At 45.3% G+C, this 144,179-nt stretch overlaps 2 protein-coding genes across 7 annotated transcripts; one reads left to right on the top strand and one right to left on the bottom strand.

Annotated features, from left to right (window-relative positions):
• Positions 1-46,995: 46,995 nt before the first annotated feature.
• Positions 46,996-85,719, bottom strand: MFSD11 (major facilitator superfamily domain containing 11). Its single transcript, XM_044296648.1, has 14 exons — positions 85,351-85,719; positions 82,740-82,903; positions 80,697-80,752; positions 78,312-78,419; positions 78,126-78,205; positions 74,480-74,576; positions 74,310-74,368; positions 69,218-69,365; positions 68,336-68,376; positions 68,173-68,238; positions 55,807-55,932; positions 55,540-55,714; positions 52,138-52,273; positions 46,996-49,755 (listed from the first exon to the last, which is right to left on the bottom strand). The coding sequence occupies exons 2-14, from the start codon at positions 82,833-82,835 to the stop codon at positions 49,591-49,593; spliced, it is 1,353 nt and encodes a 450-aa protein (XP_044152583.1). The 5' UTR covers positions 82,836-82,903; positions 85,351-85,719; the 3' UTR covers positions 46,996-49,590.
• A 37,550-nt stretch (positions 85,720-123,269) lies between these two features.
• On the top strand, positions 123,270-128,214 carry SRSF2 (serine and arginine rich splicing factor 2). Of its 6 annotated transcripts, none has more exons than XR_006390245.1 (4): positions 123,273-123,787; positions 124,967-125,265; positions 125,463-125,566; positions 127,363-128,214. XR_006390245.1 is itself a non-coding variant. In XM_044296503.1 (3 exons), exons 1-2 carry the CDS (start codon positions 123,417-123,419, stop codon positions 125,256-125,258), a joined length of 663 nt encoding a protein of 220 aa, XP_044152438.1. In that variant the 5' UTR covers positions 123,274-123,416; the 3' UTR covers positions 125,259-125,265; positions 127,363-128,214. The 6 variants fall into 6 exon arrangements, 1 of the variants encoding a protein (XP_044152438.1); XR_006390246.1 differs by having other exon boundaries at positions 124,967-125,566; positions 127,363-127,472; positions 127,858-128,214; XR_006390247.1 differs by lacking the exon at positions 125,463-125,566 and having other exon boundaries at positions 123,274-123,787; positions 127,363-127,472; positions 127,858-128,214.
• Positions 128,215-144,179: the final 15,965 nt, after the last annotated feature.

Here is a 144,179-nt window from a genome sequence, read left to right as displayed (position 1 = left end):
TCAGGTATTTAGGCCCAGCACACAGGCAGAGGAGAGAGGTCCCGTAACAGAGGATCTGGCTTCATGTCAGCAGAGAATCAGTCTGCATGTCATAGCAGAAAATCAGGCTTCACGTCAGCCACCACTGCAACAGTCCATTGTCAGATATTTAGGCCCAGCACCCAGGCAGAGGCGAGAGGTCCCGTAACAGAGGATCTGGCTTCATGTCAGCAGAGAATCAGTCTGCATGTCATAGCAGAAAATCAGGCTTCACGTCAGCCACCACTGCAACAGTCCATTGTCAGATATTTAGGCCCAGCACCCAGGCAGAGGAGAGAGGTCCCGTAACAGACAATCTGGCTTCATGTCAGCAGAGAATCAGTCTTCATATCATAGCAGAGAATCAGGCTTCACGTCAGCCACCACTGCAACAGTCCATTGTCATAAATTTAGGCCCAGCACCCAGGCAGAGGAGAGAGGTCCCGTAACAGACAATCTGGCTTCATGTCAGCAGAGAATCAGTCTTTATGTCATAGCAGAGAATCAGGCTTCACGTCAGCCACCACTGCAACAGTCCATTTTCATAAATTTAGGCCCAGCACCCAGGCAGAGGAGAGAGGTCCCGTAACAGACAATCTGGCTTCATGTCAGCAGAGAATCAGTCTGCATGTCATAGCAGAGAATCAGGCTTCACGTCAGCCACCAGTGCAACAGTCCATTGGCATATATTTAGGCCCAGCACACAGGCAGAGGAGAGAGGTCCCGTAACAGACAATCTGGCTTCATGTCAGAAGAATCAGTCTGCATGTAATAGCAGAAAATCAGGCTTCACGTCAGCCACCACTGCAACAGTCCATTGTCAGATATTTAGGCCCAGCACCCAGGCAGAGGAGAGAGGTCCCGTAACAGAGGATCTGGCTTCATGTCAGCAGAGAATCAGTCTGCATGTCATAGCAGAAAATCAGGCTTCACGTCAGCCACCACTGCAACAGTCCATTGTCAGATATTTAGGCCCAGCACCCAGGCAGAGGAGAGAGGTCCCGTAACAGAGAATCTGTCTTCATGTCAGCAGAGAATTAGTCTGCATGTCATAGCAGAGAATCAGGCTTCACGTCACCCAACATTGGAACAGTCCATTGGCATATATTTAGGCCCCGGCACCCAGACAGAGGAGAGGTTCATTCAACTTTGGGTAGCCTCGCAATATAATGGTAAAATGAAAATAAAAATAGGATTGAATGAGGAAGTGCCCTGGAGTACAATAATATATGGTTAAGGGGAGGTAGTTAATGTCTAATCTGGACAAGGGACGGACAGGTCCTGTGGGATCCATGCCTGGTTCATTTTTATGAACGTCAGCTTGTCCACATTGGCTGTAGACAGGCGGCTGCGTTTGTCTGTAATGACGCCCCCTGCCGTGCTGAATACACGTTCAGACAAATTTGAGGCCTAGTATTTAGGCGCTGGGTGACCGGTATGGATATACTTACAGAATTAAACTTGGAAATGCACAGTAGCGTGTGTGTGAAGTTATTCTGAATGACCCTATGTGCACCTTGAATATTATATACCCTTTTAGGGAGAGATTTCAAATAGCTCTGATACAGCAGAAACCACTAAATTATGAAATTGCTAAATTGGGAATTGTATTTCAACCCAGAACAAAAAATGTGCTTTGACGGACACTAAATAACTTGCCCAGCCAGAACAGTACAGCGGTAACGACAGATTTAGCGGGATATAAATTTGAGGCCTAGTATTTAGGTGCTGGGTGACCGGTATGGATTTACTGACAGAATTAAACTTGGAAATGCACAGTAGCGTGTGTGTGAAGTTATTCTGAATGACCCTATGTGCACCTTGAATATTATATACCCTTTTAGGGAGAGATTTCAAATAGCTCTGATATAGCAGAAACCACTAAATTATGAAATTGCTAAATTGGGAATTGTATTTCAACCCAGAACAAAAAATGTGCTTTGACGGACACTAAATAACTTGCCCAGCCACAACAGTACAGCGGTAACGACAGATTTAGCGGGAAATAAATTTGAGGCCTAGTATTTAGGCGCTGGGTGACCGGTATGGATTTACTGACAGAATTAAACTTGGAAATGCACAGTAGCGTGTGTGTGTGAAGTTATTCTGAATGACCCTATGTGCACCTTGAATATTATATACCCTTTTAGGGATAGATTTCAAATAGCTCTGATATAGCAGAAACCACTAAATTATGAAATTGCTAAATTGGGAATTGTATTTCAACCCAGAACAAAAAATGTGCTTTGACGGACACTAAATAACTTGCCCAGCCAGAACAGTACAGCGGTAACGACAGATTTAGCGAGATATAAATTTGAGGCCTAGTATTTAGGCGCTGGGTGACCGGTATGGATTTACTGACAGAATTAAACTTGGAAATGCACAGTAGCGTGTGTGTGAAGTTATTCTGAATGACCCTATGTGCACCTTGAATATTATATACCCTTTTAGGGATAGATTTCAAATAGCTCTGATATAGCAGAAACCACTAAATTATGAAATTGCTAAATTGGGAATTGTATTTCAACCCAGAACAAAAAATGTGCTTTGACGGACACTAAATAACTTGCCCAGCCAGAACAGTACAGCGGTAACGACAGATTTAGCGGGATATAAATTTGAGGCCTAGTATTTAGGCGCTGGGTGACCGGTATGGATTTACTGACAGAATTAAACTTGGAAATGCACAGTAGCGTGTGTGTGAAGTTATTCTGAATGACCCTATGTGCACCTTGAATATTATATACCCTTTTAGGGATAGATTTCAAATAGCTCTGATACAGCAGAAACCACTAAATTATGAAATTGCTAAATTGGGAATTGTATTTCAACCCAGAACAAAAAATGTGCTTTGACGGACACTAAATAACTTGCCCAGCCAGAACAGTACAGCGGTAACGACAGATTTAGCGGGATATAAATTTGAGGCCTAGTATTTAGGCGCTGGGTGACCGGTATGGATTTACTGACAGAATTAAACTTGGAAATGCACAGTAGCGTGTGTGTGAAGTTATTCTGAATGACCCTATGTGCACCTTGAATATTATATACCCTTTTAGGGATAGATTTCAAATAGCTCTGATACAGCAGAAACCACTAAATTATGAAATTGCTAAATTGGGAATTGTATTTCAACCCAGAACAAAAAATGTGCTTTGACGGACACTAAATAACTTGCCCAGCCAGAACAGTACAGTGGTAACGACAGATTTAGCAGGATATAAATTTGAGGCCTAGTATTTAGGCGCTGGGTGACCGGTATGGATTTACTGACAGAATTAGACTGGGATATGGCCAAAAAATAACCACACTATTGCTGGTTAAATGCACTTGGTGTGACAGCTTGACCAACCACACTACTGAGGGTTAAATGCACTTGGTGACAGGCGCAGCTTGCCCCTGATGTAGTATATGGCCAAAAAATGAACAGACTATTGCTGGTTAAATGCACTTGGTGTGACAGCTTGACCAACCACACTACTGAGGGTTAAATGCACTTGGTGACGGGCGCAGCTTGCCCCTGATGTAGTATATGGCCAAAAAATAAACAGACTATTGCTGGTTAAATGCACTTGGTGTGACAGCTTCACCCTGATGTAGGCTTTAGCCAAAAAACAACCACACCATTGAGGGTTAAATGCACTTGGTGACAGGCGCAGCTTGCCCCTGATGTAGTATATGGCCACAAAATGAACAGACTATTGCTGGTTAAATGCACTTGGTGTGACAGCTTGACCAACCACACTACTGAGGGTTAAATGCACTTGGTGACAGGTGCAGCTTGCCCCTGATGTAGTATATGGCCAAAAAATAAACAGACTATTGCTGGTTAAATGCACTTGGTGTGACAGCTTCACCCTGATGTAGGCTTTAGCCAAAAAAACAACCACACCATTGAGGGTTAAATGCACTTGGTGACAGGCGCAGCTTGCCCCTGATGTAGTATATGGCCAAAAAATAAACAGACTATTGCTGGTTAAATGCACTTGGTGTGACAGCTTCACCCTGATGTAGGCTTTAGCCAAAAAACAACCACACCATTGAGGGTTAAATGCACTTGGTCACAGCTTGTGCTGGCGCACCACAAGACAAAAAATGGCCGCCGATCACCCCAGAAAAAAGTGACTGACAAACGGTCTGGGCAGCCTAAAAACAGTGAGCAATTGAATTTCAGCAGCTCAATGATGCACAGCTGCAGATCGATCGATTAATCAAGTCCTTTGGAGGAGTTAATCTGCCTAATCTCGCCCTACTGTCGCAGCCGCAACCTCTCCCTACGCTAATCAGAGCAGAGTGACGGGCGGCGCTATGTGACTCCAGCTTAAATAGAGGCTGGGTCACATGGTGCTCTGGCCAATCACAGCCATGCCAATAGTAGGCATGGCTGTGACGGCCTCTTGGGGCAAGTAGTATGACGCTTGTTGATTGGCTGCCTTTCAAAAAGCGCCAAGAAAGCGTCACAAAAGCGCCAAGAAAGCGACGAACACCGAACCCGAACCCGGACTTTTACGAAAATGTCCGGGTTCGGGTCCGTGTCACGGACACCCCAAAATTCGGTACGAACCCGAACTATACAGTTCGAGTTCGCTCATCCCTATTCAGGAGCTTTGCAATTTTAAGAGTGCTGCATCCCTCTGCAAGATATCTCACTATTTCTGCCTTTTCTGAGCCTGTCAAGTCCTTCTTTTGACCCATTTTGCCAAAGGAAAGGAAGTTGCCTAATAATTATGCACACCTGATATAGGGTGTTGATGTCATTAGACCACACCCCTTCTCATTACAGAGATGCACATCACCTAATATGCTTAATTGGTAGTAGGCTTTCGAGCCTATACAGCTTGGAGTAAGACAACATGCATAAAGAGGATGATGTGGTCAAAATACTCATTTGCCTAATAATTCTGCACTCCCTGTAATACTAATTGAAAGCAATTGTGTGTGGCAACAGTGAGAGAAAATGTCTGCTCTGACTGAGGAAACCGCCACCATCTGTCCAAAATCCATGAAAGCTTCCTCTTTAGTGATAGTCGGTATTACTGCAGCATGTAAGTGGGATTGTTAGAGAAGATCTCTATGGGTTTTACGCTAAAGACCTAGTATGGACAGGAGAGACAGTGTAACATGGATAATTTACTAATGTCTGTGTGTTTGGTGCAATGGTAGAACTAATTAGATTGAGTTCACATCCGCATCAGAAGATCTATCAATAGCCTCCATTAGAGATACTGTCAAAAACAGCATGCTGAGCTTTTTTTGTTAGATAAAATGCTGGGTTTTCTAATGAAAACCAGATCCCATTATAGACAGAGTGGTCTGTCAGGTGGGTTTGGCTTTGGCTTCCATCAGTTGATGGATGCCGCATCCATTATTTTCATTGCTCTGCTCTTATAATGGTCAGAACAATGTCAATATGAACCCACCCTAACCCTGCCCTGGGGTCATGTACAGTTACATATGGGTAGGAGGATCTGTGTCTCTCCTATTCTCCATGCAGCCTGTCAACACTTCCCTTACTTCACTTACCTCCATCCTCCATGCTGGCCAGCTAAGAGGGGAGCTATTTAAACCTGGAATATCTCAGGCTGTATAGCATCTAGAGATATGAGCAAGAATGAGCTAAGAATCTAAGCTTTAAAACAAGACCAGTATTGCTGTGCTAGCCACCATACAACCTGAGATATAGCAAAGCGGTATCTCAATAAAATACCAACAATGGCCTCTTGCTGGTAAAACCAACTAAGCCAGTGGTTTACAGGCCACATGGCAAACCTACTTCCAGTTCATCAACACTTCTCCAATGGTTAGGCCCTGGGCCTAACCATCTGCACAAGCCATTCACAGGTCCACTAAATACCACACCCAGACTATCTGCACTTTGCCCCTATGGCTCCAAAACACAACTATTATTAGCTACTCTATGCCCTCCTGTTAGCATTGTGGAACAGCACAAAGGCAACATGAGAACCAGGCTCTTCTTGGGTATAAGCTGGCACCTCCTCCTAGTAGCAGACCAGGATTTCCGTCCTAGCCGCCATACAACCTGAGATATAGCAAAGAGGTATGTTATACCTTGTGCAAATTACCAGCACTTTAATGTGCTGGTAAAAATAAAATACCAACAACGGCCTCCTGCTGGTAAAACTGACTAAGCCAGTGGCTCACAGTCCATGTGGCAAACCTACTTCCAGTTCATTAAACCCTGGGCCTAACCATCTGAACAGGCCATTCACAGGTCCACTAAATACCACACACAGACTATCTGCACTCTGACCTTATGGCTTTAAAACACAACTATTAGCTACTATGTCCTCCTCTTAGCATTGTGGCACAGCAAAAAGGCCGCACTAGCACCAGGCTCGTCTTGGGCCTAAGTTGGCACCTGCTCCTACTAGCTGACAACCAAGAAACTGATTGTTATCACGCTCAGCTATCATGACTGAGCATGATGGCATTGCTAAGTACAGTGGCCCACCAGTCCACCAACCTAGGGAGAAAAAAGTGCACAATCATTGCAAAATAGCACAGAGCAATAACAATGAAATAGTCTTTTTTTGGTAAAAAAAAACTGAGCAATCTCTCAAACAACTAAATAGTCCCTTAACATGAAACAAGACGTATCTATGCTTGAAAATAGGAAGCATGTGTTGACTAACTTACCACCATATGCCATTACCAGGGTGTTCTTATGTGGAAGAGGATCCTCTGGAGGCCTCCTCCACACCAACATTAGCACCCCTATTAGATATGTCCCTGACTTCACTATTCAAGCCAGGTAAGACATTGACACATTTCTTTACTAGAGCCTACATACAGTGTCAAACACGTAGCCAAATTTCATGATCCATCCATATCATACATAAACCAAGAGGATCATCAATCATCTTAATGGAAATACGTATGCCAGCAAAAGATATAGCCATGAGACCTCCATGACTAATCTGCACATGACCGGAACCAAATGTAGTTTTTAGATTCAAGTAATCATAATGAAATCACCCTTTAAAGGTCACGTCAAGTCATGTCCTCCTTCACCTCATACTACAAAGTCAATGACCATTATTATAAGAATCATCGAGAGAACACAATTATAAGTTGCTTTTGGCCATGAATGAGTCACTTCATAACTGCAAAAAAAGGACTGAGGAAGATTTTAATAGCAAAGGATATCGTTCAGGGACGAGAGACACTGAGAAGCTCAGCACATGAACAGCATAGTAGTTAGTTCAGTAAGTGTCATCCACCGACAGAAGCATCTCCTAAGCGCCCTGCAGGCTGCTCACATTTAAATGGCTGCTGATTAGGTTTGCATGCAAAATGTAGTGGTAACATTAATGGGTCTAAGCATCTGTGCCAAGGCCCTGCCAGCGATAAGGCTGTCACCATGTGTGAATGCTCCTTTTCAAACTCCATGAGGTTAAGAGTTGACTGTCGACGCAAATCCAAACTGTCTCCAAATGCAGATGAAGGAAAAATCAAGGGCTTTAGATCTGAACATTGCACAAAGTATAATCCATAATGATGCTGCTTCGAGTTGGATTCGCAAATGATTTTTCTTCATCATGATGGGAACATACTCTAAGGACAGCAACCTTTAGGTTCCGCTTTCGGATTTCAGCATAAAAAATAAAAACCATGGCATATTCATAGCAAAATTCACATGTGTATCATGCTGATTTTGCAGCAGATTTCACTCCTCTACATTGAAAGGGGTGAAATTCACTGGAAAAAAATCCAGAATAGAAAATTACATTCTGCAGATTTTAAAATCTATAACACAGGTAAAGTTCATGCACTTACCTAAAAAGATTTTTGAAACACAGAAGGCAATAAAGCTCAAATGCTCCTCATGTGTAGGGCTTCTATGCCTGGTAGATCGTGGCTTGCTCCACTATAGGCAAGCTACAAGTGATGACACCTCCATTCACCCTCATGGTAATTTCTTGGCAGGGTGGTAAGCAGTGTCGGATTGGGGTACCAAGGGCCCACCGTTACAATTTATTTTGGGGGCCCACCATACGGATACATTCAAATATAATAATCTTAACAAGTTGCTCCAGCACTCTTTGGGCCACTCATGCAGTGGTTGTAAGGGGCACAACCTTTCTTCCCCTCAGGGCACAGCCTGGTCTCTTGGATCCCCTGTCTGGCGGTGGCTGGGGTGCCCTTGATGTTAGGCGAATGGGTAGCAGGGTGCAAGGCAGGAGAACAGTGAAGGTTGGCGAAAGGTGGAGGCAATGACATGGCCCACTTAATAATGATAATCTTTATTCATATAGCACACCATATTCCACAGCGTTTTACAATTCAGAGGGTTTAAAGGACATTACAGGTTTACAGGGTAATGCGGTGTCTTAAAAAGTATTCATACCACTTGAATTTTTCAAAAAAATTTCACGTTACACCCACAAACTTACATGTATTTTATGTGATAGACCAACACAAAGTAGCAAGAATGTGTTAAGTGAAAAGAAAATGATACACGGTTTTCAAAATTTTTAATAAATAATAATCTTAAAAGTGTGGCATGCATTTGCATTCAGCACCCTGTACTCAGATACCGCAAAGTAAAATCCAGTGTGACTAATTGCCTTCAGAAGTCACCTAATCAGTAAATAGAGTCCACCTGGGTGTAATTTATTCTCTGTATAACTACAGTTGTTCTGTGAAGGCCTCAGAGGTTTGTTAGAGAACATTAGTTATCAAACAACATCATGAAAACCAAGGAACACATCAGACAGGCTAGGGATAAAGTTGTAGAGCAGTGTAAAGCAGGATTCGCGTATAAAACAATATCCCAAGCTCTGAACATCTCATGGAGCACTGTTAAATACATAATCTAAAAATGGAAGGTGTATGGCACAACTGCAAACCGACCACAACCGTGCACCTACACTGTCAGCCCAGTCAAGGAGAGCACTAATTAGAGAAGCAGTCTAGAGACCTATGGTCACTCTGGAGGAGCTGCAGAAATCCACAGCTCAGGTGGGAGAATCTGTTCACAGATTATTTTTACTTCACATATACTTGCTACTTTGTGTTGGTCTGACACATAATATCCTAATAAAATACATTTAAGTTTCTGGAGAAAAATGTGAATAAGTTCAAGAGGTATGACAATTTTTTCAAGGCACTATATACAACTGGTACACTAGGAGTGAGGGCCCTGCTCACAAGAGCTTACAAGCTACATTCTAATTATGTCATGGCTGAGGATGGGGAAAACCCTCAGCCGTGCGATGCCAGAAGATGGTAGGTCGCTACTTGGCCAGGACCACAGCATTAGGGAGCAGGTCACCTCCTAACGCTTCCCTAATCTGACCCTGACTCCTAGCTACATGAGCCGACCTTGAAGGTAGGAGGGCTTATGCTCAGGAACCTCGGATCCCTACTCACCCTCCACAGATCCCTGAGCTAGGAGCTGGGTAGACAGCCCGTTCCTCCTGGAAGCGGAGAAACAGGAGTCTAAAGTGGCCAAGCTGCAAGGGGATTGGAACATGAACAGCCTATGAATATGGCAGGAGGATGAAAAGTACTTCCACACCTACCTGCCACAGACACACAGACTGGATCCCGTGAAATACAAGCTAGTGTCCACACCCAAACATAAATGGACACAGCACACACACAAACACACAGGAACCCAGATCCATAGGTGCATAACATATCAAAGAGAAAAGAACATCAACTAAACATCACATATAACATTTATGACCACAAGGGTGGCCCTCACTGGCAGATGGTATTAGAGACCAGGAGGGTGCCTCCAGCTACTACAAGGCTGGAGTACCCCTCAGCTACTGATCTTAACTGAGGCTTTATAGCCCAAAGTGGCCACACCCACACAGACACACACAGGAAAGGGAATTAACCCTTCCAACACCAACCAGGGAAGTGAAACCACTTAAAAGGGAATACACACACAATAAACACACTGGAGCTGTTACCGCCGGCAATGACATGCGTGGCAACCATGTCCTGGAAGTCAGCCAAAAGGCTGAGACACTGCCACCACATGTACAATATACAACACGTTGCCACGGGCAGCCACCAGTGAAGGGAAGTGTCACAGTGCACACCTACATAAACCTCGTGCACACCAGACATACAAAGTGCATACATACAAGGAGAGGTTGCCTGAGACAACCGCATGCTATGACAGCGAGCAGCCTAGCAAGCAGCTCCAGCTGCTCTACTGCCACATACCTTATGTTGCCAGTGGCAACAACAAGTGAGACAACAAACTAGCAGCCCTCACCTGTGATTGAACGACCAATCCAGACCGCAGGCAACAGCATACGGTTCAGGAGTCACGACCATGACCATGGTCGTGACAAATTAAGGGTGACACAAAATGTAAACTAGATTATTATATGAAGTGGTCCAGCCATCTTTGTACTGAAAGGAGAGCTGCGTGAGCTAGAGGCTAGAGCTTAGGGTGTAGGGATTACTGTCTGAAGATTGCGTTAAGTTCTGAAGAATAAGGATTGGTGGGGGTTGTGGTGAAGGGTGAGGAGTCAGGTAACATAAGCCTGCCTGAAAATATGTGTTTTTAAGGCACGTTTGAAGGTAAGGAAGTTAGGAATTAACCGATTGTCTGGCGAAGAGCACTCCAGAGAGTAGGTGCAGCTTGATAAAATTCTTGAAGATGAAAGTGAGAGGTTCAAATTATGCAGGATGTTAATCTTAGATTGTTGGCAGAACAAAGAGTGGTAGACAGAGATGAGGGAGGAGATATATGGAGGTGCAGCACTGTGGAGAGCTTTGTGGGTGAGGAGTTTGAACTATATGCTGTGGTGGATGGGCAGCCAGTGAAGTAACTGGCATAGGCTAGAGGCATCAGTATAGCGGGTGGACAGATAGATGAGCCTAGCTGCAGCATTTAGGACAGACTAAAGGGGGGAAAATTTAGTGAGAGGAAGACCGATTAACAATGAGCTACAGTAGTCAAGACGAGATGTTCTTCAGGTCCAGACGACAAGAGTGTGCAAGTAATTGAATATGGGGAACAAAGGAAATGTCTGAGTCAAACGTAACCCCAAGACAGTAGGCGTGCTGCTCCGGAGATATGATAGTACCACAGACCAAAATTAAAACATCAAGTTTAGGTGAGTTAGTAGATGGGGGGAAGACACAAAGTCTCACATTACTGAATAGATGATGGGGGTTGCAGTACAAATACAAGCAGTAGGTATAGATCGGAGGTATATAACACAGCAGGTTTTTTCGCAAAGGCTGTATATAGGAGACGGCTAAAATCAGGGGCGGACTGGGAACTTAAAGTGTCCCTGATAAAAAAAGGTAAAAGTGTTGTAGGAGGGTCCAAATTGACAGAAGGCAGGGCAATACAGTAGATGGGTCATCAATACCATAACACAAAATACCATCCCAGCAGCTCCTCCTCCAGTTGTCTGTTTAAAATATGGAGCAAAAGGCTTAGGAGGTGAGATGAAGGCCACAGCAGTTGAATTCAGGAGAGCATGTGTGGTCGCTGGCCGGGTACATGAGTTCCTGATTCTCACAGCATTAATTACCTCTAAGAGATCATTATGAAATCGGCCAGAGGCCCACTGAGAAATTTCCAAGTAGGGTCTATTGCCACCCCCGCCCCTGGCTGAAATTATGTTCCTCCCTCTTTGTATAGGTTCTAGGAATCTTCCCAAATGACCACTGGCATGCAAACTCTCAATAAACTTTCTGCAATACCCAGTCTGTGGTTTGTAGTTCGTAGATCGGATGACCGATCAATTTCAAAAGCAATTAACCCTAACCGTGTGCAGCAAAGTCCAAAGCCATAAGCGTGCATTACTTTTTGCTGTCTCATTCCAGACACGGCCTTTATGGTCCTTCAACTTCAATAATAAATCAATGCTTCCTTCTCTCAAAGGTTAATCAGTAGAGCTGCTTTTCTGGCAGCTTTCCAAACTCAGGAAAGTTGTTTTCCTAAAGCAAACACCAAACTGTTCTTTTTTCTAGTTTGTCTGGTAGTAGACTCTCTAACCAGGGGCGTAGGACCAGCCTGTCTTCCAGCAACTACACTAAGACATGCCAGTACATAACTTTTTGGAGTACATAGTTCACAATTAGCATAGCAGTCAACATTTTAAAGCAGTAAACACGAGAATTAGCCCTTTAGCGACAAATCACAACATTAAGACTTTAGCAGTGATCCAGTGGGTCACTGCAGATACTCAGGCTGGCCAAATACTTGGAAGATGGCCAAATTATCTTTGATGAAGCACAAGCTAGTCGATTACAACAGACTGCCATTATTGGTGGTTGCAATATGTACAGAACAGATTTATAATGGTTGAAGCACACACACTTAATGGTTACATGCCATAATCTTAGATGATGAACACAGAGGACCATGACAACCCTTGTCAGAGCACAAGTGTACAGAAACATACATGAATCCCATGATCTGTTGTTCCTAAGCATAATATATAAACATGAACATGGGGCTCTTTGTATACATTTTGATCATAATGCATAGACCAGTTCATCATGTCACACTGACCTCTTTTAAGTGGGCCCCTACACTAATTTTGCAGAACATGACATGGTGATCAACACTTGCAGGCAGTGAGACCCAGCAGCCCAGCGGCAACCCTGCTGTCAGACTAAGCCCCTTGCTGAGTCTCACCACCTGCAGGCGCTGTGTTGTGGTGGTGGTGGTGGTCACCAAGGTGCAAGGGAAGGTTAATTCCAAGTCAGTACCTTAGCTGTGATCCCAATAAATAGCACAGGGGTATAACTAATTAGTGTAGGCAACCAATTTGTCCATAAATTAATTAGCTGTTTCTTTGTTGGAATCCACTATAGGACAGAGGGAAGAGAAGATGGAAGTCTAAGTGGATTAACTCTGCAGTTCTTGTTTAGTTCATGTTAATCACTGCTCCCAGTTTCAGTGGTAAGCCTCCCTGGGCAGTTGTACCTCCTGAAGATGGTTGCATCCAATTGCTGGTCATATATATGTTTCTGATGGTCCTCTAGTGACTTCTGTCTTTGGCTCCTTCAGTTTCATTGAGCAGTGACTTGCCAAGGCAATTGGTGCTTAAAGATAACCCCAAGACTTGACAGCCTATCTAAAGAGACATTAGTCCATGGAACACTGGTTGATGATTAGCTTTATGCTTTCCTGGCCATTGGCCATGTACAGTATATCGCTTTCAGTTTTCGTTTTCTAACTATGATCTTATTCCTTACAGCATACTTGATTTGTCCTTCTGCATTGTCTGCTGGTACCTGTTCTTCTACTTCTGTTCCAACTTCTGACCCTCTCCTGATTATGTTATTGGTATATCCTGTGGGTTGTTGCATTGTGATTGATCTCCTAATGACAACCCTCTGTCACAGCAGACAAGCACTCAGACACACAGAAAAACCAACAACCAGGCTCTGAGCGAGAAGCAGGGGAAGGGTCACCTCCTAGCTAATCCCTGACCTCTCTCCCTGCACTGCTCAGCCCACAGGCAGACCTTGGTGGTAGGAATGCTATGTCCTCGTGCCTGGGCTAATACACCCTAACTTCCCTGAGATGGTGAAAAGGGGAAATAGGAGCAGCCTGCTTGCACAGAACCTGGATGGGAGAGAAAATACCAACACAACAAAAACAGCAAACAACAAGAACAGAAACCACACTTATCTTAACAGAGCTGGGACAGAAAACCTTCATTGCTTGCTTGCTTGCTTCCTAGGCAAGACTGATTACTATAACCCGCTGAGAGCACTGGATCTGAGAGCCATTTAAACTAATGACCCCACCCAGTGCACCTGATGGGAGGCGGATCCAGCACGACTCCAAAACACACACTAAAGACGTGCTGCTATTCTGGCCGACCTCCGCACATAGTCAGAGCCGGGCATGACACCCTCTGCTTCATGCAAGACCATGCCATAGCTCCGACAATGCTTCCACTGGACATTGCTACCTCTGAAAATCCATGACTATTCCGGGGACCACAACATGGAAATTGGCCTGCAGCAAAGTCCTTGAGGAAGTTCAGGGATTCCCTTAGACTACACACCCCAGTATAGCTTGCATCAAACGGATTGGCGCTTTCTGGTACATGTCCATAACAGTTCCTGTAATTCTCAGCTTTTGAACCTCCTCTGAAACTGCATGTTCACGTTCTGGTAGACAATATAATGATGATGTAAGACCTGACCATGTGGGACTTTAAAGGGAGTCTCTCACCGAAATTGGACATTACACACCGATGACATGTCGGTGTAGCACAACTACCCATGATTTCAATGGTACCTTTGTTCTTTTGCCAGCGCATGCGCACTAGATATATCGATGTCGAGTAATGTGAAAAAAAGGTAGAGCGGCCTGGGCCCCTACACCATGAACCCCGCCCCTGGGCACTTGCGAGCCCTCATTTGCATATGGATTGATCAGCTTTTTTCAGCTGCTGAAAGTCACAACAAAAGAACAAAGGTACCATTGGAATCATGGGTAGTTGTGCTAGAGCCACATGTAAGCAGTGTGTAACATCCAATTTTGGTGACAGACTCCCTTTAAGTGTTGTATTCTCTGGGAAAACAGTGATGGATTATAACACCAGTGTGGCAGCATCATTTTATAACTGTGAGGACAACGCATGGGTGACAGGTTCCCTTGATTGTCATAAGAGTGAGCAGCAAAATCACTTTTAAATGCTTCTGTGGAGCACAAACCATTTATCAAATGCTCTCCATGAAAGAAAATCCTTAACTCTGTCCCAGAGCTTTCAGCGAGTAATCAATCACCTTGCAGACCCCAAAATATTCCGATGGTGTAAGGAAGCTTGGACAGACCCTGAAGTTTAGAGATGGGTTGAGTTATATGACAGTCACCCTTCTGAAGGAAGAATCAGTGATCTGCAGATCATGGCAACAGAAGGAGACAGATGTAAGACTGCTGGGAAATACAAACAAAAATCTGGATTTCCTGATGAGGAAAGGAGTGCTGGAGTCCCCAGTATAAAAAATAACATGTATAAGAGGGCAGCAGGGAAGCGTAAGTAATGAGAATAACCATAGATGTACACAAGCCACAGGAAAGACAAGGACAAGATCTTGCTGTGCATATGAAGATGAAACACTGGCTCACGATGCCCACATGTGCTGATATAGGCTCTCTGAAAAAAGACAAGAAATGCTCCTCTAGATAGAACGTTATGTCACTCTTATAAAGGAGATTCTAAAGTCTGAGATACTTGAAACAGGTTCTCCAGTCACAACTTACTGTTGGTGGCAGTAAGTGGCTGTCTAGTTTCCTGTACTGCCAACAAATAAGGCAAAATGGGGTTCTTGGCATGATCTTCAATGTGATTTCCAGGAGAGGTGGTAAGAGATAGTATTTCATCTAAAGTGATCCTTCAGTTCACAAAAAAAAAATCACATTAAGTGGGCTGTGAAGAGAACACTTACATGGTGGCCTCCTTTTCATCTTTTCAGCTGCAGATATGCAGAGTCTACACCATCTGTTCTGTTATCCAAGATACTCACATTGCTTCTTAGACAACCTGATGCATTTGACAGTCTGTGACACTTCCTGCTGCCCTAGGATTGGGCAGGGCTGGACAAACAGGAAGTGTTTTGGACTAACAATGCACAGTGTGCATTACATGGTCTGGAAAGAGGTACGGCCAATCTTTGATGACAGAGGAGGACCCCAGGAATCAGGGAATCAGCAGCTGAAAAAAAGGAAAAGAAAGACACCATGTATGTGTATGCAATCTCAACTACAGACTTTCCTGACAGTCGGTCATAGTGAGACAGCTCTCAGCTCTCCTACAATATGAAATATGATTGCCGTTAGTGACCAAATGTCCATCAGGAATGTGACAATACAGAGACTTCTCTGTAAAGGAATCTTATCATCAGTTTCATGATGCCCTTGGTTCCCATCAGGCTCCCTCATTACAAAGAGCTATGATGTAGTATGAAACTAAGCAGTGTTTCAGAGAAAACATAGTTTTAAGAATGAGCCAGGCACAGGGAGAAGAGTCCAAGGATGAGGAGAAGAGTCCACTGATAGATGTCTGTGATTTTTTTTAAAAGTTGAAAGCAGGAAAGTGGGCAAGTGTAAAGATCTGAGCGACCAAATTTTTGATGGCTAGACCACTGTGTGAGAGTATCACCAAAATGACATGTCTTGTGTTGTGCTCCTGGAAGAAAGTGATTAGTAACAAGCAGTGATCCAAAGAAGTACATATGGTGAATTGGCAACACAGTCAAGTGTTGAAAAGCACGGGAGCATCAGAACTAGACCATGGAACAATGGTAGTAGGTGGCCTAGGTCTCGTGAATCAAATTTTCTTTTCCTATGTGGATGCCCAGATGCATCCTGGGAAGATATGGCACCATAGTGCACTATGGGAGGATGACAAGCTGGCGAAGGCAGTGTAATGTTATGGGCAAAGTTCTGCTTGGTCACCTTGGTTCCTAGTAATCATGTAAATGTTACTGTGGTTCTATGAGCTACGTGTACCTAAACAGAACGGGATGATGCTGAGCCATGCTCAAAAAAATTAGTTTGAGTCACATTACAAAGAGTCTCTTGTGATGACTTTGCAGTGGCCGGTTTTGTGGTGGCCACAACCCAACGCTGGGTCCCTCGGACACTATCGAGGTGTCATCATGCGTTGCTGCTCTCCGGAAGGGATGGTAAGGTGTGGTGCACCCTAATGGGAAATAAGTCCACAGAGTCAGGGTCTGCAGTAAACTAGTGTGCTTCTTTACTGGAGGAATTCAGGTGCAAAACAATACAGGCGAGGCATAGGGCTGGCTTCTCCAGTCTCCTCCCTGGCAGAAGTGTTTGATGCTGAGGAAAAGCCTGAGCTAGATGTACCTCTCTATATTCAGAATACTGGTACCCTGGCCAAAGGCTAGTGATCCAGGGTCTGTGGAAGAGTATCCCTGTCTCAGCGTCGTCTTCTGTTCACTCAATAGTCTGGCAGAGTCTCCTATGCACTGTTCCCTAACTGCAGAACAATAGGGGGTCTGACTGCTCTCCTTATATGCAGTTTCTAGCTGAACTAGAACTTTCTAGTGAGAGGGGTGAAGTGGTAAAACTCAGCACAAACTATTACAATGTTACAACTCCCATCTATCATAGACTTACATTAGAGTTTCAATGATATTCAGTGGCAAGGCCACAGCAGTTTTTCCAGACACAAACAGGCTTTCAGACATACCAACAAAGCTAAACCAGACATTCAAAAGGTCAGTCTGTCTGGTTTTGGTGGTAAACAAGTCTGTTTTTTCCCTCCACAACATGCTCTTATTTAAACCCTATGGTGGCTGTGTAAAACTGCCAGCTTCTCATTCGAAGTCCCAAAATATAACATGGTTATAAGGGAAAATAATAGCATTCTTTAATACAGAATGCTTAATAGAAGGTCAATTGAGGTTTAAAAAATAAAATGAAAATTAACTCCAATTGATTGCGTAGCTGCCGGTCTCCTGTTCTTTCTTAAGGACCTGTCAAAGGACATCTGGTGACATCACTGTGCTCATCACATGATCCATCACATGATCCATCATCATGGTGATGGACCACGTGATGAGCTCAGTGACGTCACCACAGGTCTTTTGACAGGTCCTGAAGAAATAACAGGAGACCGGTGTTCCGTTATATTTCCCTACCTCGTGAGATTTCCCTACCCTCGTCACTTCCGGCCGCAACAGTCATGACGTGAGGAGGTGTGCCGGAGGTGTGGTGCGCTGCGCAGGCGCACAACAACGGGGTAGGGAAATTTCACAGCAGAGTTAGCTGGACACCGGCCAACACTGCGCATGAGCCAGGAGCCTCACCAGCGGTTAGGGTAGGGAACAATTACAGGCCAATGCGCAGACTCGGTGATCGGATGGATGTTCTCAGCTGGACACCTGCGCAGTGTCGGACGGTGTCCAGCTAACTCTGCTGTGATATTTCCCTACCCTGTCGTTGTGCACCTGCGTGGCGCGCCACACCTCCGGCATACCTCCTCACGTCATGTCCGGTGCGGCTGCGCCACAGCAGGAAGTGACGAGGGTAGGGAAATCTCACGGGTAGGGAACTATAACGGAACACCGGCAGCGATCAATTGGAGGAGGTAAGTTAATTTTTTCTTTTATTTTTAACCCTCAATTGACCTTCTACTAAGCATTCTGTATTAAAGAATGCTATTATTTTCCCTTATAACAATGTTATAAGGGAAAATAATAAAATTTACAGAATACTGAACCCAAACCCGAACTTCTGTATAGAAGTCTGGGTTCGGGTCTGGGTACCAAACATGCTGATTTTTCTAACGCGCGTGCAAAACGCATTAAAACGCTTTGCACTCGAAAATCGTGCATGTTCCCGCAACGCACCCGCATATTTTCCGCCCATGTGAAACCAGCCTAAGGGTTTGGGTAATCTGAGGACATCTGAGTTAAGTTTATCAGATCTTGATTTATTCAACAAAAGTGACTTTACTACCCCCCTTTTCTACACCAGATATTGATTTATTTGTGGAATCTGTATTACGGGATGTACATGCTTTGAAGGTTACAAAAGATAAACAGTTTCGCCACCCCAATATATCCTTATCGGAGTGGCATGCATTGAATTATTTGGCCCATGACAGCGACATCACCATCAAGCCTGCAGATAAGGGTGGTGCTGTCGTGGTCATGGACACAAATAAATACAATATGGAAGCTCATCGACAATTGGATGATAACTCAGTTTATCGTCAATTGAGTGGGGATCCTAAATGGGAGATTGAAAAGAAAATAGAGCACAACCTATGTGAGGGTCTGCGATCTGGCTTTATTGATATCAAACTGAAGGATTTTCTTACCGTTTCACATCCCATCACACCAATGTTACATTTACTTCCAAAAATCCACAAGAATTTGAACAATCCCCCAGGGAGACCGATTGTATCGGGAAAAGGGTCATTATTGAGTAATAATTCCATTTTTCTTGATAAAATATTACGTGATTTTGCCATTCCGGCGAAATCATATATACAAGACACTACGGATTTTCAAAATAAATTGCATGATACGAATATTCCATCTAATGCTATTTTAGAATCCTTCGACATTGTCGGTCTTTATATTTCTATTAGACATGACTTTGGTATCGATATTGTCAGGAAGGCCTTAACATTTTCCCAGTTATCACTGGGTTGTCAGGATTTTATTTTGACACTTTTACATTTGGTATTGACATCCAACTACTTTTTGTTTGTTGACCATTTTTATTTACAGTTAAAGGGGACTGCCATGGGGTCCAACACGGCAGTGGCCCTTTTGGAAGAGACATTCTTATATCTGTCGCACCACTTCGAATATGTATTGAGGTGGTGGCGATACATAGATGACATTTTCTTGATTTGGATTGGCACGGAAAAACAACTTCTTCCTTTCTTTTATTTTCTTTTCTCAACACTATAGATGAGGATATTAAGTTCACTTTGAATTATTCAGCTGAAGAGTTAAATTTTTTAGACATCAAGGTCACATTGCGGGGCAGACATTTTAATACTGATGTTTATGTAAAACCTAGGGACAAAAATACATTCTTGAGATTCGACAGTGCTCATCCTCGAGCTATGGTTAGGTAGGGAAAAATTACAGGCCAGGAAGTGACGAGGGTAGGGAAATCTCACGGGTAGGGAACTATAACGGAACACCGGCAGCTACGCGATCAATTGGAGGAGGTAAGTTAATTTTTTCTTTTATTTTTAACCCTCAATTGACCTTCTACTAAGCATTCTGTATTAAAGAATGCTATTATTTTCCCTTATAACAATGTTATAAGGGAAAATAATAAAGTTTACAGAATACTGAACCCAAACCCAAACTTCTGTATAGAAGTCTGGGTTCGGGTCTGGGTACCAAACATGCTGATTTTTCTAACGCGCGTGCAAAACGCACTAAAACGCTTTGCACTCGAAAATCGTGCATGTTCCCGCAACGCACCCGCATATTTTCCCGCAACACACCTGAAACGCCCGTGTGAAACCAGCCTAAGGGTTTGGGTAATCTGAGGACATCTGAGTTAAGTTTATCAGATCTTGATTTATTCAACAAAAGTGACTTTACTACCCCCCTTTTCTACACCAGATATTGATTTATTTGTGGAATCTGTATTACGGGATGTACATGCTTTGAAGGTTACAAAAGATAAACAGTTTCGCCACCCCAATATATCCTTATCGGAGTGGCATGCATTGAATTATTTGGCCCATGACAGCGACATCACCATCAAGCCTGCAGATAAGGGTGGTGCTGTCGTGGTCATGGACACAAATAAATACAATATGGAAGCTCATCGACAATTGGATGATAACTCAGTTTATCGTCAATTGAGTGGGGATCCTAAATGGGAGATTGAAAAGAAAATAGAGCACATCCTATGTGAGGGTCTGCGATCTGGCTTTATTGATATCAAACTGAAGGATTTTCTTACCGTTTCACATCCCATCACACCGATGTTACATTTACTTCCAAAAATCCACAAGAATTTGAACAATCCCCCAGGGAGACCGATTGTATCGGGAAAAGGGTCATTATTGAGTAATAATTCCATTTTTCTTTATAAAATATTACGTGATTTTGCCATTCCGGCGAAATCATATATACAAGACACTATGGATTTTCAAAAAAAATTGCATGATACCAATATTCCATCTAATGCTATTTTAGAATCCTTCGACATTGTCGGTCTTTATATTTCTATTAGACATGACTTTGAAATCGATATTGTCAGGAAGGCCTTAACATTTTCTCAGTTATCACTGGGTTGTCAGGATTTTATTTTGACACTTTTACATTTGGTATTGACATCCAACTACTTTTTGTTTGTTGACCATTTTTATTTACAGTTAAAAGGGACTGCCATGGGGTCCAACACGGCAGTGGCCCTTTTGGAAGAGACATTCTTATATGTGTCGCACCACTTTGAATATGTATTGAGGTGGTGGCGATACATAGATGACATTTTCTTGATTTGGATTGGCACGGAAAAACAACTTCTTTCTTTCTTTTATTTTCTTTTCTTTTCTCAACACCATAGATGAGGATATTAAGTTCACTTTGAATTATTCAGCTGAAGAGTTACATTTTTTAGACATCAAGGTCACATTGCGGGGCAGACATTTTAATACTGATGTTTATGTAAAACCTACGGACAAAAATACACTCTTGAGATTCGACAGTGCTCATCCTCGAGCTATGGTTAGGTCCCTTCCACTTAGTCAATTTTTGCTTGCTAAACGGACTGTGAGTGATGACCAACGGCTAGATGTGATATTGAATAAAATTACTAAGGCCTGTTATACGAGAGGTTTTCCTGACACAATTTTGAATTCACATCGGGCTGCTGCTCACACTCACAATTGAGCGGAATTACTTCATAAAAAACGGGTAAGAACACCATCTTACAGGATCCCTTTAGTGACTACATACACTGAAGATAGTCACTGCATAAGGGAAATAATTGATAAACATTGGCCAGTTCTCAGAAGTGGACATAATAATATTGAGGAATTTAAATCTCCCCCTTTGTTATCGTACAGAAGGCCTAATAATTCAAGGGACAAGCTTGTACATACTGATATTGATCCTCAAAAAAAGACAGGATAAAGTTTCTTACGTACTAAAAAATGGGTCGTTTCCTATGCCTTAACTGTATTAATTGCCGCTATATACAAAAAGGCGGTAATTTCATTCATCCTTTTAAAACCAAGGAATATGAGATCAGACCTTTTTTGACATGCGATTTCACCTTTGTTATTTAATTCCTATGGTGTCCGTATAAGTTGCTATACGTAGGTGAAACCTCCTTGGACTTTAAAACCAGATGTAACCAACATAGATACACCATTCAGAAAAAAACGAATGGACCTTCCTGTGTCGAAACATTTTGTTGATCATGGTCACAGAGAAAGTGACCTCAAATGCATGTTAATAGACCATGTTCCAATCTCCCGGAGGGGAGGTAATGGAAGTCTTTTGTTAAAAAAGCTTGAATTATATTGGATTTCTACACTCAATATGTTAAAACCTCATGGTTTGAATGTGGAGTTTAGACCTTGGATCTTTTCTTGATCCCCTTTTTTGGTTTTCATGTTCTTAATTAGTCTCATCGTCTGGTGCTCTTTTTATATACATATATACTAATTTATCTTAGTTTTTATTTTCCGTTGACAGATAATAAATATGGGATGGACGCAACCAGCATGATTTATTTCTAGCTGAAGACTCCTATGTATTTTGCCGCTGCATGAATTTCCGTGTCTGACCTTTTTTTTTATATTTTATGAATGTGGGAGTATACAGTCGTGGCCAAAGGTTTTTAGAATTACATAAATATTGGAAATGAGAAAAGTTGCTGCTTAAGTTTTTATAATAGCAATTTGCATATACTCCAGAATGTTATGAAGAGTGATCAGATGAATTGCATAGTCCTTCTTTGCCAGGAAAATTAACTTAATCCCAAAAAAAACCTTTCCACTGCATTTCATTGCTGAGATAATTTCAGTAATTGTCTTGTTAACTCAGGTGAGAATGTTGACGAGCACAAGGCTGGAGATCATTATGTCAGGCTGATTGGGTTAAAATGGCAGATTTGACCTGTTAAAAGGAGGGTGATGCTTGAAATCATTGTTCTTCCATTGTTAACCATGGTGACCTGCAAAGAAACGCGTGCAGCCATCATTGCGTTGCATAAAAATGGCTTCACAGGCAAGGATATTGTGGCTACTAAGAGTGCACCTCAATCAACAATTTATAGGATCATCAAGAACTTCAAGGAAAGAGGTTAAATTCTTGTTAAGAAGGCTTCAGGGCGTCCAAGAAAGTCCAGCAAGCGCCAGGATCGTCTCCTAAAGAGGATTCAGCTGCGAGATTGGAGTGCCACCAGTGCAGAGCTTGCTCAGGAATGGCAGCAGGCAGGTGTGAGCGCATCTGCACGCACAGTGAGGCGAAGACTTTTGGAAGATGGCCTGGTGTCAAGAAGGGCAGCAAAGAAGCCACTTCTCTCCAAAAAAAACATCAGGGACAGATTGATCTTCTGCAGAAAATATGGTGAATGGACTGCTGAGGACTGGGGCAAAGTCATATTCTCAGATGAAGCCTCTTTCCGATTGTTTGGGGCATCAGGAAAAAGGCTTGTCCGGAGAAGAAAAGGTGAGCGCTACCATCAGTCCTGTGTCATGCCAACAGTAAAGCATCTTGAGACCATTTATGTGTGGGGTTGCTCCTCATCCAAGGGAGTGGGCTCACTCACAATTTTGCCCAAAAACACAGCCATGAATAAAGAATGGTACCAAAACACCCTCCAACAGCAACTTCTTCCAACAATCCAACAACAGTTTGGTGAAGAACAATGCATTTTCCAGCACGATGGAGCACCTCCAAGAAGTGATTATGAAAGAATGGGTTGCTATCAGTCAGGAATTGGCCCAGAAGTTGATTGAGAGCATGCCCAGTCGAATTGCAGAGGTCCTGAAAAAGAAGGGCCAACACTGCAAATACTGACTCTTTGCATAAATGTCATGTAATTGTTGATAAAAGCCTTTGAAACGTATGAAGTGTGTGTAATTATATTTCCCTACATCACAGAAACAACTGAAACAAAGATCTAAAAGCAGTTTAGCAGCAAACTTTGTGAAAACTAATATTTGTGTCATTCTCAAAACTTTTGGCCACCACTGTACACGTTTTCTTTCCATCTTCATTATTTAGTTTAATTTTTTCTTTGAATTAGGGAGAGTCGATGCCTGATTACATTTATGATCCCTTATTTGATACATTTATAAACTTACTTATATCGATAGTAACTATTTCACGTGAGGTCCTCTTGCTATTAATATAGTGTGGCCCTCATGTGATAACCTGTGACATAACTGTGTGGGGTCCTCTTGCTGTGTTTACAGTGTGGTCCCCACACGGTAATTTGGTTCGATGACTCCTGTGCAACATGTTTGCATGCGATTCACTGATCAATAAATTGTCCCGGTCTTTTATAGTTTTTTATTGTTTTATTCCCTTCACTTTTCAGACACATTTGTGTTCGTCTCCCTTGACGGGGGGATTAACATTGGTGCCTGTTACATGAGGTGGTTCGGATGTGGTTGACACTGCAACGTAATCCTCATCATGTTTGATCATACTTGTCATCTGGCATCTTTATTTTCCTTTATCTTGAAAATTTCCTTTCTACTAAACTATTTCATAAAGTGTATGCATGGTTTAAAAAAACATGGAACCTGTTGTTCAGTGATTTTTATTTATGATACTTTATAGTGTCACACATAGAAAGAATTGCATTGCGGATATACCCCTATCTTTTCAATATTAAACGTTGTGGCCAAGTGTTTGCTTGCGTTCCAACTTGCGTTCCACTTGGGGAGGATCACGTGATCGCGTGTAGGTCATGTGGGTCTATGAGTTAAGCTACGTGTCACATGTCACTCGAGCACTCACGTGCCTCCTGCCGTTGGGTCTGTAACTTATGTTTATACTGAGATGGTCACATGATGTGTGACCTTGTGATTGCTTAGCGCTCACGTGATCGGGCGCTTCTTTCTCTGACATGCGCAGTCGGAGATGGGTGACTCTATGTCTTTACTGACTTCTCCATGCTGGTTAGTGGAAACCCTCCTTCCTCATCGGCAACTGTTAGTTTTTAATGATTTTCACTTGGTGATTCACGTGTGTTTTTAATTATTTAATCATGGTATATTTAATGAGTGAACATATTTCTCACGTTATATATTTATTTTATTATTCACAACTCTACACATTTTTTATATCATGTTAGCATTCATCATTAATCATTTGTATCACTTTATTTATATAATCATGTATTTCATATACACATTCCCTTACGTCCTACCAGCAGCACAGATGGGGTTAACTGCCCCCCGTGGACTGGTAGGACCGGCAGAATTTTTAATGAGCCCAAAGAATAACCAATGAAAAAACTCCAGCTTCCCTAAAGGGAGGGGTTCGCCCCCCAGCCCACCGTGTTTTTTTCTGTCCTTTAGACAGGTGGACTGGCGAGTCTCTCCCTCTCTGGGAATTGGAGACCGTTTTTACTCTGACTTTGGTCTCTTGTTCTTTTTAGGATTAAGCGCTTATTCACGCGCTTATTTTTTTAGTCCCCCCCATTTAGCTGGCCTTGGTTAGCGATACCTGGGGGTAATGTGTTGCTTCACTGGCTCTCCCCTCCTGGATATGTTGGCTGCACTTCGATTCCGGAGTGGCATGGGCGCCGCCATGACCGGAAGTGACGCGCAGCCGGCTGCTGCATCACTTCCGGTCTCTCGGCTCATGGCGTTTTTTTGTTAGATAAAACAAACTAGGTTGCCAGCCGGGGTTTTTTGTCCCACCGGGGGGGGGGGGGGGGTGAAAGGGAAAGTGTATTTCTTTGTTCCACAGTAATGGTTTTCACAATGGGACTTGTCAGTAGTTCTCAAGGGGTTAGCATCTCCCCCCTTTGAACCCTTGGAGGAGGCAAGCTTTATGTTTCTAACACTCAAGGTGGTCTTTCTTCTGGCTATAACCTCAGCCAAAAGAATTTCTGAGCTGCAAGCTTTCTCCACTTTACACCCATACATTATTTTTTTTACAGGACAGAGTCCTTCTAAAATTTCTACCCTATTTCAGACCTAAGGTTCCAACTTTCCAAAATATTAATCAGGTAGTTTCTCTACCTGTATTATTCTCCGCCTCCTCCTCTGATGTTCCAGTTAGACATCCACTAGACATATCGAGATGCCTCCAGATCTATGTGGATAGATCCAGAGAATTCAGGATAGATGAGAACCTCTTCATCCTGTTTGCCGGTAAGTCTAAAGGCCGTAAGGCGTCTAAAACTACTATTAGTCGCTGGGTCAAGGAAGCCATTAGGGAAGCTTTCACCTCCCAATCCTTAGATCCTCTGGAGTTTGTGAGGGCCTATTCCACTAGGGCCGTAGCTACCTCTGTCGCGGAGAGAAGTCTTTCCCCCCCTAGAGTTGATCTGTAGGGCGGCTTCTTGGAGCTCTGAATCCTCAACCTCTCATTTTAGAATAGATGCTAAGGTAGCAGAGTTTTTGGCCTTTGGGCAGACAGTTCTTACTTCTGTCGGGCATGAGGACCCTCCCTAGGGGATTCTTCTTGCTATCTCCCCATCTGTGCTGCTGGTAAGGGAATCATTAATTTCTAACGATAATTTGTTTTCCCTTAGTCCTAACAGCAGCACACAAATTTTCGCGCCCTAAGTACTTTTCTTGCTATAGACACGGTGGGCTGGGGGGGCGAACCCCTCCCTTTAGGGTAGCTGGAGTTCTTTCATTGGTTATTCTTTGGGCTCATTAAAAATTCAGCCGGTCCTACCAGTCCACAGGGGGCAGGTAACCCCATCTGTGCTGCTGTTAGGACTAAGGGAAAACAAATTATCGTTAGAAATTAACGATTTTTGTACTGATTGCTTTTAGTAATCAATTATCATGTGGGCATGTATTTATAGTTGTATTGAGCACCATTGTATTGTCATCACTGCTTGACAAAGGTCCCATTGAGCGGATTGAAACGCTGCTGTTATTTGGTGAATAAACTTACACACGTTTTGGTAGTGCCGCGGAGTTTGCTTTTTATCTAATACATAGATAGATAGATAGATAGATAGATAGATAGATAGATAGATAGATAGATAGAATTAGACAGGTAGAATTCATAAAATATATTTTAAAATTTTCCACTGATTCAACATTGATCTATTTCAAGCATCTTCTCTACTTGTAATCATGTGATCATATATAACGTATGTGAAGCTAAAACCGTTTTAAAAACCCCTTCACCTTGTAAGAATTAAATGGAGGAAATGTAAAATTGGAAATGAGTCAGAGCTATTCGTATGCATCATGAATAATGAACGCTATAGCCTATGACTGAGCTGTGCAAATATATATATCATCAATCCGCTAAATTAACTCTTTTGCCACCAAAATGGGAGGCCAGGCGTGCCAAACATGGTGTAATGAATTACAGCAGAGCTAAGTAATGGCCTTTAGCTATAGGAAGAGACAGCAGACCATGCAGAGGCTTTCAACCAGATCACACATTCTTCACCCGTTACATTTTCTGACACCACCGAAATAGAAGCAGTAGAAAAATACATTAAGGCGTATTATTTCCAGATGGTGATTTTTAACCGCTGCGCCTGACAGAATGAAACGTGTCATATAATTGTGCGCTACCAGGAACAGACAAAATGAAATCATTTTAAGACAGCAAAGGAAAAGCAAATCTAGTTTGTAATAAAAGATATAGTCATGTGACTTCCATAGATTTGGGTAATGTCACGTAAGACCTCCAGGCATGGGTGGAACTATCATAGTAGCTGCTATGGCTCCCTTTCCCGTCAGAAATAAGGTGCAATTACTGGAGTACGGACGATGCGTAATTGAACGCAGCCCCATTCTAAGTTTTACGGTGCAGCCCTTATTCCTGCATTATTCCTTCTTTGCGACATTACTATCTGCCTTAAAGGAGTTTTCCAAGACTTTTATACTGATGACCTATCCTCTGGATAGGTTGTTAGTAATTGACCGGTGGGAGTCCGACTCCCTGGACCCCGCCGATTAGTGGTTTGAGAAGGTACTTGCCTTGCCGTAGCGCAACAACCTTCTCTCAGCTTTTCCTAGGCCATGTAATGTCACGTTCATCAGTCACGTGGCCTAGGCGCAGCTCATCTCCATTGAAGTGAATGGGGCTCAGCACAATACCAAGCACAGCCTCTATACAATGTACGGCGCTGTGCTTGGTGAGCTTAGAGAAGGCTGCAGCGCTATTGCGAGTTTCTCAGCAGGAAAACGACTTTCAAAGGGAATGTGTCATCAGATTTTTTTTTGTTAGGCATTACTATCTATATTTTAATAAAAATCTAATATCATGCAGTTTTCACACTGGCTAATGATATGTGTGGTCTTCTTGTTCTGTACAGGAAACTTCAATAGCCATCTCATTATCACCACAGGCAGGATTACAATGACAGATATCACCTCTGTATAGCTACCGCAGGATTACCATTCACAGTACGTGATATCATGACTTAGGGCAGGTTCATTAATTACCGTTATGAATTCCGTTATTGTTTTTCGTTATAACATGGTAATAACGTAATTTGCAAGACGGAATTCAAAACGGAAACCTTTAGAGGCATTCCGTTTTTATCCGTCATAATAGAGGTCTCTGGTTTCCGTTATCCAGGATGGAAAAGAAAGTCCTGTCGGAATGCCTCTAAAGGTTTCCTGTGAATTTTGTCTTACGAATTCTGATATTTTCCGTTATAACCATATTATAACAGAAAACAATAACAGAACCTAGAAATCTCTCCCATAGAAGTCAGAGGTCCCCAATACAATACTGTGTCCTGGCCCGGCAGCAAATAGCTCTACCGCTCACAAATGGTCCAGTCGAAGGATTTCAAGGCCAGGCGAAAAGTTTTTAGGGATGTATTTTGTGCTGCTGCTGGCAGTATTTTGTGATGGACTGTGGTATAATGTGCCACAATATGGTATTGCTGGCCTTGCCTTCCATCAATTTGGACCCAACTACAAAACAGGGACACTTTTTGTATTTTTTCCAAGGCCACTTTAAGTTTCCAGTCCGGCCCTGCACCACGGTGTACTTTATCCCTGTGCTGTGACATCACTGTGAGCATTATTATATTACTGTGACATAGCAGTGTGCTTTATCCCTTACCAAAATAATAATACACTTTTTTACTTGCTGCTGCAGGTGGTCCCATTGGCGGTTTTGCTGTCTGCTCTATGGGAACCTATTACACCTTGCCTCTAAGAATAGTTTTTAATTAGGAAAAAAAAATGCCCTCCTCTTTACCATGAACTGAAAATATTCCTGTATATTCTCACATCAGATAATATTCAAGGTCAGGCTTTCATATCTAAAGGGAAATAAATGTCTAAAACACAATTGTGAGAAAGTGGAAGAACTCCTTGACGGATTTATAAGATCTTGGATCTAAAGTGGTATGACAATGGGTGGGCAGTGTGGTCAACCAACTAGGACGCCATTACTGTCCATGTGACGACCATCGCGCTCAGCTTCTTGGACCGAGGGTGGGGGGCTCACATACTGAAATACCTGTCTTGGGAGCCATGAGTGCTTGTCCCACCCCTGGGAGGATGTGCACATCTATAGCAACAAGTTTGACCGGCGACATCACCAAATCCTGCACCTTTCTTAGGATAAAAGTGATTTATTTTTATTATAGTTACACAAAGGGGGAAGGGGGTACAACGAGAGAATTTCTGTCCCTTTTCTGGAGTTTCTGTTCCATGTAATAGCAGAAATAAAGTGTTACCTCAATACGAGTGAGGTTACCAGGTATGTACGGAAGGTTTGCTTAGGTGTACACTTCCAGTTGACCCTGGAGCTTTGGTAAGAAATTGACTTCTTCGAGCTTCTCAATGTCGGAATTGTGTGAAATCACTTACATATTTACTGCAAGGGTTAAGTATGTAATCTAACGTTACTAGTGCTTGACTTGTAAGTAATTATGCCCAGGTGCATCTAGTCTAAAAGGGATTGTGTCACAAAACATATTCTACACATTCTCAAACTAGCACCTGGATCTGAATACTTTTATAATCGCATATAATTAATAATGTTGCATAGTCAGTGAACTATTCAATAAAATCTATCTGTCAATGGGTCCGTCATAAAAAACGGATGCACAACTGGTATGTCATCCGTGTCCGCGTCCGTTTTTTTTTTCTACAAGACTTTGGTGCAATAAAATTACACTTTTCATTAACCTTCCTTTTTTTTCCCGTCAGACAAAAAAAAAGGAAGACACAAGGAAACACAACTGAAGCAAAATCGGACACGGACCACTGAAGCCAAATCACTGAAAATCAGTGAAAAAACACTGTTGTGTGCATGAGGCCTAACTCTTATACGGAGGCTGTGTGACGGCTCCTGGTATCTTGTTGTAGACACTCTCTTCCTTGGGCATTGCATATTTAGGCACTATCTGTCTCGAGCACTGTGTATACAGGGGCATTCTTTATCTGGGGTAGTCTCTGCCAGGTACTGTGCATGAGCGCAAATAAGGCAGTGAGCGTGGTTGGGGGCGCATTTGAGCTAACTCAAAAAACGAGGCATGTTGAAATCCAACGTTCCCATTGAGAGACAATAAGGCTGTCCTTAAGTTTTCCAACCAGAGTTCCCAGGACCCTTGGGTATCCTTGAGCCCCCCTAACAGCATTAACAAGACCTGTCACTTTTAGGGTCCATTCACACGTCCGTATGTGTTTCCCACATCTCCGGCACTCTCATAGAAAATGCCTTTTCTTGTCCGTAATTGCAGACAAGAATAGGACATGTTCTATTTTTTTGCGGAACGGAAGTGCGGAGTGCAAATGCGGATGCGGACAGCACATTCCGGCCCCATTGAAAATGAATGGGTCCGCACCTGTTCCGAAAAATTGTGGAACGGATGCGGACACATTTTGCGGACGCGTGAATGGCCCCCTAGGATAAGGGAAGCAAACTCATTTTAGCCTACTCAAAGAGGTTTTAGACACCGACGCCAAGTTTCTTCGAGCGAGGAATTGCCTTACGGGTTCTCCTGGGGGTCAAACTGTAATCACTGTAGTACAGAAATCCAATACTTGCCCATCAGTGATGGCCCTCCAGGTCACAGCACTGGATATTCATTTGCAGTGTCCCATCATTGTATATAAGGGGGTACATAGGTCTGTACGTGATAACTTTTTCAACGATTTTTGTAAGAAGTCATCATCCTGATATCCTTGTGCAACCTTCACTGAGATTTTCTTCCAAGCCCAGCAGGCTTCCTGTTCTATAGAAATAGGGTCCTATTGATAGATTTGGCGGAAGTCAGATGGAGCCACAGACGGCAATTAGCTCCATCTAACAAGCCATCTTCATATTGTTTTTTTAACTCTTTGACCCTCAGACATTACTATGCTCGCTCTAAAGCCCAGACTTTTTAAACGGAGAAGAGCTGTGTAATATTTTCTCCAACTACGTGCGTTTTCCATTTATTCTGGGGACGTATTTATACGTACATACAGTATGCAGCTAATATTACGCAATACCATGGAATTATTACAGTGATGCCTCTTTAAAAAGAGAAGCAAAGTCAGCCCATAACTTTGTAGATCATCGGGAGAACGCTGTATATACCTCCAGAGAGAGGTGAGTACACAAAGCCCTATGGCAGAGCTCCAGAGGAGCTATTCGAACCCCCATTCCGCACTCTGCTTCCAAGTAAAGGGCTCATCTAATATTACATAACTCAACCTACAAAAACATTTTCTAATACTCAAAATTACCTGTGGGTGCACCTTAGTGTCAGTGACAAGTCCAAAGCAATGTCACATCACATCTTCTAATATCCGCCTCGGAGCTGTGTAAATCTATATGCAATGAGCTCCCCCTAGTGGTGCCTGCAGGCAGACATAGATTTAGCATTTAATGCTATGACAGGAAGCAGTGGATTCTGCATCCATATAAGAAAAACATCAGCGCTCAGACTTCCAATAGAGATCTAGTGTGTACTTTTAACATCACTGGCTCTGAGTAGTCTCCATTTGCCCAAATGGGCAGTTTGCCCCCTGGATTGCACCATATAACGAGGCATTGCTACGGGATTATACTGTACCTCAATGTGTCTCCAACATTATACAAAGACACACTTATAAAATAGTAAAAAATACATTCCAATGAATACATTAATTATCATGCAGACAGAAACATTGCTTATAGGGTAGAATATGGTGCCACGTGACATATGTGGCCGATTTGTCATTTCTGTGACCCAAACAAAGTTATATTTGGGGGCCTTATAGCACTGCTAATATGGTGACCCTTTATGTGCCCCTCCATCCAGTATAATGCCCCCTTATGGGTTGCCAACTTGATTTGCCCTTATACAGTATAGTGCCCCCTGATGTGCTCCTAATAGAGTACAATGCCCCCTCATATAGTATAATTTATCCTGTATGAGGGACACATGAAGAGGCATTATACAGGAAGAGGGGCCCTTGCATGGTGCAGTAGAGCCCCCGACATGTACCTTTCATATAGTATAATGTATACTGTATGGGGGACGCATGTAGCGTAGGGGGCATTATACGGTATAATGCCCCCCCATACTGTATAATGCCCACATGGGGCATACTCCCCTAGCCCATGCTCCCACAACTAGATTTCTCACTTGCCTGCGCCAGATCAATGGTCGCATAGTAAACGGTAATGCTGACAGCTCCCTGCTTCCCCACTGTGTTCAGCAGTATCCATGTCCTGGGGTCGGTGGCAGCAGGGGGCCCTCCTAATCCCTAGGATCCCATGCAATTGCGTCATTTGTGTGGTGGCCAAAACTGCCAGAGCTCAAGGTGGCACTTTATGGTGGCACAAGGTTTGCCTATTAATCTATAATATGGATGAAGTGATGTACTGACTGCTGCTTCCCAGACACATACCCTTCGTTAAATTCTATTAGGCCTTTGTCTTCCAAACATCATTATAAAGTCATATTAGCATGAGGTCTGCACTACTCCCAAAGCCCAGTATTCTTGCATTAATAGCCTGCCGCCATAATGTGATTCCATGTGCAATCATTACATACCTATTAGTATATACTTAATTGCAGAGACTAATCAGCAGGTGGCCTTGATGAGCTTGATTTTGAAGAGATATTCATTTTCTGAGATGTATGACCCCCGCTGATCCACGATCTACAGAGGCTGCAGCGACGTCCTACACTTTGGGATGCAGGCGCTGTCTCTGCTCAAGAAGACCATGCAGCATTGAAAGACAACATGTATTCCGTGTGCTTTTGCCATCGGTAGCGCCAACATTTAGCACTGGATCATCAGTAAGAAGTAAAAGTGTTTTATCTGCAATGCTTCAGGGCAGAGAGGTGACTGAGATATCCTTGGCCCAAATGCAAAATCTACAACAGGGCCCCCAACCATGGCTCACTGGGGGAGTAGGTCCCTTTGGTTTCCCTCAGGTTGCAGTATCTGGGTGCAACCACAACCTCTGAATCTTTTATAGTTATATGTTGTCCATAATTCAGATACCTGCTCTCTATACTATTGTCCTGCCTAGGGGGCTACACAAACGCAAGAATTGAGACATAAATCTATGGATTAACTAATCAATTCCCCACATTTCTCAAACTCACAAATGTAAGGAACCTTTTACAGTGGTAACGACTGTTGTGGTGCCCGCAGAGACAGGATGGCCCTGGGCTTTAGTCCCAGACCTCCCCTACCAAACTGTATACAGTCATGTGAAAAAATTAGGACACCCTTTGAAAGCATGTGGTTTTTTGTAACATTTTTAATAAAAGGTTATTTCATCTCCGTTTCAACAATACAGAGAGATTAAAGTAATCCAACTAAACAAAGAAAACTGAAGAAAAGTCTTTTCAAGATCTTCTGTAAATGTCATTCTACAAAAATGCCTATTCTAACTGAGGAAAAAGATAGGACACCCTCACATGTATTCCCTCTTAAATTGGCTCAGATCTCACACAGGTATATCACACCAGGTGCACATAATTAGTAGATCGTTACTCTGCATGTTGAATGAGGCTTGCCCTATTTAAACCTCAGACATTTAGTTTGGTGTGCTCCTGACTGTTGAAGTGAGAGTGAGCACCATGGTGAGAGCAAAAGAGCTGTCAGAGGACTTCAGAAAAAAGATTGTAGCAGCCTATGAGTCTGGGAAGGGATTTAAAAAGATCTCAAAAGATTTTGAAATCAGCCATTCCACTGTCCGGAAGATAGTCTACAAGTGGAGGGCTTTCAAAACAACTGCCAACATGCCCAGGACTGGTCGCCCCAGCAAGTTCACCCCAAGAGCAGACCGCAAGATGCTAAAAGAGGTCTCCAAAAACCCTAAAGTGTCATCTCGAGAACTACAGCAGGCTCTGGCTACTGTTGATGTAGAAGTACATGCCTCTACAATCAGAAAGAGACTGTACAAGTTTAACTTGCATGGGAGGTGTGCAAGGAGGAAACCTTTGCTTTCCAAGAGAAACATCGAGGCCAGACTGACATTTGCCAGAGATAAAGTTGACAAAGACCAGGACTTCTGGAATAATGTTCTTTGGACAGATGAGTCCAAAATTGAATTATTTGGACACAACAGCAGAGGACATGTTTGGCGTAAACCAAACACAGCATTCCAAGAAAAGAACCTCATACCAACTGTGAAGCATGGAGGTGGAAGTGTCATGGTTTGGGGCTGCTTTGCTGCAGCAGGACCTGGTCAGCTCACCATCATAGAATCCACTATGAATTCTACTGTGTATCAGAAGGTGCTTGAAGAACATGTGAGACCATCAGTTAGAAAATTAAAGCTGAAGCGGAACTGGACCATGCAACATGACAATGACCCAAAACATACTAGTAAATCAACCAAAGATTGGCTGAAAAAGAAGAAATGGAGAGTCCTGGAATGGCCAAGTCAAAGTCCAGATTTGAATCCCATTGAGATGCTGTGGGGTGACTTGAAAAGGGCTGTACGTGCAAGAAACCCCTCAAACATCTCACAGCTGAAAAAGTTCTGCATTGAGGAGTGGGGTAAAATTTCCTCAGACCGATGTTGAAGACTGGTAGATGGCTACAAGAACCGTCTCACTGCAGTTATTTCAGCCAAAGGAGGTAACACTCGCTATTAGGGGCAAGGGTGTCCTATCTTTTTCCTCAGTTAGAATAGGCATTTTTGTAGAATGACATTTACAGAAGATCTTGAAAAGACTTTTCTTCAGTTTTCTTTGTTTAGTCGGATTACTTTAATCTCTCTGTATTGTTGAAACGGAGATGAAATAACCTTTTATTAAAAATGTTACAAAAAACCACATGCTTTCAAAGGGTGTCCTAATTTTTTCACATGACTGTATATATAGGTAGTAAGATTGCTTGTCTAATGGCTGTTAACAGGCATTACAAAGAGCTGAAGAACCTGTGATGATGTCACCATTGTGCATTTAGTGCAGGGGTGGAGCTCAGCAGGGGAGAGAAGTAGTAAAGGACCTGTGATGACCTCACCATCGTGCGTTCAGTGCAGGAGGAGGTGGAGCTCAGCAGTGGAGAGAAGTGGTGAAGGACCTGTGATGACATCACCATCATGTGATCAGTGCAGGAGGGGTGGAACTCAGAAATAGACAGGCGAAGAGGTGGTGAAGGACCTTTGATGATGTCAACAGGACTCAGCTTTGTGTGGAGGAGAAGAAAGTGAAGAAGCATGGATTCAATGTAAGAGCCGGGGAAATGCAGTTGTCTCCTCTTATGCCTCCTCTCTGTAATGTTCTCTGATATCGCATAATAATGGTTTGGACATGCTGGGAGTTGTAGTTCCCTCCTCTTATACCTCCTCGTGTAATGTCATCTGCCTTGAGGAAGCGTGGGATCATGAGAATTGGCCATCTCCTGGCTATACACATCTCTCCCGTCCAAGCTTACAGGTTAACTATAATGGGGACAGGCAGAGTTCCAACAGTAAAGCGGCAAATATGCCAAGAATCGGCCGGACAAATACCAATGCTAGAACAGCCTGTCTGATCTCACAAACTGTAGCGTGAAAATAGCCTTACTGCAGCGCCATTACATTTAAGTGAATGGGAAGAGCTATGTGTAATACCACGCACAGACACTCCAAATTATACTGCCGTGCATCTAATAATGAGGAGGCCACATTGATCACCTTCAAACATGTGATCGGTGGGGGCCCCCACTAATCTGATATTGATGGCCTATCTTAAAGGGGTTGTCCAGGTTTAGAGCTGAACCAGGACACAACCCAATCTGCACTTATTCACTATGAATGAGTGGAGCATCGGAGCATTTCATGCTGAATCAGCAGTGTTCCTGCTGATGTCACCGGCTGGGCTGGGCAGCGCTTAAGACCGCCCATTAGGGCCGGTGGTGTCACCAGGCTCACTGCTAGGACGAAACCTCTGCCTAGTTTACACATAGAGAGCCCGGTATGTCACCGGACCTCAAGAAAAATCTGTGAAAGGGGAATCATCAGAGCGTGAGAGGCTCCGATACTCCATTCATTCATGGTGAATTAGTGTGGATCGGGTTGTTACCGCGTTCAGCTCATCCCAAACAATCCCTTTAACTGTGTAACTATGGAATAGTAGAGTTGAGTTTTTTAATGTTGAGTAGTGGAAGTGCTGTTACTGTCCAATTACTGTGGAATAGTGTTGGGCGCGAATATTCGAATCGCGAATAATAATCGTGAATATCGGCACTTCGAGAATTCGCGAATATTTAGAATATAGCGATATATATTCTTAATTTCAAATATTCTAGATTTTTGTTTCATCAGTATCCTCCCTTGCCTGTGGGCCAATGAGAAGGCTGCAATATCTTTGTCAGAGCTTAGCAACATCCCTAGCAACCGATAGGAAAGTTGCCTACCCCTTACTATATAAGAACCTCCCCAGCAGCCATTTTCTACAGGTTTTTTAAAGTTCTGAGAGAGACAGCAGTGTCATTGCTGATATATCCTGATATAGTGTAGCTGAGGTTCTGCTGTCCATACATACATACATACATGCTACAGACATTGTGCTGTGATGTCACAACAACACTTAGTGCACCAATCAGTAATATGTAGTCAGACCTGCAAAAATGTGAAGTTTAACGTATTGCGCCCAAATATTCGCATCATTAGTGCCGTTCCAAAGTTAGAAGAATAAACTGTCTCTCTTTACTGATGTTCACAATAGGAGTTGTAGTACATCCAACAAGAGCAAAACATAGTTCCAACTGTACACTGTGCAATTCTTCCCAGACAACAATGTATGGATTTATGTATGGGTGGGAGTTATGGCCCTCTTCCCTCTCTATCTGTCTCAAGTCTCTTCCTGTAGAATGTATGGTGGGCAATAATACTCTTTCGATGGTGGCTGTCAGGGCTTTTTTTCTGGCGGAACGCACCAGAATGGCGTTCCGCCACCTTTTGACATCGCAGCCTGCCATGCTCCAGCATGGCAGGCTGCGATGTATCAGCGGGGAGGGACTGGGAGGAGGAGCTGGGGGCCGGTGCGTTCACTGTGCTCCGGCGCCCAGCTCCAGTACATACAGTTATAGAATGTGTAAAATGAATAATGATTCTTCTATTCATGCTGCCCCCTCTGTAGTACTGTATAACATTCAATATATCCATCCTACTCACAGGGCTACTGTTCTCGTAATGCTGGCCGGCCGGGCAGACGAGGGGCAGCGTCACTGACTGACGTCACGTGCCCGGCCTACTTTATGAATGAAGCAGGCGGCTCAGGCACGTGACGTCAGTCAGTGACGCTGCCGCTCGTCTGCCCGGCCGGCCAGCATTACGAGAACAGTAGCCCTGTGAGTAGGATGGATATATTGAATGTTATACAGTACTACAGAGGGGGCAGCATGAATAGAAGAATCATTATTAATTTTACACATTTTATAACTGTATGTACTGGAGCTGCAATGGGGGGTCTGTGGATGGCACTGTTAAGGGGGGGTCTGTGGATGGCACTGTTATGGGGTGGGGGGGGTCTGTGGATGGCACTGTTAAGGGGGGTCTGTGGATGGCACTGTTATGGGGTGGGGAGGGTCTGTGGATGGCACTGTTAAGGGGGGTCTGTGGATGGCACTGTTATGGGGTGGGGGGGCTGTGGATGGCACTGTTAAGGGGGGGGGTCTGTGGATGGCACTGTTAAGGGCGGGTTCTGTGGATGGCACTGTTATGGGGTGAGGGGTTCTGTGGATGGCACTGTTATGGGATGGGGGGTCTGTGGATGGCACTGTTATGGGGTGGGGGGGTCTGTGGATGGCACTGTTATGGGGTGGGGGGGTCTGTGGATGGCACTATTATAGGATGGGGGATCTGTGGATGCCATCCACAGATCCCCCATAACAGTGCCATCCACAAATCCCCCATTAACAGTGCCATCCCCATCTGGGGGGGGTTTCTTTGCTGGGCTGGACTTTTATAGCCCCCCCAAATTTTACTTGCATCCCTGTTCTCTAAAGGAGTGGTTTTAGGGGGCGGTCCGTTCCACCACCTTTTCTCTGAGAAAAAAGCCCTGGTGGCTGTAATGTCTACTGAAGGATACAGGGTTTTAGAGATACGACTGGCCAGATCCTGTCCAGGTGTGAAGGGTGTATTAACATGGTCCACTAGTTTAGTGCTCTCATTAAGAGAAACACAATAAGAATATTGCAGGTTTGATACCTTTTAATGGCTAACAAAAATAGAAGTAATGATGTTACATAGCGAGCTTTCGAGACATCACCAGTCCCTTCATCAGGCGTACTACAAGAATATAAGCAGTAAAGTCTTAACAGCTTTTGGTAGCAAGTTACCTTACTGTCTCCAATGCTCGGCCATGCAGACTCTAGGTTCTCTAGATCTCTCCTTCTGTAGATCATTGAGAGATTGGTGAGGTAGTACAAGTCACAGCTTCTTCTCCGATCCAAACTGCCTCTATGTTGTGTCATTCTTTTATTATTTCTACTTGAAGTCATGAATGAATTGCTAGCAGTCTGCAGTAAGGGTTCAGAGGAGTGGTAACCAGTTGGGGGGGTGTACCTGCACAGACTGAAAATGGCAGCACCGATTAAATAAAGTCAGTCTGTGCAGGTACACCCCCCCCCCCCAAACGGTTACCACCCCTTTGTACCCTTACTGCCGACTGACAGCAATTCATTCAAAATTTCTAGTTGGAATAATGAGGGAACGGCCCAACACAGAGCCATAACAATAGATGCTCCAGAATTGTTATTACATGGGGAATTCCTGTAGCTATTAAAACAGGTATGTCAGGAGTGGTTAAAGGTCCTTTTTAACCCTGACTAACTGAGCTGGTGGCTGATCATGGATCCCCACCCTACCCCCTGTAAGGACTAAGCCAGGATTGTTAACCCTGGCTCTGCCATCCATACCTGGTTATGCTTGGTGCATTACATAACAAACCATTTGCAAATACCCCCTGCTCTGGGATACTGTATATGACACAGTGATTTTTAGCTACCGAATATAAATGTTCCTTGGCCAACATATGGCATTGTTATTTAGGCACTATGATGTATTGTGCTTCGGTTATTAGTATGCTGTATGCAGCAGAATGTACTGCACCGGGCATCATTCAGCCTAAGGATATACATAATAAATGTGGCCATATGGCGAAGGTGCTAAATATTCACTAGATACCCTGCATCAGGTGGCAGAACTCGCTGTACGTTATATATATGTGTCCTTGAATTGTATGTATACTATTTCTTTTCTGCTTCTGCACATTTTGCAAACATGAGAGTTATATCTTCCTTAAATAGATAAAACAGAACGTCCACCCGCCCAGAAGCTCTGACAGTAGTATTGAGAATTTCGCACCCACATGTCAAGATGTCAGTGTACAGCGCAAAGGTCGATTGACTTCATACATTATCGCAGATGATGCCATCAATAGGAATATGCTGTACTGCACGGCAGCTGATTTGCAGGATCACTTGTCCAAAGCACCTATAGAAAACATGGAAATGAGGAAAACACATTGTACCTCTAGATAGAGGTCCCCATCGCTCTTCTATTTCCTGCTACCATCCCTCGGTCCTCCATGGCCAACCACGTCCAGGTGGAATGGTGTCACGTGTAGGTTCACACAAATTCAGTTTCACCGATACGTATTCCATGATGAAATCCATGTGTATTCATCCACCCATTGATTTCAACCTCTCCTAATTATAGAAGTAGGGCGGGAGTATCTTATGCTTCAGTTTGTAAGGAAACTTTATGAAAACCTAGAGCAGGGATCAGCAACCTTTGGCACTCCAGCTGCTATGAAACTACAACTCTCAGCATGCAAACTTACTCGACTGTTCTTGAGGATTCTCGGAGTTGTAGCTTCAGAACAGCTGGAGTGTCGGAGGTTGCTGATCCCTGACCTAGAGGATCCCATTAACAGAACATTCCTATAGCGAGGCAAACAGTCCGGTTTATCCAAGTTAGGGTGGGTTCACACTAGCGTTAGGGATTCAGTTATAACAGGGTAATAACGGAACATAACGGAATCCATAAGAACGAAGGGCGGATCCGTTTTGCTGCCCATAGACTTGCATTATGACGGAATGCAAAACGGACGCCTTTAAAAGGCATTCTGTTTGCTCTCCGTCCGATTAGAAGTCTATGGGAATCAAAACGGATCCGTCTGGGTCACGTTATGCAAGACGGAAAACAAAGTCCTGTCGACAGGACTTTGTTTTCCGTCTTGCATAACGGGACCCAGACGGATCCATTATGTTTTCCTATAGACTTCTAGTAGGACAGAGCAAAACGGAATGCCTCTTAAAGGCTTCCGTTTTGCATTCCATCCTATGGATTCCGTTATTACCCTGTTATAACGGAAAGCCATAATGGAATCCCTAACGCTAGTGTGAATCCACCCTTAAAGGGGTTTTCTGAGACTTTTCAATTGATGACTAGGGATGAGCGAACTTGTGTTTCAAGTTCGGCGTGCAAAGTTCGGGTTATCTAAGGATTCCATTATAACAGAATTTTTAGATAACCCAAACTTTGCACGCCGAACTTGAAACACAAGTTCACTCCTCCCTACTGATGACCTATCCTCTAGACAGGTCATCAGTATCTAATTGGTTGAGGTCTGACACCCCGGACCCACGATGATCAGCTGTTTGACAAGGCACCGGCTCTCGCAGTAGTGCTGTAGTCTTCTCTCAGCTTAGCCTAGGTCAGTGTTTCCCAACCCGTGTGCCTCCAGCTGTTGCAAAACTACAACTCCCAGCATGCCCGCACAGCCAAAGGCTGTCAAGGCATACTGGGAGTTGTAGTTTTGCAACAGCTGGAGACACACTGGTTGGGAAACGCTGGCCTAGGTTATGTGATGTCACGTTCATCGGTCACGTGCCCTAGGAGCAGCTCAGTCCCATAGAAGTGAATGGGTCTGAGCTGCAACTCCAAGCACAGCACGCTCTACAACGTACGGCGCTGCGCTTGGTGAGCAGGGAGAAGGCCATGGTGCTACTGCCTTCTCAAACAGCTGATCAGCGGGGGTCCCGGGTGTTGGAACCCCACCGATCAAATGTCCCATCAAGACGATAGGTCCTCAGTAGAAAAGTCTGAGAACCCTTTTAATTGGGAAAGAGATTCTAATATACAGTGAAGTAATTAAACAAAAAATGTCCTTGGAGTTGGAACCTGTTCATACATTTCACAAGAATAGAAACATATTTCTATTCGAAACAGCCTGAGAACCAAATGAAGTCTTTTTGATGGGTCGTTTCTTCATTCCACACCAGTACCACCTCCACTTGCAGTTATACCTGCTCACCCGCTTTCATAGGGCTACCCTTAAGCAGTAGTACCGTGAAGACGTTCACAGTGTTAGCTCTGAAACGTAGACCGGCGCTTTCATCTGTAACCCACATGAGATTACTTTTGCTCGCCACACTTATAATTGTGAAGCATTTCAGACTCTCATAAATCAACATGATTGCAGCCTCTAACCTCAAAGGGATAATGAGAGCTCCCATGCCCGATACAGCCGAGGAAAAAAAAAAGATTCACTTATCACAACTGCTGCTCGAAGAAAACTGAACTCCGTGAGATCAAAATGATTACATTGAGAAATCACATTATTATTTACTTGACCAAAAGGACAGGGATGAGTGCTTAGATTGCATTATTAAAGAGCTTTCTTAGCCTTAAATAAAATCCTTCAATCCTCGTCTTGAGCCGTGTTGGTTTGATGTCATGACAACTGATAAGAACGGCTCTACAGGGGTTGTCAGCCAGCATTCCACCACTTCCAAGGCTTTCGTCACGTGAGCAAATCATACAATCTTTAACGGGAACCTGTCAGGAGTTTTGTACTGCCTGAACCCTGGGCAGCTTGAAATAACGACAGGCTTCCTGGTTACAAACAAACTATATTTTTCTCTGAAACACTGGGTAGTTTCATAGAAGACATACTCTAGCTAAGTTTTCAAAAAAGTATGCACAATGGCTTTGGGCTTCCCTAATGTTTTTTTTCAGCCATATTATTCCCCTCTTTAGCCGCACAGCTAGATGCATTTCACTCAGAAGCAGGGGACATATCCCTGCTATGGAAGTCTGCCAGCACTGTACTACTGTGCCATCCTTTCCCTTACTTCTCGCTATGTTTGTTTTCAGCTCCAAAGCTCACAGAACAGATAAGAAGGGGAAGCAGTTTATCAGGCTTGCCTGACAACAGGCAGTGGACTGCAAATTAGGTGGAAGTGAGATTCCTAGTGGCCACGACTTTACAGCTTTTTTTTTTCAGGTGAATGCAGGCAGTTTCTAAATGAAGTGATTTAGAAATTCACTAGTTACATCATTCACTATTGAATGAAATTTTGTGAAAGTACATAACTCTTTAAAAATGAACTGGGGAGAGGGAGAAGAGTTAAGGGGCAGCTCCCCACCAGCTTCTCTTTGCCCAGCTCAGCTTAATTGACAAATCTGCAGTGTTTCAGAGTAAAACATAGTTGTTTGTAACCAGGGGGCCTATTGGTACTTCAGGCTGCCCAAGATTCGGGGAAGATGACCTCCTGACAGGTTCCATTTAAACCAATTTTAGACAGCTATAAAGGGCTCGAGTTCTAGCACCCATAACGCTCACACCATTTGGGCCTTTCTTACTTCTACTATACTGAACTCATCATGGATCCCTATGGTAACCTACACTATATGGACAAAAATCTTGGGACACATTCACATTAAACATACAGGAGCTGCTGTGACACCGCCAACTGTCAGGTTAAACTTACCTGGCGGTCCAGACCTGCCTCCTGCTCCCATCCACCAGGCAAGCCTGGCCGCTGGGCCCCCTTTGTCAATTCACACAAGCTGAGGCCTGCCTGCCGTGAAAGCCTCTCCATCTCTGTCCACAGAGAAAATTAGGATGCGAGCTCGCCCTCTAACAGCCGGAGGGAGAGCACACACACTAATATTTACCAGCCAGCTGGCAGTCCTCGGGTACTTAAGGTACCTTGGCCTAGGGGGAAGATGCCTGTGCAATAAGGTTGCTTAACTTGCTATGTTCCCTGTGAAGGTGTGCTGATCAGCTGTCTGCCCACATACCAACCTCTGCCCGTTTACTGTGTTCTGACCTTCCTGAACTAACCTGTTACCCATATTGCTGCTATGCTAAACCCCCCGATCTTGGATTCCCATGTTGTATGTACTCCACCAGCCCTGACCTTGGACCATTTACTGCATAGCACATACTTCGCCAGCCCTGATCTTGATCTGTCCCCGACTATGGTTTGCCTGAACCCTTGTCTCTGATCCACGTGGGTCAGCTGTTAATCACACAGAGACTACTGCAGGAGGTAGTGGACTGGTAGCTTCCCTACAGCAGATCCCTGTACAGAGGTTAAAGGGGGAATACCAGAGGATTGTCAGGATAACTCCTTTACCCAAATCAGTTTGTTAACCCAGTGGTTCCACGCCCACTGCCAGATGTGACTTCCATTTTTCTGTTTCAATACCTGAAAACAAAAGCAAAGTTTTGTCACTGATGTCAACATAGCTTAATATAGTCCATTTTCCCTCTATTTACACAGTTTTTCCATGTCCAGTCCAGAACAGTAATGGAACTGTCCAGGAAACTCATTGATCACAGACATTTAACATTCATTGCGACCACAGCATCAGAGAGGCATTTTCCTCGGAAAGGCTCCGCTTGCGGTTTGTTTGCTATGGCAGCCTCTCACCTAAGAGGGCCCAACGTCTCTCTGCCTCACAAGACGCCAGTATTATTTATGGTAGGTGGGGGCGCATTCATGTTATTCAACGAGTCCGGACGATTTCATGTACAGTCAACATTTTTTCCATTGCTTCTGGGTACGTTTTCTGCAGCGCCCCATGATGGGTGGTACTGAAGTGCGTCCTTTACCTACATCGCCTCAGATAACTTTATTTAAATTGAGAAAGAACAGAGAAAAAGGAACTTGAAAGGACATTGATCATTAATAATTTATATTCGTCTGCTTCTCATTATAACTACCGTGTTCAGCAATCCGCAGGTCTGAATAATATTCCGGATCTTAGCTTTGTATGAAGTCAATTTCATTTCCCATTTCCCAGCGTTTGCTGTTCTCTGTGTAGATTTATGAAAATGTTGGTTTAGCTCTAAAGACTCCCAGATGAGCTGCAAAATGGGGGTTTTATAAAGAGTGCTCCGATCCATTTATTTCTTAGGACAAGACCACAAACGGGTCCAGGGTGCCATGATGGTTCTGGTTATGCTCTGCCAATGGCTGCAGCTTTCATCCCCATGTGGGCACAGTAGACATGCCAAACCTGGAAGCCTTGGATAGGATATTGTGTAACACAGGAAATAAGATATTTAGAAGACCGTGTGATTGGGCTCATAGAAATCACTTCTGTAAAGTGGCGGCCAATGCATCTGCCATGTGAAGAAATTCATGCATAGTAAAACATCAAACTGTGAATGCTGCTGATACAATCTCCTGCTCACTACAGCAAAATCCGCTCCATCTACGGTCTAAGAAAAGGTGTTCCATATAAAAGTTGGTCAAACACATTGGTTGTGGTCAAATGGGTCAACAATCTCATGTATAGGGGGAAATATCAAACTCCACTTCCACAACGGATGTTGAGAAAACAAAGGGATCCAGCATATTGGATTTCAGTATTCTTGTAAAAAAAATAATTGAGGATATGTTTTTTGCAAGGATCTTCTAGTAACGGGTTTGGACTGACCTAGTTAGAAGGGCTCTTGCTTTCCTTTGGGTGGGATGCTCTTTGGTGCTTCCATCTACCAAATTCTATAACGCCTCCAAAAATGCCCGGACCTCTCATACAGGTTATACTTACCATGTTCCCTGGCACCCGCGTCGCTTCTGAATGCCGCCCGGCTGCCACTCTATTAAAACATCCAGCAAAGGAAAGGGGGTTGGGTGGTGCAGCCAACATTAGGCCGCGACAGGGACGATCCTCCCGAGCATTGTGGATGTTTTGATCTGTGCGACAGGGAGATGCAGTGGCAGTCGTGCGGGCATCAGAAGTGACGTGGGTGCCGGGGAGCGGGGTAAGTATAACCTGTATAAGGTGCCCAGGCATTTTGGGGAGAATTATAGGGGGTTGCATAAGCCCTTTAAGTATGTCCAATCTTGCCACTGAAATAAACAAACATGTGGTGTCCCAAGAAATGTCCAGCTTGTCCAGCCTTAGTTATGTCATGAGTAAGGCCAGCTTAAAGGGGTTCTCTCAATTCAGCAAATTACATTTATCATGTAGAGAAAGGGAATACAAGGCACTTACTAATGTATTGTGATCGTCCATATTGCCTCCTTTGCTGGCTGGATTCATTTTTCCATCACATTATACACTGCTGACTGTATCCAGGGGTTACGACTAGGGATGAGTGAAATAGACTTCGGATGGTACATCCGAAGTCGATTCGCAAAGAAATTTGTTGTAATACTGTACGGAGTTCCTGCTCTGCACAGTATTAGAATGTATTGGCTCAGATGAGCCAAAGTTATTACTTCGCGAAGTCGCGCAAGACTTCATGTAATAACTTCGGGAATTATTACTGTAAAAAACCTTGGTACTGAACTCTGGTTCAGTTCCTAGTGGTACCTTGGGCAAATGCAGACCACGAACACTGAAGTCAATGGGTCCACACTTCAAGTGAGGCTCTAGCTGTGAAGCCAGGAAGCAGTCAGACGGCTCACTCTCCACCCCACGCTCAGATCTCTTTTCCTGATCAGGCCCTGTTACTACTTTGCAGCTCCAGCTCACACTTCACTACGTCCTGATGCATACAGTGTAAGAACGTAGTACGTGGAGGCACGCACTATGACCTGACATTGCGCTGATCAGGAGAGGGAAGAGATTTTTTTTTAAAGTTATAGAACCGAGAATGTGGGTCTGATCCGAGCCTGGGGGGGGGGGAATCCTGATCTGGAAAATGGGGGGTCCTGATCTGGAAAATGGGGGATCCAGAACTGAGTAATGGGGGTCTGATCTGAGCATGAGGTTTCAGATTTGAGCATGGGGCAGATCTGAGCATGGCAGTCTTGTTTGAGCATGGGTTGGTCAGGTCTGAGCATGGGGGGGGGGGGGGGGGGGTCGGATCTGAGAAGGGGGAGATCTGAGCACTGAAGGTCTGACACTGGAAGTCTGATTTGTGTTGTTTGATCTAAGCATTGGGGGCTGATTTTGGTGGTTTGATTTGGAAGTCTGATGAGGTTTGGTGATCTTATTGTAGGTCAGATAAGGATTGGGGATCCGATTTAGGAGTCTGATCTGAGGTCTGATGAAAAATATAATTTTTTTCCTCTGCTAATGAACAATGAGAAAAAAATATTTTTAGCAGACCTCAGATCAGATGAAAAATATATATTTTGAATCTTATTTTTCTTTGTTAAAACCTACGTGCATCTTGTAGGGCGAAAAATACGGTAACCGTGTGTAAATGTATAGCCTGTGGCTCCTGGTAGTCATTTTTTTTTTTGGGCTCTTTGTGTATGTAAGGTTGGCCACCCCTGCCTTATAGTGTGATAATTTACTGCAGTAGTAATGCCTGGCATCAGTGGAGAACACGGGCACCGTTTATGGATGATGTGCTGCCGCTGTAGAATTTTGTGGGTCAGCCTCGGATTCCTCTGCCAATACACCTCAGATTTTTCCAAAATGTCCTCTAGTGTGTGTGGACATTCCCTAATAGTGCCCACACGATGCTGGCAGTGCCAGGGACAAGGTCTTACAAGCTACAGCTCCATATAACCAGCCATTCTTACGCTACAGTAAACCTGACGTCAATTAGCTTTAAATTAATTTGGTTAAGGACTCTTAAAACTTTAATGAGCTGCTTGTTGTTGTTGCCGTGAAGTGGGCGTCTCACTGCGCTTCGCAAATGATTTCCACCAGAGAGGTTACAGAAGACAATACTTTCTTCCCAGTAAATAAAAATATCTTTTAATTTTTTTTCCAATTGTGATCAAGATGTCAGAGGAGAATCTGATTGAATCCAGATTCATACATAATTCATCTGTAGATGGTATCAATAGCTATTACCAGTATCTCTTCCCTGTCACGTCCCGGAGATGATGGCTTTAGCTTCAAGAGCATCACGATTTATCTCCTCAGGTGTTGAGCGGTTTTCTATATTTTGCCCATGGCACGGATGGGAGATAAGCAATGTCATGGATCTGACGTGGCTTTCAAAAGAACCGCCTCCAGCAAGGAATATAGGCGAGAGCAAAACAATTGTAACATGGCTGGAGAAGGAACAGAAAAAAAAATTCTACTTTTTCTGCTGTGCCTACTGTTGTCACCATGCCACCGACCACCGGAGCCTGGAGTCACCCACAGCTCAACTATGGAAACAATGTGAAAACCTCTTCAGTTTAAAAAGACCTGAGTGCATACATAAGACTGAACCTGTGGGCTACCATCACTAATAATGTACTATGTCTAAAAATGAAAATTTTTAAGGAACGCTCGAGGCAAAGCGGGGAAAATTTAAGAATGTGACTAAGCCAAGATCTTGTTGTAAAATGCCCTAAAATTTGCAAAATAATGTAAAGTTCAAGACCTAGTTATGAAGCAAATGCACCTAAAAGAATAAACCACCGCACCATTTTCAGGTGTCCAGCTTGACAAATGGGTTGTGGCTTAAGATGCAACTACATTTGGCAAAATATTGGCACAAAGTAAGCCAACAGGTAACGCAAAGTCATACAACAGTGTCTTGTCACACAGCAAATTTATCATCTGGCCTGAGTCACCGCTATAAATCTGGCACGGCTCTAGACAGTCTGTCTATGTTTATGGCATCTACCTTTTGGACAGGATTAGTGTCTGCCCCAAAGGGTAATGCCTAGTGCCGGCCTGAGCGAGGGGCAGGGCATGACTTCCTGTGGTGTCCTAAGAATGCACTCTTCCCCCTAGGCACTGTATTAGGCATTACACACTGCTTTGCTTGGAGTGCTCCTTTAAAGAACATTTACATATAAAATAACACCAGTAAATATGGATCTTATATGTCCTCGTCCATCAAGTTGATAATCATTCACTTCAGTCATCGACGATTCTGGGAAACACAAGTGATAACCAATGTATTACAGCTCCGACATGAGTCGTCACTCAGATTTCCCAGGTTCACCCCTTCAATTTATACAGATCTGTTGCGAGATCCACAAAAGACAATTCTGGCCTGTGTGTGGACCTAACCTATTTTGCATTGGGCCGAGGAGCTTCAGTTTACACCTCTGCATTTTTAAAGGTTCACTGAGCCTTCAAAAACTTTTGATATGTCATAATAAATATGTCAAAAGGTTTTGATCGGTGGGGGTCCGAGTGACGAGACGCCCACCGATCGCTAGAACGAGGAGAGAGAGAGAGAAGTCCTCACAAAGCATACAAGAATTTTAGCCCATTTCTTGCAGCAACAGAGAGCTATGCGAGCGCTTCGCTCTCCTCTTTCTAGCGATCGGTGGGGGTCTCAGAATCAAACCCCCCACCGATCAAAACCTTTGATATGACATATCAAAAGTTTTAGAAAGCTCAGGGACCCTTTAAAAATGCAGAGGTGTAAACTGAAGCTCCTCAACAAAATGCAATCTGTCAGGTGCACACACACGTGTCAGGATTTTTCCTCTGTGGATCTCGCAGAGATGGGGGTGAAATAAGCCGTGAAAAATTAGCAAAAAATATAAAAAAGAAAAATAAAGAAAAAAAATAAAAAATCAGACACAAGTGACATGCTTGATTTTCCATAGTAAAATGTGGATGGGTCAAAATGCCATATGCTGCAAAAGTGTGGCAAGTCCAGAATGTACCTTGAGCACTTTTTGATACCATGTGGCAGTAGGGCCCCCCTCAGGCTGCAGAAGGCAACCTTTCAGCCCCCTATATTTATATGCCATAGCATTTTTCAGGGGTCAGAGGACAAGTGAAGGAGTAAAATGCTCTTTAAAAGGTGATGAGCGTTTATGTAGCAATGCTCATAGGGCACCATGAAAAATGTAAAACCAGCAATGATTTCTGTGCACAATAGTTGACATTTGTCACTAGTGACTTGTAGACCCATTATGATCCCCACAGTAGAAACTTTAGGTGTAATTCTTAAAAACCGCAACCAGAAAAAAAACCTAAAAAAAAAAAAACCTAAAAAAAAAAAAACCTAAAACGGCACAACATAAAAGCGCTAGGAGTGTGAAGAAGTGAATCGCATTCAGCGGCTAGAGAATTGTAATCAGCATGTCTAGTGAACCGTCCAGATCCTGTAATTGTCATGCAACTGTAATTAGTGCAGAAGACAGCGAGCCAAGGAATTTAGCAGCTATTGTCCTGGCAGTGTCTAACAAGCACCGCCTTTTATTTGCCCCAAATGTCACTTGGGAGAAAGTGCATTGTGGTCAAGTTGTCCCAAATTTCACACCGGCTCCAGGGAATGCCCTGCGGCCAGCGCAGATCTCAGTGTTTCGAATCATAACCTCTGGCACCTTCTGAAACAGCGGCTGTGGAACCGGAATCTCATCATCAAATGCTGCCATAGCGAGTCTCCTGAGGGTCCAAACTGACCACTGCCCATTCCACGAAGAAAAAGGAGATGGTGCCAAAGAATCCAAAGATCACCATGACTAACAGCTGCCACTGCAGGAGGAGGTAGTTGCTGTAGAAGAAGGCGACAGCTGCGCTGATGGACTGGAAACAAGGAGGAGAGCGGATTATACACACGGGTTGTTAAAAGGCATCTGTTTGCTTTGAATCACTTATAAAAAGTCTAAAAATAAGACCAGCCAAAAAATCATTAGCGGATACAGGATAATCAGAATGAAATAGCGATTTGCTGATTACTAAGGTCATAACGCAGCATGCTGGAGTGACTGCTCACCTACAAGCCAGAGATAGTCCATCCCTAGGCATTACACTAGACCCTGGCAGCATATGACGCCATATAGTGACTGGCATGAGCTAACTAATGGGCAGCAGATCCACCAACAAAATTGGCAGGCCCCAGCCATCATCCATCAGGGGAAACCAAGCAAGAAAGGATGGTTTGGTTTTTCTTGTTCATGTATGGTACATGCATAGTAAGCTTAAAGGCTATGTACACCTTCGGGGGCAATTTTCTATGATTGCATTTTACTCATTTTGGGCTAAAAAAATATTTTTTTCACTTTGTCTTTATTAAAATATATTGAGCTGTTCTGTCACAAAGGGTTAACTGTCATCTAGCTGTGTGTATAGTACTTTACTTTCACTTTCTGCTGGTCAAGTAATAAACCTTACAGTATCTATAAATTACTAAGGGGTCATAAACACTTATTTAAGATATATTTTTATCAGTAAGTTAAGGATTGAGCTTAATGAGTGTTTATAATGTCAGAGGGCAGAGATAAGGAGCCTGTCAGCTGAGCTGCCTGACCGAAAGAGTAAAAATACAGATCCTGCTACTAGAGCATCCCAGCTCTGTACAGAGAAAAAAAGACTTCATATTTTTAATGAGATTATTTTTACCTCATAATGAGTAAATGGAATAGAACAGAACAATTGCCCCCAAAAGGTGTGCATAGCTTTTAAAGGGGTTGCCCAGGATTCCCTTCCATTTTAAATCCCCCTTTTCCTGGTGGACCTGTGAATGGAAGCATACTTGTCTGATCCTGGCTGCTTGGTTCTGACTTAATTGTCTGTTATCTGCTGCAGCCAATGACTGGCCACAGCAATGACGTGTCCCCAAGTGGAACATCACAGTGGTCACCTGCCACAGAAGGGAATAGGAGCTACAGAAACAATGTACCACGTTGCATGACAAGCTTGCCTGTCCTGTAATTCCAACCACTTCTGGATGCCACATATGATGGGTTTGTCCTATGGGAATACACCTTTAAGGCTAGGGATTGATAACCGTGATGCCAGAGGTTCAGCCGATTTCCAATCTCAAGTTCATTTTTTTCCCCTCCTTTCAAACCAATGGAAATATTGCAGTATCAGTAACCATTTCCAATGACTTGTAGAGTATGGATGCCAAAGTTCCCAGACAGTCCCAGACCTAGTCTTGTCCAACCATGAATGAAATATAAAAACTAGGAGACTGATGATCCAGATCTAGGGTCTGGTTTCAATTTCTCTCTACCAAATAGGACCAGGGCCAAATATGTTCAAGACACCTTTCTACAGAACGCAAGGTCACTGCTTTCCATTAAGCTTCTTAAAGGGAACCCGTCACCTTGGTTTCCCTCCTAAAACTGCTCACTCAGTGAGCAGCTGGAAATATAAGGTGGACCTACTGATCCCATATAATAATGCACATGACCTTTACACACCTGACATATGTCTAATAGGACCAGGAAAAGCCCGCCAAACTCTCATACAATCCAGCCTGTTGACTAAAGTGCCAGATCCTAACAGCCTCCAGGATCTTCTCCATTAAAATTAACTAGCTGAAGTACACAAGAGGCTCATAAATACGGGCAACTTTTCCTGGTCCTGAAGTGACCAGCGAACACACCTCAGGTCATGGGAAAACGTTAAAATATAAAATCGCATCATTATATGAGATCAATGATTTGCATGTCTTCCCGGTGTGTACAGTACATGGCAGAATCTTTAGAGAGGCGAAAGATCATAGGTTGCTTTTAAAAGGGTGGCCCACAGGACAGGGCATAAGTGTCTGATCGGCATGGGTTTGACTGCTGGGGCCCAGGATGGTCATGAAAATGGGGACCTGTGTACCCCAGTTTGAAAGGAGCAGCAGTCATGCATGTGCTTTGCTGCAGGAAATAACTGAGTGCTTGCATTCTGCTGCCTCCAACAGTCCATAGAGTTGATAACAGCAGTGGACATGCATGAGCGTCTGTTGCTTTTTTCAAATAGGGAAACATTGGGGGACCCAAATGGTCAGACCCCCATCAGACTTCATCCCCCTATCTCATGAATAGGAGGTACGTTGTTGTAATGGGACAGCATCTTTAAAGATTTCTGAATGGTTCTTGATTTTTCAAACTGAATGTAAAAATATTCTGCTGCTCAAGCAATGTTAATGCAGATGAAGATGTACTAACTTATATTTTTGCATATTATTACCTGTACAAATTTGAAGATTGCAAAAGCAGGTGCACTGTCGTCTGCATACAAGGTCCCCAAGATGCTGAGGAGCTGGGTGTTGAAACAGCTATCTCCTAAGCCCAGCAGAAAGCTGCAGAACATGGCCAGGGCTTTGCTGGAAGAGAAGAGATGCAAAGCTGACATGTACAGTCATATGATCACATATAACCTTCCTCATCCTCTAATAACACTTTTAATGATATTGTGCTTAGAGTTTGCATAGTTTGGAGCTTTTATGGGTTCGCTGCAGAAACTGCTATAATGATGCTGTTTTCCAGCCCAGTCTATGTAGGATTCTGGCTGAAAGCCTAAGTTGTCAAAGTCTTCCTAGAGATGTCTATGAAGAATGTCTGTAGTCATCTCTTAATTCTCAGGGAAGGAAAACAGTGACCCCTACTGTCTGTATGATAGTGCTACAACATCCAAAACCAATAGACAAAGAGGTTGTCTCGGGATGACAACCCCTGTCCATGCTCCCTCAGAAAGAGTTATATATATCTACACTACGTGCAGAATTATTAGGCAAATGAGTATTTTGACCACATCATCCTCTTTATGCATGTTGTCTTACTCCAAGCTGTATAGGCTCGAAAGCCTACTACCAATTAAGCATATTAGGTGATGTGCATCTCTGTAATGAGAAGGGGTGTGGTCTAATGACATCAACACCCTATATCAGGTGTGCATAATTATTAGGCAACTTCCTTTCCTTTGGCAAAATGGGTCAAAAGAAGGACTTGACAGGCTCAGAAAAGTCAAAAATAGTGAGATATCTTGCAGAGGGATGCAACACTCTTAAAATTGCAAAGCCTCTGAAGCGTGATCATCGAACAATCAAGCGTTTCATTCAAAATAGTCAACAGGGTCGCAAGAAGCGTGTGGAAAAACCAAAGCGCAAAATAACTGCCCATGAACTGAGAAAAGTCAAGCGTGCAGCTGCCAAGATGCCACTTGCCACCAGTTTGGCCATATTTCAGAGCTGCAACATCACTGGAGTGCCCAAAAGCACAAGGTGTGCAATACTCAGAGACATGGCCAAGGTAAGAAAGGCTGAAAGACGACCACCACTGAACAAGACACACAAGCTGAAACGTCAAGACTGGGCCAAGAAATATCTCAAGACTGATTTTTCTAAGGTTTTATGGACTGATGAAATGAGAGTGAGTCTTGATGGGCCAGATGGCTGGATTGGTAAAGGGCAGAGAGCTCCAGTCCGACTCAGACGCCAGCAAGGTGGAGGTGGAGTACTGGTTTGGGCTGGTATCAAAGATGAGCTTGTGGGGCCTTTTTGGGTTGAGGATGGAGTCAAGCTCAACTCCCAGTCCTACTGCCAGTTTCTGGAAGACACCTTCTTCAAGCAGTGGTACAGGAAGAAGTCTGCAAGGTAAGAAAAACATGATTTTCATGCAGGACAATGCTCCATCACACGCGTCCAAGTACTCCACAACGTGGCTGGCAAGAAAGGGTATAAAAGAAGAAAATCTAATGACATGGCCTCCTTGTTCACCTGATCTGAACCCTATTGAGAACCTGTGGTCCATCATCAAATGTGAGATTTACAAGGAGGGAAAACAGTACACCTCTCTGAACAGTGTCTGGGAGGCTGTGGTTGCTGCTGCACGCAATGTTGATGGTGAACAGATCAAAACACTGACAGAATCCATGGATGGCAGGCTTTTGAGTGTCCTTGCAAAGAAAGGTGGCTATATTGGTCACTGATTTGTTTTTGTTTTGTTTTTGAATGTCAGAAATGTATATTTGTGAATGTTGAGATGTTATATTGGTTTCACTGGTAAAAATAAATAATTGAAATGGGTATATATTTGTTTTTTGTTAAGTTGCCTAATAATTATGTACAGTAATAGTCACCTGCACACACAGATATCCCCCTAAAATAGCTAAAACTAAAAACAAACTAAAAACTACTTCCAAAAATATTCAGCTTTGATATTAATGAGTTTTTTGGGTTCATTGAGAACATGGTTGTTGTTCAATAATAAAATTAATCCTCAAAAATACAACTTGCCTAATAATTCTGCACTCCCTGTATATCTATCAGGGAACTAGGGTTGTAGCAGGTATCGAATTATTGATACCCAATCGATACTTTTGTCCCGGTATTGGTTCGATACCGGGATTTAACGTTTACCAATACTAGGCTGCGCTACAGCGCAGCCTAGTATCAGAACATGGCGCACGCTGCTCTCAGCACACTCCATGTGCTCCTCAGCAGCACAGGGTAGAAGGAAGCAGTCTCTGCCCCCAACCTCCCACCGTGCCGCTGCTGCCGCCAATATGAGAGAGGGGCGGAGGAGGGGAGGGGCTGTGGCCGCATAGCCGGCACCCAACCCCTATTAAAGGGCGCTACGAGCCGCTGCAGTTAACCCCTCAGGTGCGGATCGCAGCCCCCTGTCATAGAGGTCGGGTGCCGGCTATGCGATTCTGCCGCCGGCACCCGCCTCCTGTATTTGTATTAAAAAGTTACTTATCTTCATTGGTGGCGCAGTGCGCCACAGGGTCCCCTCTCCTCCTCATTGGTGGTGCAGTGGCAGCTTCGAATCGGAGCCTCAGCAATGTAATCCTGGGGCTCCAATCGGTTACCATGGCAGCCAGGATACCACTGAAGCCCTGGCTGCCATGGTAATCTCCCTGCTGCTGTGTGTACTATTCACAGGGCAGCAGGGAGAGTGTAAAGTCCTTATTACCCTAATATAGCTCTATCAGGGTGAATAGGGCAAGGGATGAAAAGATCTCAGGTTCTAGCCCCTAAGGGGGATAATCGTTATTAAATAAAGTAAAAAAAAAAAAAAACACACCAAAATGTTAAGTATAAATCACCCCCTTTTCCAATTTTACATATAAAATATATAAACAATTAATAAACAAACAAATCGCCTTTTTTGTAGTTTTATTTTTTTCACGTAGTATTGAATGGTATTAAGTATCGCAATATTTTTTTATGGTATCGGAATTAAATCAAAATTTTTGTATCGCAACAACCCTACAGGGAATGGTGGAGGTCACAGTTAAGGGGACGGTCCACTATTGAGGTCAGTGTTAAGGGACAAGGTGCTGTAGAGGTAACTGTTGAGGGGGCTGGCTCCTGTGGAGGTCACTGTCAGGGGGGTGGGGTGCTGTGGAACTCACTGTTAAAGGGGCAGGCTGCTTTGAAAGTCAAAGTTAAGGGGGTGGGCTGCTGGGGAGGCCCCATTTTAAGGAGACGGGGCACAGTGTGTGGGGGGGTCAGTGTTAAGGGGTGGTGGGCTGTGGAGGTCACTGTTAAGGGGGTGGGGTACTGTAGATGTCACCGTTATAGTGAATACTGTCGATATTTTAACAACACACACAAACATTATAATATGTTAACATACACTTTAATACCTTGGGTCTACAAAAGCACGACTGTATGTTCCATCACGGGAGGCAACAGGGGCATCATTTGGAACGCTGAGGAATATCAGGTAAAAGGCCAAAAAATGGACCACAAGGCCCAGGAGAAACACTGGATTTCTTCCAAAACGACTGTTCTTACTGAGCAATCCGAAGACTGCTCCACCTGGGAATAAAAGGACAATGTGGAATAAGATGGGGACTGCAGAGAGGAATGTCGTTATCAACCAGCAAGAAATGTACACAAAAGGGACAAACCTAAAACCTCTCCGAGTCCAACAAATATTCCCGATAGTCCAATGAGGCTCTTGGCATCGGCTCCAAACGAGTTGATGGATCCTATGCATGTGCCAAAGACACCTGAATAAAAGGTGAGCTCAAAACCTGAAAGGAGAGACAACAGTTGTTAGAAAGAGTGGGATGAGCTAAGGCAAAGTAAAAAAAAAAAAAAAAAAAAAAAAAAAAAAAAAAAAAATTATATATATATATATATATATATATATATATATATATATATATATATATATATATATATATATATATATATATATATATATATATATATATATATATATATATTCTCAATCATGCTTCAATGCTTCATTCCCCTGTGGAGGCGCTGCAGAGAAATTGAGCACTTACTTCCAAGTTTTCCCACAAAACAAAGGGATTGTCCAAAGAGTACAAAATATTAAAAAATAATGATATTCTATTTTATTGGGCTTAAAGAGGATGTATCATTAGAGACCACTCCTTTCAAAATCCTCTCCTTCCCTGAGCGATCAGCTGATCAGGTCCTGCTCCTGCACCACTATGAAAGAGCGGAGGATGTCAGGGTACGCTGTAGCCAGTCAGGCATCATCCATCACATAGGAAGCTCTAAGGAGGGGACGCCCTCTATGATATCAATATTTCTGATTTAGTCATATGAACGGGGGCTGACATCATGAGACAACTCCTTAAAAGCTGCTAAATTCAGGGATTAAAGGGGTTGTCTCATCATAGACAATGGGGGCATATCGCTAGGATATGCCCCCATTGTCTTATAGGTGCGGCTAGGACCCGCACCTATATAGAGAGCGGAGCCCTGCAAGGTGGTGGCTGGAGGACTCCGGTCATCACCAAGCCGGCTCCCCATAGAAGTGAATGGGAGCGTACCGCGCATGCACGGTCCCTGCTTTCACTCGGCGCTCGGCCTTTTTTTGCCGGCCCCATAGAAAATGAATGGAGGGCAGCTGCGCACGTGCAGTGTGCCCTCCTTCATTTGTGGGGTTCCGTTCTCAATATTAGGTGCGGGCCCCAGCGATATGCCTCCACTGTCCATGATGCAACAACCCCTTTAATGCATCATTTAGGGCCCATTTAGATTAGCAAATTATTGGCCCAATTATTAGGAAAGAATGTTTGCATGAACGCTAGTTTCTGATAATCGCCCTGTCTAAACATACCACTGCTCACCCGACAAACAAGCGGTCTGATCAGTTATGTTGCCAATAAAATCTATTTTTTGTGGGCAGCAAATCGCCCTGCATAAACATAGATGCTGTTAGCATAGTGAAAATGTATGAGGGATGAACGATCGCACTAACCAATCGCTCATCCCCATACAGAGAAAATGAATAATCGCACTAACCAATCGCTCATCCCCATACAGAGAAAATGAATGATCGCACTAACCAATCGCTCATCCCCATACAGAGGAAATGAATGATCGCACTAACCAATCGCTCATCCCCATACAGAGGAAATGAATGATCGCACTAACCAATCGCTCATCCCCATACAGAGAAAATGAATGATCGCACTAACCAATCGCTCATCCCCATACAGAGAAAATAAATGATCGCATTAACAATTGTTCATCCCCATAGGGAACAAATGATCACTTAAGGACAGCGTTCATCCCCAGGAAATGAATGATTGCAGTGATTATCATTCATCCCCATACTGAGAAGATGACTGTTGTAAGAAAATTAAGCTGAATAGGGAAGTAATGCTTTGACGAAATATCAAACATGAGGATGAAAACCTCATCATAATCCATAAATTCAGAATTCTCAGTCCTTCCAGATGTGGAGCACTTGTAACGATATATTCACTGCAATAAAAGGCGCAAATGTATTTACAACATTGATACAAAGTTGGACACATAGTAACGCAACTTATAAAGGTGCAGGAAGCAAAAAAAATAAAAATAAAGTTAAAAACTGAGGAGAAGACACAATTTCATCCTGCCACTATTAGCCGCTTCCAAGGCTAGAACATTTCAGGTCGTCTTCCTGCCTTCTCATTACAGGCAGTCAGTAATAGATTTTAAAGATGACCGTTCAAAGCACCCTCCCCCCCATCCTGCCGCTTTTTCCTATTAGCCTGCTGGCCTCTGTCTTCTCCATTACATATCTTGTTAGCAGCTTGTCCTATGTAAAAAATTAAATAAAAAAGTCGAATCCTAACAGCCTCGCGGGTCTCACAAGGCAAGGTGAGGGGGGATCAGAGTAACGGGCTCGTCCGCCATTTACCTGATGCTCCTTTAGCAGTCAACTCTTCTCTAGCCGCGTAGCACGTTACAATCTTTGAAGCTTTTCATGATGTTAGTGAGGCTGCTTTGAATGAGCGGCTGCCCTGTAGGGGGCGATAATCAATAACCTGCCTCCTGCTGTGACTTTCTCCTCTGCAATCATTTGCTGAAAAGGATGGGCATTAAAAAGTAATTGTACAATAAGTCTGTGTTTTTTTTGGACCATCACTCTGATGCATTCACATCAGATTACCGCTGGGATTTCTGTTCAGATGGAATGAAAGGAGGCGACATGAAACTACATCAAACTGATCAAACACCGCTAGGATACGGTCTTCACTTTCCAAACGGATCGGCTGCTATGAGAAATTTTGATAAATCTCCATTGTCGTGTAGACGGTCAGTGCCTTTCTAGCGGTTGTGAAAGGTTCTGTTTAGAGTGTTACAGTGGGGACACATCAGTCTACATAGAACCTGCATACAGCGCCGTACATTGCATAGCGGCGGTGCTCGGTATTGCAGCTCAGGCCCGTTTGTTTAAATGGGCCTGAGCTGTGACTAGGCCATGTGACCGATGACGTCACTGACCTAGGAAGAGGCCGTAGTGCTGCAGCCTCTTGAAACACTTGATCGAGTGTGGTGAGGGGAGTGGGTGAAGTGTGAATATGGAGTCTCTGATCATTTGGATTTCACGGGGTCTTATAAAATTATCCTGACCCATGTATAAATTGAATATTCGTCCGCCATGTTTGATTGAGACTGTCCATTTTATCGGTTCCACCAAATCCTGATTTAGGCCAACACTCTCTGCTCTGCACTGATGAGGGGCAATCACCCAGAAACAGGTGACTGCAGATGAGATGCTGGCTTATTTAATATTAGAGTCATGTCTCAAAGCCTCTTTAAAAGGGTCAAACATTGACTTATAGAATAGCTGCCTTATATCTGATGGCATTAGAGGCAGAGCTTGTTAAGAGCTCATTTGCATACCTTTCTTCCCAGAATTCCAGAGGAGCACACCAATTAAGGCTCTCTCTCACCAAGGAAAGATAGTACCCCCCCCCCCCAAAAAAGATAAACAAGATATGCACAGTGATCATTATGGCTTGCATAAGCTGGATACATTCCATTAGGGGGTAAAGCTCTTTGGTTAAAACAGTATAAAAGCTGGACTGTTTCAGCAAACCATTGAAGTTCACCTACGAGGGAGACGTCCTTGCGTAGGAATATTGGCGTTTTCCCAATCGAGTCTCTTAAACAGACTTCCCAGCTGGTGATAACTCAATTGGTGATGTAAGTACCTTCATTCTTGATGTAGTGAGGACTATTCGTTGTATTTAATTAACTTGCCAAAAGAAGGACATATATTTGCCCGATTATCACTATTACCTTAATAAACTTAATTATATATTTTACTCTTCTGAACCCGAAACTGTGTATTTGTCCCTCATCGTACAGATATTGATGACCTATCCTGAGGACAGGCCATCAATATCAAATTCTCAAGGACCACCCCTTTAATGGGTTGTCCTATCTCGGTCTTTCACAGCTGAGATGGGAATAACTGCTATGTAGAGAGGTGACATCTGTCACTGTAATCCTGCCTGTGATGATAGTGAGATGATTGCTGAGAAGTGATCTGTACAGACCAAGAAGTGGCACCTATTATTAGGCTTAGTGGCCTGTGCCAAAACTGCAGGATTTTTTTTTAAATATAGATATTGACATGAAGAGTTGTATATACATCTGTAACGCCCCAGAGTGGCATTACAACTCCTACGCCCTGCTTCTGTGTATGCTAATATATGTCATCTTGTGTATTTATTTCAGGTCCACTGCAATGTGCATTCCTAATAATGTTTGTAACTGTTTATTTCAAATGTAATATGCCTGGTTCACCAGCAGGTGGCAGCAAACATGGCAGAGCTACAGTTAGGTAGAATGGAGCTTTTGATTCCATTCTAACCCCCCCATCTGTGGAGGAGTGGGCGAGTCCCACTTCCTTCAGGAAGGGTGGGGATCAGTTTTAGTTAGTTTAGCTTACCCCCTGCTAGGGGAAGCATGTGCTGGGCACGTCTCTGCTGGACGTGCCCAGGCCAGGCCAAGCCAAGCCAAGCCAAGCCAAGCCAAGCCAGCCAGCGCACCTTTAGCTCTGCTGGATGTGGAGGCCACAGCTTAGAGCCTCAGGAGCCAGGAGGAGAGTTCCCTGGCATAATCTAGAGACAGACTACAAAGAAAGTTGCAGCATAAAGAAGAAGCGGATTTATACAGCAAGCCTGTCAGTACAGCAGAGCCAGAGAGCAAGAGATGTAGGAGAGATGATTTTGCCTGCCAGGTTTTTTTTATGCTAAATCCTGCTGGGACCAAGACAAAGTTTGAAGATTGTGTCTGATGAAAGTTTATCAAAGTAAAGCTGCTATTCAACTTCATCACAAGGTCTGGACTCAATTAATTCTTCAAATTCCTCAACTATTCCCCCCTATTTGTCAGATTCAGAGCCAACCCCGGGGGTCTAGCCATATCCAGGTAGGAGCAATGTGACACAAAACATTAAAAAGGGACATTTTAGGCCACCCTATACCACTCAGCCATTCCTACACCTGGGTACCACCACTAATTACAAAAGGGGCCATTGCCACTTCGTTGCACATCACCAAAAATTCTCTAAATACACGTTTAACATAAAAACTGTTATTTTTGGATGACACATTCCCTTTAAACAGTATTATACAGAGCCCAGCTTCGAATCCTCCGTTGATGTGCCCTCCCAGTAAATGTGAGGTCCCATCACAGGAATATCTGGGGCGCATATGTATTAATTTCTGTGTTTTAGCCGAGACCCCAAGTACAGATGTCACATTTAACATCGGACATATCAAAAACACTGTATTTGCATTTGCTGTCCTGAAATCTGACAAAAACCTGACTGAACCACTGTAGGTTATCTGACAGGATTTACTGGGGTCAGTTGCAAAATGGATCTGCCAAAGCTGGCATGCCAATGGAAGGCTTGATGATAACGTGAACAAAATCCCACATTACAGTCCCTGGAACGATGAAACATTCTAAACAAACGTCTGATATTTGCAGTTCCATTTCCATGTAGCATCAAAGGGGTTTAAAGGGAAGCCGTCACCGGGATTTTGGGTATAGAGCTGAGGACATGGGTTGCTAGATAGCCGCTAGCACATCCGTAGTACCCAGTCCCCATAGCGCTGTGTGCTTTTATGGTGTATTAAAACAGATTTGATACATATGCAAATTAACCTGAGAGGAGTCAGAGCTTGAAAATATGACTCTTCTCTGGTCACACAAGTAAGATATGACTCTCAGGTTAATTTGCATATGTGTCAAATCGTTTTTTTTTTTCCACAATAAAAGCACACAGAGCTATGGGGACTGGGTAATGACATGGGTTGCTAGATGGCCGCTAGCACATCCGCATTACCCAGTCCCAATAGCTCTGTGTGCTTTTATTGTGGAAAAAAAAAACGATTTGACACATATGCAAATTTACCTGAGAGTCATATCTTACTTGTGTGACCAGAGAAGAGTCATATTTTCAAGCTCCGACTCCTCTCAGGTTAATTTGCATATGTATCAAATCTGTTTTAATACACCATAAAAGCACACAGAGCTATGGGGACTGGGTACTGCGGATGTGCTAGCGGCCATCTAGCAACCCATGGCCTCAGCTCTATACACAAAATCCCGGTTACAGGTTCCCTTTAGGCACTTCATAGTGCATCGCAGTGGCCATTTCTTTCTGTAAATCAGTGTTGATGCAAATATGATCTTCTGACACGTAGATATGACTTGTCAGAAGACCACAGTTGTCTGCTTTTTCCCCCTTTAGCGTGCGGCCAGACGTAGTATAAACGATACCAATTTCAAATTTGGCCACTTTGATGCAAATTTGGCCACTTTGTCATCAGAGAATTATCTATTGTTTTAATCAAGTTTCTATGTTTAACCATATTTTTTATTTTTGGTGATGTTTTTCCATGACACGGATTATAATAAAATAAAAACTAAAATTGTGCAGTTTTCACACTATTCACTAGGCCTAATAATTTCGACACTTCCTGTTTCATAGAGATCACTGCTGAGAAGTCACCATATCATCATCACAGGCAGGATTACAATCACAGATATCGCTAGCTAGATAGATCAGGATCACAATAGGGGATGGTCACAGCTTATCTACTTCCCCTCCCTGTACAATGACCTCAGCACTGATCCCATAGATGTCCATGACTTATTTCCTGTCTATTGTGGTGTATGGTCCATGTGAGGGCCGTAAAGCAGGTCTCGGAATACTGTTAACACAAGCTCAGCCAAAATGGCTGCCCCCATAATATTGAACAGAAAAAATAATGACAATCACAAAATAGAAAATTAATATTAATTATAAAATATTTTTAGTGATTTGGTTTCAAGTGTAAAAAAATACAGGCGACACGTTGCCTTTAAAAACACTGATGTAGCGGCTTCAGAACCCGCTACATACCTGGTGGGATGTCTGCGGAGCTGCAGTAAAAATGACATTTTCATATGCTAACCCGTTAACCTCTGGATAATTGATCTCGTACAAGAAGATTTTCAGCCTGCTATTGTGGAAGAGAAAAGCGGCTCCTGTAATGGTGGAGCTCAGCAGTATACTCCCCGCTATGTCAAAACATCAAATCAAATTGGACGAGCAAAGTGCTTTGTTCCTCTGCGCCATTGTTTCTTGTAATCAAAAAAAAATTCCTTGCACGTTGTGGAAGAAAACATTGGCTATTGTGCAGGCTAAAATAACGCTTTTCCTCCACCCACATCCAACAAATTAGTTTCTGTATACTGCATAGATTGCAGGGTACATTAACCAAGCAACTACCGGGCCACATATTCTACAATTAACCCCTTTGCAACATCAACCCTACGTGTGTGTCAGATGTCGGGTCTTTAAACATGGCTGCACAGGAGTTGAACGGGCCCCATTTTTGGCCGATACCTGCTGTCTTTCACAGCAGACTTCCACCGGTAGTGTCCATGATCGGAGACAATGCTGATCGCAGACATTTAAAAACTCTGAGCCCATGGTCAATTGTGACCATGGGCCTGCATCCCCCATGCATGCATATTCACACACACACATGCAGCAAGATCGTTGGAGCCACTAGGATGCTTTGGCAGCTGGGAGCTTTGTAAAGGCTCTTAGACCTGCCATTGGGACAGTGGTGTACATAGTTTTCTTCACTGTGTAGAGAAACTTCTTCCCCTTTGCTGCTGCAGGGTGGTTCCTGTGCCCGCCTCCCCTTTGCTGCTGCAGGGTGGTTCCTGTGCCCGCCTCCCCTTTGCTGCTGCCGGGTGGTTCCTGTGCCCGCCTCCCCTTTGCTGCTGCCGGGTGGTTCCTGTGCCCGCCTCCCCTTTGCTGCTGCCGGGTGGTTCCTGTGCCCGCCTCCCCTTTGCTGCTGCCGGGTGGTTCCTGTGCCCGCCTCCCCTTTGCTGCTGCCGGGTGGTTCCTGTGCCCGCCTCCCCTTTGCTGCTGCAGGGTGGTTCCTGTGCCCGCCTCCCCTTTGCTGCTGCCGGGTGGTTCCTGTGCCCGCCTCCCCTTTGCTGCTGCCGGGTGGTTCCTGTGCCCGCCTCCCCTTTGCTGCTGCAGGGTGGTTCCTGTGCCCGCCTCCCCTTTGCTGCTGCAGGGTGGTTCCTGTGCCCGCCTCCCCTTTGCTGCTGCAGGGTGGTTCCTGTGCCCGCCTCCCCTTTGCTGCTGCAGGGTGGTTCCTGTGCCCGCCTCCCCTTTGCTGCTGCAGGGTGGTTCCTGTGCCCGCCTCCCCTTTGCTGCTGCAGGGTGGTTCCTGTGCCTGACTTCCTTTTGTTTCAAGGGTATTTGTTGCAGCAGTATTTATCTGGCTGCCTCTCGGCATGTTTGCCGTACTGCGGCCAGATCTCTGGTGAATGGGGCCAGGGCAAACTTTGGGCAGCATACATGTGCAAACGTTATAACAGATCCAGCAGGCTGTTCCCCTGCCAGAACAGCTTGCTGGACAAACTTAACTTGAGCGGGAAAGTGGCCTTAAAAAGAAGCCTGACAGCTCTCCTTACACGTCAGTCTATTTTAGTAAATAGTTGATTTCCCCTGAAATAATTCTGGAGCATCTATTCTTAAAATTTGTATATATTTTTAAAACCTTTTTTTCACCCACCCTAGGTGACGATAAGAAGTAATCATTAAAGAGGACCTTTCACCGCTCCTGACATGCCTATTTTAATAGCTTCATGCATTCCTCATGTACTGTAAGTTTTGGAGTATCTAATCTTATGTCTCTATGTTGTGCCTTTGCTTTATTATTTGCACTAGAAGTTATGAATGAACTGCTATTAGCCTGCAGTAAGGGTACAGAGGGGAGGTAACAAGTTGGGGGGGGGGGGGGGGGGTACCTGCACAGTCTGACTATTCAATCAGTGCTGCCATTTTCAGACTGTGCAGGTACACAACTCCTGGTTACCACCCCTCTGTACCGTTACTGCAGACTGCTAGCAATTCATTCATAACTTCTAGTAGAAATAATAAAGGAACGGCACAACACAGAGCCATAAGAATAGATGTTCCCAAATTTGTATTACATGGGGAATGCATGAAGCAATTAAAACAGGAATGTCAGGAGTGGTGAAAGGACCTCTTTAAATTGCTTCTGCAATAGATTGCATTGAATTGCTAAAGCAATTCATTGCTCTATTGCTATGTTCTAATGGAACCCTGCCACCTGCAGGGCCCCATAGGAACTACAACTCTGAAAGCCCTGGTTTCTTCAGCGAGACCAGGGCTTTCAATTTCAAACAACGGCTCCCCCAATCGCCGCATGTGGAATCCGGTCGAGTCTCATGAGCACAGACTCCGGGGTTTTTCATCTCTCAGATGCCATGGTCACATTTGACTGGGGTGTTCCAGGGTGGTTTCCATTACCTCTTAAATGGCTCAGCACAGAGCATGAGCCCCCATTCGTAACTAGGCTGCAAAGGTAGGTTGGAATATTATTGATAATTGCTGCCTCGCAGCTGTTGGGTATGCTGTCCGTTCAGCTTTTTGTATATGCTGCTGGAGATCTTAACTGTGGTCCAGCAATGAGATACAGACTGTATTATGTACTATGCATCTGTAAATGGACGCAGTACACTCCGCCATCCAATTACATCTGTATATAGCCCCGTGTCTCATCACCCCTCCGCTGCTACTTGCCGCATTATAGAGAGATGGAATGTAAATGGATGGTTGGTTCTAACTTCTGCTGATCTTGACTTACACGCTGGGTTCAGACCTGAGCGTTCGGAAACGAGCGCTCTGTATGCGCGATTGTACGGGCGTTTACAATCGCGCATACAGAGATTGGCGTTCACACATTGTCGCGCGTTCTCGAATTTCTATGTGCGGGAACGCGCGACAAACGCCCAAAAAAAAGCTAAAGTACTTGTTTGAGTGTCGGGCGTTTTACAGCGCGATCGTACGCGCTGTAAAACGCCCAGGTGAGAACCATTCCCATAGGGAATCATTGGTTCTTGCCTGTTGTGCGTTTTACAGCGCGAAAACGCTCAGGTGTGAACCCAGTGTAAATGCATGGAGTGTTCTGCAGCCTGCACCAGACCCCAGATCAGTTCCTAAAGTCACAAACCCCAGATCAGCAACCCGATTCATACAGACCTCAGATCAGCCTGCAAATTTATACAAACCTGGCCTGGGTCCACATCATACCCCAAATTCATGCAGACCCTTGGCTGCCCATAACCCGCACCCAACCCCTGCATACCTTAAATGTAGAGTTGCAGACCTCAGACCAGACAACCCCTCTTCCTTCACCAGGAACCATCCTGATGCTGCTCACAGCATGAGGTCATAATGTGCGCCTGCGCACAATACGTCTGACACTGTGCACTGTCAGGATCTAGGCCCGAAGAGGACCATAGAGCAAGAGTAAAGAGCATAATCACCACTCCCAGGGCCCCCTGGTGTCTAAGGCTGTACCAATGAGCGCTAGAACCCGGTGATAGACACATCCCTGGTTTTAATATGTGGTGGGCCGCATTAATGGCGATCTTGGGTCGTATGTGGCCTCCAGGTTGGACACCCCTGCTCTAATGTTTATGGCCAGCCTGGTGTCTATGCAGGATAACTATAGCTCTGTCTGCAAAAACCAAGAGCTCCAACTGCTAGAATATATGAAGCAGAATTTTGAACTTTTGAGATTTTATCACTCCCTAAATATAATGGCTACTGGCTCCAAAATACCTTTATTAATTATGCAGAAGATATCTTTGAAATGGATGAACGTGCAGCCTGTAGTTCAGAGGCTCCTATAGCCAGGGGACTCTGCTAACCTCAGGACCTTTACAGCAAAGGAGCACTGACTCAAAGGCCTTTGGAAGGCAGGGCACAAAGCCATGTGCAAGTAATGAACGTCCAGACAAATCCATGGTATTCAGGGAGTTGGGCGGTTTTTGGAAATGCTGAAGTAGGGAATAACCTTATTTTATCATAGCTATATTCAGTTATGTAGATCTGGAGTTCACTCAGTCCTAAGAAAAGGTCTTATGCTTCACATACATCCTTTCTTAAAGGGGTTGTCTCACGAAAAACATTCTACAGTTTTCAAACCAGCACCTGGATCGGAATACTTTTGTAATTGCATGTAATTAAAAATTTAGCCTAGCCACCGAGTTATTCAGTAAAATGTATCTGTATAGCGCCACCTACTGTTTGTTTTCCTTATTTCTTGGTCCGTCTGACTGAGAAGGCAGCACATGCTCAGTTTCATCTTTCAACTGCCTTACCAATGTATTGTGGGGCACGTACTAAAGTATTGTGATTGTTCATTTTTCTCCTTTGCTGGCCAATTAATTTTTCCAACTAATTATACACGGTTCGTATCCAGGAGTCATGGCCACTGCTGAAGTGAAGATATGAGGTTGCGGAGATATTAATAGGTCATCACTATTGCTGAGATATTAATAGGTGATCAGCTGTTCGAAGAGAAAGCAGCAATTGTACAAGTGCTGCCTTATCTTCATTGTTTACCTGCTCGCCATCCCAACTGCAGCGGTGAGCAGGTGGTTGCGTTGGTGAGCAGTTACACAATAAATGGAAGGCAGTGCTCGTATAAGCACTGCTTTCTCTTCAAACAGCTGATCATCAGGGGTGCCAGGAGTCAGTCCCCCACTGATCTGATAGTGATGACAGATATAGATAGATTTTATATATATATATATATATATATATATATATATATATATATATAAAAAGCAGGCAACCCCTTTAACCGGAACATTCCTGGGCACACTTGCTCGAAATTCAGGTCCTTTATAAAGCCATGAGCTTGTTCCCACCAGTGTTCGAATGCAGGCAGAATGGAAGTAACAAAAAGCACATCACTCATGGTGCGCCCAACTGCAGTCCGATGCCCCACTTCTGCTGAGCGCTTCCCCACTTCGTCCGCCGCTCTTAGGGATATATCTGGTCCCTTACTTCTACTACGACACACAACAGGAGAGAAAAAAAAAAAAAAAAAAGCTTTGGCGTCCACTCTTACTATCCCGGATGGATACTGCTGAGAAACAGACTTTCAAGGTGGCTCAGAGAGGAGACTTACGCCGTACCAGGTATCCTCTAACCATAAAGTTGCATTGAGGCTCTACAGCCCAAGAGAAGCTCTCCATATGTCCTCCTATCCAGTGGGACAGGAAACGAGGCGCTAGGGGGTGTTCCCCCATTTAATGCTCTCCATAGATGTTCATGCATTCTGTCCTGGGCTGGAGACAGTCTCTCAGAGTGCCATCATGGGCGTAAAGTAAAAACAGGTATATGGGGCAAAAATGTGCAATGTTTGGGGTACTCTTAGCAGATAAAATGAAATTTCATTATGAAAGCAGAGAAACCTTGTAAAGGGGTTATCTGGGATCTGGAAGAGTCTGCATCACTGCTGTGGGCTCAGATGAATGGAGCTGCAAACCAGACACATTGCTGGTGGGAAAAGAGCAAACCTTTATCCTAATCCTGGAAACCCCTACATTAGGCAATATATACAGTATACTACATTGTCTAAAATAAAAAATATTATAAGGCGCTCGGTTACCTGTATATGCCATTGATACGCTCAGCAGCAACATTTCTTTGCTTATAGACAGCCTCATGGACTTTGCTGTAATAAAATTAAAAAAAATTTAAAAAAATAAACCATAAAAATGAAGAAAACTGGAGAGTCCAAGCAACTGTGCGAAGGGTCAGTGGTCACTTACTGAAGGCATCCAGGGCTTTATTCATATAGCTTTGTGAAAACCTGTGATGGAAAAAAAGAAGTCTCAGGACAGCGAATTACATTACTAAGTGATATATACTTTACATATAAAGCAGAAAGTGCTACGCCTCCTGACCAAAGGGTTGGAAGTATTTTTCCAAAATGTTCCTTTAAAGGTGTATTCCCATCTTATAAAAATAACGCATTTCATTTGGCTATGCAGTCACTTTATGATTGTTGCAGGTCTGATTTCTGGGACTCCGCCAATCCCCAGAATAAGAAGGATCCAGCACTGATTTAGTCCTGCGCCTCTTTCAAAGTATGCAGCGTGGCGCTGACAGTCACCGCGCTGCAGTTCCCTGCGCAGTGGGTGGCTAAGTGCTATGTGCACACACACAAGCCTTCCCTTGAAGGTATAGGTTACAAAAATACAGTATATATCCAGTGGAAGGCTGCAGTGTATGTCACTTCATGGACATATAGGGGGTCATTTATGATGCTGAAATACACCTATATTAGACGTACTTCAGGTGCACATTACGGTGCATCGGTTAGTTGCGCCGCAATCTGCAACTTCGCCCCGCTCACGCCAGATCTAAAATTGTGGGCGGGGAAGGAGGCGGGCAGGCAGGCCCATCTCATTTACCATTTTCCACGGTTGTTTCAGACATAGAGAAAAGGTCTAAATGTAAGACAGCGAAGAAGCTGGCTTACATTTAGAACTGGCGGAGGACCTGCTGACGTTATGTAGAGGCCGGCACCTCTTTATTACTTCGACGGAACCACCGTCAGCTTAGGGGTTTATTAAGACCGGTGTCTAAAACTCATTACACACCTCCTCCCTATACAGTCTGTATAGACTGTTTAATTAAGATGCACTCACGAGCTTCCTTCCAGGACATCGGAGCCTCCATCATCCTCTTCGTTCAGATGCGATACATTCGGCTTTGGCGTTCTGATTAGAAAAAACAGGACTGTCCCGACTAGGCTGATCACAGTCAGAGCGATGAATACCGTCCGGCGGTCTCTTTCTGATTCAGAAACAAAAACGCATACGTGATCAATGACGACAGTGGGACAAGGTCTACATTACAGATGTATAGAAACTGCAAACATATGTTTAAGGGCTCATTCACACGACCACATGAATGGGTCCACATCCATTCTGCAATTTTGCGGAACAGGTGCGTACCCATTCATTTCAATAGGGTCGCAAAAGATGCACACTGTATTCTGTCCGCATCCGTAATTTTATTCCACGGCCTCGCAAAAAGGATAAAGCATGTTCAATTCTTGCCCGCAATTGCGGACAAGAATAGGCATTTCTATCATAGTGCCGGCCATGTGCGGTCTGCAAATTGCGGAACGCACACGGCCCGGTATCCTCAGTCAAGACATTGATAGCGAGCAAGGCTCTGTACACACTGGCGTCGTGACTCCCGTTTTCACAAGAGCCATAATGGGGATGATCTGTTTTGCATTGGTTTCTCTCAATGAGTCTGTTAGGGTTCCATTTATTTTACTGGATAGAATAAGGAAGCATGTGGCCAATAAGCGAAGGAAATGAAGTATGAACAGAGGCCGAAACAATATGAAGGAGATAATTGACATTTACACACTAATAAAAAATAAAATAAAAAAGAGATCGTATTGATTAGTTGGTTTTTTTTTTCCCCCATAGGGGGTCATCCCATCAGAATAAACCCTTTCATACATCCTATGTCATCTTAGAAGAGGGTCCTCACCTACGCTGGTGGCCATTTATTTCAGTCAGCCATTTATCCACATGCACAGACTTGTAAAACTACATCTGTCTGGCTGCCATAGCTTCCCCTGACAAAAAGCAGCCATTTAACAATGGGGTCAGGACCTGAGGCGATCAACTAATACCCACGATGGCTAACAATTTAAATTGTGTTTTCCATGATTGGGTGAACCCTATGATATAGGTCAGAAAACAACCGCATCTCAGACTGATAGTGATGCAATCAGTGCCTGATGTGATTGAGAGTAGCAGCATTTATTAAAGGGGTTTTCTGGGAATTTACTACCAACGACCAATTATTAGGATAGGACATCAATATCAGACTGGCAGGAAGCCGCATCCAGACACTTTCAGGTCTGCTCTCCAGTCTATTTTGGTAAATACATCTTCTATTTACAACTCTGCATTGCACCGTTCCTCTGTAATTCCTCCTAGAAATATATTATTAAACTGATAACTAGGTGTTACCAAGTCGGGATTGAGTCCCTACAGAGTTCAACATTAGTCCAATCAGCGTGACAACGTCGAACAGTTTAGGGACGCACCCCTTTGAGAAAGGAAATGGTAAGACTCTGTTGGCAGAGGAACTGCACAACAGAGTTATGGGAAAAGATTTTTACTTATGGTAAAATAAGTATTTATTAAAACAGACACGTCGGGAGAAGTGAGAGGGGTGACAGGTTTTCTTTAAAGGATTTGTCCAGGATTTTTTTTTATTATTTAAATTGCTCCTTTGCCCTGCAGGACCTGTGAAGAGATCTATACTTGCCTCCTCCCCTCTGCTCCTTTCAGTGGCTCCTGGGCTGTGGTCACTGAACTTCTGGTCCCTATACGTAAAACACCTGCATGGACGGGGTCACATGTGCCAATCACTGACCTCGGCTGTGACGTGTCCCCAAGCGGCACCTAACCCAGCAGTGCTGTGCCGCTTAGGGATGTCACTGCTGGGGCCAGTGAAAACAGCCCTGGAGCTACAGAGCTGGAACCAAGCAGCCAGGAACAGATAAGTATAGTTCCCTTTACAGGTCCCACTGGGTCGGGAGGGACATTTAAAACAAAAATCGTGGTCAACCTAACTGCGCAAAAGCTGTATGGCATGCTGTAATTCTGACAATTCACATCCTAAAATCCACAGGTTTTCTGAGGATTTTGAGAGATGTGTATAAGCAAATATTCATTCTGCGACATGTGAGCAAATGACACACAACTTGAGGCTTTCAAGTTGTTGTGAAACTACAACTCCCAGCCTATGGTTGTCAGAGCATGCTGGGAATTCTAGTTCTGCAACAGCCGGTGAGCCACAGCTTTGAAACCATTGCCCAGTTGCACTGCTTTCAGTAACTCTGGGACTTACGGAAGCAGTGTAGCTTGTTCTGCAAGGCTGTTTGCGTAGCTCCCACTAAGGGCTCATGCACACAAACGTATTTTCTTTCTGCGTCCGCTGATTTTTTTTGCGGATCGTATGCGGAACCATTCATTTAATATTTTTTTTATAACTTACCAGTAAAATCTCTTTCTCGCTCTTCATTGGGTATAGCTATGTCCTCTAGGAGGCATTGACACTAGTAAAAGCTGTTAGCTCCTTCCCTGGCAAGTTATACAAAAATCTCATTTTCTCGACCATATTCATTGGGGGACACAGGAACCGTGGGACGTTCAAGAGCAGTCCACGGGGAGGGGGAAAAAAAAAACAGACCCATGGAAGCAAGCGTCCCTGCTGGTAGCTAAGAACTGCCGCCTGCAAGACCTTGCGGCTAAGCAGCGGCCGCCGACGCATAAGAATGCACCTGGAAAAATTTTGTGAACGTGTGTAAGGAGGACTGGTAACCGTGTTACACAACTGCGCAGCCGAGGCGCGATGCCTCATAGCCCAAGAAGCGCCCACCGCTCAGTGGAGCAAGCCATGACACCTAAGGGCGGAACCCTGAACCGGTGCAGAATGGTACAGCCGAATGGTTGCAGACCGAATCCATCGTGCAATTGCCACCTCGGATCACAAAAAACGGGTTCCATACACCGGAAGGGACTGGAGGCTGCCAATAATGACGTAACTCCCTGCCTTAGGGAACGAAGGAGAGGGACAGTGAAGGAAGGACAATTTCTACATTGATGTGGAAGACAGAGACCACCTTCGGGAGAAAAAAAGGAATGGGCATTATCCTTGTGAAGACCTTATCCTTCTGAAGACCCAGAAAGGGTTCTCTACAAGAGAGCACCCCCAACTCGAACACCCGTCTGATGGATGTGAGATCCACAAGAAAAAAGAAAAACTACCTTCAAGGACAGGAGCCGGAGAGGGATATCTCCCCAAGGGCTCAAAGGGAGAAGACTGGAATGCTGAGAGAACTATATTCAGATCCCAAGATGGTAAAGGACGGTACGGAGGAACCGTATGTGCCACTCCTTAAAGGAAGGTTACCATGGGCACCAGGGGAAGCCATGCCGTCAACCAAGACCCTAACTGCTGATGTAAGACCGGAACCTAAAAGAAGGTCAACTCTGAGTGGCAGTGACAAGGGACATCTCCAGAAGGAGAACGAGACCTGCGTACCACGCATGACGGGGCCAATCCGGAGCGACTAGGATTTGTCGGAATTCACTCCATATGATCCTCCGTAGAACCCTGGGTAAGAGAGAAGAAACATGTAAGGAGGGAGAACTCCCGCCAAGGAGATGTCAGGGCATCCATGTTGTATGTTTCCAGAACTCCTGCTCGGGAGAGAAGGTGGGGAGCTTTCGTGTAGATACCGTTAACACACCCAGACCAATGGAAGGAGTCCCCATAGAAGGAGGGATGTGGAGGGGGCCACAGCCAACCAGTTGGGACCGGAGCGTGCCTGGAATGGAAGGCCACTAAAAGAATACCCCGTGTAGATGCAGATGAGGGAAGGTAGTAACATAGGAACTACCAAGGTATGGAGGGTGTCTATGAATCATGATCCAGAGGAGGAAAGGGACAGGGGAAGAATAGGCTAGGTTCAAGCCCATTTCCCATAGAGACTGGCGCTATACAGAAGTAGCCAAGGATTTCAGTTGTAGAAGAGTCCATCACCTGACAAAAAACTGAACAGACAGACCCCAAGTATGTAGTGGTATGCAATACCGCTCCCACAGTCATAGCCAGTGCTCGCCCCTTCAGCGCAAAAAACTGAGAGGGAGGCCTGAGACTATCCATAGAAGCCACGTACCATAATGCCCCAGTTTAAGTAGAGCTACCTGAAGGGATGTCCCCACTGCAGCGACCACGAACTCGAGCATTAGCGAAAGGCTGCACCTGTGGAGGAGAACACGCTGTAGCTGCTACCAGAGCACCAGCATAACCACTTTCCCAGAGGAGGAGGAGTGGTGGATAGAGAATACAGTCAGTGAAGCACTTGACTCGCTTGAACGTACTCAAATATGTGCAATGGTGTACGCACTACTACTGATGCAGACAATATCATGACCGACTGGAACAATGAAGACCCATGGAGATGGGAGTCTCTAGGACAAAAGTGATGCTAGTAAACCCCCTGAGAAGACAGAGGAGTTATAAACATGGCCAAAACCAGCACCAAACGAACATAATGAAAATAGCCACCGTACCACTGGCGGCACTCATATAGCACTATAGTAAGAGTACCGGGCACCGTCGAGTACCAACTGTTGAATTGCCGTATCTGAAGACATTCAGTTATTTCCCCGCTAGTGGATCACGAAGGGGGGTAAAGCAGGGAGGAAGCACAGTGATGTGTAACACTCCGGCTATGGGAGGATAGCGCGACAGTCGGACCGTATCCAATGGTGGTGCAATTACCCTACCTATAAAAGGTGTAATGCGTACGGAATACTTAAGCCAGTGGTATGGAAAATACCCCACCTAAGAAGGAGGGTTAATGCCCACGGCGAGAACTAGTGCATATGGCGCGTCCTGTACCCTGTGGGAGTGCAATCAACACCTAGGTAAGGGGGTAATGCATACAGCGCACCTCGTAACCAGTGAGAATGTCATCCTGCCCCATGTGAAAGGAGCTAGTGAATAGGAGCAGATTGCAAAACTAATACGGTCGTGTGCATGAGCCCTAACTACAATGGGAGATATGCAAACGATGAAGCGCTGGGCCCACTCAGCCGTTTCCATAAGGCCAGAGCGTACTCCTGTCTCACCATGAAAACGGCGAGATGAGACCAACCCTTTATGTTTCTTTCACTGATCCAAAATGCAACGTACCTGATATAATGATCTCTCCTTTCCAAGCAACGTAGATATAGAGGTTTCCAAAAAGCATACTGCAAGAAGGGAGGGGAATAATTCAGCATAATTCAGCTATATAGAGAAGGATATAGTGTAAAAAAAAAAAACTAAAAAAAAAAAATTATAAACACACAACAGCAGCGTACCTGAACTGCAGCAGTGCCCAGAAAATGCCACTGTTCCTGCCAATGGACTTGTCATCAGAATTCACAGTCAAACACGTCCCCTGCGCAGTCCAAAGAACTGGAGAAAAACATAAGGAACTTGGTTAGTTCTTAAAGTGACCTGGTTCAAATGTGTCACCAAAAAGGTTATCTGCCAGTTTAAACCAGATAGTAGCACATATGCCCTTTTTCTAATCTGTTTTTATTTTCTGATTGTAGATTTTTTAGTTCCATTTTCTGAACATGATTATGTGGCGGCCATCTTGCCTGAGGTGTTCGTAACAGCATTTACAAAGCATTAAAAATTTGCTTTACGGCAGCCCCATGGACCAAAGACACAATGGTCAGGAGGGGACTTCATTGACTTCTATGGGAGAGTTTTCTGGGTACGTAACCTGTGCAGAGGTCATTGTACAAGAAAATAATAGATAAGCTTTGTGAATGGAGGATCCGGTCTTATCTCTACACAGAGGTGGTATCATTACAGGCAGGATTAGAATGAGTTAACTGCAGTAAAGTGATCTGTACAAACCAAGAAGTGGTGCCAGTTAGGAGACGTAGTGGCCAGTGCAAAAACTGCAGGATTTCTGGTTTTAGTTTAAAGAGGACCTTTCACTAGAGTAAAACATCTAAACTAACTATACCACGGAGAGCGGCACCCAGGGATCCCCCTGCACTTACTGTTATACCTGGGCGCCGCTCCGTTCTCCCGGTATAGCCTCGTCTCATTCTCCCATGCTGTAGCGCTCAGCTCATAGCCTGAGAGAAAAAAAGCCTCTCAGGCTATGAGCTGAGCACTGCGGTTGGCCAGCGCTACAGCATGGGAGAATGAGACGCCGGCAGGTTCCCCTGGGTGGAGCCTAACATATGAAGATACCGGAGGCTATACCGGGAGAACGGAGCGGCGCCCAGGTATAATAGTAAGTGCAGGGAGATCCCAAGAAGTGAAAGGTCCTCTTTAAATATAAAAAGTGACATGGAAAATTAAAAATACCATCAGAAATTATTTAATATGTTAAACATAAAAAAGTGATATAAAACAGCAAGTCATTTTTCACATTCCCTTTAAGGTGGTTGTCGTGATAACCAGTTTTTAGATGGAAGAGAGACCGGCCTCTCACTCCCTGTGCAAACAATTGACGTAATGATGTTATTGTAGGCTACACCTTTTGTCAGAGACTTTATGTTCCGGCTCCTAGAAAGGGGATACCGCTCTATGGTGACTATGTGTCCCAAGAAGAGACTTAAAGGGGTCGTCTCACTTCAGCAGGGCAGGGGTCTGACATCCTGCACCCCCACGATCAGCTGTTTAAGAGTAGCTCCGGAAGTCGGCACTGGTGCCACACAGCTTTGTCCACTGTGTAGTGGAAGGAACTTGTAACTGCAGCACTGTTCCCATTCACTTCAATGGGAGAAGCAGTGCAATAACCAGCACAATCTACTGTACAATGGATGGAGGTATGGGGTTCTGGCACTGGAGCTACAAGATAACAGCTTATCCGGGTGAGGGAGGGCGGGTGTTGGACCCTCAGCGATCAGATATTAGTGACTTATACTGAGCATAGGTCATCAATATGAAAACCCTGCACAACCCCTTCAGTCTTTGTATCAGGGCAACGTTTTCGTTTTCATGCCTCCTGTTGAAACTAAATATTCCCTTTTCTTGTGACCGCTTTTCATTCTGACTACCAGTTAATTTTGCTGCTTTTTGGGTACCCTTGGAAATCCCATTGATATGTGTGGGGAGGTGCTATAATCACCTGTATTTAGGGAGTCACTTGGACCTCTACCCGTGTGCTTTGGAAAGGGCCATTTGTATCAGGATTCAAAAATAGTTTGTGAAAAAACCCTCACTGGGAGAAAGTAGTAGATAATAGCCTTATCAGAATCTATAGCAAACATATGTCATCTGTGTCTTCCTAGGAGAATGATAAACCAATTAACCCCCTTACAGTTTTGCCACTCGGGCTTTGAGAAAAGGCACTAACACTTCAGCCCAAGGAGAGCTCATGCAGCAGGGTGAGGTGGCCTACTTTAACCCATCATATCTTGAATTTGGTAAAAACTAGACTGGTCTTGTTTGAAAGCTGAAGGCCTAGGCTTTAAAACAAGACCAGAATCTTAGCATGATCTCCTCTACATCAGGAGATAGCGTTGTTTTAGAAATCGGTCGGGAGTTCTAGCAGGTGAGAGTGAAAGCAGGTTACAGTTGCTTTCATTCCTAACAGCTCTATCTCCCAATATGGAGGAAATAATGCTGCAATTCGGGTCTTGCTTGAAATCTTAGATTGTTAACTTTCAAATAAGACCAGACTCTAGCCGTTACCAAGCCCATGATATGAAGAGTTAAAGCAGCCCTCCCGTCATTCAGCTGGCTGAGATATCAGCCAGCCTGGAGAAGTAGAGGGGAGGGGGGCAGTGGGGGAGAAGACAGCCTGCAGTATAGGAGAGAGAAAAAGAAAAATATATAAATATGGTAAGGGTACTTTCACACTAGCGTTTTTCTTTTCCGGCATAAAGTTCCGTCACAGGGGCTCTATACCGGAAAAGAACTGATCAGGCATATCCCCATGCATTCTGAATGGAGAGTAATCCATTCAGGATGTCTTCAGTTCAGTCATTTTGACTGATCAGGCAAAAGAAAAAAGGTTTTATCTCCAGCAAAAAAAAAAAAAACTGAAGACTTGCCTGAATGTTTTTCCCCCTAGGAATGTATTAGTGTCGGATCCGGCATTCAAAATACCGGAATGCCAGATCCGTCCTTTCAGTCTGCGCATGTACATACCAGTAAGAATGTAAAAAAAGATACAAGACGGATCTGTCTGTCCGCATGACAAGCGGAGAGACGGATCCGTTATTGCAATGCATTTGTAAGAAGGATCCGCATCCGGATGATAGATTGCAGGGTGGTTGTAACCATGAAAACGAGCAGTGTATAATGCGATGGAAAAATGAATCCAGCCAGGAAATGAAGCAATATGGACAATAACAATACATTAGTAGGTGCCTTGTATTCACTTTCTCTACATTATAAATGCCACTTGCTGAAGTGAGAGAACCCCTTTAAGGCTTCCTTTGCGGTAAATAGTAACTGTATAAATTCCTATGCACTTAGCTCCATCTAGTGGTGGCTGTAGACAGACAGTTTTACAATACACTGAGGAAAAGTTGCAGACATAGAGCTGTAAAGGGGGAGATTTATTAGTGTATTTATGCCACTTATCTGGTTAACTACATTTGGAAATTTGTAGTTCACAATGAGCGCCATATTTATGAAGCATCTATTAAATTTTTTCCAGAAGTCAAACAAAGTAACAAAAAATAAAAAAAATTTGCCCTCTGCCTCATCCAATTTTGTTTTTCTTAAAATTTCTTCTGCTTATCAAAAATAAATAAATAAAAAAGACATTTGCAAAAAATCTGATAGTCGCACTTTGCTTTGTACATTGCCAAGTAGTGTTTGATGTTGCAAAGACTAGGTTTTTCTAGGGGCCCTGTGAGATACGTGCACACCCCTACTTCCAGCAAGAAGATGACCGTTTTATTATCAGTTGCTGGGAAGCGACACCCAGCATGGCTGCACTTGTCACTAAGCAATAGTCATGACGTAGAACTTAAATTCTCTCACCGGCAGCGGCAATCCCAATTAAAACAGACAACGTGTAAAACGACCAAGTGTACGGCTGGATGAACATGGCGATATAAGCACTGAAACGAGAAGAGGAGGGGGAGAAAATATTTTACACGAAATACATTATACAGTTCACTATAGTACCGCAATATAGAGACAACAACCAGCCCCAACATCACTTACCTGTAAAATATCCCGCCCAGGAACATGGACAACTGAGTACCGATCAATGCCACCACGGACGGAGCTATCAGATTGGAGGCCGAGAACACGCCATAGATAATGGCCATGCTGCAAAGAAAAGAACGTGAATAACGCTGTGTGCATGGCGGTAAAGAAATACTGAAGATACAGGACACAAGAAGGAGGAGATGACATAATGAACATGCAGCAGGCTTTCTTCTGGACTACCAGTCATTAATTCCATTGAGGAACACTATAGTCATCCTCCCCCCAGCCCAAAATAACTTCCCCCCAGTCAACTGCACAGTAAATACCGATAAGATATAGAATATGCTGGGATATGCTCAATAAGATTCTTAACCCTTGGGCCTCTTTAATACAAGTGAGTTTTCCGTCCTGATGCGATGCGAGTAGTAAACACACAGCGTCCGGTCTGAATCCTGACCCACTCACTTCATTGGGTCCGTGCACATGAGCGTCGTTTATCACTGATCAGTTCTGTGTTCAGGAAAAACTGCAGCATCTTCTATATTCTGCATTTTTCACGCAGCTCTGGCTCCAAAGAAGTGAATGGGGCTTGTGTGAAAAACGGAAGGGATCTGCATGTAATGCGTTTTTCACTGATGCTTGTGGAGATGTAGAGTGTTATTCAGTTTTTCTTCATGCACATGACAAAACTAATTCAACTTGCAGGCAAAACCATCAGCGTTTCCCTGAACAGATCCTGACACAATCCATATCACTCATGTGACATAAGCCTTAGGCCCCTTTCGCACGGGCGAGTATTCCGCGCGGATGCGATGCGCGAGTTGAACGCATTGCACCCGCACTGAATCCCGACCCATTCATTTCTATGGGGCTGTTCACATGAGCAGTGATTTTCACGCATGCTCTATTTTGTGCGTTTTTCACGTAACGCAGGCCACAGAGAAATGAATGGGGTTGCGTGAAAATTTTTCACGCACGGTTGCTAGGAGACAATCGGGATGGAGACCCGATCATTATTATTTTCCCTTATAACATGGTTATAAGGGAAAATAATAGCATTCTGAATACATAATGCATAGTAAAACAGCGCTAGAGGGGTTAAAAAAAAATAAAAATTATTTAACTCACCTTAGTCCACTTGTTCGCGTAGCCCGGCATCTCCTTCTGTCTCCTTTGCTGAACAGGACCTGTGGTGAGCATTAATTACAGGTAAAGGACCTTTGGTGACGTCTCTCCGGTCATCACATGATCTTTTACCATGGTGATGGATCATGTGATGACCGGAGTGACGTCACCGAAGGTCCTTTACCTGTATTTAATGCTCACCACAGGTCCTGTTCAGCAAAGGAGACAAAAGGAGATGCCGGCTACGCGATCAAGTGGACTAAGGTGAGTTAAATTTTTTTTTTTTTTTTTTTTTTTTTTTAACCCCTCCAGTGCTATTTTACTATACATTCTGTATTCAGAATGCCATTATTTTCCCTTATAACCATGTTATAAGGGAAAATAATACAATCTACAGAACACCGATCCCAAGCCTGAACTTCTGTGAAGAAGTTCGGGTTTGGGTACCAAACATGTGCGATTTTTTTCACGCGAGTTCAAAACGCAATACAATGTTTTGCACTCGCGCAGAAAAATCGCGGGTGTTCCCGTAACACACCCGCACATTTTCCCGCAACGCCCGTGTGAAAGGGGCCTTAGGGCTCATTCACACGACCGTATGTATTTTGCAGTCCGCAAAACACGGATCCGCAGAAAATACCAATGACATCCGCGTGTATTCCGTATTTTGCAGAGCGGAGCAGCTGGCCCCTAATAGATCAGTCCTATACTTGTCCATTATGCAGACAATAATACATGTTCTATTTTTTTCCGGCATGGACATGCGGACATACGGAAACGGAATACACACGGAGTAACTTTTTGCCGACCCATTGAAATATGTGGTTCTGCGAAAAAATAAAATGGAACAGACATGGAAAGGAAATACATTCTGCACCTATATCGAGAACAGAGCCCGAACGCGGTGGAGGGCACACTGCACATGCGCAGCCGTGCTCCATTCATTTTCTGCAGAGCCGCCGAAAATAGCCGACCACTTGCCCATAGAAGTGAATGGGAGCGGTGGCCGGTCATGATCGGTGCGCTCCCATCCACTTCTATGGGGAGAGCGCTTGGTGGTGGCCAGACCGGAGTCCTCCAGCCACCACTTTGTGGGGCTCCATTCCCGCTGGGACCCGAACCTATCAGACAATGGGGGTATATCCTAGCAATGTGCCCCCATTGTCTGAGATGGGAATACCACTTTAAGATGTTAAATGTTACTAGAGGTGGAGCTATATATAACATTACACTATGAACGCAGCACAGATCCCACAGAGAAAACCTTTGTACCTGGTATAACCGCTGCCGTGGAAGTCGGTAGTATTTAGGCTGGAGATCACAGTTTGCTGTAGGGAAGAAGAACAGGACACACATCATACATGATCCGCCCGTCAATGTCCTAGTCAATATCACGTGCCGTCTTTTATGTCTCAGCAATGAGGGGCTGAATGCACATTTACAGGGTTCTCCACCTTTGGCAGTTTGGTCACGGAGGACACATATGAAGGAAAGACTGAGTCTGCTCTTTATGATCAGTTCCTGGATTTGGCTGGAAAAACCGCATAAAAAAACCTGAACATGGAAACTGAGCCTAAAGGAGAACCTCCCCCCCCCAATTATTCAACAGCAAAGATGTCTGGTAGTAGGTGTATACATGGGTCGAACTGTGACTACAAGATCAGCGGGGGTACAGCATGAGACCACTAACCAAATGAGAAGTGATTAACTATCCTCCCCTTAAAGGTGGAATACATGAGCAGACATCCCATGGTGGATGCTTCAGCTGCCGGTTTATTCCAATATGCAAATGAACTCTAAAGTGCACCAAGGACAGGTCCTAAGTGCACCCAAGAAAAAGTTCTTAATTTCCTCGTTCGACTGACAGAGCCTGGAGACTAAAGTCTGCTCCTGCACCACTTCGTTGGTGTATGCGCAGCATGGGACCCGACTCTTGACTGGGAGAAAAGGTGTGTACTGCGCATGCGCTAATGAAGTAAGGCATGGCGCAGAGGCGAGATTACAGGTTGGGTGAGAGCAGAATTCAGCTGCCCGACCCAGCCAAACAAACAGAGGAAGCAGAGGCTTCATCTGCAGAATGACAGAGCTTGGGTGCACAGAGAGCCTAGGGCCTGCCCTCGGTGCACTTAAGAGCTCATTTGCATATTGGAATAAAAGGTTATTTTAGCGTAATGCAGCAACGGTTTTAACTGTCTGTTCAGTCCCTGCCAGGCGACAGATTGCACCCGCAGTCATCCTCTGCCTGCTATGAACAGACTGATAACCCCTTACGCTCATAGACGCGGCAGATGGGAAAACGATATGAGGGATTTCAACTTTATAGGAAGTTCTCCTCTGACTTTTTTATGTTACATGTAGAGGAAGGATCTGTTCTGACCAGAGACCGATGTAAACATCATATCATACTGCACCGTGCTGATGTGACGCAACAGTCACACGTGCCGCTTATCGTATGCACTTACCCGACACAAACAATTCTGCACGTGGACAGCAGGTGGCACATGACTGCAGGAGCACCTCACCTCAGAAGGGAAGAGGACTTCTGTGTGGCAGCTCCCCCCTCTGTCCTATCACGGTCCGACCACTGAGGCCCCTGCCCATCATGAGAACAGGGGCCCATGTTCTTAATGGAGCAGCAGTCATGCAAGCAAATCTGCGGCTTCCGGAGACTGCAGAGTACCAGAGCTCGGCCATCTCCAGGAGCCCCATATGGAAGCATGACTAACGCTCCATTCAAACGGGGGAACACGGGCCCCCATACTCATGATTGGCAAGGATCTCCGTGGTTGGATCCCACTTATGCAATGGGACAACCCCTTTAATATAAAGTATCCGTACATCACTGTGGAATATGTTGCCGTTACTTAAAATGCCCAAAAAGAAAAAAAAAAAATATGCAGCGCTGACTCCTACTCCATCCATCCACCACATCTTACGGGCCGCAATGCACACCGTGGGGCAGCCGCAGCAGATAGCGGACATATTCACTTTAATGGGTCCGCGATCTGGCCGTATTCTAGCATTTTGCGGAACGGAAGTACGGGGCGAAACCCCATGGAAGCACTCCGTAGTGCTTCGTTAGGGTTCCGTTCTGCACCAGTCCGCATCTCCCGATTTGCGGACCCATTGAAGTGAATGGGTCCCCATCCGTGATGCGGAATGCACACGGAACGGTGCCCGTGTATTGCGGAGCGCACACGTTTGTGTGCAATAAGCCTAAGATGTGCGAGTCCTCACTGTATTCAGGAGCATAACGCACTGAGCCTGTGTGACCATCACGGGGATCCGCGCCTCTGTATGTGACAGCAGACTTACCGCTACGTTGCCGCATGTCTGGAAGGCGGTGAACATAAACATAAAGGCAAAGCCCAGGATGAAGATGTTTAACAGTTTCTTCTGCTCCGGAGTCATTTTTTCCAAGATTTATCAGATTGAGGAAGTGAATAATAAAAAAAGATGAAATCTCGTAGTAGCAGCAGCTGGAGGAGAGACACAAGGAGTGTGAGTGTTATAGCAGTATAGTATATATACACACATAGATATTATAGATATTGCATCTGTTCTGACCTAATATTCACACACCAGAGATACGCGATATGCTGCGGAAGCTTTCATCACTGCTGGCGGCTTGTGGTGCGGGTACAACACCTTCATCAGCGGAGGACCAAACGCTCGCTCAACCTACAGCCTTTCCTCCCTGCACTCCTCCGATAGACATGCATGCTCAGTTTGGCAGAGAATGCATGTGTTCTCAATGTGGAGAGGGGATCCCTCAGGAAGGAAACCGGGTGTAATTTTCCTAAACACATGGGTGTCCGCTGCTCCAGTCAACTCTATGGGACTGTTGGAGGGAGCAGCAGCGTGGGCCCCCATTGTTGTGAATGGCAGGGGCCTCAGTGACCAGACACTTATCCCCTATATCCTGTGGGCAACCCCTTTAAGCTGAGCATACATCTCTCCCGATCCTCCAATACATATGCAGGCTTATCAACTGAATGGGCAGAGGGGAGAAAGCTGCCGCAGGGCACCTCTCATCCTGAGAACAAAAGCCACAGACAGCCGAACGCCAACATGCCCACTTATCTCCCTATCATCTGCAATCAGGGGAGAATCGGGAGACCCCGTACACATCAGATGGTCAGCTGAACATGCCAAAAATGGTGGAATCCGCCAACATAGGTCTAAGTGCACAGATGGGTCAGACGGTCAGTCCTCAGGCTTACTATTGTGCGGTAGGACTTGGACGGACGCCACTGGTTTGGGCTGCTTTGCTTGTGACTCTCCATTGATTAGGGGCATACAAAACTATTTGTGCTCACCGTGTCCCAGGAGCGGACTGGGGGCTTATACCATAATTAATGGAAAAAAAATGAAAATAGGACATCATATAGTACATGACCAGCCCTGTACCTCACATGGACCCAGAGATCTCCCCATTCATTGCTCTGCTAGATTTATATCAAGCTGACAGCTCAAGGGGAGCGTGCACTCTCAGGGGGCGTGTCCTTTCTACTGAAGGATGGAGCTGAGAATGTGCCTCAACCTCAGTGAGTAGGACAGAGAGATTAGAAAAAGCGCAAACAGCAGGTGGCGCTATACAGATACATTAAAGCCCTGGAAAAAAAAACTAAAAGTGGCCCCATGTTGTAAGCGGGTCCAAAGTGAGAGAAGGCAGGCAACACAGGTAGGCAGTGACAACAGGAGTGGTCTGGGCCAGCAATTCCTCAGTGCAGCAAAAAATACCGCCCTAGCAGAACCAAACACCACAGCGCAGCACATAAATCAGCCACCCCCCGTTGCAGTATTTGCCAGTATCGCTGTCCTGAGGAAGGCGATACAGTTGAATTCAGGAGGGCACCTGGTGTTCCTGGCATTGAAAGGGTTGGCCCATCTTGGACATTGGGTAGTCATATCTCTAGGATATGTCCTCAATGTCTGATAGGTGCAGGTCCCACCTCTGGGACCCACACCTATTCTTAGAACAGAGCCCGCAAATTGCATGAGGGCGCACCACGCATGTGCAACCACCCTCCATTCATTTCTATGGGACTGCCGGAAATAGCCGAGCGCTGGTACGGCTATTTCGGTAAAGCCCCAAACAAGTGAATTGAGCGGTGGCCGCGCTTGCCATTCATTTCAATGGGGCATCCCAGAATAGTCCAGCGAGCCACTCAGCTTTTTTTTGGTGCTCCCATAGAAATAATGGGAGGGCGGCTGCGCATGCGCCATTCTAGTCCAAGAAGTGAGACCCGCACCTATCTGACATGGATATGCCCCCAATGTCTGAGGTGAGACAATCCCTTTGAAGGGGTTATCCAAAGTCTGTAACATGCCCCCCAATGCCCAGGCATCGCAGGTAACACTAGGGAGGCTCGTCCCCGTCGCCGGATGTTTTGATCTACGCGACGAGGAGATGCAGCGGCGGCGCCTGGGGATCAGGAGTAGTGTTGAGCGAACTTGTGTTTTACGTTCGGCGTCTAAAGTTTGGGTTATTGAAGAGTTGCGTTATGGTTTCTAAATTCTGTTATGGTTCGTGGTAGCGGAATCCATAACGCGATTCTTCGATAACCCGACGCCGAACTTAAAACACAAGTTCGCTCAACACTATTCAGAAGCAAAGCGGGTGCCGGAGACCAGGGTAAGAATTTTAAATATTGGGGCATGTTTTAGACTTGAGATAACCGCTTTAATCAAGGCTGAGATCATTACGTACCCACCAGCGGCCATGAAGACGGCTCAGGTAGCCCCCCAGGGCAGTAGCCCACTGGGAAATTTTCCTGTGGCGTCTATGGCCAGTCCGCCCCTGCCCTGTCCAGAATTTTGCACCCCTCATTGGCTTGGCATAAAACAGGTGAAAGCTCAGCACCCCCTCTAACACATGCAGCCAGGGATACAGCTGGGACACATAAGCTGACGCGTTTCAAACCTGTTTGTCCTGCAGCTGGCAGGGTATGCTGGGACTTGTAGTTTCCCGTCGGGCCGGGTAGCGGACGAGGGACTGGAGCCGGTCACCGGACCCGGGCAGCGGACGAGGAACTGGAGCCGGTCACCGGACCCGGGCAGGCTGCATCTGTGTCCACACTTCTCTGTGCAGTCAGCTGACTAAGGCGGAGACGCGCGGGGCATGCCGGGAAATGGAGTTCACCGGTCACCAGGCAGCTCCTGCGGCGAGGAGAGACGTGTTCACACACGGGGCGTGTCTGCTGCTGCCGCACAGGAGACCGGAGGGGGCTGTGAGGCGGTTATCGGCCGCGGTAACGCACCTCTCCGTGCCGGGCTGCTATCAGCTGATCTATCCCGGCATCCTCCTCTGCCGGCCGCTTTACCCCTTCACGCCCGGTGTGAAGTCACAGAGCTGGGGCAATGGCGCGACTAGCAATTCCCTTACGCTGTAACGTTAGCGCTGGGAATGGGCCAAATGGGAGTGCTCCTTTAACCCTTTCATGGTTTCATGTATTATTGAGAGAATTACAGTCCACAAAGTGGACTTCAATCCGAATTTCAGGGAAAAATTTGATTCGCCGCAAAGCCGAATTTCCAGTAAAACAATCATACTTACCTCACCCGTTTGAGCACGAAGAGCCGGCCGCCGCCATCTTGATTGAAGATCCCACAGGCCGTGCGAGATTCCGCACTGGATATTTAATCAAGATGGTGACTGGCTCTTCATGATCAAATGGATGAGGTAAGTATGATTTTATTTTAGGGTCCATTCACACGTCTGTGGACACCGGCCGGCACCCCCCATAGAACTGCCTATTCTTGTCTGCAATTGCGTCCAAGAATAGGACATCTTCTATTATTTTGCGGGGCCGCGCTCCGGAAATGCGGATGCGGAGAGCACGTAGTGTGCTCTCCGCTTCCCGTTCTGCCCCATTGAGAATGAATGGGTCCGCATCCGTTCCTGATACTTCGTAGCGGACGTGTGTATGGAGCCTTACACTGTTATTACGGTCAGATGCCGCGATCAGCCATGAATGCCGCATCTGAGGGGTACAATGACGTGGAGCAGCGCAATCGCCACTCCCAGTCAAAGAAATGCGCTTTGTGATGAAGTAATCCGCAGCCGAATCGAATTTTCAAACGCTTCGCTCATCTGTTGTGGCAGCATGTGTCATTTATAGTCTGCCTGTGTCAGAGCGGGGCCACTGGGCCCCTTCAGGTAGCAGTCTCTGTACCCCTTGGTTGCTGGGCCTGTAAGGGTTAATATATAGGATTAGTGAATTTCTGTGTAAAATAAAAGAGAGAGAGATGTCAGATACAGTGTGTACACCCGTAGTGGTGTACATAGAGAAGTAAGGGCCCCACACAGGACAGAAGGGTTTCTGCCAAAACCCCTTTTAGTGACGCTCGGGCCGTTTTTCCACTGCCTCATTTGCTAAAAGTTATTCCTTTAGAGCAGGCATGCTCAACCTGCGGCCCTCCAGCTGTTGCAAAACTACAACTCTCAGCATGCCCGAACAGCCTACAGGTATCAGCCTACAGCAGGGCATTGTGGGAGTTGTAGTTTTACAACAGCTGGAGGGCCGCAGTTTGAGGATGCCTGACATAGAGGGTAGATTCCTGACCAAGTTTTCACCTCCAGTAGAAGAGGAGATAATCCCAACTAAGATTGGGCCCCCTCTTGCCCTGGGCCCCATAGCAGCCGCCTGCCGCTATGGTAGTTATACCCCTGGCAATAAATGGATGTCCTAAACACAGTGTGAATAGAGCCTATCGTTTAGGGTCCATTCACATGTCCGCATCCGTTCCGCAATTTTGCAGAACAGGTGCGGACCCATTCATTTTCAATGGGGCCGGAATGTGCTGTCCGCACTTCCGGATCCGCAAAAAAATAGAACATGTCCTATTCGTGTCCACAATTGCGGACAAGAAAAGGCATTTTCTATGAGAGTGCCGGCGATGTGCAGTCCGCAAAATGCGGAACGCACATTGCCGGTGTCCGTGTTATGCGGATCCGCAAAACACATACGGTCGTGTGAATGGACCCTTAGGAGGCCAGCAAATAGTAGAGACATACAGGGGCAGACTGGCCACAGACCCTACAGGGGAATTTCCCAGGGGACCACCCAAGTCCTCATTGCCTCTGGCCGGTAACATAATGATCTGTGCACTCAGCTTAAAGGGGTTATCCAACCCCAAAAATGCCTCCCCCCCCAAAAAAAAATCCCAGGCCCATCACACAGATTGTACTTAACTCGCTCCCCTGCACCTGCGTTGCTTCTGATGTCCCACTACATCTCCCCATTGAGCAGATCAAAAGATCCGGCGACTGGGTGCAGGGCGGTTTGTAGCCAATAGCAGGCCGCGACTGGAACAAGCCTCTCTAGCTTCATGGGTGACACTAGGGAGGCTCGTTCCCATCAAATCCTGATATTGACTGCCCGACGAGGTAAATACAATCTGTGTAAGGGGCCCAGGCATTTGGGTGGCATTTTTGGGATTGGATAACCCCTTTAAGGGGATGTGCCAATAAAAAAAATAAAAATCTAAATTTTTCAAACCAGCACCTGGATCTGAATACTTTGGTAATTAAAGATTTATTATAGCCACTGAGTTATTCAATAAAATGTATCTGTATAGCGCCACCTGCTGTTTGTTCGTTTCTTTATTTCTTGTACATCTCACTGAGGTGGTCGCACTTGCTCAGTTTAAGTCTTCAACTGCCACCAGCAATATCTGCTGTTAGAAGTTGTGACAGTAAGGCTACAACTACACGGCTTGGTAAATGACTTGGCGCAATTAAGAACCACACAGCCGTAGGAGCCGCACCGGGCCCTTATTAAACTAAGGATACCAAACTGTTTAGCCGGTCTGCGTTGTTAATGGTGGCGCGGTATGGAAGAGGCCGCACGTTCATTAACAATGCAGACTGGCTAAACAGTCTGGTCTTTTCAGTTTAATTTGGGCCTAGGGCGCTGTCCTTGATCACAGAATGGCCGCACCATTTGGTCGTACCCTTGCAGGGAAAGAGTTGCAGCAGAAAGGACATGCCCCCCGAGAAAGGTTGTGTCCCCTTGAGCAGTCAGCTTGATATAAATCTAGTAGAGCCATGAATGGGGAGATCTCTGGATCCATGTGAGGTACAGGGCTGGTTCTAGCTTTGATAGAAAGAGGGTGTCATGTTCTATATGATGTCTGATTATCATTTTTTACATTATTCATGGGATAACCCCTTTAAAGGGGTTGTCAGGGATTGGGGACATTGGTGTATGTGTACAATGGTCCCCTAAATATTACATTCATGTCTGTCTAAAATTAATACAAATCAGTCACAGGGGCCTGATGGGATACACCCAAAGCTATTAAAGGAGCTCAGCGGTGAACTAGCAAAACCATTAACAGATTTATTTACCCAATCACTGGCAACAGGAGTCGTCCCAGAAGATTGGAAATTAGCAAATGTTGTGCCCATTCACAAGAAAGGTAGTAGGGAGGAATCGGGCAACTATAGGCCAGTAAGCCTGACATCAATAGTGGGGAAATTAATGGATACCATACTTAAGGAGAGGATTGTGGAACATCTAAAATCCCATGGATTAAAAGATGAAAAACAGCATGGGTTTACTTCAGGGAGATCATGTCAAACTAATCTTATTGATTTCTTTTGATTGGGTGACTAAAATAATAGATGGAGGAGGTGCAGTAGACATTGCTTATCTGGACTTTAGTAAGGCTTTTCATACTGTCCCACATAGAAGGCTTATAAATAAAGTGCAGTCTTTGGGCTTGGACTCCCATATTGTTATTATTAAAGCGCCATTCCTTCCATAGCGTTGTACATATGATAAGGGGTGCACATACATAATACAGACAATTGCACTAATCATAAACAAGACGAGTTACAAACTGGTACAGGAGACAGGTCCCTGACCGTGAGGGCTTACAATCTACATGGTATGGGAAAAGGACACAGTAGGTGCGGGTGAAGTATGTCATGGCGGTATAGAGGCAGCAGGGTCACTGGCTGTAGGCTTTCAGGTTTCTTTTGAAGGATTCCATTGTAGGTGAGAGTCTGATATGTTGGGGTAGCGAGTTCCAGAGTATGGGGGATGCACGGGAGAAATCTTGGAGGTGATTGTGGGAAGAGGCGATAAGAAGATTGTTGAATGGATTAGGCAGTGGCTGAGGGACAGACAATAGAGGGTTGTAGTCAATGGAGTATATTCAGACCATGGTCTTGTTACCAGTGGGGTACCTCAGGGATCTGTTCTGGGACCCATATTGTTTCATATCTTTATCAGCGAAATTGCAGAAGGCCTCGATGGTAAGGTGTGTCTTTTTGCTGATGACACAAAGATTTGTAACAGGGTTGATGTTCCTGTAGGGATACACCAAATGGAAAAGGATTTAGGAAAACTAGAGGAATGGTCAAAAATCTGGCAACTAAAATGTAATGTTGATAAGTGCAAGATAATGCGCCTGGGGCGTAAAAACCCAAGAGCAGAATATAAAATCAGTGATATAGTCCTAACCTCAGTATCTGAGGAAAGGGATTTAGGGATCATTATTTCAGAAGACTTAAAGGTAGGCAGACAGTGTCATAGAGCAGCAGGAAATGCTAGCAGAATGCTTGGGTGTATAGGGAGAGGAATTACCAGTAGAAAGAGGGAGGTGCTCATGCCGCTCTACAGAGCACTAGTGAGACCTCACTTGGAGTATTGTGCTCAGTACTGGAGACCATATCTCCAGAAGGATATAGATACTTTGGAGAGAGTTCAGAGAAGAGCTACTAAACTGGTACATGGATTGCAGGATAAAACTTACCAGGAAAGATTAAAGGACTCTAACATGTATAGCTTGGAAGAAAGACGAGACAGAGGGGATATGATAGAAACTGCTAAATACATAAAGGGAATCAACAAGGTAAAAGAGGAGAGAATATTTAAAAGAAGAAAAACCGCTACAAGAGGACATAGTTTTATATTAGAGGGGCAAAGGTTTAAAAGTAATATCAGGAAGTATTACTTTACTGAGAGAGTAGTGGATGCATGGAATAGCCTTCCTGCAGAAGTGGTTGCTGCAAATACAGTGGAGGAGTTTAAGCATGCATGGGATAGGCATAAGGCCATCCTTCATATAAGATAGGGCCAGGGGCTATCCATAGTATTCAGTACATTGGGCAGACTAGATGGGCCCAATGGTTCTTATCTGCTGACACATTCTATCTTTCTATGTCCTTCCATTACCAGACATTTCTGATGGCCCTTTTTCACTTCACAAATTTTCAGCCGGAAGTGCAGTTTCTATCGCCGTCGGTGACGTACCAGGTCCCTTTCTGCATAGTGAAGCCTCTTCTTCCACTTCGCAAGGAGCCCGTCACCGTCAGCCTCAGTAATTATTCCGAGCGCATGGAGGGGCAGTAACGAGGCGGCAACACACCGCGCTAAGCCACGCCCCTCTGGTGCGGTGACGTCACCGGGCAGGGCGCATTCTTAGCAAGGAAGGAGGCGTTTAGGGGCGTGACTAAGGGGGGCTAATAGTTGCGGCAGGAGGCGGCATATGAATTAGGGGGGCGGCTGCACAGAGGAGCAGAAACAACGCGGCGCTGCGCTGGGAGACAGGAAGTTACAGCACACATAAACAGAGAGGTAAACAATAAGTGGGGGACTGTAGGAGCCCTGCTGAAGTGTAAAAATACCTAAAAACATCTGGGGGGACCTTCAAACCGCTATTAATAGTGATTTTACTGGTTATTAAAAAAAATCTTGATCCCGGACAACCCCTTTAACCACTTCAACCCCCCTAGCTGAAACACCCTTAATGACCAGGCCACTTTTTACACTTCTGCACTACACTACTTTCACCGTTTATTGCTCGGTCATGCAACTTACCACCCAAATGAATTTTACCTCCTTTTCTTCTCACTAATAGAGCTTTCATTTGGTGGTATTTCATTGCTGCTGACATTTTCACTTTTCTTGTTATTAATCGAAATTTAACGATTTTTTTGCAAAAAAAATGACATTTTTCACTTTCAGTTGTAAAATTTTGCAAAAAAAACGACATCCATATATAAATTTTTCGCTAAATTTATTGTTCTACATGTCTTTGATAAAAAAAATAATGTTTAGGTAAAAAAAAATGGTTTGGATAAAAGTTATAGCGTTTACAAACTATGGTACAAAAATGTGAATTTCCGCTTTTTGAAACAGTTCTGACTTTCTGAGCACCTGTCATGTTTCCTGAGGTTCCACACTGCCCAGACAGTACAAACACCCCACAAATGACCCCATTTCGGAAAGTAGACACCCTAAGGTATTCACTGATGGGCATAGTGAGTTCATAGAACTTTTTATTTTTTGTCACAAGTTAGCGGAAAATGATGATTTTTTTTATTTTTATTTTTTCTTACAAAGTATCATATTCCACTAACTTGTGACAAAAAATAAAAACTTCCATGAACTCACTATGCCCATCACAAAATACCTTGGGGTGTCTTCTTTCCAAAATAGGGTCACTTGTGGGGTAGTTATACTGCCCTGGCATTTTAGGGGCCCAGATGCGTGAGAAGTAGTTTGAAATCAAAATCTGTAAAAAATGGCCTGTGAAATCCTAAAGGTGCTCTTTGCCCACCTAGGCTGCAAAAAAGTGACACACATCTGGTATCGCCGTACTCAGGAGAAGTTGGGGAATGTGTTTTGGGGTGTCATTTTACATATACCCATGCTGGGTGAGAGAAATATCTTGGCAAAAGACAACTTTTCCCATTTTTTTATACAAAGTTGGCATTTGACCAAGATATTTATCTCACCCAGCATGGGTATACACTCACCTAAAGAATTATTAGGAACACCATACTAATACGGTGTTGGACCCCCTTTTGCCTTCAGAACTGCCTTAATTCTACGTGGCATTGATTCAGCAAGGTTCTGATAGCATTCTTTAGAAATGTTGGCCCATTTTGATAGGATAGCATCTTGCAGTTGATGGAGATTTGAGGGATGCACATCCAGGGCACGAAGCTCCCGTTCCACCACATCCCAAAGATGCTCTATTGGGTTGAGATCTGGTGACTTTGGTGGCCATTTTAGTACAGTGAACTCATTGTCATATTCAAGAAACCAATTTTAAATGATTCGAGCTTTGTGACATAATGCATTATCCTGCTGGAAGTAGCCATCAGAGGATGGGTACATGGTGGTCATGAAGGGACGGACATGGTCAGAAGCAATGCTCAGGTAGCCCGTGGCATTTAAACGATGGCCAATTGGCACTAAGGGGCCTAAAGTGTGCCCAGAAAACATCCCCCACACCATTACACCACCACCACAAGCCTGCACAGTGGTAACAAGGCATGATGGATACATGTTCTCATTCTGTTTACGCCAAATTCAGACTCTACCATTTGAATGTCTCAACAGAAATCGAGACTCATCAGACCAGGCAACATTTTTCCAGTCTTCAACAGTCCAATTTTGGTGAGCTTGTGCAAATTGTAGCCTCTTTTTCCTATTTGTAGTGGAGATGAGTGGTACCCGGTAGGGTCTTCTGATGTTTTAGCCCATCCGCCTCAAGGTTGTGCGTGTTGTGGCTTCACAAATGCTTTGCTGCATACCTCGGTTGTAACGAGTGGTTATTTCAGTCAACGTTGCTCTTCCATCAGCTTGAATCAGTCGGCCCATTCTCCTCTGACCTCTAGCATCAACAAGGCATTTTCGCCTACAGGACTGCCGCATACTGGATGTTTTTTCCTTTTCACACCATTCTTTGTAAACCCTAGAAAGGGTTGTGCGTGAAAATCCCAGTAACTGAGCAGATTGTGAAATACTCAGACCGGTCCGTCTGGCACCAACAACAATGCCACGCTCAAAATTGCTTAAATCACCTTCCTTTCCCATTCTGACATTCAGTTTGGCGTTCAAGAGATTGTCTTGACCAGGACCACAACCCTACATGCATTGAAGCAACTGCCATGTGATTGGTTGACTAGATAATCGCATTAATGAGAAATAGAACAGGTGTTCCTAATAATTCTTTAGGTGAGTGTATGTAAAATGACACCCCAAAACACATTGCCCAACTTCTCCTGAGTACGGCGATACCAGATGTGTGACACTTTTTTGCAGCCTAGGTGGGCAAAGGGGCACATATTCCAAAGAGCACCTTTAGGATTTCACCAGCCATTTTTTACAGATTTAGATTTCAAACTACTTCTCACGCATATGGGCCCCTAAATTGCCAGGGCAGTATAACTACCCCACAAGTGACACCATTTTGGAAAGTAGACACCTCAAGGTATTCCGTGAGGGGCATGGCGAGTTCCTAGAATTTTTTATTTTTTGTCACAAGTTAGTGGAATATGAGACTTTGTAAGAGAAAAAAAAAATAATAAAAATCATCATTTTCCGCTAACTTGTGACAAAAAATAAAAAATTCTAGGAACTCGCCATGCCCCTCACGGAATACCTTGGAGTGTCTTCTTTCCAAAATGGGGTCACTTGTGGGGTAGTTATACTGCCCTGGCATTCTAGGGGCTCTAATGTGTGGTAAGTAGTTTGAAATCAAAATGTGTAAAAAATGACCTGTGAAATCCTAAAGGTGCTCTTTGGAATGTGTGCCCCTTTGCCCACCTTGGCATCAAAAAAGTGTCACACATCTGGTATCGCCGTACTCAGGAGAAGTTGGGGAATGTGTTTTGGGGTGTCATTTTACATATACCCATGCTGGGTGAGAGAAATATCTTGGCAAAAGACAACTTTTCCCATTTTTTATACAAAGTTGGCATTTGACCAAGATATTTCTCTCACCCAGCATGGGTATATGTAAGATGACACCCCAAAACACATTCCCCAGCTTCTCCTGAGTACGGCGATACCACGTGTGACACTTTTTTGCAGCCTAGATGCGCAAAGCGGCCCAAATTCCTTTTAGGAGGGCATTTTTAGACATTTGGATCCGACTTCTTCTCACTCTTTGTAAGAAAAATAAAATATCTAGTTCCGCTAACTTGTGCCAAAAAAAAAAGTCTAAATGGAGCCTTACAGGGGGTGATCAATGACAGGGGGGTGATCAGGGAGTCTGTATGGGGTGATCACCCCCCTGTCATTGATCACCCCCCTGTAAGGCTCCATTCAGACGTCCGTATGTTTTTTACGGATCCACGGATACATGGATCGGATCCGCAAAACACATACGGACGTCTGAATGGAGCCTTACAGGGGGGTGATCAATGACAGGGGGGTGATCAGGGAGTCTATATGGGTGATCACCCCCCTGTCATTGATCACCCCCCTGTAAGGCTCCATTCAGACGTCCGTATGTGTTTAGCGGATCCGATCCATGTATCCGTGGATCCGTAAAAGTCATACGGACGTCTGAATGGGGCCTTACAGGGGGGTGATCAATGACAGGGGGGTGATCAATGACAGGGGGTGATCAGGGAGTGTATATGAGGTGATCACCCCCCTGTCATTGATCACCCCCCTGTAAGGCTCCATTCAGACGTCCGTATGTGTTTTGCGGATCCGATCCATGTATCCGTGGATCCGTAAAAAACATACGGACGTCTGAATGGAGCCTTACAGGGGGGTGATCAATGACAGGGGGGTGATCAGGGAGTCTATATGGGTGATCACCCCCCTGTCATTGATCACCCCCCTGTAAGGCTCCATTCAGACGTCCGTATGTGTTTAGCGGATCCGATCCATGTATCCGTGGATCCGTAAAAGTCATACGGACGTCTGAATGGGGCCTTACAGGGGGGTGATCAATGACAGGGGGTGATCAGGGAGTGTATATGAGGTGATCACCCCCCTGTCAGGCTCCATTCAGACGTCCGTATGTGTTTTGCGGATCCGATCCATGTATCCGTGGATCCGTAAAAAACATACGGACATCTGAATGGAGCCTTACAGGGGGGTGATCAATGACAGGGGGGTTATCAGGGAGTCTATATGGGTGATCACCCCCCTGTCATTGATCACCCCCCTGTAAGGCTCCATTCAGACGTCCGTATGTGTTTTGTGGATCCGATCCATGTATCCGTGGATCCGTAAAAATCATACGGACGTCTGAATGGAGCCTTACAGGGGGGTGATCAATGACAGGGGGGTGATCAGGGAATCTATATGGGTGATCACCCGCCTGTCATTGATCACCCCCCTGTAAGGCTCCATTCAGACGTCCGTATGTGTTTTGCGGATCCGATCCATGTATCCGTGGATCCGTAAAAATCATACGGACGTCTGAATGGAGCCTTACAGGGGGGTGATCAATGACAGGGGGGTGATCAGGGAGTCTATATGGGGTGATCAGGGGTTCATAAGGGGTTAATAAGTGACAGGGGGGGTGTAGTGTAGTGTAATGGTGTTTTGTGGTACTTTACTGAGCTACCTGTGTCCTCTGGTGGTCGATCCAAACAAAAGGGACCACCAGAGGACCAGGTAGCAGGTATATTAGAAGCTGTTATCAAAACAGCGTCTAATATACCTGTTAGGGGTTAAAAAAAATCGCATCTCCAGCCTGCCAGCGAACGATCGCCGCTGGCAGGCTGGAGATCCTGTCTCTTACCTTCCGATCCTGTGAACGCGTGCGCCTGTGTGCGTGCGTTCACAGGAAATCACGGCTCTCGCGAGATGACGCGTATATGCGTCACTCTGCGCAGAGCTGCCGCCTACGGACCGCAGATCTGCGTTAGGCGGTCCGGAGGCGGTTAAGGGAGCATCAGGTACATGATGTACCTGGCTGGTAGCCCCAGATCCCCTCCTGAATTCACTTTTACGTCTATCCTCAGGACGGTACTGGAGCAGGATATGGGAGCCTATGGCTCTGCCCTGCTGTTCACCCTCATAGGCCACAATATGAGGCACTGTACAAATGGCGCAGGGACACAGACGTCTCTGACTCCACATCCTGTCAATTCGGACCCGCCTACAACATGGGGGCCATTTTTTATTTATTTTTTAAATTAACATACCAATCCACCCCTGAGACATATATTCTTGAAATTGCCATGCTCACAGCCATATTACAGCTCACTGTACCTCCATATGGCGCTGATTTCACCCAGACTCCATGTTATTGGTAGAAAGGCAATCATAGCGTCTATATGAAGACATTGCTAGAGGAGAAGTCCTCTGTACATACTGGGCCAGAAAGAGCTCGTACCACGATGCATTAACCAGGCACTCAAAAAAAAATTAACACGTGCCCCTAATCTAAAGGCCCATTTACACGCAGCATTTATCCCTATGCATGGGTATGAATGATCACTTTGACTATCGTTCTTCCCCATGCTGATTCATTACTTCTTTACACAGGGGGATGAGCTGCCCACCAATGATAATTTTATGTGCTGCAAGATGGACGGATAACCCAACAAACAAGAATTTTGCTCATCTGATGGATGATCAGCTGTGCATATACATGGGGGGCAATCATGGAGGAGTGTTTATTCCCAACAATTGCGGTGTTAATCTGCCCATGTAAATGAGGCCTAACTCAAAATTCTCGTAATATTCATGCATTACTGTACACAACAGGGTTGGTCCCAGAAGACGGTCCTTGTTAGGGTCTGGGCGCTCGTTGCGCCATCCGCGTGCAGTCAAACATGCAGCGGCCAATGGGCGCATGATTTTGAATGTAATACCTTAGGTATAATTTTCTGGCATAAATTGGGCCACCGACTCCCTACCCTGGACAGTTCTCTTATGAAAAGTGGAGAGCGCGGCACAAGACCAAAAAAAAATCATACATTTTTGCACTAGTGCATCAAACTGCCCTTAAAGAGGTTATTCCATGAATAATGTAAAATATGAAAATCAGACATAATACAGGACATGACAGTCTATTTCAAACAAAGCTAGGACAAGCCCTGTACTTCACATGGATCCAGAGATCTCCCCATTCAGATCTGTAAGATTTATAACAAGGGGAGTGTCCTTTCTGCTGCAGCTCAGGAGGCGTGTCCATGTTCTCCCTATCACAGCTCAGGAGGTGTGTCCATGTTCTCCCTATCACAGCTCAGGAGGCATGTCCATGTTCTCCCTATCACAGCTCAGGAGGCATGTCCATGTTCTCCCTATCACAGCTCAGGAGGCATGTCCATGTTCTCCCTATCACAGCTCAGGAGGCATGTCCATGTTCTCCCTATCACAGCTCAGGGGGCGTATCCATGTTCTCCCTATCACAGCTCAGGAGGCATGTCCATGTTCTCGGTATCACAGCTCAGGAGGCTTGTCCATGTTCTCCCTATCACAGCTCAGGAGGCATGTCCATGTTCTCCCCCATCACAGCTCAGGGGGCGTATCCATGTTCTCCCTATCACAGCTCAGGAGGCATGTCCATGTTCTCGGTATCACAGCTCAGGAGGCTTGTCCATGTTCTCCCTATCACAGCTCAGGAGGCTTGTCCATGTTCTCCCTATCACAGCTCAGGAGGCATGTCCATGTTCTCCCTATCACAGCTCAGGGGGCGTATCCATGTTCTCCCTATCACAGCTCAGGAGGCATGTCCATGTTCTCGGTATCACAGCTCAGGAGGCTTGTCCATGCTCTCCCTATCACAGCTCAGGAGGCAGTTGAAGGATGAAACTGAGCATGTGCGGCCATCAAAGTGAGCAGGACAAAGAGATAATGAAAAAAAAAAAAAACAGCAGGTGGAGCTATACAGATACATTTTATTGAATAAACTCAGTGGCTATGCAAAATTTTTATTTCCATGCAATTACAATTTTTCGTGGGACAACAATTTTATAGAACTATAAGAAGGGTTTTGTGGCCCCCAAGAAGAAAGGGGTAGTAGTGGGGAAACAGATGTCAAAGTCTCTGTCACCAGAAATACCTAAATTAAACTGTCTGACAATAGCGATGTGCCTATTCCTAGTTTTATCCATGCCCCCGTTACTCCAGAAATATGCAAGTTAGTCTCTAGGAGCCGGGGGGGGGGGGGGGGTGCATTGCTCCTGCTCCTAGAGGCTTCGTTCTCCCACCTCTGTCACCTCCCTCCAAGTTTTGATTGACAGGGCTAGGCAGCGTTCGCATCCTGAGTGCATGGTAAATCTCGCGCCTGCGCCGTTCAGTATTCAGCGCAGGCGCAGTAAGGAAGTTGGCAGCCAGTGAGCGTCTTTCCTTCACTATGCCTGCGCTGCCTGTCCCTGTCAGTCAAGACTTTGAGGGAGGTGACAGAGGTGGGAGAAAGAGCAACGCCCCCCCGCTCCTATAGGCTAATTTGCATATTTCTGGAGTAATGGGGGCATAGACAAAAGAAGGAATAGGCTATTTAGAGTCAGCTGAAATTAGCACATCGCTAATGTCAGCCAGTTTAATTTAGGTATTTCTGGTGACAGAAACCCTTTAAGGTGGATTTACACTGCTCGATAATTGGGCAGATCCTGTGAACGCTCGTTCCCGACAATCTACCTATCTATAGGTGCCGCCGATCACCAGGGTGATCCTGTCGTACATGCAGGCACATCAATTATTGTCTCTGGGCAGTATATCGTGCTGTCTACTCTAAACAATGATCTGCTGCCCAGAAACAATGATTCTGTATAGAGACGAGGGATTGCAATAGCGACCCCTCGTCCTCATACTGTGAAGGAGATCACTGCATGTAAATGCACAGTCTCCTTCACTGAACAAACAGCTGTACATAGGAGCGTCTAAACCGCCTTTACATGGGATGACAGAGCAGCAGTATGTCGGGAAGGAAACGTTCCTTCCTAACAATCTGCTGCTTGCTGATGGAGGAGACCAGGACATTTCCATGCAGCGATCTCCTCCACAGTATGGGAAGGAGCAGTCACTAATGCCATCGCTCTTCCCCTACTGACTCGTTGTATGCCGTCAACAGATCGTGTTTACACAGCACCTTCTGCTACCGGCAAACTATAATTTTTGTGTGGGCACAAACAATTCAATTACCCTCGGGCTACATGCACACGTTCAGGATTCATGTGCGTAGAATCCGCACTGAAATCCGCAGGTGTTCGCAGGCAAATTCATTGATGCGGATTTGCGTGCGGATTTGCGTGCGGATTTTCCGCATGCGGATTTCACTAAGTGAATGTGTTATGGACTATTGATACAAAATGGATACTTGCTTGTTGAGCTAAGATGGCGGCCAGGCATTCTGCCAACACCTATAAACTAGAATCTTACTTTGTGTTTTTATCATGTGTTTCTTTGTGGTTTCCGTTCAGCTCAAGCAAGCAGTTACAAAGAAAGAAGTAACAGTTTCACCCAGGAACAAGGTGGGGGAGTGAGGAGGAATTTCCTCTGGCCGTCAAGGTTACAGAAAAGTAGAGAGTTCATAGCCAATAGAAAATATATACTTTATCTTTCACCCCCCCCCTCACTCCCTCCTTTCGTGAAAACTATGTATTGTCTGTTTTCTTAGAAATAAACCAGAGATCCTTTTTAACTCCATGTAGTGAGTTGTCTGTCTGATCTCTCCGTGCACGTATCTTAATTAATTTGGAGCAGTACATCAAATCAAACTGACAGCTTTGTCAGAACCAGAACAATTTTGGCGCCCAATCGTGGGGCTCGAGGATTGGACCCTCTGTTCCCGTACCCCCAGAGACCAGACGAGAAGAGGCGCACTAACGGACACCGGGATCGTAACCCGTGATATGAGGTAAGAAAATTGAGTCATCTTGCCCATAAAGTGTCCCCTGGTGTAGCCTCTTGGTGTTCGTCTGAGGGAGGGGTGCGGAAGCAGTCTGGGACGTCCTCGAGGGCATGAAAGTAAGAACCCCATATGTTTTCTTAAAGTCTTGATGTACTGTGTTGTGCCTATAAGTTGTGAAGACCCTGTTGACAAGTATCATTGACTGAGACACGGAGTTCTCCTGTTTTCCTGTATCGGAGTTCAGCCCGGTGTCTGACTCAAATCTCCATAAAGGGGACGATCACAGATGGGTGGAGAGCGGTTCGCGGTAGCCCAGAGTGTGCTGACCGGAACTCAAAGGTCTTCACGTCCAGTGATTACTCTATGCAGAGGTCTTTAGGCGGCTTCAGTAGGTACGAGAGATAATGGGAAATGAGGAAAGTGTCCCGAAGGGTTACTGTTCGCCTGAACAGTACGTGGCGGACAGGAGAGGCAAACGCTTCATAAAAGGATTAAGTAAGTTGGAGAAGAGTTATAGTGTCTGTAAAGGAGGCATCCTATGTAGTGCCACCTGGCAAGTGTTGTTAAACGAGAAGAGAGGGAAGTTAGAAGATGATAAATTGACAGACATGGTCCGTGTGTGGTTGGACTGTAGTAAAGAATTTGAACAGACCGGGGGGGAACTAAATTTTGATGAGAAAAGACAGAGATATTTCTGTAAGCCTGGTGTTGCATTGATACATGACTTGCCACCACCCTATAATGGCGCCGGGAAGAAAGCAGGTGGGTGGACCTGCAAAACATGCGGTCAACAGAATCCCTCCTCCCGTGATACGTGCCTTCCCTGTGGGGTTCCCCACCCACAAAACCACACCTTGGTAACTACTCCCCGGCACGTCCCATTACTTCCCGTGTTAGCTACAGCGCCATCTTGTCCCCAGCCAACGCCCATGAACGGACCTTTAATATCATTCGGTCCGGACCCCCCCGTCACTCCTATGTCACCCTTGCCCCTTCCTACTACCTTGTACCCCATGGTTAACCCGGACGGTACATTCATGCTACCCCACTCACCTGCCACCCTTACTCCTATAATGGTAGGGGGGCAACCTGATGAAGCAGAACAGGGGGATGCAGACGGTGCTGCAGAATCCACAATGGGCATACAAAATGCACCGGGTAATATGCAGACTCCTTCGCGGGGTACCCCGACAGACTACGGGGATCCGCCAACTTTATCCCTGGCACCACAGTGGACTGTACCCATGACCGTGCGCCCATCACGACGTTCACAAGATCAAATACTGCAGGGTCAGATTACAGAGTTACAAAAGAACTTACAGAAAATTGAGCAGGGAAACCTTGAGACACTGAAAGAAGCCCTAGCACTTAACCGGCCACAGGGACCACCAAAATATGTGTCTTTCACCCCACAACAGTTATTCACCATAGTGAATTTACTGCCTGACCCTGAGACCCATCCCATGCCCTTTTTCAGGAAACTGTCCCAAGTGCATCAAACCTATGGGTGCACATGGTCGGACCTGCAAAGTATAGTGGAAAACAAGACAGGTGAATACTCCTCACTGATAATGGATCAAATCCACATCCCTGAGCTTAAAGGTGCTAACTTTGACCCCCGGGATCATGAGTCTGGAGAATTCTTTATAGAACAACTACAGAAATGGGCGAAAGCAAGATTAGCAGACCAATCCACGACATTACAAGATATGACACAGGAAAAAGTTGAAACTGTCGAGAAATTTGCTCAGAGGATTAAACAGAATTACAAAGACATGGGTTTTAGTCAGAATGAGCCTGTTCATCTCAGACTCTTGGCCCGCTCATTTGTCGATGGTCTACGACCAGAGATAAACAAAGCCCTTGTGACCTGTCGCCCTGAGTGGAAATCCTTGACACTAGATATGCTGGAGCAGATTGCAAAGGGTCTAGAGAGTAACACAAAGAAAACCCGTGCTGCTGTGATAGCCGTGATGTCAGGAGAAGATGGTGGAGAGCACCCACCCCCTTATGTCTGTTATGGGTGCGGCAAGCCCGGACACGTGAAACGGCACTGCCGTAGCAAACATCTGTGGCCAACCAATCAACGGCGACAGGGGGGCACTCAGCCCCCTTCATCGCAATAGGATGCTGGCAAACCAGTGCAGGGAGGGGACATTCCATATATGACAGTCTCTACCCCTCCTACCGGTCCCGCCCCTCGAGTGACTCTCGAGGTTGCAGGGAAGGAACTTTCATTTCTTGTGGACACTGGTGCAGCCCGCAGTGTATTATGTGAGACTGCCGTACCTCATTCTTGGCTCACTGACATTCAATTACCTTGTTCTGGACTGGAGGGGGTTGTGCAACATAACTCCGTGACCAAGCCACTCACAGTCACTCCCCCTAGATTCTCCCGGACTAAAACCCCCCAACTCCACCTCCCTGCAGGAGTCATGTCGCAGTTTGTTGTCAGCCAAACGTGCCCCTTCAATCTGTTAGGCTCTGATTTTCTTCAGAAAATCCAGGCTAACATACAGTTCAAAGAGGATGGAACAGTCACCCTCGGTACAGCCCTACACCCGGAGGATACTTGCCTCCTTATGGCATTAACCACACTTCAGGACGCTGACTCATATGAACTAGGGGATTCGCTGCAAACCATTTTGCACCTCATCCCCGATACTCTCTGGACCAAAGGACCCCAGGATATCGGACGCCTCAATGTCCCACCGGTCACTGTGACCCTGAAGGATCCCAAGGTTCTGCCATACAAAGCGCAATATCCGCTTTCTATCTCACAACAGGATGCTATTACTCTCCAGGTGCAGGCCCTCCTGCAGAATGGGGCAATCAAGATCACTACTTCTCCCTGTAACTCACCCCTTTACCCAGTACGGAAGAAAAGGGAGAAAGGGCAGCCTCCAACGTACCGCATGGTGCAGGACCTCCGAGTTGTCAATGAGGCTACTGTTCTTGAGACACCTATTGTCCCCAATCCGCACACACTCCTTGCTGGCATTCCACCCACGGCCACTACTTTCACTGTCATTGATCTGGCCAATGCATTCTTTTCTGTTCCCTTACATGAGAAATGTCAGTTTCTTTTTGCTTTCACACATGCAGGCAAACAGTACACCTGGACTGTTATGCCTCAAGGGGCTCAAAACAGCCCTTCCTGCTTCAGCAAGGCTATGTCCTCTGTTCTGCAACCCTGGCAAGCAGATCACCCGGATGTGGAACTCCTCCAGTATGTGGATGACCTTCTCCTCTGTGCGGTCTCTCCCCAAATCTGCATGACAAAATCTGTCTCACTTCTCCAGTTTTTAGCCTCTGCTGGATGTCGGGTCTCACAAGCCAAACTACAACTGTGTCTCCCCAAAGTTGTCTTCCTAGGTCATTGCATCTCTCAAGGTCACAAGCACCTCACTGAGGCGAGGAAGAAGGCTATCTCTGACATCCAACTCCCGGACACTCCTCATCAGCTGCAAACCTTCCTGGGACTCATCTCCTACTGCAGGCCTTGGATATCTGATGCTTCTGTCCTCATGCAGCCCTTATATGACTGTATACCACGTAATGCTGCTACTCCTTTCCAGATGACAATGGAGGCCGGAGAGGCTTTTCAGTCATTAAAGGCCGCCATTGCATCTGCCCCTGCGCTTGGCATCCCCAACTACAACCTTCCTTTCCGGCTGTATGTCATGGAACGCCAAGGTCACGCTACTGGAGTCCTCACTCAAACTCATGGTGGCCGCAATCGACCCTTGGGTTACTATTCTAAGCGTCTTGACCCGGTAGCCAGAGCCGCCCCGTCCTGTGTCAGAGCTATCCATGCTGCCAGCTCTCTTCTAAACGTCACATCTGACGTTGTGCTGGGTCATCCCCTCACTATTCTGGCTCCCCATGACATTTCTGCCATCCTCCAGCAGACTCAACCTAAACACCTCACTGCACAGCGCCACCTCCGGCTTCAGTGTAGTTTGCTTCTGCCAGATAATGTCACCATTCAGAGGTGCCACATCCTCAATCCTGCTGCACTCCTTCCTCTTCCAAGGGGGGAGTATAATGGAGATTCTGAAGATTTTATTGATCTACATGCTGAAGAGGATCTTCAGGAAGAAGAACTATGGGCCTCAACCGACTCTCTTTACAAGGAACAAGAACATGATTGCATCACAATGATGGAAGCTGAAGTAGGGACACCACCATCAGTCCAAGACACTCCTCTGACAAACCCTCATTGGATTCTCTTTGTGGACGGCTCAAGGTATGCCGATGACAAGGGGAAGTTCCATACAGGCATGGCAGTCACAAGTGAGCATGAAGTGCTGTGTGCAAGACAATTGCGCCCAGACCAGTCAGCACAAGAAGCTGAACTCATTGCCCTCACTGAAGCCTGCCTCATGGCAAAAGACTCTACCGCCAATATCTACACAGATTCTAGATATGCCTTTGGAGTGGTTCATGACTTTGGACTAATATGGAGGGCCCGGGATTACATCACAGCTGCAGGAACCCCGATTAAGAATGCTGCAGCAGTAGCAGCCCTGATGGCAGCAGTACTCCTGCCCAACCAAGTGGCAGTGATCAAAGTAAAGGCCCATACTCGAGCTGACACCCCTGAGGCCAGAGGGAACGCCCTAGCTGACCAAGCGGCCAAGGAAGCAGCAGTGAAAGAGGAAAGAGTCCAGTCAGACCAGATTATGATAACACAAGAAGAAATCACATGGGACCTCCTGAAACAAATGCAGAAACAGGCCACTCTCAGGGAAAAGGAAATCTGGCTGAAAGAATCAGCCCTCGAAGAAGAATCTGGACTCTGGACACAAGGAAAGAGAGTCTGCCTACCCAGAGCTCTTTATCCCCTAATAGCCTCAGTGGCCCATGGGCCCACCCACCAATCCAAAACCATCATGAAAGAACTAATTGACAAAATATGGGTGGCCCCAGGGATAACCCCTGTCCTGGTGAGACATACTCAAGCGTGTCTCATCTGTGCAGAGTGTAACCCCGGCAGAACCGAGCCCACTCCCAGAAAATGTCTCCCGAAAGCCTTATATCCCTTTCAGAGGATACAAATCGATCATATCCAGATGCCAATGTGCCAAGGGTTTCAATATGTGCTAGTAGTGATAGACTTGTTCTCTGGGTGGCCAGAAGCCTACCCCGTCCGAAACCAGACAGCAACCACTACTGCAAAAAAACTGATGCAGGAGCTTGTCTGTAGGTTCGGAGTACCTGAGGTCATTGAGAGTGATCAGGGCCCAGCATTCACTGCTAGTCTAACCCAAGAGGTCTGGAAGATGGTAGGGTCACACCTGGCGTATCATACCCCATACAGGCCCCAAAGCAGCGGCAAAGTCGAAAGATTGAACGGGGTGTTAAAATCTAAAATGCTGAAGATGACCAGGGAGACTGGGCTTAATTGGGTTCAGTGTTTGCCTATAACCCTCTTTTCCGTTAGGCATACACCAAGGCCCCCACACAAACTAACCCCATATGAGATCTTATTTGGGACAGGGCCAAGAATGGGACAGTATTTCCCACAACAGTTACAAATGCATTATGAATCTGTTGCAAAATATGTGATAGCCTTGAGCAAGCAATTGTCTAATATACATGCACAAGTTTTCTCTTCCATTCCAGATCCTAACTCCCTAGAGGGAAGCCACACTCTCAAACCTGGAGAGTGGGTGGTGGTCAAGAAACACGTCAGAAGCACCCTCGAACCACGATACGAGGGACCTTACCAGGTGTTGCTGACTACTCCAACCTCTGTGAAACTCGAAGGGAGACCCACCTGGATCCACGCTTCTCATTGTAAAAGAGTGAAGGCTGTCCCACCGTCCCAGGAACCATAAGCCATGAGGATTCACATACTGATCATGACTTTGACAGTGGGCATATCTGCAGTATTCACGCCACTGGGTGATGAATGGGACAATTCACTGATACGGCACCATCAAATTTTAGTCCAGGGGTTGAAGGAGACTGAAACTCTGAGAGATTGTTGGATCTGTACCCACAGTCCCGTGAGTTCAACCAGTATGCCTTATTTTGCAATACCCCTGGACCTTTCTGAACTGATTGACCTGTCTAATTCTACCATCTTTCTCACTAGTATACACCAAGTTAAATCCAATACAAACAAGGACAGGGAAGTAGCCTTACCTGTTGCAGGGTGGGCAGATGCCCCATGGCTCATGATAAACAGATCAGGCCCCTCGGTAGATTATAGCTCTACTCCTTGGCAAGAGGGACACTGGGCTAATGTCACATGTTTTCCTAGCTGGACACACTGTTATTGTCTCCAAGTACAAACCAAAGGTATGACATTTAGTCCACACATACACTCAGGTTGCAATGATTCAACAACAGACAGCCACGTGCAGTGTATTGGTGTAGATGCTGTGAATGGAAAGGATCTGCCCTGTAACAACCGTACTGTACAGGATCTCCTGACAGGTATATTAGCTAACGACACCGAAAGTCAGTCAAAAGGATATGAGTTGGCGAAAGGGACACAATTAGCCAAACTAATTACCCGATTATTCAATGGCACAGCAGTAGCAGTTCCAGACGACATATACTTAGTTTGTGGACACAAAGCATACAAATGGTTATCCGAGAATGTCACAGGACTGTGCACCATCGCCAGGCTTACTCCTGCCACCTTTATAGTACCACACTCTGAAATTGACATAAATGCAGTACCTAAACACACCTTGTATCGTAGGGCCAAAGATAACACACCCAGACCAAATGGCAAGCCACATGTAGTAGAGATGAGCATTACCAACAAAATTGTTAGTTCCATCTTCATATATCCCATGATAGCGCAGATGTGGGATCATCTGGTAGTAGCAACAGACTACCTGGATGACCAAATATGGGAAGTGATGAGACTTATGAATACCTCAAACATTGTGCAAAACCAGTTAATTATTGTCACCAACCAACACACATTAGTTCTAGATTATGTTACAGCTAAAGACGGAGGTATGTGCCAGATCGTGGGACCCTCTTGTTGCCATTACATAGACCCGCAGGGTAATTTGCAAGTTAAGGTGGATATAGAGAAGATGGCGGATTTAAGAGATAAATGGCTGGATGCACATAAAGCTGATAAAGATACATGGTGGTCTGATACCTTCTCTTCCCTTAACCCCAATAACTGGTTCAAAGGTATTGGGGGTTGGCTCATGGGAATTGTCCAAGTAATATTGCAGGTAGCCCTAATAATATTGGTGATATATGTAGTGATTAAGCTCGTTCTTATTTGTGTGACCCGCTTTTCAAAAAGAATGAAGAAAACTGATGAACGACCTATTATGCTCCTCTACGATGAGGAAGGACAGAAGGAAACATCGTTCAACACAGCTCCCCCTCCTCACAATGATGCCTGGCTGAGATAGGGTGAGATGAATCCCAGGGTATTACCACAAGTCCGAGCAACCGGGAGCCTACCTATAAGGGGTAGGTTGTCGCCACTGCGGGTGAAGAGGATACGAATGGTATGCCCAGGGGATTCGCTAGGAGAAGGGAAAGTCTACAATCAAGTCTCCAAGGGGGGACTGTTATGGACTATTGATACAAAATGGATACTTGCTTGTTGAGCTAAGATGGCGGCCAGGCATTCTGCCAACACCTATAAACTAGAATCTTACTTTGTGTTTTTATCATGTGTTTCTTTGTGGTTTCCGTTCAGCTCAAGCAAGCAGTTACAAAGAAAGAAGTAACAGTTTCACCCAGGAACAAGGTGGGGGAGTGAGGAGGAATTTCCTCTGGCCGTCAAGGTTACAGAAAAGTAGAGAGTTCATAGCCAATAGAAAATATATACTTTATCTTTCACCCCCCCCCTCACTCCCTCCTTTCGTGAAAACTATGTATTGTCTGTTTTCTTAGAAATAAACCAGAGATCCTTTTTAACTCCATGTAGTGAGTTGTCTGTCTGATCTCTCCGTGCACGTATCTTAATTAATTTGGAGCAGTACATCAAATCAAACTGACAGCTTTGTCAGAACCAGAACAAATGAAGAAAATCCGGTCAGGAAAAATAAAATAAATTGACATGCTGCGGATTTTAAAATCCGCATCATGTGCATTGAGAATTTCAAATTCTCATAGAATACAATGTACATGACCTACGGTGCGGATTTTCCACACGCTGAAAATCTGCACGCAATCCTGATCGTGTGCATGTGGCCTCGCTCATTCACTGGAAAATCGGCAGCACAGTTACACCACCAGATAATTGCTAACGAGCATTACTATGAACGATTATCTTTTGGATTCTCGGCCTGTGTAAAGAGCCCTTTAGGATAGTGGTCTATTTGTACAAAATGGAGACGGCCATGTAAGTGTGGGCACCAGACAATCTATGGGGAGGGGTAGATAAGAGAACAATGGAGGGCAGTTCTCTGGATGGAAATTACTTGTAAAGGTCATTGTGTGTCACGATCAGTGTTGGGGGGTAAACTCCACACTGAACACAGGAGGGAAGGGGAACAGGAACTGGGCCTGGAAACAAGGGAAGAAACAGGTCACCTCCTAGACAACCCTAATCCAGGCCCTAACTGCCTACCAATATGAATAGACCCTGAAAGTAGGAATATTCATATGCTGGATACCTAGGCCCATATATCCCTATTAGGCCCTGGAAAAGGTTAGGACCAGAGACAACCCATTCCTCCCCAGATGGACGAATGGAAGTCTCTGTCTCAGGCCCAGATACAAACAACAGGGAATATAACAAACACGACACTTAACTTCTGTAGAGACAGCCGAGCAGGAACACCAAAGACAAACTCACACCAGCTCAGTCAAACCCAAATGAAGCCATCTACCGCATAGTCAGAAGGGTGGGGTGAGACTATAAAGCGTAGAAGTGATGACCACTGAGCAATAGCTGAGAAAAGGGAAGTGGTTATTAACCCTATCAACACTGAATAAAGAGAAATCAAGGAGGCTCCACGCTCAGCCAATCTACTTGATTTCCTGACATCAGTCACCTGAGGGACCGTGACATTGTGTGAAAGGAGCGAGGGGATTTTTAGACAGGGCAGGTGAGAGAATTGGAAGACTCATTTCTGTGTTAAAGCAGCATGGAGTGATCTCCAAAAATATATAATCATAATGACTGCAAACAGTATAAACTGCACAAGGTTAGGAATCGAGGGGGGGCACTATATCTCCTTATGGAGAGCCCAGTCGGCCAAAAGCTAAATGCACACGATCAGGATTGCGTGCGGATTTTCCGCACCGTAGGTCATGTGCATTGTATTCTATGAGAACTTGAAATTCTCAATGCACATGATGCAGATTTTTTCCACGCGGATTTGGACCTGTGGTGCGGATTTTAAAATCTGCAGCATGTCAGTTTATTTTTCCTGACCGCATTTTCTCCATTCACTTAGTAAAATCCGTACCAAATTCGCATGCAAATCCGCACCAATTGATGCGGATTGACCGCACGGATTTGCCTGCGAACACCTGCGGATTTCAGTGCGGATTCTCCGCACATGGAGCCTGAACGCGCGCATGTCCCCTTATGGGGCAGGCAGTGCTCCTCTGAAATCCTGGAAAGAAGGTATACAAATCAGCGCTTAATGAACAGAGAATAAAGGTCCTCTTCTATAGGACTATGTAGGGCATGAACCCTCGTTCCCAATAACTGGCCCGTGTACAGGTGCACCGATCAAGTCATAATAACATAGCATCCTTGTCCGTAATGCGGACAATAATAGGACATGTTCTATATTTCTGCGGAACGGACATACAGAAATAGAATGCACATGGAGTAATTTCTGTTTTTTTGTGGCCCACATTCAGGCCACAAAGAAAACGGAACTAAAACAAACTACGTTTGTCTGCATGAGCCCTAATACGGATGACCTATCCTCTGTATACGTCATCAGTATCTGATCGTTGGGGGTTCGACACCCAGGACCCCTGCCCGTCAGCTATTTGAGAAGGCACTGGCGTTCCTGTGAGCGCCATAGCCTTCTCGCAGCTCACCAAGCACATCGCCGTACATTGTATAGCGGTTGTGCTTGGTATCACACTCAGACCCCATTCACTTCTATGGGGCTGAGCTGCGCCTAGACCACATGACCGATGAACGTGACGTCACATGGCCAAGGAAAAGCTGTGAGAAGGCTGTGGCGCTATTGCGAGCACCAGTACCTTCTCAAACAGATGATTGACGGAGTCCCTGGGTATTGGACCCCCCACTGATCAGATACTGCTCAGAAAACTCCTTTAAACACCGCCTACTCGAGGACATGGGGGGTATAATGACAGGAAATGAGTATTGAGAGTGGACTGACCTCTAGTCGTATTTCCTGTGCATTCTAGTAATGTCACTCTTCCAAACAAAATCTGACATAATCCTAGTTATTATGGGGGAATTTTTTTTCCCAGTGTCTTTTTCCCAGTGTCTACACCGGGCTGCTTTGAAATACCATTGAGAGCTGTGCCGGGAAAACCATTTTCATTACCTTCTACTCTCTCCATTATTTTTCTCACCTTCACTTTATTTTATGAAATACTGGAGTAACATTTTAAGTGAAGGGGGGCTGGGCTGCAGTACGCCGGTGCCAGAATCTACAGTGTATACAGCCTTCCTCCTACTCTATAGTTTCTGGCACCAGCAACTGCTCAAAACATCTGATCGGTGGGAGTCTGGACCCCCGCCAGTCTGATATTGATGACCTTTCCTCCAAATGCAGAATAAAAATACTCCTTTCCGCATTTTTGAGGAGTATAAAAAAAAAACTCTTTTACACTTTTCACTCCCTCTTCAGTCTTAAAAATGTAGACTGCTATTACAGACCTCTACGCTGACCATCTGACCACTTACCGTATTTTTCGGCTTTTTAAAACTCTTCTTATAAAGCGAATACTAGGTAGCTCTTTCATTATGGAAGCACTCACTAGTATGCTTTAGGTGCCGTGAGTGAAGCGCTGCAAGCGCTTGTAATACTCACCCTCCCGGTCTACATTCCTGGGGCCGGCGCTGCACTGTCCTGACCCCGTACAGCGTCAAAACGTAGCGCACACACTATGACCTGACGCTGCACTCAGTCAGGTGACTGCAGTGCAGTGCGGGCCGGAGAAGACATGGGAGTGCGACTGCTGCAGGAGATGGAGAGGAGCCGCGGCGCAGGAGAGGTAAGAGAAGTTTTTTATTTTATTCTGATGGGAGATCTGATGGGGGTTCTGGCAAGGAACTCTGATTGGTGGGTCGAACAATGAGGGCTAATTTGAGGTCTGATTGGGGTCTGGTCTGAAATAAAGGGCTTATCTGAGGTCTGATAGGGGTCTCACATTGAGGGCTGATCTGAGGTCTGAAATAAAGGGCTGATGGGGTCTGACACGGAGGGCTGATATGTGGGTCTGATGTGATGTCCTGATAAGGGGGACTGATCCGATGTCCTGATATTTATGGGGGTCTGATATGAGGTCTGATGAAAAATATTTTTTTCTCATTTTCCTCCTCTAAAACCTGGGTGCGTCTTATCATCGGGTGCGTCTTATAAAGCGAAAAATACAGTACCTCAACACTCTTCAGAAATCGCCCTGAGTTCACATTACCGTTAAGCTTTCCTTTGTTCTGATCCGTTAAAAGAACAGAAAAATAAAGAAAAAAATTAATCCTGTATTTTAACCTCTTCAGGACATAGGGCGTACAGGTACGCCCTTATGTCCTGGTACTTAAGGACACAGTACACTGAGCAGGCACTTCGGCTAAATGCCCGGGGGGGCAAACCTGTGGTTTGCGGCTTTTATCTATTGTGGTGGTGGCGTGTGGCGGTGCCATCGGGTTCCCATGCGGCTGTGGGGGGGATCCGATTTCATGGAAGGCAGCGCGATGCCTTCCTGAGGCATCTGCACTGCCTTCCGGTGACGAGCCTGTGAGAAAGAGCGTTTGCTACAGAAGCTTATCTGGGGGTGACGTGTCATTTTCTTGGGAAGAATTGGGAAATGGAGTCCTACAGCCTAACTACGATGCCCCTTGAAGAAAGGCACACAGCGGCAAATATTGAAGAGTGGCTTGAGGATGTTATTGTCATATTTGGCATTCCAGCAAAGAAAGTCAAAGCTGTTGTCCATGACAATGGTGCTAATGTTGTAGCAGCAATGAAGATTTTACAAGAAAAACATGGATGGGCATCGGTGCGATGTGCAGGTCACACCCTGAACTTAGTTGTGCGAAGCGCTCTGAAGAACCACCAAGCTATCTCTAAGTGTGTGGCTTGTGTAAGATGCCTTGTTGAGCATTTTAAGAAGAGTGAGTTGGCATGTACAAAACTAAAGGAGAAGCAACAGCAGATGGGCATGCCACAACATATGCTGGTGCATGATGTAAGTACACGCTGGAATAGCAAAGATGGCCGGTGACTGCTGCTCTCTCAAACCCAGAAGTGACTCCAAGAGGAAAACATCACTACCTTGATCTGAAGCCTGAACAGTGGAGCCTGATTGAGGAGCTTATCCAGGCACTTGAGCCATTTGAAGGAGCTACGGTATTTCTGAGTGGGCAGAACTATGTTACCCTCTCTGCACTTTCACAGCTAGTGCAGAACTTAAAGAAGTCCATACAGAGTTTAGCTTTTGAGACTACACCATTAATGTCATACCAGGCTCATGCAGTACAACAGATCACAACAAGATGGCAAGAACTGTCTACGGTTCAACCTGGCTCTTCAAACACTGCCCTAATTGCCGCTGCTCTGGATCCCAGATTTAAGAAACTTCAATTCTTGTCTGCAGATGAGTCATTCAAGGTCCAAAGCACAGTACAGACCATGGCAATTGTTGCCAAAAACGAAATGACACGGTACAGTAAACATGATGAAGCTTCTTCTAGAAGAGGACAAGAAGATAACCCTGCTGCAGCAAAGCAAAAGGATCATGCAGCGATATCATTCCTCCAGAACATACTGGGATCATCAGAGTCCAGCTCCAGTGATGAAGAGGATAAAGAGGAGCAGTTAAGTCAATCTGTGCAGAAGGAGGTCTTGATGTACTTTGGAGAACATCCCATATCCAAGAAAGAGAATCCGTTGTCATGGTGGAAAACAAATGAAACACGCTATCCAGTACTAGCAAAGCTGGCAAAGTCCTTTCTGTGTATTCCAGCAACATCCACGCCATCAGAGCGACTGTTTTCTGCAGCAGGAAACATAGCATCAAAGCGCAGGGCCAGCCTCAGTTCTGAGCATGTGGATATGCTCACTTTTCTCCATAGTAACCGCCAAATGATCCTTTAGGCCACGAATCAGCAACCTTCGGCACTCTACCTGCTGTGAAACTACCACTTCCCTGCATGCAACAAACATGCTATGTTCTTCTAATTCTAACGGTTATAGAAGTGATTGAAGGAAGCATTCTGGGAGTTGTAGTGCCCAGACAGCTGGAATGCCGGAGGTTGCTGATCACTGCTTTACTGTAAGCCAGGGCAAGCTACATGCATGATATTGATATGTACCTCAGGAGCAGAAAGCTTTTATCCAAACTGGTGTAAACGTCAACTGGTTTGGCAACCATCAGATTACACCTTTCATTATTCAGAGCTCCTTTGGAAAATGAGGTGGAATCGGATTGGTTGTAATTGGTAAACTAAGCCAGTTTTCCTTTACACCACTTTTGATAAATCTATTCTCACCCACTAGTTCTTCTTTTTGCCTTCTAAAAATGCCAGAAAGCCTTAGAAGAAAATATGAAGAACTAAAGTTGCCTGAAAGTCGTTCAGAGTTGAAGTTGAACAACAAAGGGTAAGGCGATGTTTGTCTTACTACTACTAAACACTATTCCGCTGTTGCAGTGGTGAATAAGGGGATATAGAAAGTAAATTCACAAAAACACTACTAACACCTTTCTATATAAAACATAACTTTTTATACGATTATTTAAAAGAGAAAAACTTCATGATGTAGCCCAACGTATATATAGGCCCAAACCCTCCTAGAGGGCAACATATAATAAAGAGGATAAATTAAACCAGGGTTCTTACTCACATTTCTGTAGATATCAATACTGAATTTCTCACCATTGCATAGAGGTAGATGTGATAGACAGTCAATCCTTGTAGGTTCCAAGACCGGAGTACTATGGCATATTAGCACCAGGGATTGTCTGTGAATATGCTGGTCTTGGAAGGAACCTACAAGGATTGACTTGACTGTATCACATCTACGTAATGGTGAGCCATTCAGTATTGATATCTACAGAAACGTGAGTAATCCAGAACCCTGGTTTAATTTATCCTCTTATATGTTGCTCTATAGGAGGGTTTGGTAACTTTGGTTTGGGGCTGGACCTATATACTTGGGCTACAGATGAGTCTGTAGTTTTTCCTCTTTTAAATAATTGTAGATGTTTTATATAGAAAGGTGTAGTGTTTTTGTGAACTTACTTCATTACTTTTTTAGTAATTTAGCATTTTTATTTGAAATCTGCTTTTACAAGTTAAAGTATTTTGATCATCTTATTAACAGCTTAGGCCAAGTTAACTTCACATTGCAGTGTCAACGCTGGGAGTCAGTCGACTCTGATCAGCTGGCGACTGGCTGGAGTCCGGCGAAAAAATGCTATGTGACTCTGACTCAGTTCACTACTCACTCTGTGCAGCATTTTTTGTCCTGATCCCCATTACCGTCCATGGGCATCTATCTAGCTTGACAGATTGGAGCCGGTGTACTCCACCGGAATAGGCTGACCGAGTTCACAAATCACAACATAACCCGAGCCTGCGGGAGTATACCATAATGGGTATAGCCGGATACAACCAGCTATATGCTCTGCTTTTTATAATCTTATTGACTATAATGTGGTCCATCCAAGGCCATCTGACCATGTTCTGGCATTCATGCTGGATATCGTCCAAACTTAGGCTACTTTCACACTTGCGCTTGATCGGATCCGTTCTGAACGGATCCGATCATATTAATGCAGACGGAGGCTCCGTTCAGTACGGATCCGTCTGCATTAATAACTTAGAAAAATTTCTAAGTGCGCAAGATGCCTGAGCGGATCCGTTCAGACTTTCAATGTAAAGTCAACGGGGGACGGATCCGCTTGAAGATTGAGCCCTATGGTGTCATCTTCAAGCGGATCCGTTCCCATTGACTTACATTGTAAGTCTGAACGGATCCGCTCGCCTCCGCACAGCCAGGCGGACAGCTGAACGCTGCAAGCAGCGTTCAGCTGTCCGCCTGGCCGTGCGGAGGCGAGCGGAGCGGAGGCTGAACGCCGCCAGACTGATGCAGTCTGAGCGGATCCGCATCCATTCAGACTGCATCAGGGCTGGACGGAGGCGTTCGGGTCCGCTCGTGAGCTCCTTCAAACGGAGCTCACGAGCGAACCGACGAACGCAAGTGTGAAAGTAGCCTTAGCTTGAATGCTGTAACAAGGCAAGACCCTTTACACCAGGGATCAGCAACCTTCGGCACTTCAGCTGTGGTGAAACTACGACTCCCAGCATGCACACCTCCTTGGCTGTGCTTAGAACTCCCAAAGGAGTGAATGGAGCATCCTGGGAGTCGTAGTTTCACAACAGCTGGAGTGCCGAAGGTTGCTGATCCCTGCTTTACACCATTACAGTCAATTGCTGCAGCAGCCGGCAGTATCCGGTTATACCCGATATGGTACATTCTGGCTGGCTGTTCTTCTGACAGAACCAGAATGTATATTGCAGCTGTGAAAGAAACCTTATGTCATGTGTGTGCAATTATTTGCTATACCATACCACCACTGTAAGAAATAAAAATATTGTTTTTATAAAGAAAAACGTAATTACGTACGTTATTTTAAGAAGGTTTTTCTTATTAGATTACTTGATGAATCGAGAAATAGAATTGACAGAATACTCGATTACTAAAATATTTGTTTACTGCAGCCCTACTAATATCTTCATAAATTCATTTCTACTGTAAAAAAAACATTTCCCGAACTCAGGTTCGGTTCTAATGTACCTAGAGTACATTAGGTGGGGGGTTTTTTACTTTTCTTTTTTTTTACACTTTTTATTTAATACTGGGGGGTTGAGAGGGGCCGGCACACTGTGCCACCAATGATTTTAATGGGATGGGGGGTTGAGGGGGGGGGGGGGCACACTGCACCACCAATGATAATTACCCCTTTATACAGGAGGCGGGTACTGGCAGATCAGCAGCAGTTAACCCCTTAGGTGCCGCACCTGAGGGGTTAACTGCCGCTGATCGCAGCTCTCTGTCAGGGGCAGGGTGCCGGCAATGCGATTCTGCTACCGGCACCCGCCTCCTGTATTATGTGTTAAAGACTGACTACTTTTCCTGGGTCCAGACTAAGTATCAGGCTACACAGAGCCGCTCCGTTCGCCTGCAGTGCTCCATTACTGTCTCCTCTCCTGCTCCACATGCTGCTGATTACTATCGGAGCGATGGGAGGAGACATCAGCTTTACTAGCGGGCGTTCCTTCTTCCTGGCTGTAGCGCTGTCCAATCGCAGCGCAGGGAGAAGGAACGCCCACTAGTGAAGCTGATGTCTCCTCCCATTGCTCCGATAGTAATCAGCAGCATGTGGAGCAGGAGAGGAGACAGTAATGGGGCACTGCGAGCAAACGGAGCGGCGCCCAGGAATAATGGTGAGTGCTGAGACATCGCTGGGCGCCGCTCTGTGTGGGAATAGTCCTATCATTGGTGGCGCAGTGCGCCCGCCCCTCTCTTCTCATTGGTAGCGCAGTGCGCCCGCCCCTCTCTCCTCATTGGTGGCAGCAGCAGCACAGGGGGGAGGGAGGACAGCTTCCTTCTCCCCGTGCTGCTGAGAGAACATGAGCGCGCTGATAGCAGCGCGCTCATGTTCAGAGATACTAGACTGCGCAGAAGCGCAGCCCAGTTTTGAAAAAACAGAAATCCCGGTATCGTATCGATACCGGGACAAAAGTATCGATTGGGTATTGAAATTTCGATACCCGCAACAACCCTAAATGTACCACTTGGAACCAAACATGAGTTCGGGAAATGTCGATTCGCTCATCCCTAGTGACAATGTCTGAAGCTGGTCCTTCTTTCACTCGCTATATTCAATCACTTGCTGCTCATGTCTCGGGCAGCTCAAAAACATCTCCAGAATCGGCTCCTTTCTTGTATTAGACCAGCAGACGTCTTGCAGATAACAATTATAGATGGAAGATTTTGCGACCCGTTAGTGACCAAAAATGTGCTTATTACATAGAGTGATGTTCATTCGTACTTTCGCTCGTTAACAGTTCGCTGTAAAATATCCCGCCTTCATGTGATCTGTAAGCGAGTAGATGACGCCATAATATACGGATCTGTGACCGAGGAATCATCATTTTTTAGCAGAATAAAAGATCACAATCTGTGCAAAATGAGCGATTCCTGGCTTGTTGTTTAATCGCTCATACTTATTACATCTCGCCAGCCTCATTCAATTTCGATCGCATTAACGACATTCGGTACGATATTCGCTCGGTCTAATATAAGCTTTACTGTGGAAACAAAAGGTCTCACTGTTGCCCTGATTCATTATTATCTTGACTAAAGTAACTGATTACTATCTGGTTTACAACTCCTCAATCTCCCCCCCCCCCCCCCCCCCCCAGTAGCCAGGCCAATGCCTCCACCCTATGCCAGTTACTTCACTGGTTGACCATACAGTATAGAATTTAATTACAGGTACATTCACACGACCGTATTTATGGGTCCGCATCTGCGGAATGGATGACGACCCATTCATTTCAATGGGACCGCAAAAGATGGGGACAGCACACAGTGTGATGTCCGAATCTGTACTTCCGTTCCGTAGACCCGCAAAAAAGATAGAACATGTCCTACAATTGCGGACAAGAATAGGCATTTCTATCATAGGGCTGGCCGTGTGTGTTCTGAAAAAGGCGAACCGCACCCAGCTGGTATCTGTGTTTTGCGAATCTGCAGAACACATACGGTTGTTCGAATGTAGCCTTAAACTTATGTTCAACTCTTTGACAGATCTGCACCTCCCCTACATCTCCTCCATCATCTATGTGCTGTCTGTTCTGCCAATGATCTATGCCAGTGATGGCACTCCAGCTGTGGTGAAACTACAACTCCCAGCATTCTCCATTCATTTCTATGGAGTTCTGAGAACAGCCAAGCAAGTATACATCTTGGGAGTTGTAGTTTTACCACAGCCGGAGTGCTGGAGGTTAGCCATCACAGATCTATAAGTCAGGTGGAGGTGCTCACAGTAAAGAGGATCCGCCCTTCCTCTGACAATTGAGCAAAGTAAAGATAAGAATACTGGGCACTCTAACTTTATGTAGAATCATACAATTTATTAAACATATAGATGCATAATCATGACTTATAAAACAATATATCTGGACATTGGTAAGATTTATAAAACACTAAAATACTACCTAAAATTGTACAATAAAACGCTAAATAGTAAAATACCACAATATAGCTATGAGACTAACAAGTCCATAAGAATATGTGGACAATGGGGTTGGATCCAGACTAGTTGCTGATACAGATCTTGTGACTGAAGGTAATCTTCTCAAAAAGTCCTTTTTGACCCACACTTCAAGCTCCCTCTTAAGGGTTTGGGATACTACAGTTTGGATAGTTAACCCTTGGTGAGTGTATTATCGCGGCGTCCCGCTATACTTACTGCGCAGCGTTAATTTTCCTGCTGATGTACTTGCGGTCCAAAAAATCGTGCCGTAGCTGTTGAATTCTCAGGCTTCCACTACCGTGCCTCTGAAGTACTCTGGGTACCGCTCCGTAGTTCCTCAGAGCCGGTAATCCCTGAGACTCAGATCGCCTTCTCCCACGTCGGCTAACTTGAACCACGATACTTTGTATCCTCGTGCTGTGTGCTTTAGCCGCCGGCTTGTCAGGACTTGGTTACTCACGGCGTACTCAAATTTTTGAGTGGAAAACAGCCTTTATAGTTCCAGCATATAATTCATGTGGTTGATCTGGGGGGTCTTTCACCAAACGCGTTTTGGGGCACTTTGCCCCTTCCCTTTGAGAAGATTACCTTCAGTCACAAGATCTGTATCAGCAACTAGTCTGGATCCAACCCCATTGTCCACATATTCTTATGGACTTGTTAGTCTCATAGCTATATTGTGGTATTTTACTATTTAGCGATTTATTGTACAATTTTAGGTAGTATTTTAGTGTTTTATAAATCTTACCAATGTCCAGTTATATTGTTTTATAAGTCATGATTATGCATCTATATGTTTAATAAACTGTATGATTCTACATAAAGTGAGAGTGCATCACAGATCTATGTCATCCTCTATAATCTAAACCTCTCACTCCCATCTCCAAGACTTCTCTCGAGCTGCATCAGTTCTCTGGAATGCGTTACCTCAAACAATCAGGTTAACTCCCAACATCCACAGTTTAGGCGCTCCCAAAAAAGAGATCTCTTTAGGGTGGCCTAGCACATTACCAAATCGAACTGTTCTACGTTCACACCCTTCTACATTATTCATCAGAACTTGATCCTTTAATCCAACAGGATCCACCACATCCCATCAGGGTTGGACTGGCCCTAGACCCTACTGAGATGATTTCCAGTCGGCCAGTGTCCAGAGGGCCGCTCAAGCCCTCCTCATGGCTGCCAGCCAGATACATAACAATCTTTCTCAGAAAGCAGCAAGGAACGGTACTCAGATGAGTATTCTTTTTCCCTGGCCACTTAGCGGCAATTGGGGCCAGGGGACATTTACATGGGAGTGCCGAAAATAGCGAGCGTTGGCTCGGCTATTTTCATCAGCCCCATAGAAGTGAATGGAGCGGTGGCCGCGCTTGCACCTCCCATTAATTTCAATGGGACTGCTGAAAATAGCCGAGTGGCATTTCCGGTGCTCCCATGAGAATAATGGAGGGTGGCAGCTAGGGCTGCAGCTAACGATTATTTGAATAATCGATTAGTTGCCGATTAATTTCTACGATTAATCGATTAATCAGGAAAAACAACAAAATTACAAAACAGAGGTTTATATGATCTTACTTGAAAAATTATGTTCAAAGGCCATATTAAAACAAATTGTGGACGACACTTATGGGGGATCTGTGGACGACACTTATGGGGGATCTGTGGACGACACTTATGGGGGATCTGTGGACGACACTTATGGGGGATCTGTGGACGACACTTATGGGGGATCTGTGGACGACACTTATGGGGGATCTGTGGACGACACTTATGGGGGATCTGTGGACGACACTTATGGGGGATCTGTGGACGACACTTATGGGGGATCTGTGGACGACACTTATGGGGGATCTGTGGACGACACTTATGGGGGATCTGTGGACGACACTTATGGGGGATCTGTGGACGACACTTATGGGGGATCTGTGGACGACACTTATGGGGGATCTGTGGACGACACTTATGGGGGATCTGTGGACGACACTTATGGGGGATCTGTGGACGACACTTATGGGGGATCTGTGGACGACACTTATGGGGGATCTGTGGACGACACTTATGGGGGATCTGTGGACGACACTATTATGGGGGATCTGTGGACGGCGTAGTTATGGAGAGGGGGATATGTGCACTGTTATGGGCATAACAGTGCACAGATCCCTTTCCTCATAACAGTGCACAGACCCCCCTTCCCATAGCAGTGCCATACACAGACCCCCCCTCCCATAGCAGTGCCATACACAGACCCCCCTCCTCCACATAGCAGTGCTATAGACAGATCCTCCCCCCTCCCCATAGCAGTGCTATACACAGACCCCCCTTCCCCCTAACAGCCCCGGCGCTTGCATCTTTATTTTACCTTTTTACAATGACGCTCCCGCTCCTGTAACAGCCAGACAGAGCGGACGGCGGCGTAACGTCACTCAATCACGTGACGCGCCTGCTCCGCCCACTTCATGAATGAAGGAGGCGGAGCAGGCGTGTCACGTGAGTGAGTGACGTTACGCCGCCGTCCGCTCTGCCTGGCTGTTACAGGAGCGGGAGCGTCATTGTAAAAAGGTAAAATAAAGATGCAGCGACCGCCCGCCCGCCCGAATAGCAACGAATCGGCGATTATTCGATAACTGGATTCGTCGACAACGAATCCAGTTATCGAATATAATCGATTACATCGATTAATCGTTGCAGCCCTAGTGGCAGCGCATTCGCAGTCCGCCCTCCAGGCCTTTGCTGGCTCCATTCTAAGGCCCCTTTCACACGAGCGAGTTTTCCGCGCAGGTGCAATGCATGACATGAACGCATAGCACCCGCACTGAATCCTGACCCATTTATTTCAAAGGGTCTGTGTACATGACCGTTTTTTTTTTCCACGCATCAGTTCTGCGTTGCGTGCAAAATGCAGCATGTTCTATATTCTGCGTTTTTCACGCAGCCCTGGCCCCATAGAAGTGAATGATGCTTCAGTGAAAAACGCATCGCATCTGCAAGCAAGTCCGGATGCAATGCGTTTTTCACCGAGATGTTGTTTGTAAACCTTCAGTTTTTCATCACACACATAAAAAACGCATCAAAACGCATTGCACCCGCGCGGAAAAAACTGAACGCATCGCAGACAAAACTGACTGAACTTGCTTGCAAAATAGTGCGAGTTTCACTGAACGCATCCGGACCTAATCCGTCACGCTTGTGTGAAAGAGGCCTAAGGATAGGTGTGGGTCCCAGAAGTGGGACCTGCACCTGTGAGGCATTGGGGCATATCCTAGAGCTATGCCCCCAATGTCTGAGATGGTCCAACCCCTTTAACACATATGGTTTTTACTGTACACCGATGTATAGAACACTGTTTCTTAACAGTCTATGTGCAGCAGGGTGAGGTGGTACACAGGACTGCCCTAGCATCCAAGAGGTGCCATGATGTCATCATGATCGCATGAGCTTGGCTGCAAGCATCGCCCGTGTCCTGCACCGCATCACACACAGCAGCATGGAACCAGAGTGAGGTCTGTGAGTTTATTTTCCTTTAGCACCACAGGGGGGCAGTAGTACTACTGGTGACACTATAAGGGTCCATTCACACGTCCGCAAAATGGGTCCGAATTTTGCGGACCCATTCATTTTCAATGGGGCCGGAATGTGCTGTCCGCATCCGCATTTGCGGATCCGCACTTCTGTTTCCGCCCAAAAATAGAACATGTCCTATTCTTGTCTGCAATTGCACCAATAGTACCGGGACACTACAGGTGGGCATACTACATTGAGGCTCCATTCACACGTCCGTGTGTGTTTTGCGGATCCGTAAAACACAGATACCGGCAATGTGCCTTCCGCATTTTGTGGACCGCACATCGCCGGCACTTAATAGAAAATGCCTAATCTTGTCCGCAATTGCGGACAAGAATAGAACATGTTCTATTTTTTTCGGGAACGGAGTTGCAGACCCGGAAGTGCGGATCTGCAATTCCGGATCCGGGCAGCACATCGTGCAGTCCAATAGAAATGAATGGGTCCGCACGTCCACAAAATGCGGAACAGGATTGTGGACGTGTGAATGGACCCTAATTCTGGGAAATACTAGGGTGGGCTTTATTACTACTGGGGAACTATAAGAGGACATTTACTATAGGGGCACTATGGCGGACTTTTATACTTATGGGGGGCACTAATACTACTGGGACACTACAGGTGGGCATAGAACATTAATTCTGGGGAATGCTATGGTGGGTTTCATTACTACTGGGGGCGCTATAAGAGTACATTTACTATAGGGGCACATTATGGGGGCTTTATTACTACTGGGGCACTATGATATACTTCATTTCAACTGAGGGGCACTATGGTGGGCTTTGTTACTTATGGGGGGGGGGGGGGGGTACTAATACTACCGGGACACTACAGGTGGGCATAGAACATTAATTCTGGAGAATACTATGGTGGGCTTTATTACTGCTGGGGCACTATAGGAGGGCAGTGGCACACTATGGGGGATTAATTACGATGGACTTTATTTCAACTGGGGGGCTTTATTACTACTGGAGACACTATGGGGGGCATTGGTACTTCTAGGGACACTATAGAGGGTGCATTATTACTTCTGGTGATTTTAGAGACTATGCTGGCCATACACGGAGCTTTGCCTCCCCTTCACTTGAGGGGACATTTTTATTACACACATAAAGAACAGCCTTAGGTACACGACGATACACGCCGGTAGCCGCCATCTTGTTGAGAGCGGCGCCGCTGAGGGGCGGGGCTAGTAGCAACATAACCAATAAGAAAACATTTTTCCTGTGGGCTTCTCCGTTGCTGATTGGCTCCGATTAGGGGGTGGGCTCCGATTGGGGGTGGGCAGCAATCAGACTAGCTGCCGCCATTTTGTAGCAGCGGTTATAAGGCTGGTTAGCGGGCCGCGCTCTGTCTTGCAGCTCGCCTGAGGTGGAGAGTTCGCAGAGGCCGTGCTCTGTCCGCTAGTATCCTCCTAGAAAGCGCGCTACCATGGCAGACATGAGCTACGGGCGCCCTCCGCCTGACGTGGAGGGCATGACTTCCCTCAAGGTGGACAACCTGACGTACCGCACGTCCCCGGAGACCCTGCGCCGCGTCTTTGAGAAGTACGGCCGGGTGGGCGACGTCTACATCCCGCGGGACCGCTACACCAAGGAAAGCCGCGGCTTCGCCTTCGTCCGGTTCCACGACAAGCGCGACGCCGAGGACGCGATGGACGCCATGGACGGAGCCGTGCTGGACGGCCGGGAGCTGCGGGTGCAGATGGCGCGCTACGGCCGCCCGCCTGACTCCCACCACAGCCGCCGAGGCCCCCCACCCCGGAGGTACGGAGACTACGGCGGCCGCCGCAGCAGCAGGAGGTGAGTGTGACACGACCACTACAACTCTCAGCGTGCTTGTATGATGGGAGTTGTAGTTACGTTATCACCGCCGCTCTGCTCTTAGACCAGGCCTCCATGCGGAGATTTCAAGATGGCGCCGCCGTTGTGCGCCAGACTTGGTTACCCGCCGCCTTCTAGCACGTGTGTGGGCGCCATAACCTGAGGGGGGCGGGGCAGTGGTCACGTGGTGGACTCTAGACTACCTTCTGTGTGGCCCCTGGCTGATAACGCACCTCACAGCGGATGGTCCGGACAATGGCTCCCCTGATCTCACCATGGTTCCTGTAGTTACTGCTCCTCGTCAGTCCAGGGGATGCTATGGCCTGGGACACATCAGCCATGTGCTGGACCGGAAAGACCCCCTGTTATCAGAATGGATTAGGCTCCTGGTGTCCATCCTGTACACACTGGCACGCTGCTGGGTGGTTTAGGCTGCTTTCGTGTTGGTGTTTTTTATTCTGATTTTGATATAAAACAGGATCTCAAAACCACTTCATTTAAAGGGCTTGTCCTAGCTATATGCCCCTGTTGTCTGAGATTCAATATATCTGGATGCACATGGTTGTATTAAAGGGGTGTTCCCATCTTAGACAATGGGGGCATATCGCTGGTCCTGCTAAGATCCATGTGTTTAATATGGTCAAAGGGGTTTACTGAGATATTGATGGTTTATCCTCAGATTGGCGGGGGTCTGACTTTAGCCACCCCCAACGATCCACTGTTTGAAGAGGTTGCAGCAGTTCCAGGTGCTGTAGGATTCAGCTCTAGGGCTACACGGTGACATGTTGTGTGGTAATAGCAGTAATGTGCCATGTGATAGTCGCACAAACATCCAACTTGTTGCAAGTCATAGTGCGACGCCATTGACTCGTTATAAAAAAATGTGACTTTTCTGCCGCAAGAAGTCATGTGACGTGTAGCCCTAGCCTAAATCTTCAAATCCTGGCAGCAGCTCAGGGCTCTGTACTGTTTGGCATGGGTACAAGTTTAGTCAGTAGGCAGCCTGCTGTTGTAGCCCTGTATGGCCCTCCATTAGTGTGTTCCCTTGTTTCTCACTAGCATTAAGAGACACTGAAAATATGCCGACATTCGGCATAGCAAAAAAAAAAAAACTCCGCCTTAGCTGTCAGTTGTTAACTTGTTTTACCTGTGTTCTAGCCCAAGGCGAAGAAGACGCACTAGGTCCAGAAGCAAGAGCCGATCGAGGTCACGTAGCCGATCACGTTACAGTCGCTCCAAGTCCCGGTCCCGCACCAGATCCCGCTCCAGTTCCAAGTCTCGCTCTGCCCGGAGATCGAAGTCCAAGTCTTCCACTGTGTCCAGATCCCGCTCTCGCTCCAGGTCTCGCTCTAGATCTAAGACATCTCCTCCACCAAAGAACTCAAAATCCAGATCAAGATCACCAACTCCGCCCCCTAAAACTCCTCCAGAGGAAGAGCCATCTACTTAGACTGGAGGTAATGTGTGCCTGGAGCATGTGCTGTCTGGGGTCCGGGGGGGTTGTCGTGCGGTCTAGTTAGCTATACTGCAGCCACTGCTATCCGGACAAGGTTTGTATGTTTACCAGGTCTTGCTGTAGGTTGCTGGGGATGTCTGGGTTTTATACTGTATCCATCTGATTGTTTAAACCAATATCTGCATTTTCCTCTCAAAGCTGCGGGCTCCAGTTGCTTAAGGAGTAGTGAGCTGTATTGCAGATATTAAGTGGTTTTTCCTGATCCTCCAGAGAGCAGTTTCTGTGGGCGTGTAATGGAGCAGGTTTGTTTCTGTCGTTAAAGATGCACTATCCTGGAATCTGTCAGACGCTGTTATACCTGCCATATACCTTTGAGACAACACCCAATGGGGAGCAGCCCCTGCCATACACCTCTGGCGGCAGGTTATCTCAAAGTACAAAGCATAGGGCATGTTAACATATGCCGTCAGGGAAGTCTGTACACCCCCATACACATTGGATAGGCATCAGCAACCTCCAGCCTTCCAGCTGTTCTGAAACTACAACTCCCAGAATCCTTCTCACTTCTCTGAGAGTTACAAATACAGCCGATTATCTAAGAGTTGTAGTTTCTCAGTGGCCGGAGAGCCAAAGGTTGCTGATCCCTGCATTAGATAATCAGCCAGCCCTGCGGGAATCTACAGTTTTGGCTGACTCATTTAACATGTATGGTGACGTTGTAGGTTCGTTCATGTGGGACATAATCGCAGGAAAGGCTTATGGCAGAATCTGCATAGGGTTACATGTGGATTTTTGTATTGCAAAGTGTGAAATCCACAGCATAAGGGTACTTTCACACTTGCGCCAGAGGATTCCGGCAGCCACTTCCGTCGCTGGAACTGCTTTTTGGGTATGGGTGTGGATCCATCTCACAAATGCATTGCAATACCTGACCTGCCGTCATCCAGAAGAACGGATCTGGTATTTTCTAATTTTTAAAGGTCTGCACAGACCGCAAAACCAAATCAGTACAGTGTTCAGGAATTTTGGCCAGAGAGAAAACTGCAGCATGCTGTGGTATTTTCTCTGTCCAAAAACGTAAGAGGGACTGAACTGATGCACCCCGAACAGAATGCTCTCCATTCAGAATGCATTAGGATAAAACTGATCATTTTTTTTTTTTTTCTTTCAGTGTATTAGGCTACTTTCTCACTAGCGGCAGGATGGATCTGACAGGCTGTTCACCCTGTCGGATCCGTCTTTCTGCTATTTCACCATGCCGCCAGACCGCCGCTCCGTCCCCATTGACTATAATGGGGGCGGAGCTCCGGTGCAGCACGGCAGTGCATGGCAAAAGGCCATCAGCCTAAAAGTCCTGCATGTCCGACGGCCTCTCACCACGAACTGGCGTACTGCATCGGCGCTCCGCCCCTTCCCCGTTACAGTCAATGGGGGTGGTCCGGCGGCACAGCGAAGGACAGATCCGACAGGGTGAACACCCTGTTGGATCCGTCCTGCTGCAAGTGTGAAAGTACCCTTAAGCCCCTGTGACCAACTCAATACCGGAAAACAAACGCTAGTGTGAAAGTACCTTTAAATCTACTTTCTGTGGTTTTAAAAATCGGCTTCACGTGTCTGCACGTGTATTTCGTGAAGCGTGTAGATATTTGTTTAAACCTCATCCCCTTTGCTGCTGTGGATTTTGTTGAGAAATCTGCTGCGTGATCATACACTAAGGCTGTAGGCACTTCAGAAGACTCTGCAGCATTTCCCCTAACACCACATAGAAGCAGGTAAATTCTTCACACCCCCCTCTGCAGGAGGACCCCTGGATAAGGAGCGTTTGGGGCTGCCTCTTTCAAGGATAGTGTGTCTTTAATCCTTAACTGTTTGGTCTTTCAGCCGTAATCTCAAGTTTACTGACAAATGCTTCACTTAATCCCACATCGAGACCCTCCAGCCTACATTCAGTTCACGTTACCCCAAGCAGGGATCCCTAAACACAAAGCTAAGGCTCCCTCCTCCATCGGAGGTCTTATCACCTCCTACATGCGTGTGCTGTATTTAATGCTGACGTCTTAAAGTGCTTCTCACAGATGTTTCTTCTCACAACCTCCAGAGTCGTCTTAAAGGCACCCGCCCCGCTGGACCTGTCTGGGATGATAACTGTACAGTAAATGTACAGCCCTTGGAATTGTACATGGAGCAAGCAAACAGCCTTCCGAAAAGGTGGTTATCTGTATGATTTGTTTTTCTATATTTTTACCAGTTTAATTTGCGCCTCATGTGGCAGACTCTTATTTTATGTGCCATTTTTGTTGCTATTCCAATTTCTTGTAATTTAGTGAACGACAACAGATTTCATTGTTGGCTTGGATGCTCGAGGTAAAACATTGCTGTTTAATACATTGTCTTTCGGCCGCAGGCTGTCAGTCAATGCCTCCGCTTTGGATACAAAAGCTTCATTTAATAAATGTCAGTCATTTTCATGTATGTAACTGCATTTTAATGGGCGGTACTGAAATGTATTTAGAATGAGATGCTGTTGTAAGAAGGGCGTGTTTTTATTTGACCACAACTCTAATCTTTTCTCTTGTGTATTTTTGTGCACTAGGCGCAGTTGTGTAGCAGTTGAGTATTGCTGGTTAGCTGTTAAGGTGGCGTGTTGCAGTGCAGAGTGCTTGGCTGTTTCCCGTTTTCTCCTGATTGCTCCTGTGTAACGCAGAAACACAAATGGCTGTCCAGTTTGTTAGCATTCCTGACAACTGCACGTCCAGTCGCCCGGGCCTTGCATAAAATAACGGAGCATACAGTGAGCACCTCTAACTGATGATAAACACCTTCTTTTACAGAACCTTGTAAATCCGATGTCATGCAGGTGTCATTCCTTTTGTATGTACTGATATCTGGCTCTGTAACATTCTGTACTATAACCACTCTTTATGTAGTTAATAAAAAGTTCTTTATAAAACTCTTGAAATCCTCAGTGTCTGTGATGTGACTGGCACCCGACTGAATGAAATCCACCATCTCACAGGACCGAGCTCTAATACACTTGTGCAAAAGCCCAAAAACTTGCAGCTTTAAGTCTGAGCACCTGGTCTCCCAGAGCATGCCTCTAACTTGTGATTAGGTCTGGACCATGTCATAAATTGGGCGCATCCTTCAGCACAAGGGGATCTTAGTCTGATGTAAAGCTGGTCTATGATAAATGACCCCATAGAATTCAATGGAACTGCATGCAGTCTAAAGAACACAAATGGCACATGGACATGTGAATAAGCCTTAAGAGGTTTCTGAGATTTTACTACTGATAACTTATCTTCTGTATAGGTCGTCATTTTCTGATCAGTGGGGGTCAAACACCCATGACCCCTGCAAATCAGCTGTTTGAGAAGGCCACAGCCTTCTCATGCCGTACATTATATAGCAGCTGTGCTTGGTATTGCAGATCGGCCTCATTCACGTCAATGGGGCTGAGCTGCACCTAGGTCATGTGACCAATGAACATATAAATGGCCTAGAGAAGGTTACGGCAAGTGCCACTTCCTTCTCAAACAGCTGATTGCCCAGTTGTCAGACCCCCACTGATCAGATACAGATGGGTCATTGGTATTAAAATCCATACAAAGAACTTTAAAGAGGACCTTTCACTACAATAAAAATCTAAACTAAGCATACAGACATGGGGAGCGGCACCCAGGGATCGCCCTGCACGCCACTCCATTCTCCCGGTATCTTCATATTTTCAGCTCAACTGGGTGGAGCCTGCCGACGTCTTTCTCCCAGGCTGTAGCGCTGGCCAATTGCAGCGCTATCCTCAGGCTATGAGCTGAGCGCTGCGATTGGCCAGCGCTACAGCCTGGGAGAAGATGTTGGCAGGCTCCACCCAGTTGAGCTGAAAATATGAAGATACCGGAGCCTATACCAGGAGAATGGAGTGGCGTGCAGGGAGATCCCTGGGTGCCACTCTCAGTGTCTGTATGCTTAGTTTAGATTTTTTTATTGTAGTGAAGGGTCCTCTTTAAAGCTTTGTTCACATTTTCAGTCTCGCTGTTATGCTATCCACAATTTTTCCCTGGTGCCTCCACAACAGCACTCCAGGAGGGTGTCCCTGCCTCCCCAGAACAGGAAACGACATAGAAGCTTAATTTTAAAAGGCCCCCTCCTCTTACCTGCTTCAGTTTGTTTCCTGTCCTCAGGATCGCGTGGAAGCTGCTCCTGCTATGTCAGGGGTTCACGGATCGCACTGCCTAGATAATGTTCCAGCCGGGAGGGTCGTGCAGAGGTTGGGGGTCCGGCTCACTCCCTGTCCCTTTGGCAGAAGTCCTTCCATGAAGGCAGCCCTGGGCTTCTGTTCCTCTGCTCACTCATCGCAGGAACGAGGGATCATGCACACAGGTTGAGGCCTGGCAATGGAACTTCCAGTGTCACTTCCGGTGGCGGGTGATGTCAGAACTGGCAGATATGGGGCTGCTAAGCATCGCTAAGAGCCTAGCATGTTGGCTCCCCTGGAAGCTCCTGAGTTCCGCAAGCCTGTGAATTCTGCTGCTGCTGGTAAACCTCCTTATCCCTGCTGAAAGGGGGAGAGAAGTACATTTTCCCTCACTGGTGTTTAAAAAAGTCACCATAGAGCCCTAAAAAGTTCTTAAATATTACCTTACAGGGCAGGGACACCAGCACCAAAAGATCTGCTGAGGATTCATTATCTCGGAAGAAATGTGCAATATGTAGGCAATCCCTACCCTCCAAATCAAAGAATGTTATGTCCAAGATGCATGGACATAATAGTTTGAGGAGTCGCCCTCTTTTCTTGAATCAGAGGCATGATTAAGGAAGAGGTTAAATCAGCAATTGACAAGGCTACCACCACGGTCTCCTCAGCCCTCTACCTCACAAAGATCACAGATGTCGGACCTCCAGTTGGAGCCAGACTCTGATGAGAGGGGTATTATCACTGAGAATCTAAATCCTCTGATCCAGGGAAGCCCCTTTGTAGCCCAGAGGATACGCAAAAGTTATTCCATCAGGGCTACAATAAAAATAGAGCAAGTTAAAGAGCCTCAGTCAATCAAGGACAGAATGTTCCAGGGGCTGGGAGAGAAGAAAAGGAGGGTCTTTCCTGTACATAACATTAAAATGTTGATTAATAAAGAATGGAAAGATCTGGAGAAAAAGAATGTAATTCCCACTTCCTTTAAGAGGAAATATCTGCTGAGGAGGACTTAGTACTGTGGGACAAAACTCCTAAGATTGATGTGCCTGTCGCCCACATATCTAAGAAAACTTCTCTCCCTTTTGAAGCCATGGGCCTTTTTAAAACATCCTATGGATAAGAAATGCGAGGGTCTTTTAAAACGTGCATGGGAAACAAACAGCCATGCTAATACCCAGTATAGCTGCCACCTGTACCTCAAGATCCCTGTCAGTCGGGTTAAGGCTACTTTCACACTTGCGTTTGGGGTTCCGTTTGAGGGCTCTCACAAGCGGCCCCGAACGGATCCGTTCATCCCCAATGGATAAGGATCCGTCAGTTTGGCTCTATTCCGCTCAGGAGATAGACACCCAAACGCAGCTTGCAGCGTTTTGGTGTCCGCCTGGCTGTGCGGAGCCAAACGGATCCGTCCTGACTTACAATGCAAGTCAATGGGGACAGATCCATTTGACGTTGACACAATATGGTGCAATTGCAAATGGATCTGTCCCCCATTGTCTTTCAATCTAAAGTCAGGAGTCCCTATTAACCGCTGAACGCCCGGATGCGTCCGGGAGGCGGTCGATTAATTCCTCCTGGACGCATCCGTGCGTCATCTCGCGAGAGGCGAGATTTCCTGTGAACACGCGCGTGCGGTAAGCGAGTGGATCTCCAGCCTGCCAGCGGCGATGCGTTTTTTTTTTTTTTAACCCCTAACAGGTATATTAGACGCTGTTTTGATAACAGCGTCTAATATACCTGCTTCCTGGTCCTCTGGTGGTCCCTTTTGCTTGGATCGACCACCAGAGGACACGGGTAGCTCAGTAAAGTACCACCAAACACCACTACACTACACCCCCCCCTCCCTCCCCCCCTGTCACTTTTTAACCCCTTATGAACCCATGATCACCCCCCTGTAAGGCTCCATTCAGACGTCTGTATGATTTTTACGGATACATGGATCGCATCCGTAAAACACATACGGACGTCTGAATGGAGCCTTACAGGGGGGTGATCACCCATATAGACTCCCTGTTCACCCCCCTGTCATTGATCACCCCCCTGTAAGGCTCCATTCAGACGTCTGTATGATTTTTGCGGATCCACGGATACATGGATCAGATCCGCAAAACACATACGGACGTCTGAATGGAGCCTTACGGGGGGGATCAATGACAGGGGGGTGATCACCCATATAGACTCCCTGATCACCCCCTGTCATTGATCTCCCTCCCTCCCCCCCCCCCCCCGTAAGGCTCCATTCAGACGTCCGTATGTGTTTTGCGGATCCGTAAAAATCATACGGACGTCTGAATGGAGCCTTACAGGGGGGTGATTACCCATATAGAGACTCTCTGATCACCCCCCTGTCATTGATCACCCCCCTGTAAGGCTCCATTCAGACATTTTTTTTGGCCCCCATTTTTCCGCCCAAGTTAGCGGAAATTATATATTTTTTTTTTTTCTTACAAAGTCTCATATTCCACTAACTTGTGTCAAAAAATAAAATCTCACATGAACTCACCATACCCCTCACTGAATCCAAATGCGTAAACATTTTTAGACATTTATATTCCAGACTTCTTCTCATGCTTTAGGGCCCCTAAAATGCCAGGGCAGTATAAATACCCCACATGTGACCCCATTTCGGAAAGAAGACACCCCAAGGTATTCCGTGAGGGGCATATTGAGTCCATGAAAGATTGAAATTTTTGTCCCAAGTTAGCGGAAAGGGAGACTTTGTGAGAAAAAACAAAAATCAATTTCCGCTAACTTGTGCCAGAAAAAAAAAATTCTATGAACTCGCCATGCCCCTCATTGAATACCTTGGGGTGTCTTCTTTCCAAAATGGGGTCACATGTGGGGTATTTATACTGCCCTGGCTTTTTAGGGGCCCTAAAGCGTGAGAAGTCTGGGATCCAAATGTCTAAAAATGCCCTCCTAAAAGGAATTTGGGCCGCTTTGCGCATCTAGGCTGCCAAAAAGTGTCACACATGTGGTATCGCCGTACTCAGGAGAAGTTGGGGAATGTGTTTTGGGGTGTCATTTTACATATACCCATGCTGGGTGAGAGAAATATCTTGGTCAAATGCCAACTTTGTACAAAAAAATGGGAAATGTTGTCCTTTGCAAAGATATTTCTCTCACCCAGCATGGGTATATGTAAAATGACACCCCAAAACATATTCCCCAACTTCTCCTGAGTACGGCGATACCAGATGTGTGACACTTTTTTACAGCCTAGGTGGGCAAAGGGGCACACATTCCAAAGAGCACCTTTCGGATTTCACCGGTCATTTTTTACAGATTTTGATTTCAAACTTCTTCTCACGCATCTGGACCCCTAAAATGCCAGGGCAGTATAACTACCCCACAAGTGACCCCATTTTGGAAAGAAGACACCCCAAGGTATTTTGTGATGGGCATAGTGAGTTCATGGAAGTTTTTATTTTTTGTCACAAGTTAGTGGAATATGAGACTTTGTAAGAAAAAAAAAATCATCATTTTCCGCTAACTTGTGACAATAAATAAAAAGTTCTATGAACTCACTATGCCCATCAGCGAATACCTTAGGGTGTCTACTTTCCGAAATTGGGTCATTAGTGGGGTGTTTGTACTGTCTGGGCATTGTAGAACCTCAGGAAACATGACAGGTGCTCAGAAAGTCAGAGCTGCTTCAAAAAGCGGAAATTCACATTTTTGTACCATAGTTTGTAAACGCTATAACTTTTACCCAAACCATTTTTTTTAATCAAAGACATGTAGAATAAATTTAGCGAAAAATTTATATATGGATGTAGTTTTTTTTTGCAAAATTTTACAACTGAAAGTGAAAAATGTCATTTTTTTTGTAAAAAAATAGTTAAATTTCGATTAATAACAAAAAAAGTAAAAATGTCAGCAGCAATGAAATACCACCGAATAAAAAGCTCTATTAGTGAGAAGAAATGGAGGTAAAATTCATTTGGGTCGTAAGTTGCATGACCGAGCAATAAACGGTGAAAGTAGTGTAGTGCAGACGTGTAAAAAGTGGCCTGGTCATTAAGGGTGTTTCAGCTAGGGGGGTTGAAGTGGTTAATATACCATCGGATTAGAGTTTTCTCCAATCTGATGGTATATTTTAACTTGAAGCGTCCCCATCACCATGGGAATGCCTCTGTTACAATATACCATCGGATTTGAGTTGGATCGTGAAAACTCAGATCCGACAGTATATTCTAAACACAGAGGCATTCCCATAGTGATGGGAACACTTCAAGTTAGAATATACTGAGAACTGTTGACCTAACTGCCCGTTGCTGCCTGGCAGCACCCGATCTCTTACAGGGGGGCTGTGATCCGCACAATTAACCCCTCAGGTGCCGCACCTGAGGGGTTAATTGTGCGGATCATAGCCCCCTGTGCTGCCAGGCAGCAGGGGGCCAGAACCCCCTCCCTCCCCAGTATTAAATTCATTGGTGACCCTCGCATGGGGCCCTCCCTCCCCAGTATTAAATTCATTGGTGGCCAGTGCGGTGCATTGCTTATAGCACAGACCTGTCACTTACCAGTAGGAGGAGCGCCCGGCCGGCCACAGACAGCGCAGGTAAGTATAATGCTTCTAAAATTGCTAAGTAACCATGGCAGCCAGAACTGCAGTAGCGTCCTGGCTGCCATGGTAACAGATTGGAGCCCCAGCAATTAAACTGTGACTCCGATCAGAACTCTCCGCTGCCACTAATGATGGGAGCGGGGGGGGGGCTGCACTGGCCACCAATGAATTTAAAACTGGGGAGGGAGGGGGGTCTGGCCCCCTGCCCCGGCACCTGAGGGGTTAACTGTGCGGATCACAGCCCCCTGTAAGAGATTGTGTGCTGCCAGGCAGCAGGGGGCAGTTATGTACACAGTTCTTAGTATATTCTAACTTAATGCGTCCCGATCACCATGGGAACGCCTCTGTGTTAGAATATACGATGTGAAAACTCAGATCTTAAAAAAGCTGTTATGCAGACGGATCCGTTCTGAACGGATACCATTGTTTGCATTATAGGTGCGGATCAGTCTGTGCAGATACCAGACGGATCCGCACCGAACGCAAGTGTGAAAGTAGCCTAACAGCTTGAAAAACACTTGACGGCAGGGACGCCAAGGGAAGAGAACCTAGCCTCAATACCTATCTTAAAACAGGCTTGTAATTTCTTGTCTGATGCATCAGCAGACCTGGTGAAACTCTGCCATATCCTCAGGCCTTTCCAATTCCACAAGATGGCTCAGATCTTGGTCCGGTGATGCCAGTTCGAAAAGTCAGCTATGCTCTATTCCTTGTGAGGGAGATGGGCTGTTCGGGTCAGTCCTTGAAGACATCTTGGATAAAGCATCAGACAAGAAAAAAGGATTCCCTTCGGAATCAAAATTCTATCATCGATCCTTTCGAAATCAAAGGAAAAATAAACCAGACTAGAAAAGAAAAGACAGTACTGGAAGATGGCAATCCTCCAGAGGAAGAGGGAAGATGTTTCTATTCAACCCTGAATCCGCTTCAAGTAGGTGGCAGGTTAAAAATGTTCTCTACGGCCTAGGAAGAAATTTCATCCTCCCATTGGGTTATAAATACAATATGCATGGGGTACAAACTAGAGTTCGACACGCCTCCACTGGAATTTTTCACTGTCAACAGGCCATTAAAAAGATCAGAAAAACAGCAAGCCTTAGAAATATTATCTCTCCTAAAAAAAAAGGCGTAATTGTTCCAGTCCCGAGATACCAGGAAGGGCGAGGGTTTTATTCTCCCATATTCCTTATTCAAAGGCCAAACAAGTCCTTCAGACTAATAATCAATTTAGACTAATAATCAATTTAAACAAATACATGACCTACAAAAGATTCAAAATTGAATCGATCAGATCTACAGTGAATCTCCTATCTCGCAACCATTAGGCTACTTTCACACTAGCGTTGTTTAAATCCGGCATTCAATTACGACTCCGGAACTGCCCGCCGGATCCGGAAAAACGTGTGAAAACGGATTACATTTGAATCCTGATCAGGATTTTGATCACAATGAAAAAATGCATTGGAAAAAACGGATCTGGCATTTATGGACTTTAACTTTTTTTTCACATTTTTCGGGTTTAACATGCAAAAGCCGGATCCGATTTGACTGAACACACGGCGCGGCGTTAATGGGAAAAAGGCGTTCAGTCAAAGTGTTCAGGATTTTTGGCCGGAGGTAAAAGGTAAAAATACAACATGCTACGGTTTTCTGAAAAGCCTGATCAGTCAAAAAGACTGAATTGAAGACATCCTGAACGGATTACTCTCCATTCAGAATGCATTAGGATAAAATTGATCAGTTCTTTTCCGGATTTGAGCCCCTAGGACGGAACTCAGCGCCGGAAAAGAAAAACGCTAGTGTGAAAGTACCCTTACATAGTAACTATAGACCTCTCGGACGCATATTACCACGTTCCCATACACTGAGCATACCAAAAGGTATCTCAGAATTGCAACACTCCTAAGAGGTCAGGCACTCCCCTTTAGGCCGTCATCAGCCCCAAGAATATTTTCGAAAATTATGGCCGAGGTGACAGGATATTTACATCTCCAGGGAATAATAGTGGTCCCATATTTAGACGACCTTTTAATAGCAGGTTCATCTCTTCAGGACCTCCCAGGGGCATCTGAAGACAAAAAAAAAGCTGGTTGAGTTAGGCTGGCTAATAAATACAAAAAACTGAAAATTGGTGTAATGGATATGCATCCTTTAACACAATTAAACAAATGTATGTGTGGAAAAACATCATTGGTCAAATTTCAGGTGATTGATTCTGTGAAGATATCATCTAGGGGCGGTGACTGTGACCACATCCTGCTACAAAAAGAGGAGAGATGGATTTTTTCTCTGAATACCATCAAACCATCTGGCCTCAATGATGCCATCCAGTTTGTCCCCTTTATATGAATGTACACTGGCTTTAATTAGTCCTATGTTCATTCATGTATTTAATTTGAGGGGCACTATTAGATATATGTGAGCTCCCTAATACTTGTAGCTGAGTGTCCTTCTCAGGTTCCTCGATTTGGGTCTCATTCCACTGTATACAGATGGTAACGATTAGGTTTTGATGCTGCGGCGACATGTGATATAGAGCCGCTGTGATTTTCTCTGTTTATAATGCGGCGCATTGCGTTTTCCCCGGGACTGATGTAGTCCCTCCCGCTGTTCAGCTATTGGTTAATCCTGTACCGAGCCTCCTGGCCGGATTGGGTGCCATGCGGGGGGCGTGTCTAGCGGGGCAGGGTTTCACCCTGTAAATCTCAGCATTCTGTGAGCTGCTTTGCGGCCATTACAGTGCCGATTTGTTTGCACACCAGCACGCTGCGCCTCAACCTAGAGGTGGTCAGCTTAGGCAGGAAAGTAGACTATAGTGACAACACCGTACCTCACACTAGAGGAACTCGGTGTTAGGCAGGTCACTCTACTGCTGCTTAGTGTTCATAGCCTCGGTCAAACACCTATGTTAGAGGCTTTGGACTTTATTACTTGTGGTGCACGTTGCTCCTGATGAAATGCATGTTTAATGCATGGAAACGTGTAGAGCATTTACCACCAAGGAAAGTGTTAGGGCAACTGTTGCTCCAGCTACACCAATTGGAGCCAAGGGTGTTGCCCTGCCACAGTCCTTCACCTGTACTATGCTAGTGCAGTGAATGTCTGCACGCTGACATTCGCTGTTAGGAGTGATACCTGGTGTCTTGCTGGGACCAGTTATCCACCTAGATAGTACTTCACCCAGGTCACACACATAGGATCCTGTGGTGTCTCAGCCCCCTAAGTGTTGGTGGGTTTCAGTTTGTGGGATCCACCCTTCATTTATCCCGAGTTGGCTCCACTGCCATCTATGTGGCCGTTATGAGGGTGGTCCCATAAATTAGTGAAGATTTAGTTGCTGCTTTTGCAGTGCCGGGTAGATACCCCTATATTTTAACAAGACACTTTAATAAAGTATTCGTTATTTTGTTTTAGCGTCCTACCCCCACATACATTTGTTTGGCTAATAAATACCCCAAAATCAGACCTGGTTCCCAGTCAGCACAAGAAATTCTTAGGAATCGTGCTCGATTCGCACAACCTTATGTCCTTTTTACCTCCAAAAACGCAAATGGTAGCAAGTCTAAAAATCGCCCAATTCTGTGAATCCAGAAGAGTGGCCATCAGGGACATCATGGGACTGTTGGGACATCTAACATCCACTATTCCCGCAGTCCGATGGGCCCAGCATCATACAAGGACACTGCAGAGATTCCTTCTGGAATCCTGGGTCGGGAATCAGAATTCTTTAAAACAGGAGAGTGAAAATTCCTGAAAAAGTGAAGATGTCTCTTTTCTGGTGGAAGATAAAGAAAAATCTCAAGAGTTTTTTGGCGACCGGCAGATCAGATCGTTATAACAACAGACGACAGCAGCCGAGGATGGGGAGGCCACAGGAAATCAGGTGGCCCAGGGCACCTGGAGCCCTGGAATGTCTGCTGTCTCTTCGAACATGAGAGAGCAGTCTTGAAGGTACTTATGTGTCTTCATCCGTATGTAAAATCCCATCACAAAGATATTGTCCGACAACGCTACCACAGTAGACTACTTAAACCGGCAGGGGGTACAAGAAGCAAAGAACTACAACTGTCGGGGAAGATTTTCGGTTGGGCAGATAAAAATATAAAATCCCTGGTAGCTGTCCACCTAAAGGATGAGGAAAACAGAGTGGTGGATTATCTCAGCAGAGAAGATCTAAGAGTGGGGGAGTGATCCTTGGATCCCAACATGTACACCAATTTGGGGCTGTTGGTGCACCACTCAGGTATCTATTGTAGGGCTTTGTTGCGGACATTTCAATCTGAATCATTTATATATTTATACATTTTGCTATTCTTGCACTATTTTTGCACTATGCACTTTATATTGTCTCTCTGTATATTGTATGATATCTTTACTTCGTTCTGATAGTCCTGCCCAATTATATGTAATTCACATCCTGTTTGGCCTATATGCATAATATATGCTTGTATTAATTTGCCATAACGGGATGAGCCTCTAGTGGTGCTTCATGTTATCCGGTGTGCTCTCCATCCACCATCATATTGTGTTTTGTGTATATTTTATTGCTTTTGTCTCGATTGGAGACGTCTAATAAATTTTATATACAAACCGGATTCCAAAAAAGTTGGGACACTATACAAATCGTGAATAAAAACTGAATGCAATGATGTGGAGGTGCCAACTTCTAATATTTTATTCAGAATAGAACATAAATCACGGAACAAAAGTTTAAACTGAGAAAATTTACCATTTAAGGGAAAAATATGTTGAATCAGAATTTCATGGTGTCAACAAATCCCCAAAAAGTTGGGACAAGGCCATTTTCACCACTGTGTGGCATATCTTCCCTTCTTCTTACAACACTCAACAGACGTCTGGGGACCGAGGAGACCAGTTTCTCAAGTTTAGAAATAGGAATGCTCTCCCATTCTTGTCTAATACAGGCCTCTAACTGTTCAATTGTCTTGGGCCTTCTTTGTTGCACCTTCCTCTTTATGATGCGCCAAATGTTCTCTATAAGTGAAAGATCTGGACTGCAGACTGGCCATTTCAGTACCCGGATCCCTGTCCTACGCAGCCACGATGTTGTGATTGATGCAGAATGTGGTTTGGCATTATCTTGTTGAAAAATGCAGGGTCTTCCCTGAAAGAGATGACATCTGGATGGGAGCATATGTAGTTCTAGAATCTGAATATATTTTTCTGCATTGATGGTGCCTTTCCAGACATGCAAGCTGCCCATGCCACATGCACTCATGCAACCCCATACCATCAGAGATGCAGGCTTCTGAACTGAGCGTTGATAACAACTTGGGTTGTCCTTGTCCTCTTTGGTCCAGATGACATGGCGTCCCAGATTTCCAAAAAGAACTTCGAATCGTGACTCGTCTGACCACAGAACAGTCTTCCATTTTGCCACACTCCATTTTAAATGATCCCTGGCCCAGTGAAAATGCCTGAGCTTGTGGATCTTGCTTAGAAATGGCTTCTTCTTTGCACTGTAGAGTTTCAGCTGGCAACGGCGGATGGCATGGTGGATTGTGTTCACTGACAATGGTTTCTGGAAGTATTCCTGAGCCCATTCTGTGATTTCCTTTTCAGTAGCATTCCTGTTTGTGGTGCAGTGTAGTTAAAGGGCCCGGAGATCACGGGCATCCAGTATGGTTTTACGGCCTTGACCCTTACGCACAGAGATTGTTCCAGATTCTCTGAATCTTCGGATGATGTTATGCACAGTTGATGATGATAGATGCAAAGTCTTTGCAATTTTTCGCTGGGTAACACCTTTTTGATATTGCTCCACTTTTCTTTCTGCGCAACATTGTGGGAATTGGTGATCCTCTACCCATCTTGGCTTCTGAGAGACACTGCCACCCTGAGAAGCTCTTTTTATACCCAATCATGTTGCCAATTTACCTAATTAGTGTTAATTGGTCTTCCAGCTCTTCGATATGCCCAAATTTACTTTTTCCAGCCTCTTATTGCTACTTGTCCCAACTTTTTGGGGATTTGTTGACACCGTGAAAATTTGAATCAACGTATTTTTCCTTTAAAATGATACATTTACTCGGATTAAACGTTTGATCTGTCACCTGCGTTCTATTACAAATAAAATATTGACATTTGACATCTCCACATCATTGCATTCAGTTTTTATTCACAATTTGTTTAGTGTCCCAACATTTTGGGAATCCTGAATCCTGTATAATATTATTGTGTGCTGGCCCTTTTCTTCCTTTGGTGTTTTACTTTTGGGTCCCAACATGTTCAGACAGATATCTCTCAGATGGGGGGGGGGGTTTACCAAAAGTGGATCTCTTCTCAAATCAGAAGAACAAACAACTCGATTTATTCGGTTCCCTCTCCAGCAAGGATCAGCCACTAATGGTGGATGCACTGTCAAGTCCATGGCCAAAGGATCTCCTGTATGTTTTTCCCCCTTACAGTATGATTCCAAAAGGTATTAGTAAAGGCAATGGAGGAAGAGGCACAGTTAATACTGATTGCACCCTTTTGGCCGAAAAGATCCTGGTTTTCCCTCCTCTACAATCTCTCGGCAGGTCAATTCTGGTCTATCCCATCGACTACTACTTCAGGTTTCGGTGTTCCATCCAGATGTAACGAGACTACATTTAACAGCCAGGAGAGTGAACGGGTCCACTTAGGCCCCTTTGTTTTATCGGAATCTGTAATATCCACTCTGCTTTGTAGTAAAAAGGATACTACCTCCTGGATCTACAGAACATGGAAGGCATTTTTGGAGTTTGCAGGAGACAGACTGTACTGCAGCCAGGATCCCAATATTCCACTCATACTGGACTTTCTGCAGGAAGGTATTGACAAGGGTCTCAGGCCAAATACCCTAAAAGTGCAAATCTCAGCATTGAGTAGTTTTCTCGAAGTAAAGCTGGCAGACTTGCCGTTGATAAAGCAGTTCATAAAAGGAGCATTCAGAAGATGCCCATTTGTCCATTCTACCATTCCTCCTTGGGACCTGAATCTAGTATTAGAAGTATTAATGGACGCACCTTTTGAGCCTTTGCAGGAGATCTCACTTACTAGCATTAACATCAGCTAGAAGAGTAGGGGAGATCCAGGCCTTCTCCTGCAGAGCACCCTATCTCACAGTGTTGGAAGACAGTATTATCCTTAAACACACCCTGATGTTCCTACCTAAGGTGGCCTCAAAATTCCATCGCCAACAGGAGGTGTCGTTTCCATCCTTCTGTGAGAATCCAGCTTCTGAGTTAGAAAGTAGATACCATAATTTGGATGTCAGAAGATGCCTGTTAATTTACCTGGAGGTCTCAAAAGTATTTAGAAGATCGGACCATCTCCTTCTCCAGCATCAAGGCCAGCATAAGGGGTCGGTGGCAAGCAAAAGTACCATAGCCAGATGGATCCGAAGCACCATCGAGTTCTGTTACCTCCAAAAAAGCTTGACCCCTCCTAAAGGGATCAAAGCCCACTCTACCAGAGCTGTCTCTGCCTCATGGGCACAGAATGCCTCTGCCTCAGTAGAGCAAATATGCAGATTCAGCTACGTGGAGAAACAGAAATACCTTCTTTAAGCATTATAAATTAGATGTACTTCAAAATCGTGATTTATCATATGGTAGAAAAGTCTTATCTGCAGTAGTCCCACCCTAGTGTTTGTTTTCTCTATTAATCCTCCTGGAGTGGCGCCGTGGAAGAGAGACGATTACTCTTACCGGTAATTGGATTTTCCAATATCCTCCACAACGGCACTGGATTCCCTACCCAAGTTATGTTAATTATTGTGGGATATATTGTGTTATTATCCATTATATCAATACAGTTCTTGAACTAACTAACCAAGTCCTATATCATTAATTGAAGCAGTTAAGGGGAGGGGGCCTTTTAAGATTGAGCTTCTACATTGTTTCCTGTCCTGGGGAGGCGGGGACACCCTCCTGGAGTGCCGTTGTGGAGGCTATTGGAAAATCCAATTACTGGTAAGAGTAATAGTCTCTTTTTCAGACAGAACACGTACCCATTGATTTTAATGTGTTTACACCAGTAAATTTCTTTTCCCCAACGCCTCCACAATGGCACTTACAGGAGGGTGTCCCCGCCCCAGGACCGGAAACAACGCAGGAGCACATGATTTAAAAGGCCTCCCCTTACCTATTCAGTTGTTCCTGTCATCGGGATGCGTAGGAGCCTCTCCTGCCAGGAATGCATGTTTCTTTTGCCCAGCCTTGCTTCTTCCCCACATTAGGTGGGAGGGCTGGTGCAGGGAACGGGTACCCCAGGGACGTGCTGCCTCCCCTACCCGTTCCTCAGAGTAAGCCCTGTGTGCAGGCATCCCCGGGTTTGCGATATTCCCAGGTAAGGGGAAGTTGCGTGGGCTCCTGACCCGTGATGTTACCAGGCGAGATTCTCCTTGGGCAAGAGAATGTTGTGTTAATGCAGCCGCTGCCAGGTATAAGAGCGCAACTCCAGAATTATTCAAATGCAATAAGCCAGCTGAACAAGCGTGCACTCACCGCCTGCAGTCATGCTTGCCATGTGCATACTGAAGCCGCAAGAAAGCTTGGAGATCCCTCAGCCTGGTAAGCCTCCTCCCCTGGGGGACTTGTTTCTTTTAGTCTGCACACCTCTTCTGGTATTATTGGTGGAAGTGAAATCCCACCCTGGTGAAGGTGATGGCCTTTTAAGTATTCATGGCCCTATAGTCCTTTATTTAAATCTTGGGGCACTGATACCATGGCACCTAAACCAGCCAGTGGAGATTCAGGACGCAGAAAGTGTGCCATCTGCAGGAAGTCCTTTTCCTCTCAATCTAAAAAAGCCTTGTCAGAAGTGTACCGAAAGTGGTTACAGAGGAGTCGCCTTCCTTGATTCCATGAGAGCTATGATTAAGGAGGAAGTTAATGCGGCAGTGGACTTAAGAATTGCAAAAAAAACACTGTCTTAAAAACAAAGACTGTCAATGTTTAGAATCAGAAATCTCTTCCCTGGTAGAAAGAGTTCTCCTTCCAGTCCCAGAATATCAGTGCGGCAAGGGTTTCTATTCTCTGATATTTCTGGTACAAAAGCCAAACAGATCCTTCCATTTAATAATACATTTAAAATCACTGAACAAAATCCATCGTCTACAAGAAGTTCAAGACGGAGACTATAAAATCAACCATCAACTTGCTTTCTCAAAATTGTTAAATGGTAACGATGGATGTCCAGGATGCTTACTATCATGTTCCGATATAGCCACTTCATCAGAAATATTTGAGGATTGCTGTTTTCATAGAACATCTAAGCCATTTCCAGTTCAGAGCTCTTCCATTCAGTCTCTCCTCAGCCCCAATGATATTTTCAAAGATAATGGCAGAGGTCACAAAATATTTACATCTGAAAGAGATTCTAATTGTACCTTATCTGGACGACTTCCTGATTGCATTGTCCTCAGAAGAGATCCTGCGATCCCACCCCTCTCTGGTTCAGAAATGCTTTACCACCACTTTAAGAAGTCAGACCTGTCCCCAGACAGAAGAAAGATCTTCCTGGGAGTACTCAAAGACTCTCGTCTACTAATGTATTTTTTTCCTATAGAGAGAAGAAACAATCTACTTCAAAAAGTCTCTCGCTTCTGCAACCAAAGGACTGCCTCCAGGAATATCATGACTGTCTTAGGCCTTCTGACAGCTGCAATCCCGTGAGTCATATGGGCTCAAAGTCACACAAGGGTTCTTCAGGCCTTCCTCTAATCCTCCTGGGACAGAACAAATTCCGCTCTAGAAAAGAGTATTTACATTCCCAATGCCGTAAAGTCACTGATGTGGAGAATGGGGAATAATTTGCAGACGGGGGTTCATTGGTGAAAGGGGAGACAAATTATGATAACCACAGACACCAGCAGCTCAGGGTGGGGGGGGGGTGGGGGGGGTCGGTAATGCAGAGGGAAAGATAGGCCAGGGAAGATGGGGAGCAGACATGTTACAGGCTTCTTCCAATTCAAAATAACTCACTGCCATCTACAAGGTCATTACTTCCATTCACACTACCTCATCTCCAAAACACAGAAAGGTGTTATCAGACAACACCACAGCTGTTGCTTACCTGAACAGGCAGGGATAGACAAGAAGCCGCTGTCTGGGGTCAGTGTCTCGCAACATTTTTCTTTGGGCAGAAAAAAAATCTAATATCT

This window comes from Bufo gargarizans, chromosome 6, assembly GCF_014858855.1.
Source record: "Bufo gargarizans isolate SCDJY-AF-19 chromosome 6, ASM1485885v1, whole genome shotgun sequence".
NCBI classification, from domain to species: Eukaryota; Metazoa; Chordata; class Amphibia; order Anura; family Bufonidae; genus Bufo; species Bufo gargarizans.
The sequence above is the reverse complement of the archived record's forward strand: the minus strand, read 5'-3'. Positions and strand labels throughout refer to the sequence as shown.

Bases quoted from the DNA above. Each gene is read 5' to 3' on its own strand.
- MFSD11 (XM_044296648.1), bottom strand. From the start codon at position 82,835: ATGACTCCGGAGCAGAAGAAACTGTTAAACATCTTCATCCTGGGCTTT. The intron at 80,753-82,739 runs GTAAGTCTGCTG...TCTTCCCTACAG, and splicing joins AGACATGCGGCAACGTAGCG to CAAACTGTGATCTCCAGCCT. The intron at 55,933-68,172 runs GTAACCGAGCGC...CTCTCCTTTCAG, and splicing joins CGTATCAATGGCATATACAG to GTTTTGAGCTCACCTTTTAT.
- SRSF2 (XM_044296503.1), top strand. From the start codon at position 123,417: ATGGCAGACATGAGCTACGGGCGCCCTCCGCCTGACGTGGAGGGCATG. The intron at 123,788-124,966 runs GTGAGTGTGACA...CCTGTGTTCTAG, and splicing joins GGCCGCCGCAGCAGCAGGAG to CCCAAGGCGAAGAAGACGCA.